The sequence below is a fragment of the Ursus maritimus genome, unplaced genomic scaffold (assembly GCF_017311325.1).
Source record: "Ursus maritimus isolate PB19 unplaced genomic scaffold, ASM1731132v1 scaffold_7, whole genome shotgun sequence".
NCBI classification, from domain to species: Eukaryota; Metazoa; Chordata; class Mammalia; order Carnivora; family Ursidae; genus Ursus; species Ursus maritimus.
In genome coordinates, this window is record NW_024426885.1 from 32216943 (window position 1) to 32346425 (window position 129483).

General features: G+C 37.9%; 1 protein-coding gene across 2 annotated transcripts; it reads right to left on the bottom strand.

Annotated features, from left to right (window-relative positions):
* Window positions 1-13444: 13444 nt before the first annotated feature.
* Window positions 13445-117407, bottom strand: TBC1D12 (TBC1 domain family member 12). Of its 2 annotated transcripts, XM_040624308.1 has the most exons (13): window positions 116383-117407; window positions 82882-83005; window positions 55804-55919; window positions 40471-40553; window positions 37510-37627; window positions 36150-36256; window positions 29675-29755; window positions 26818-26906; window positions 25861-25932; window positions 19501-19629; window positions 19130-19239; window positions 16186-16444; window positions 13445-15319 (listed from the first exon to the last, which is right to left on the bottom strand). In XM_040624308.1, the coding sequence occupies exons 1-13, from the start codon at window positions 117327-117329 to the stop codon at window positions 15251-15253; spliced, it is 2304 nt and encodes a 767-aa protein (XP_040480242.1). In that variant the 5' UTR covers window positions 117330-117407; the 3' UTR covers window positions 13445-15250. The 2 variants fall into 2 exon arrangements, with proteins under 2 accessions (XP_040480242.1, XP_008694490.1); XM_008696268.2 differs by lacking the exons at window positions 82882-83005; window positions 116383-117407 and adding an exon at window positions 81261-81314.
* Between the last annotated feature and the right edge of the window lie 12076 nt (window positions 117408-129483).

Genomic DNA, 129483 nt, shown 5'->3' on the forward strand with positions numbered 1-129483 from the left:
ATAATCAAAAGTCATACTGATTAGTTAACATGATCAGGGTTTGGTAAACTGACATAAGGGTATGCCTGAGGGGCGCCTGGATGGCTCAGTCGGTTAAGTGACTCAGGCCATGATCCTGGAGTCTAGGGATTGAGTCCCACATGGGGCTCCCTGCTCAACAGGGAGTCTGCTTCTCCCTCTGACCCTATCCCTTCTCATGCTCTCTCTCGTTCTCTCATTCTCTCGCTCTCAAATAAATAAAATCTTTAAAAAAAAGCACTCTCCAGTCAGCTTTCTAATAAATGATGAATAAATGAAAAGTGTTCATTAATGAGACAAGGTAGCATTGTGTGTGTGTGTGTGTGTGTGTGTGTGTAGCGAGTCTTAAAGGATGGAGGGGTACAGGTGAAAGAGAAGTTTCTTGATCTGTGATGACAGGAAAGGCTGCCTACTTTTTAAAGATCTATTTATTTGAGAGAGAGAGAGCTCACGGAGTGGGGGCAGAGAGAATCTTAAAGAGATTCCTTACTGAGTGTGGAGTCCAATGTGGGGCTCGATCTCACAATCCTGAGGTCAAGATCTGAGCTGAGATCAAGAGTTGGACACTTAACCAACTGAGCCTCAAGGCCTCCTTCTTGATGCTGTCTACTTCTGGGGCCTGGGAATTGACCCTGGAAATCCTTAACTTAAAGTTCCCTGTAGGATTGTCTCCTAATTGTCTTGAGAGAAATATTCTGGATCTATTTTGGTGTGGCTTGCGTGAATCCAGGAGGATGTTTCTTTTATTTTGATGACTGGTAGCAGTACTTCATAAGGTCCTTCCCATCAAGATGACAGTACTTGTTTTCTTCTAAAGACTTTGATGTACATCCAATCTCATGGATGAAAGGGATGGCAAGGCTTGTCAGTTGGTAGAGGCTATGCCTCTTACCTGTTGGTGATATGCTTCAAGTATACTAGTTAGGTGTTGTATATAGTTAGTCGCAGTATCGAATTGTTCTCTTGAGTTTTCATAATGCTCACTTAACCCAAGAATGGAAAGTTTAGAGATTACAGTAGGCACTGGACAACCAACACTATTTCAAAAGGGGTCAATCCATGTCTCCTAGTCAGAGTATTCCAGATCTTTATAAGGGCCAAGGGTAATGCTTCTGGCCATTTAAATCTAGTTTCTTGACATATCTTTCCTAGAGTCCTTTTTATATCTGATTTTTACATTCTACTTGCCCTAATGGCTGAGGATGATAGGGAGTATGAAATTTTAACTAGTACCTGAGTCTTTATAGCAAGTAGTTAATCTCTGCTATAAAATGAGTTCCTTGGTCTGATTCTATCCATAAAGGAATACCAAAACAAGGAATAACCTCAGTTACTAATTTCTTAACTACTGTGTGGCATCAACTCATCTAATTAGATAGCATTCAGTCTATCCACTTATTATGTAAACAATAATCTAACAATGAGAATAGCTGAAAACTACAGGCAAATTTATAAAATCCATTTGGAGTGCCACAAAGGACAGTGTAAACCTAGGAGATCTTCCTGAGGTACACAGGCATACCTCAGAGATATTGTGGTTTCAATTCCAGACACCCACAATAAAGCATATATCACAATAGAGCAAGTCAAATTAATTTTTTGGTTTTCCAGTGCACATAAAAGTCATGTTTATGCTATACTGTAGTTCTATTAAATGTGCAATAGTGTTATGTCTAAGAAAAGCAATCTGCATACCTTAATTGAAAATATTTCATTGCTAAAAAAATACTTTATTGTTAAAAAATGCTAACCATCATCTGAGCTTTCAGCAAGGTGTAATCACTGATCACAGATCACCATAACAAATATAATAATGAAAAAGTTTGAAACATTGTGAGGATTACCAAAATGTGACACAGCGACAGGAAGCAAGCAAATACTGTTAGAAAAATGATGCAGATAGACTTGCTCGACACAGGGTTGCCACAAACCTTGTTTGTAGCGGCACCTGGGTGGCACAGCGGTTAAGCGTCTGCCTTCGGCTCAGAGCGTGATCCTGGTGTTCTGGGATCGAGCCCCACATCAGGCTCCTCTGCTGGGAGCCTGCTTCTTCCTCTCCCACTCCCCCTGCTTGTGTTCCCTCTCTCTCTCTCTCTCTCTCTCTCTCTCTCTCTCTCACTGGCTGTTTCTCTCTCTGTCAAATAAATAAATAAAATCTTAAAAAAAAAAAACTTTGTTTGTAAAAATAATGCGATATCTGCAAAGTACAATAAAGCGAAGTGCAATAAAACAAGGTATGGCTATACTGATTTCTTCCAGAAATTTGGTGAGATGTGTAAGTGGTGCACTGGGAAATAATTTAGTCACAAGTTTTGTGGAAACCAGGGCAAAACCAATTGTTTTTAGTTCCTTAACTATCCCCCATCTGCACACGTCTCATTTGGTGGGAGATAAACACAAGCCAAAAGGTCAAAGGAGAAGGGGCTACAGGAAGTATGTTTGGCCCAATGTATAACCCCTCAGGTAATTGTTTGGCACTCTTTTGCATCTATCTGTTTTTTTTTTTCAGATTGTGGGGCATTTGCCTATTAACATTAGTTAATAATGTCAGCCAGGGATAAAAGCAGGTTTAAAAATTGAGTAGAGGATGGGGCGCCTGGGTGGCACAGTCGTTGAGCATCTGCCTTCGGCTCAGGGCGTGATATCAGCGATCTGGGATCGAGCCCCACGTCAGGCTCCCTGCTCTGTGGGGAGCCTGCTTCTTCTTCTCCCACTCCCCCTGCTTGTGTTCCCTCTCTCACTGTCTCTCTGTCAAATAAACTGACCAGAAGAAGAGGCAGAGTGATATTTTGTTAGGTAAAATCTTTAAAAAATAAAAAAATAATAATAAAAAAATAAATACTGAGTGGAGAAAGGATGGAGGGAGGGTTCATTTGGAGTGGCATATTTATTAGCTCTATCAGCTAATGAATGTTCCTAATGACTTATTAGTCTCCTCAGTGTGGGCTGAATAGTGAACAATGGTAATTTTAGAAGAGAGGTGAATAGTGTAATTGAGCAACAATTATATGCCCACTAGCAATAGGAATATGTTAAAAGTTAAGAATCCATGGGACTTCCAAATTGTGCCAACAGCACGGCAGACACCAAAAGTCTATCTGGAGTCTGTAAATAATGGCAGTTTTCCCTTTTGCCAATGTGCAAGCTCTAGTAACAGCTGTGAGTTTGGCAGATTGGGCTGATTTTACAGCAGGCAGAAATGCTTCAAGTACTTCATGTGAGGAAAACAGAACATAACTAGTTATTATGTTTCCCTGGAAATTTCTTGTATAGGTTCTATCACAAAATAGAAGTACATCTAGGTTGTTCAAAGGGGTATCTAAGAGGTCCTCTTGTCGCTATGAGATCATTTCTACAGTTGCAATGCAATGATGTGGAATGGAGTGGGGCTCTCCATCATCAGGGAGGGGTAGTAAAATACCTCAGCTGTTACAATGAGGCCACTTGGCTGGCTCAGTTGGTAGAGCATAAGACTCTTGATCTTGGGGTCTTGAGTTCAAGCCCCATGTTGGGCATAGAGCCTCCTTAAAAAAAAACTTGTTGGGGCACCTGGCTGGCTCAGTCAGTAAAGCATGTGACTCTTGATCTCAGGGTTGTGAGTTTGAGTCCCACATTAGGGGTAGAGATTACATTAAAATTTTTTTTACAAAAATAAAATCTTTAAAAATGTTACAATGACATAAGATAATAAAAGGGTTGGCCAAAGGAGCCTGTTCATAAGTGGTTGTCACGTGTAGAAAGATGCTAGGTCTTACGAACTTCTAAGACGGCAGACACAGAATGGCAAACAGAGGTGAATGAGGGAGCCTAATGTTAAGCCTACTGGGCTTGTCAATCAAGGTGGCAGCTGCGGCTGTTGCAATACAAACATGGGGGTATACACGATGCCACAAGATCTAACTGGCATGAGAAATATGTCATAGGACGTATCTGGGAGGCAAAAGATTGTTCTAGAATACCTGCAGCAATCTTGTTATTTTGATGGCAGTACAGATTAAAAGGTTTGTCAAAACTAGGTAAACTAAGAGCTAGGGGTATGGACAATGTTAATTTTAAGGCTTTAAAGGTTAGTGCCTCTGAAGGCCAGGAGTGGACAAAATTGACTCAAAGCATTTTGGGGTGATTTTTAAAAAGTTTAAGTAATCACTACATCCAACATGGGGCTTGAACTCATGACCTGGAAATCAAGAATCAGATGCTCCTCTGACTGGGCCAGCCAGGTGCCCCTTGGGGTGAGGATTTGAGTGCTCTGAGATATCTCATGTCTTCAGTAGGTCATAGCTGTTTGAACCCACTGAAGTCTCGATCTGGAGGCTCTGCGGCCTTGTTTAGCTAGTGCATTTAGGAGAATGAGTAAGTCTGTAAGAGCTCCCTGCCTACTTTGATGACAAAGAAAAAGGTCATCAATATACTGAACAAGAGTGGAAACTTGAGGGAAGGCTACAGAATCCAAGTCAGCTTTAAGGACCTGGGAAATCAGTGAAGGGGATTCACAATATCCCTGAGGTATGGAAGCCCACGTTAACTGTCTCCCTCTAACAGTAAAAGCAAAGAGAAATTGTGAGTCAGTATGCAAAGGGATTGAAAGGAAAGCCGAGCAGAGGCCAATTACTATACATCAGGCTGCATCAGCAGGAATTAAGGTTAAGAATAGTAGCTGGGTTAGGGACTACAGGATTGGGAGGAATTATAAAAGATTTTACAGCTCTTAGGTGTGTACAAATCGATGTTTGGTTCCTACCTGAGTCAAATTTACCTTCTTTCTTTACTGACAAGATTGGAGTGTTACAGGGTGAGGAAGTAAAGACAAATATACCCTGCTGCAAAGGAGATCTATTATAGGTCCAATTCCTCACTGAGTCTCTGGGAAGAGGATATTGGGCTTGTACATATGTACATACGTATGTATATATTTACTTACTCACTCAAACTCACAACCCCAAGATTGCAAGTCGCATGCTCCACTGACTGAGCCAGCCACGCGCCCCAACTGAGATATCTTTTAGACACTCATCCTCTTCAGAGGAACTTAAATTGAGATGAGTTTCCAATAAGCAAAGTAGGAAATTTGGGGTTTGGTTTGAGGATAGGGAAATAAAAATGCCTTTCTTACTATATTTTATAGTGGCATTACATTTACATAAGAAACCTCCACCTGAAAGGTATGCTGGTGAGGAGTTGGGAGACCAGAAAAGCATGACTGGGGGCACCTGGGTGGCTCAGTCAGTTAAGCATCTGCCTTCTGCTCAGGTCATGACCTCAGGGTCCTGGGATCAAGCCCCACACTGGGCTCCCTGCTCAGCGGGGAGTCTGCTTCTCCTTTTCCCTCTGCCATTGCCCCCCCCCAAATCGTTAATGCTCTCTCTGCCTCTCTCTCACTCTCAAATAAAATCTTAAAAAAAAAAACAAAAACACATGATGGCTGTGAAGAGTGCCTAAAGATATTGGGGTAAGCTGGGATAGAGGCAGTGAAATAGGTTGCCCAGGGACTCCTATAGCCTGAATAGACTCAGAGGTGACAGGTACGGATAAATTCTCTGAGCAGATTGTGGAGAAAGGTACACCACTCTCAATTAAGAAATCCAATTCCCTTGGGGCACCTGAGTGGCTCAGTTGGTTAAGCATCTGCCTTTGGCTCAGGTCATGATCCCAGAGTCCTGGGATTGAGTTCCACATGGGGCTCCCTGCTCAGTGGGGACTCTGTTTCTCCCTCTCCCTCTGCCCCTCCCCTCTGCTTATGCTCTCTCTCAAAATAAATAAATAAAATCTTAAAAAAAAAATCCAATTCCCAATCCTCTATTTTAGGTTGAATGGCAGACTCTGGGGTGTAAGAATCAGCTGACTTGTCATTTGAGAGGGAACTGTCCCACAGGAGGAGAAAAACCTTCTGGGGGTGATAGGGTCTAGGGAGATTGTTTCTGCTCCTTAAATTTTCCTTTCTCTTACACGCAGGACAATTTTTCTTCCAGAGTTTCTCCTTGATTTTTTTACAGTATCTGCAACTGTATGGAGGCAAATGGGGAGGGCTCCAAGTAGATTTTGAGTTACTCTCAGAGTCATGCTTTTGCTTTTTTGAAGATTCAAGTTGCAAAGCAAGAATTGTTGCTTTTACATTTCCTCTTGTATCCTTTTCTTTTAATTTTTTTTTAAGTTAGCTCTACAGCCAAGGTGGGGCTAGAACTCACAACCCCGAGATCAAGAGTCACATGGTCTACCAACCGAGCCAGCCAGGCACCCCTTCTCTTATATTCCAGTAAGTTATTTTCAAAGAATTGTGTAGCTGCCTCCCTTATCACCCTCAGCGATTGGCAGGACCGCCGTGCTTTTTTTATACTAGGGAGAAAATTTCCCACTAAAGCAGAAATTAAAAGATTTCCATGTTCTGGGGCTTCTGGGTTCAAGGCAGTATGCTTTTGGAAAGTCTGTACAAAGCGTTCAAGAAAGGTCTTTGCTCTCCTTCCTGAGTGCAAAATTCAACCTCAGATCAGTTCACTTTGTGGGGGGGAGGTAGTCTCCAGTATTGCTCCTATCAAGCCTTGAATACCAGCCTCCAGCTGAGCCATTTCCCGGTCATTTATAAGAGGGGCTGGAAGAAATTCCGGCCATCTGTTTCCTCTGTATGTGGGGTTTTCCCCAGGGGGCTGTCTGGCTTGTCTGATAACTACAGTACAATCAGAGACTGGTTACAGAGACCTGGAAAGTAGGAGGAGCTATAAGGAACAGCAAAGAGAGCCCTACCCCCCTTCTCAGGTGCTTGTGCTAAGTTAACTTCCTAGCTTTTAGTATTTATGTGAGTAACCTGAATATCCTGGGCCTGGAGATCAGGCCAGAGTGCTCTTTGTAAACCTTGCAAATAAAGGAAAGTGAAAACAGGCAGCTGGGTATTTAAGGGATTTTCTGGAGAAACTGGAGAAGTTTTAGGATCTAAGAAAACTGGCTGAGGAGAGGGAGTAGGGCTTTGGGAGGAGGGGCTTGGACCCAGGCCCCAGAGATCCAAAAGATCTGAAGGGTCAGGGACAGAAAGTTGGACATAAAAGTGTTTATAAGAGGAAAGAGAAGGGAGGAGTTAAATAAGACGTGGTTTTTAATTTTTGTTTTAAGTTCGATTTCTGTTCTTTCCTCTTACTAAGGGAATCCCCAAGGCTAGCCATTATACTTCTTTGTGTCCTCTTTTCAATTTGGTCTTCCCATAGGTACCAGTTAAGACAGTTGTTTGGATGAGAGCTTTCTAAAAACTTTTCAGATGTAAAAGTTTTTGTGGTTCAAGAAATCCATCACCTGGCCATTGATGAGTAAGACCTACAATGGTATATTTATTCTAAAAGCAACTCAATTCAATAAGCCTTTTTGTGGAAAGACCCAGAGGCAACTTTTGGGATCAGAATAAATTTTTACCATGAACACAACAGGCATCCCTGGAGTGGGTGAAGATGTGGCCCCCATGATCCAAAAAGTTCACTCCAAAGATAGTCTAGGAAAGTAAAGCCCCTCAGCAAAGGGTTACAGGCATTAAGAATTGTGCAGTGAAAAGAATGTCTTGGTTGCCTCCAGTCACAGACCCACTAATCTGTGACATGGGGCAGGCACTACTGGAATGGGATTTTTTCTAGCACCAACAAAACAATGAGGATTGAGATGACAAAAGCCCCTTATGATAAGCTCCCCTAAAACTGGCACAGTCAGAGAACGCTGCTTGTGACTGTGTGACTGGGGATTGCAGTCGATTCAACTGGCCACCAAGATGCACACTGGTAAATGCACCTTCCAGTTGTCCAAGACCAGAGACTATATTCTCACTAGTCACAAAGCCAAGCTTTCAAGACACAGAACAAGACAAAAGGAAAACTTCCATCTGGTTTTTCTCATATGGTTTTTAGCAGCTTTAGCTAAATCCTTGGGTCTCTTGGAGCCAGACTAATACCTAAGGAGGATGTGCTGCTGGGTTGGGGATTGTACGGTGTGTACCTTGTTGCATGGATATTTTCTTGAGGTTGGCAGTTGACCTGGTGTCAATGCAACCTGTTCAGTGACCAGCTTATCCTCCTAACACATGTGTCTCTGAGTTAGGTGGTGAGCACTCTAACAGCTCTTAAGTGCTCAACCCATGCCCACCAATTTTGCAGCTTTGGCTTCAAAGATGTCCCTTAGCAAGAGCCTTTACCTCATGTGCCCACAGACCACAGTAAAGTTTGTCTACACAGACGCTGGTCTGGTGAGGACTGTGAACTCGCAAGTCTGTAAGGCTGGCTTGAACACCTGACTTATAAGGCCTATGCCAGAGACAGATGGAGACAAAGAAAAACAGTGACCATCTCTGGGAGGAAAAGGATCAATAAAAATCAAGAGTACTCATAATAAATCTTTACCAGAGTTGCTATACCCAAGGAACTAGTTCCACAAATATCTCCTCCTGCTAATCTAAATTTAGAAAAGGAAAAGAAAGGACTCTTGCTTCCACCAGACCCTGCAGGCAAAGACCTGGGAGACTGATGTGGTAAGAATTCTTACCTTCTGCCAGCTTTTTTTCAGAGGTCCCAGGATCTCTCAGCTGTAGCAGCCTCAGCGTGAGCACTGTCCAGCCAGTGAAGTTTTTCCCTTTGTGGTAGCCAACTGTAGGGGAAGAGAAATCTTTCTTCTACCTCTTTAAGTTCTTTTATCTGGTCTATTAATCAAATTGACATATGACAGATTAACAAAAGAAAAACAAATTTAATTACTTACATACATACAGGAGCCCCACAATGAAAACAAGAGGTTCCTCAACAGTCAGGCAAGTGAGGCTTATATGCCACTTGAGTTACAAAGAAGGGGACAGGGTCTGGGACTTCAATGGGAAGGAAGACAATGCACATGAAAAAGTGAAGAACAAAGTTTGGTAAACAAATGTTCGCCAGGCCATGCACAGGGAAGCAGACACAGAGAGAACTTTGAACAAACAGGCCCTACCCAGCTTACCAGCTTACCACATCTAGTCCATATTCTTTGTGACTATCTTTGGTGATATTTCTCTTCCTGGACCAGCCCCTCTATACTTTCAGGCAGTTGAGGGGGAACCTAAAAAACTCTTCTTGAGTCTTTTGGACCTTAAATGTCTTCAGCTCAAAATAATCAGCATGCAAAATTGGCACATTCTGGGGAGACTTGTTTTGAACCCCTCACTGAAGTCCAAGCAGAAGCTATTGCTAGTGCAAAGAGACTGAAGCAAGAACAAGCTTGGGCATGTTTGAGTATTAGAAGGTGGCCAGTACGACTGAACCACAGTTGGCAGGGGAGGGTGGGACACAAAAGTCGGGGTAGACTGTCCAGATGAGGCGCTGATATTTACTTCTATGATGTGACAGTCATTATTTTTCCCACCTGCATAAAATGTCTTCCTCTCCTAGAAATCCTTTTTATATTAATGGTTTTGCTCATCCACCCAATCGTAGAAGTGGGGGGGAAAAACCCCAAAATCAAAAAACAAAACCATGTTCCCGCTTGCTTACACTAGGTGGCCCCACTTCCTGCCTACCTCCCAAAGTAAATAATAGCTAGAGTCAGAATTCCCCTTCCAGATTCCCAGCACCAAATTTACGAACCTGCCTTCATCGGAACACCTTTTCCACTTTCCCTTATGTCATGCTCTGCATCCATTTCCCTGCAGCCTGTTCTTAGATTACATATTATCCCATTCTCTATTTCTTAAACCTCTACTGAATATCTTCCATTAATATTTAAATACTTAATTCACTCCCATCTTAAAAAAAGAAAAAGGCAACCTCCTTTTTTCCCACCAGCTATTTACTATCTGCTTTCTCTTTCCCTTTACAGCTAACTTCAGAATTATTTACACTAGCAATCTTATTTCCTTGTCTCCCACTGATTCCTCAACCATTTGTCTGGCTGCTATACTTAACACACACCAAACTACCTAGAGAAATCAATGATCTACACACTGCTAAATTTAACGGGCATGTCTCAGTCCTCGTCTCAACCTCACTGTCACCTTACACTAGCTATCACTCCTTTATGGAAACATGCTTGTCCCCTGTTTTTTTCTGACCCCAACACTCTGCTGATATTCCTATTTCTGACATCTATTAGTTCACTCTCTTCTACCCAACCTTTAAATGCTGAACCTTCATTCTGAATGAACCAGAAATATTATGAGTTGGGTTTCTAGCTACATGCATAATGTAACATAATTATATATATAATTTATTTATTTGACACAGAGAGAGGCAGCAAGAGAGGGAACACAAGCGGGGGGAGTGGGAGAGGGAGAAGCAGGCTTTCCCCTGAGCAGGGAGCCCGATGCGGGGCTCAATCCCAGAACGCCGGGATCATGACCTGAGCCGAAGGCAGACGCTTAACGACTGAGCCACCCAGGTGCCCCGTGTAACAGATGTATTTTAAATGAAAGGTAGGTTCACTGAGGAATAGCCTAAAATAAAAACAATCCATTCATCCATATCTACCATGACTATTGCCAAGCACTACTTTGGATACTACCAATTCAGTGGTAAACAAAGACAGTGTTTCTGACCTGAGTTTACACTGTAGTGGAAATAACAAACATACAAAACAATGTCTAGTAGTGATGAGTGACAGATACTAGAAAGAAATACAAAGCAGAGTAAGGTCATGAGAATGATAGAGGATGGATATTTACAGAAGGTCCAACTCTGAGGAAGTGACATGAAGCAGGGACCTGAATGAAAAGAACATAAGCCATACAAAGACCTAGGTAAAGAGCATTTCGGAGGGAACAGCAAGAGTAAAAGCCCTTAGATATTAAGCAGATAGGTTGTTGGCAGATTGAGAAATGGCAAGAGATCCGGAGGTCTGCAGTACAGTTAATGAGGTTGAGTGGTGGTTGAAATTGTAGAGACAGGCAGAGACCAGAACAGATAGGACCTTGTAGAGCACTGTAAAAGAGTTTGGATTGTTATTATTAGGAATGTCACTAGAGGGTCTTGAGCAAGGAGATTTCATTTGCATTTTTAAAATTTATTTGACAGAGAGAGCACAAGCAGGGGGAGAGGCAGAAACAGGCTCCCAAACTGAGCAAGGAGCCTGATGTGGGGCTCAATCCCAGGACCCTGGGATCATGACCTGAGCTGAAGGCAGACACTTAACGAAGTCAGATGCTTAACTGACTGAGCCATCCAGGGACCCCCTTGATTTGCATTTTTAAAAGAGTAAAACAGGGTGCCTGGGTGGCTCAGTCGGTTAAGTGTCTGCCTTCAGCTCAGGTCACGATCCCAGGGTCCTTGGATCGAGTCCCAAATAGAATCGGGCTCCCTGCTCAGTGGGGAGCCTGTTTCTCCCTCTCCCTTTACCCCTCCCCACTGCTCCCGCTCGCTCTCTTTCGTATAAATAAAATCTTAAAAAAAAAAAAAGAAAAACATGTAGTCTAATTAAAAGTTTGATGGGATAATATGTAATCTAAGAATATTTTCAAGGGCTCACATAAATGGCCTTAAAAATCAAATCAGAAGAAGTATTAAAGTAATGAGAAATCCCCTTTCTACACTAAAATTTATTTAAAATCACTTGGTTTACTTTAAGAAATGAACAAACCCTATCATTCAAACACTTTCCAATTTATCTTCTCACTTTCAAAGTCCAAACACAGGCACTCCACATATAATCTATAAGGTTTTAATCAAGTCAATACTTCCTTTTCAAAGTTTCTTAATGATACAGATACTAAAATTAAAAGCCTTGGGATTTATGTAATAATCAAAATAGATAATTTACTTACAATATTGATTATCAATATTGCCTAGAACAGGAAAAACTGAAGCTTCACTTTCTGCTTTTATAATACCATTACGTACAGTATTCTGCCTGAAGATGAAAAATGAGAACATATATACAATATTGTCAATTTTATATCTGTATTAGTTTACATTTACATTTTTATTATAAAATTGATTTTCCAAACAACGCAATAGTACAAAAGTCATTTTAAATAAAATCATGAAGGTACTGTTTACACAAATGTTCAACAAATAAAACACTTTGTAATGCAATTTTTTTAAAAGTCAAAACTTCTTTCTGGTATTTATTAGAAAATAAACCCAACCCATAGAATGAAATGAAAATAGTAAAACCTTATTAATTGGAATTGAGGGCAGATAAATATGAATGGTAGAATGTTTGGAAAGAAATGCAATTTTGCTAACTTCCTAAGCTTTGCAATTTTATTTAGCCTATCAAAATATTAAGAGGCAGTGTTTAGCAGGGCTTAGCAAACATTCCTTTCATTTAAAGTACCAAGTAATTCACTTCTACTGCAATTACACTGTTAGTAAACAAACAATATTTTTAAAGGGCCAGATTTTCTTCTCTCTCTGAAGTCATTAGTTTCCCTGAAATCTTCTATTTTAATTTTTGTTTTTACATGTTGTAAAGCAGTGTAGTTCTAATTAATGAAGTTTTACTATATCTGGGAATTCATATTTTAGACACTGCTTTGACATCAAAATAGTATGAATTTGATAGAAAAACCACTTTTCCCCAGCGGTAAGACTTTGTTTTCTGACACTGTATATGTCAACTAGTCATGGCAAATTAAAAGCTGATTTCCCAATACTAGTTGTCTCACGTTTTTTTGCCTCTTTTACACCCATCTCTGCTGTCTGATTATGCTCATGGAATACAAAATAGTTTTATCCACTCAAAAATAAGAAAAATCAAAATAAACCATATGGCATTATGAATATAAATTATTCCATGATTATATGCTTCAGTATTATACCGTCCAACAGTATAGACTCTAAAACGCTGACTGCTCTGGATAAAAACAGCATCAATTCCTAAGCTACAATGAAGGCTGTTACCCTGAAGTCAGAGGTTTGAAAATCTCAATGCCCTTTTGCAAATGTTACCTAGTTTTTGTAAAATCAAACAAATATACCCAAACCAATAACATCATATGAAGATCATCACTACAAAAGAAATCAGCAAAAATTATGATTACGTTCTATGACTTTTAGAAAACTATGCTAGTTACTTGGATTTTCTAAATAGCGCTTGAATAATACAACGTATACCTGAGCTGAAAGGACAAAGAAGAAACTATATATATACTTATGTTTATATAAAACAAATGAAACATATTATACATATTAAATTTCACATAATCTTGAAGGTTTTAGGAAAACTTATTTTTTAATTGAAAATACACTTTAACCAAAAAAAAACCCTGTCATATACTGGCCATGTTGAATAACCCTATACTGCCTGTATAGGAGGTACAAAGGAAGATACAGGATAATATCGAGCTGCCAGCACTATAAGTCTCAAGAGGCTGAAGGATTAGAAAGTCCCTTGGAAGAGAAATTTGGCAAAAAAAAAAAAAATCCTTTTTTTCCCCTCCAAATGTGGTTAAATAAACCAGTTATCCCCAAAGTAATGAAAACTCATTTCAAGTAATTACTCTGCTTTCAAGTTTTATTTACACAGTGATTATTAATAGTGTTTTTAGTGAATTCCTCATATTTACATTTTATATACACATTTATACTTGAAAGGTAAAGAAACTGTACAATAACAAAAATGAGAAAAAGAAATACAGTAATTTAGATCGAAGTCAGGAAACAAATACGCACAAGTAAGATTAAATTTAGGCAGGTAGTATAACTTCAATGACATTACTGCCAGAGGTTACGTTCCCTCTTATCAGGGCCACCAATATCCAGGAAGTAGTTACCAGAGTTAAAATGTCATTATTCTAAAACCTATCAAGACCCTGGGTACTCCCTCAATATTTATTACAATACCAGTTTCCACTAAGTAAGCTCCTAAGATAGGAGTTAACTTCTGAGGGTTCCACTAGTGGTCCCTAGGCTAGAATGACCCATGGGGTAAAAATATACGGACGCCATCTGGTCCCATACTCCTAAAGAGGCAGTCACTGAACTAACAAGGTTCTCAGGCTTGTTAGTTTGAAGACTATATACCACTAACAGAAATAGTATGCTCAAGTGTTGTTTTAAACCAAACTGCAAACATAAAAGCACACTGTACATCTAATTATTAACCAAAGAGCATGTTATACAGGTATCACTTATAATACTCAAGTGATGTATTTTAGGTTCAAGGATTAAACATATTATAATAAATTTCATATTGATTTACCAATAATTAATAATTTCTTTATCCACTATACCATGAAAGTTAGACTCATTAGAAAAAAGTTAATTTTATCTTTTTTTTTTTTTACTCTTATTTCCATTGATTAGAAAATTATGCACAGTGTTTTACAAGTCATAGACTTGGCTACATATTAAGGTTTCAAATTTAAAACTGGAATTAAATTTTGTTTCTACAGACAGTGAAGGAATTTTAACTAAAAAGTTTAAAGTCTTGCCAAGTAGCATGCTATTTCAGAACTCTCAGAATTCATATGTTTTACTTTTACCAGTGAAAAATCTCATTTATATTTATGGACTTACTTCCAAAATCAAGTCTTCAGTCCACTAAAGTGCAAAGAACTTTCCTCCTACCAGTTAGCTTCCTTAAATTACTAGATGAATAACTCCTTAGACTAGAAAAAGAAAGGCTAAAATTCTTTGACTGATAGGAATTCCTTAAGAGACAATTTTCCTTCAGAAACAAACAGACATGATACTGTGGAAAAACACGTAAAACAAATGTGAAACAAGCTCCCACCAGTATTTCCAGTTCCCAGAAAACCCAAATTTGCTCCAACCTGTGAATGAAGGTAACAACTTCAGTGACTTAAATAATTTACAATCAAAGTCGCTTTCTCTTGGTCTCTAATATCTTCAAAAGGTTGGAACCGTAGATAATATTTGTATTAAGGTGTTTATTTCAAATAGTATTTTGGAATTTAAAGTAGTACTTAACAATCCTGCTCTGACCTCCAAAGTGCTTTTATGGTAATTGTTAAAAAAGAAAAGATGTAAAAATTTGAATAATCTCCAAAGCTGTTAAAAAAGTTTATTGCATTAAACAGTTCACTCCAAATTATGGAGTATGAACTAGCCATTTAAACTTCTCCCTTTGTAAAATGGCTCTCCCTACAAAATACTTTTTTATTAATACTGTCAATTGTTTACTCATTTCATTTACTTCAGTCATGGAATTCAAAATCAGCAGTTTCCCATGTCTTGATTCTTTTAGATTTCTCCAACATTTTCTTCCATGCTTTTTACATAGGAAACGAAAAACTTTTATCAAAACATTATTTATGTTTCAATTAGTCTGTTAATTTTGAAGATTAGCTTTTCAGAGCAGGACTATTATTCTTGTCTCCTTCTTTAATATCCTTCATTACAGATGCAAAGACCTGGAAATTATATAAAGGAAAGATTAATCCTCAAAATTAACTACCACACAGATTAAAGAGATTTAAGTAACTATAGTTTACTAATATGAAAAAGCTTTATATTTAACTCTGTCCCCTACAAGACTGCTATTCTCAAATCCTCTTGTTCATTTCAACCCAATTTTATGGTATATAATTAGATTCCAGTTTCATCACTTGCCAAATATTCTGAAACTACTATTTGGTAATAGAACATTTTCTGGACCCATATTCTTATATTTCATTTTCATAAGCAATAAAACTGTGAGTGTATGATACCTACCATCTACCATTCAAGGAGCAAGTGATAATGCTTTTATGGCACTTAGACTGCCAATGTTTGCTTCCCTAACAGGACTAAGCATCTAAAGAGCCAGGATCATACATTATATTCTATTGCAAATCCTTAGCACAAGGTAGGTGGTTTTTTGTTTTTTAAGTAGGTTCCACACCCAGCGTGGACTCCAGCGCAGGGCCTGAACTCATGACCCTGAGATCAAGACCTGGGCTGAGACCAAGAGGTGGACGTCTAACCAACTGAGCCGCCCAGTAGATGTCTGATACAATTGTTGTCTATTTGAAATACCAAAGTGTAAAAAAAAAAAAAAAAAAAAAGGCAAAAAAACCCCCCAAAGTTACTGGACTTACCTAAAAATAAAAAACCATAAGTTTGGATAAGTGAAAGAGGAGCAATCTGCCTAAAACTCTTACCTTTCAAAGTCAAAAATTATTTTTTTCTGTTTTTTAATTAAGCACTAACATTTGAGAAATAAATAACTTTTTTATAAACAGTCAACTGATTGTTTTAACACATCCATTAGAAGAAGTAGGAAAAGGTCACTCAGTACCTGAGTCCATTTTTTGGTGCTATTCTGCATCTGAATGGCTGCAATACAGCTGAACAGCTTTTCTGATGTGATATCTTCTGGCAATTTAGTTAGAAACTGTGCTATATGAATAAAGTCCATTTGTAGGAGAATATCTTCATATAATCGGAGGATTCCTAAGCCAGTCCTAAATAAAAATTCTTCCCCATCTCTGCAAAATACATCCCAGACTCGACAGGCCAGATCAAGTGGTAGTGATTTGCTATATAGTGTGAAGATCCTAAAATTGGGGAGAAAATAGTCATTGAAATTTTTCATTCATTTATTCATTCACTCATTAATCATCTCTATATAAAAAGAACAGTGCTTAATTAGGGATAAAAAGACAAATAAGATATGACTCCTTCCTTCAAAGAACTTGAATAGTGGGAAAGTAAGTAAAAGTAATTAATTTACAACCTTCCACATAGACATGGCCTAATACAAATCAGAGTGGCATAAACACCTAGTGGTTAAGGGGATAGGCTCTGAAACCAGAATGTCTGAGTTTGACATTAGTAGTGTTACCTTGAGCAAAATATCCACCCCTGCTGGGCCTCAGTTTCCTCATTAGTAAACAAAGAATAATATTACCTACCTCTCAGGATTGTTTTGAAAATTAAAGGAATAATTGTAAAGTATTCAGAACAGTGCCTGGCACATAAGAAAGGCTCAACAAAAGTTATTTATTATTGTATGAGGAATACAAGTATCATCTTTTAGTAACCTAAATACAAAATCGTAATCTGACTTCTCTCTTTTCTCCTACCACAAACATCTACTGGGTTTTTTTCCCTTTACCAAACTTTACTTACTATTTCTTTTGGAGCGTGTATAGCTCCAACAGAATCACCAAAATGGTTTTCCCATCCTTTCTGACAATGTCTGATCATGTAATTTTTTATCCAGTGGTGCTTCAGGGCGGCATTCTGGTTGGGGAAACAGGGACAGTAGGTACTAGAGAACTTCTCTTGAAGCTGCCTTGGCAAAGCACACCTTTTTTTTTTTTTTTTTTTTTTAAGTAATCTCTACACCCAACGTGGGGCTCAAACTGACGATCCTGAGATCAAGAGCTGCACACTCCACCGACTGAGCCAGGCGCTCCCAAAGTACACATTTTTCTTTACAAAGACTGTGTTTATTTGAGGTAGTGCTAATGAAACTTGAGGAAGGGAACTGAAGGCTCTTTGCCCCCCTCCGCCCTACCCCTAACCTTTAGCACTGCCACTTATTTATTCCTCTTTTTTCTTGCATGATAGATTCTGGGATTTGTTTTTCTTTTTTTTTTTAATGATTTTTTATTATATTATGTTAGTCACCATACAGTACATCCCCGGTTTCCGATGTAAGGCTCGATGATTCATTAGTTGCGTATAACACCCAATGCACCATGCAATACGTGCCCTCCTTACTACCCATCACCGGTCTATCCCATTCCCCCACCCAGATTCTGGGATTTGTATGTAGTAAGTTCAGCAGAGGCAGTGAAACAAAAATCCATGTCTATTTCTTAAATTATATACACATATTTAATTGCATAACAAAAGCACACCCCTGGTAGTACAGAGAATAGTAATTCATTGCTCAAAATGAGAGAGGAGGGGCGCCTGGGTGGCGCAGTCAATAAGCGTCTGCCTTTGGCTCAGGGCGTGATCCCAGCGTTCTGGGATCGAGCCTCACATCAGGCTCCTCCACTAGGAGCCTGCTTCTTCGTCTCCCACTCCCCCTGCTTGTGTTCCCTCTCTCGCTGGCTGTCTCTCTCTGTCAAATAAAATCTTTAAAAAAAAACAAAATGAGAGAGGATACCAGCAGTGCCTAAGAAGTACACAGTACTCACTGTTAGTTACATTCTGCTCCCTATTACCAACCGTGATACTGGTTTGCCTCATGTTCACACTCCTCAAGACTGACAATTGAGTATTTTTCCCCCTTCTCTACAGATTTAGTATTTGACCTTGGTCCTCTGGGTCCCATAACATAAAACCTTTCTTCTCCCCATTATCTTGGGGCCTTCCCAAAGAAACGCTAATGTTCCTAGTGGAAATGGAAAAGAATACACTCAGGCAGCAGCTCTTTCTGCCCTCAGGTCCTGTCCCTGTGCTTTAATAAAACAACCTTTTTTGCCCCAGGGGTAGGGGGTGAGGGGGGAGAATACACTGAAAAATAACAAAGTTTTTTTAAAAAGCTTAAATCAAAGAAGCCCCAAACAACTGGGAATATAGCATATTTGATCAAGTCCATTAATTATTTTTCTATATTGAAACTTAGTGTCATTTGCATGAAATCCACTGAATTTGATGACTGGGATTTAAGGTTTGAATGTTTCATATGTACTCTTAACCTATCTTAATTGCTCTATCCCTTTGGCAAAATTCACCACCCCACCATTCTATAATCACTTGGCAATGGCTCACAAGAGTCCTCAGCAAGGAAGAGTTGTAATTGCAACGTTGGAAAAAGGCACTAGCACCTAAATAAGGCATCACTCCTCTGTCAAAAAGCAGGCTAAAGCCTTGAAAAAAACAAAGCCCTCAGTAAAAACAAACAAACAAACCACTACCATAACTATCATAAGTTCTTGTGTGTTAGGAATGATTAAGAAATGGCTCTCTCCTTTGAGAGTGTAGCATGCAGGCACTGAAGGAGATAATCCATGTAAAACACTTTCACTACAACCCAAAATATAGATATTATTCCCATTTTATAGATAAGAAACTAAAACACAAACTGAGGGATTCTATTTCAGCCCAGAGTCCACGTTCTTAATCAAATGCTTCCCCACAAAAATATCAGAGTTTCTATATTTATAAGGGAAGGAGTTTTTCTATGTATAATCCTGTGCATGAGATTTACTCTAGCTCCTAAAATACACAAAAAGTTTTACTTTATTTTCTTTTAATCGTATTTTATTTATGTTATGACTTACCAGTCTATCAAGTATATGTCTGGTGTAAGACTATAAGATTTGAAATGAAGAAATAGTTTGGAGAGATTTTCTTCAAAAAATACTTCAAATGTGGCAAAATATTTCAACATCTAAAGACAGAAATCGCAATAAAGTTATTAAACAGTATACTTTATAAATAGAGTAATTAAATCCTTAATAAATTAAAGGAAAATTTTGCTTAGCACTTCTTTCTGAGTCTTCAAGCATTCATAAAACTATGATTCAATGAAAAACTTCTTTTAGATCAGATTATTTTGGCCTTCTAATTACTGTTTTTCACTCTAAAAGAGCATTCGGACTACAGAGACTGACAGTCAAAGGGAAACACGAGTCCTTCCAAATGTTCATACCATGCTGTGATCCACACGAAAAAAGGCCAACTGGCATGGCTTATTGAGGAGGTTTGCAAATGCAATGAAGGCATCTGCCTCTTCCAAATTGAGGATGAGAACTGCTGCTATGAAGGACATCCCTTGGACCTTCAAAGAGAAAAGAAATTAGTCAAAATGTGCTTACAATAATAATTCTATACAGTTTATCTTACTGTATTCCTTAAAAATTATAAAGTGATATTAAAGTAGAATTAATCAAGATTTCTTTTTGTCAATGAAAGTAAATACAGAGAACCTGCCAATAACTATGAAATCTCCCTCATCTTAAATTTCTTGTTCATGTGTTACGGTTTAAAAAGAATTAGGGAAAATTTTGGAAAAAAAGGAGAAAGTATCAGCTTTTACTTGCTACAAAAGCCGTGTACTAATCTCACTTTCATTTTCTCTCAGTCTCAAGTCTTTCAAAGTAGAGGATAGTGAAAATCCGGTGATTGTCTTCATTGCCACAGCACATCTGTCTGAGGTAGAAAGTGAGGAACTGAGAATAAAAGAAACGTATGAAAAGTGCTGCTGAAGTGCTAAAGACAGAAGAGGTGGTGGGTGGGTGGACAGTAAGGCTGGTTCCAGGAAAAGGAGGATGAAGAAATAAGAAAAAACCGTCCCAAGAAAGAAAAAAAAAAGATGAGCAAAGACACATAGGACCAGCCCAGCTGGAGCACAATCTTTATATTGAAAGAACTTAAGTAGGATGCAATTACAAGGAGTGAAAAGCCTTGAGGACAAAGCTCAGCCGCACAGATGCTCGCTTGTGAGTTCGGGACAACTGCTGTACATTTTGAGCAGGTAAGTGATATGCAGCCCTTGCTCATTCTTTAACTAAAAAACTTCATCAGGCACTTACTTCTGGTAGAGATTTGCATAATAGACTTCCACAAAAACAACACTAACAGTATTTACAATGAAACCACTGTCTCTTTTTTCCCAGCCAAATGTTTTGAAGGTTTGCCTACAATCACTATTTCCACTTTCTCAGCTCCCTTTGAAGTTTTTATTTTTAGCACACTTCAGTCTGGATTCTCACTCCATTACTACCTGATCTTGAAACTCCTCTTGCCAGGATAACCAGTAACTTGTAAAACCCAATGGGCACTTTCTATCCTCTTAGAATTCCCTTTGCTTCTGTGATCCAGTATTACTTTGTTCTCCTCCTATTTCTCTGGCTTCTTCTGAGTACTCTTTACAAAATTTACAGTAACTCCCTAATTTGATTTTCTAGAGTATACATTCCATAAGGATAGAGCGTGTGGGGGGCAAAATAACATACCCACGTCCTAATCCCTGGAACCTGTGAAAATGCTATCTTTCAACGAAAAAGGGACTTTGCAGATGTGATTAAATTAAGGATTTTGTGATGGTAAGATTATCCTGGATTATGTGGGTGGGCCCAATGTAATCATCATGAGGGTCCTTATAAATGAAAGAAGGAAATGGGGAGGCAGGAGAGTCACACAGAGATTTGAGGATGCTATACTACTGGCTTTGAAGATAGAGGTGGGGGGGTCAAGTGCCAAGGAATGTAGGCAGCTTCTAGAAGCTAGAAAAGGCAAGGAAATGAATTCCTCCCTAGAGCCTCCAGAAGGAAAACAGCCCTGCTGATACCTTGACTTTCAGACTTCTCATCTCCAGAGCTGTCGGATAATAAATTTGTATTGTTTAAAGCCATTAAGTTGGTGGCAATTTGTCATGGCAACAACGGGAAACTAATACAGTACAGAGACAAGACCATGTCTGTTCGTTCACAACTGTATTCTTAATACTACAAAATCTGCGGGATGGATGCAAGGGACAAGCTGTTAGCTGTCTGTAATAGACGGGCAGCAAATAGAAGGAATTAATATATTTAATTGAATCTAAGATGCTGTTTAAGAAGCATTATTTTACATAACACTAAAAAAGGAAAATGCTGCCAATTAAACAATGACAATGCTTTTGTATTTGATGATGCATCAAATCACAAGGCAATTTAAAAGCTCATTCAGATTTATCATGTATCACTCTTTTGCACAGATGACAAGAAAATAAAGTTATTTCTACAGTATCTTCAAAGTCCAATTTTTCTGAATATTCTGTATGATTTACTAACTTGTGATGTACCAAAATGAGCACATCATTTATGTAGTATTTCTATGAAAAATGCATAACCTAAATCTAATCATGAGGAAATAGTCAGGAAACTACTGAAAAAGTATCAAAAAGGGGTCATTGTATAAGCCCCACATTGGGCATATTACAAGAAGAAGAAGGGAAGAGGGAAGAGGAGGAAGAAGAGGGAGGAGGAGGAGGAAGGAAGAGGAGGAGGGAAAAAGGAGAAGGAAGAAGGAGAAGGAGAAGAAGAAGTAGTAGTAATAGTAGTAGTAGTAGTAGTAGTAGTAGCAGTAAAGCTTCACCCACTGAAGTACCTGTGTAACCCACCCATTTTCTGTTACTTGAAGTCTCTCTTCCTTCCCGTATGCCTGCCTAGGTCATGGGAGGAGGTCATCTACTTAGATTCCCCATTCTTTACTACCCTTGCACACATGCATGCAGATCTTTCTTGTTTTAGTTTTGCTGATAATCACTATAGATAAATGGAGAGCAATAATGAAAAATCAATGTGGGAAAGTTACAAAGCTTACAAAGTTCTTACAATAATATCTGAATCCTGGCCTACAGTTTCTGACTCCTCCTGAAATATTGGGAAGTGTGTCTTCTCACTCCCACCTTTATGATTATGCTATACCGACCTTCCAGCCCCACCACAGTGCAAGCCCAGTTCACAGTAGACACAGCCCAGGCAAAATAATAGCTACTTACTTCCTTGCTGCAAAGGAGAAAGCTTATGTTAGAGGACCTACAGACAGCTGATACTCAAGATTCTAAAGTTTTATTCTACTCAGAAGGAACCTATAGCCATTTCCTCACAGCAGAAAAAGAATACAATTCAACAAAGCAAAGACCAAGCAATGGTCTTAAACTGGGAAGAGGGTGCCCTGGAGACACACAAAGAATACCTTCCCGAGAGTCCACGGTACACCGTCATGGATTATTTTAAGGGAATCCATTCCCAGGTCCTTCATTCACATGTTTGCTTTCTACACATGGTTTGCCTAAGAATGTCACTACATTCACATTAGCAAGTGAAAGTCACAGTCCTCATCCTGTAACTTATGATGGTGAATTGCCCTGAAGCATGAAATGTGAAACAAAAGGATAATTCAAAATAACATTTGGGGAAAGCCCATCGCTTCCTGTCATATGTGAATAGAAAGAGGACCAGGGGCGCCTGGGTGGCACAGCGGTTAAGCGTCTGCCTTCGGCTCAGGGCGTGATCCCGGCGTTATGGGATCGAGCCCCACATCAAGCTCCTCCGCTAGAAGCCTGCTTCTTCCTCTCCCACTCCCCCGGCTTGTGTTCCCTCTGTCGCTGGCTGTCTCTATCTCTGTCAAATAAATAAATAAAATCTTAAAAAAAAAAAAAAAAAGAAAGAGGACCAAATTTCATTATATGTAGAACAAGGATGAATAGCAACAGCTTTCATTTGGTGACCTCACCTCTTCCAAACCACCTTCTATCAAAGAATGCACAGCCACTGAGGGAGAGAGTCCCAAGGAGAACAAATAGATAATAGTAATACAGACTGGTGCCCTTGGTTCGTTTAAACAGAACTGGAATATGAACCATTACCACTTTTTTTTCAAGATATACTGAATAAATTCCAGAAATAAAACTTTTGTGTGATTTATTGATAGATTCAGAATGTGTTATTCACTAATATAATTAAAAACCTATTTTGTCGGGGCGCCTGGGTGGCTCAGTCACTTAAGCATCTGCCTTTGGCTCAGATCATGATCCCAGGGTCTTGGGATCGAGCCCCACTTCAGGCTCCCTGATCAGTGAGGAGCCTGCTTCTCCCTCGCTCTATGCCTGCCACCCCCCCGCTTATGCTCTGTCAAATAAATAAATAAAATCTTTAAAAAAAACAAAAAACCTATTTTGTCAAATCACATCATGAAATATATATTCCAACATAGTTTATACTATTCTCTTATCTCGTCTTATAAAATAAATCTGATTTGGCTGACTGGTTTGTCGCTAAGGTTTGGCATTATCAGGTTATATTGTGGTCATTTTACATAAATTCAAAGAGCTAATCTGCATAATTAGTAAAATATTCATGTAGGGCTTATTCATATATTTTTCTTTTTTTAAATTGAAGTATAGTTGACATATATTAGTTTTAGGTGTACAACAGTTATTTGACAGCTATATATCTCTTATTTTTCTTTAAATGGATGATATATATAAAATCATTCTATTGTTTAAATTCCATTGGCTACACTTTTTAAAAAAGATACAAGTTTTATTTTAAAATAATATTTAGCAAGTGCTAAAAATTAAATCCTTTATAAACTTATAATGAAAAAAATTTAAATGTCAACTTAAATATGTGAACATCGGGGCGCCTGGGTGGCACAGCGGTTAAGTGCCTGCCTTCAGCTCAGGGTGTGATCCCAGTGTTATGGGAACGAGCCCCACATCAGGCTCTTCAGCTATGAGCCTGCTTCTTCCTCTCCCGCTCCCCCTGCTTGTGTTCCCTCTCTCGCTGGCTGCCTCTATCTCTGTCAAATAAATAAATAAAATCTTTAAAAAAATATAAATAAATAAATAAATAAATAAATAAATAAATAAGTGAACATCGCGGGTGCACCTGGCTGGCTCAGTTGGTGGAGTGTGCGACTCTTGATCTCAGGGTTAAATATGAGCCCCATGTTGGGAGCAGAGATTACTTAAAAATAAAACCTTTTTTTTTTTTTTTTAAAGATTTATTTATTCATTTGTCAGAGAGAGAAAGAGGGCGCACCAGCAGGGGGAGTAGCACGTAGAGGGAGATGCAGGTTCCCTGCTGAGCAAGGAGCCTGATGTGGGATTTGATCCAAGGACTCTGGGATCATGACCTTTGTACAAACAACAAACAAATAAATCACGTTACATTAAAAGGTGATAAGTGCTACAGGACAAATATGGCACAGTAAAGGGGGGAAGTGCCAAGTTTGGGAACGGGCAGGTTTTATATTAAAGAAGATGGTCCAAGTAGTTAGTCCTTACGGAGAAAGTGGAATTTAAATGAAGAGTCTAAACTCTCTTGCTCATGTCTTATGTCATAGAATAGAAAAAACCTTATGTAATGTTCATATTTTTTAAAGATTTCGGGAATGCCTAGGTGGCTCAGTCGGTTAAGTGTCTGCCTTTGGCTCAGGTCGTGATCCCACGGTCCTGGGATTTTTTTTTTTTTTTTCTTAAAGATTTTATTTATTTATTTGACAGAGAGAGACACAATGAGAGAGAGAACACAAGCAGGGGGAGTAGGAGAGGGAGAAGCAGGCTTCCCGCTGAGCAGGGAGCCCCATGTGGGGCTCAATCCCAGGACCCTGGGATCATGACCTGAGCCAAAGGCAGACCCTTAATGACTGAGCCACCCAGGCTCCCTAGGATCCTGGGATTGAGTCCCTCATCAGGCTCCCTGCTCAGGAGGAGCTTCTCCCCCTGCCCCTCCCCCCTGCTTGGGCTCTCTCTCTCTCTCTTGCTCACTCTCTCTCTAATAAATAAATAAAATTTAAAAAAAGACAAAGGTGAGAAGATGAGGTTTTATGACTTCCAATTAAATATGGCAAACTGAACACTCACATTTTTCTTTGTTCCCTCCCAAACCCAACTAAAATGACATCAAAGAAAAAAATAAATATTAGCCTAGGAGGACAAACAGAATGGAAAATAATATAAACAGTAAATAAAAATGTCACTAGCATTCTCAAAACTGTAACTAAATGGAGAATGTTGAAACTAAGATATCTGCAGAGGGGGAACCCAATAAGCAGCAAACCAATTCTGCCACGATCTGGAAGGCTCAGAAACTGGAGTTACCAGGCCCCTTTGAAACTGGGCGGTAAGGCTAAAACTAGGATTGGTTGAAAATTTATAAAAGGAGCAAATCCCCTCCTCTATTCTATATGGACAAGTGCCTATGTTTCCCTCAACCTGCATAATATAGGTTTATCTCTAGAGGCACAGGCAAAGGGAGGGGGGAACAGGCACCACACTAACGGCAGTGGCAATTAATAAAAGTTTACAACAATAATAAAACCCCCCGTAGTTCTCCCAGAAATCTGGCAAGCAGTCTCACAAGACCCTGGCAAGGTTCCTCTTTCAGTCAGTTGACAGGCCCAAGAATTAAAATAAGACAGAGAGATACAGACATTTGGGAGCTAGTACAACATAAGATACCTTGGTAAGATAGATAAAATGTTTACATTTGAAAACCAGATTGAAGCAAATACTTACATAACCAACATCAGGTCTGTAACACGTATACGCCCCTAAGATACTATGTAAGACATCATGATACGGGCCACCCTTAGGAGAGAAAAATGAAATGTCAAACTATACAAATAATTGTCTGTAAGTTAATTCCCAAATAAGTAATTTTTACATAAACTTTAGCATTTCCTAAATGAGTAGTTTCAGTTAGTATATTCTATCCCTGTCAGAAATATTCTAAACACACTACTCTGTAAGATGTTTTCTCTAAAGAATAAAAATATTTAATCCTGAACAAAAAAAAAAGCTAAATAAATTCACTTGATGGATGCAAGTTATACAGTCTGTGTACTATTTTAAAGATTTCTAGATTTGGTACAAGATTATGATGAAAACAGACTGTTTCATTTCATACAACTTTACTAAAAGGAAACTATCAAGCTACACCAAATTAAGTTTATTAATAATCTTAATGGTAAAAATTATCTCATTTTATCAATCTAAACACAGAGAAATTCCACGTGTGAGATATGAAGTACATACAAAATGTAATCATTTCTCATAAAGTATAAGCAACTCATGACAGCCTATGTACAAAATCATTTTTATGAACTATATTCTCCTATTTCAATAGTAATTCTGGAAAACTAAGATTTGGGAAAATGTTCTTTATATTTTAACAAATGACTAAGTAAAAATGTTAAAATTAAAATATCTTACAGAATAAAAAGTAAAACAAAGAAATTCACCTTAATGAAGAAAGGTATTATGAGTATGCTAACTGCAATGCATTCAGTCAGTAGAACAAAATAACAGAAATTCCTTTAGAATTTTCCTACTAGTTTCACACTCTTATATAAAGGTCTCTAATTTTTTATAGTTTTGCCTTTTTAAAAAAGTAATAGCTATGCACTTGAGAATTTGTTGCCTTGGACTACAAAAAAATTTAAAAAGTAGTTACAACTGGTTAGAAACCCTCACCTTCTGAAAGATGTAAAGGGATGGAAATGTACGGGATATGTCCAACTTAATTAATTCCAGACTGGCCTCCCGATCAGCAACAGATACACCTGCATTTGCCAGGTAGATAAAATTGATTACTTGGCTATACCCAGTTCAATCTTGTACATACAAAATGATCACACAGCATCGATACATTACTTAAGGGAAGTTAAAAGATGAATCATCAAGGAATTTAAAGAAATGCCACACAGCTTTTGCTGGAATTTAGAGCCTCTTACATGAAGAAAATATTTATATATTTAACAGAAAGGTATATGAAAGATTTCTACTTCCAGTTTTTATACAAGGTAAGTGCAGACTATCACTCCCACAGTAACAACTGGGAAAAAACAAGTAAGTTTCAAATAGCATAAGGCTTTTAAAAAGGCCTAAGAATGCTGTGGACATAGAGAGGTCCAGAGGATTTAAATCCCAGAAAGAGAGGAGTCTTTCCTAGGAAGCCATTTTTCTTCCTGGAGGCATCTACCAAATCTGGGCATGATTCAGGACTGCGCCTGCTATAGACAAAGGTACTCTGCTTGGGAAAAGAGAAACCAAAACAGCTTTTCATGGCCAAATAAGACTGATGTGATAGAATCTGGAGGAGCCTAAATGTATAACTGGTTTACCCCACGGGACTTTTGCTGAGTGTTAGTACAGTGCAGAAGGCTGGGCTGGAAAGGCAGAAGGAAATCACCCAAAATCACAAGGCCTTTAGGAGAGTATCTCAGGAGAGGGAGAAGTCTATAATAAAGACAGTTCTTCCTACCAAGTTGTTTGACACTCACAATGAACTAAGTTTATCTAAAGCTGGAAACTCGGCCTAATCTAGCTCAGTTACTGATTGAACTGACGTGATACTCCAACTGCCTGACAGAAAACAGCACGCTTCCTCTGCAGGGGAAACATCAACTTCAGTTTATATATTCTTCTTATATACTATGAATGACATATAATAAAACATTTTAAGATATGCAAAGAAGCAGGAAAATATAACTTATAATTAAGGGGAAAACAAGCCAACAGAAGCAGACCTTAAGATGACCCAGTATTGGAATTAACAAACAAGAATATTAACTGTTAAATGTTAAAGAAAATAGAGGAAAAGTTGGGGGGGTTGTATGGGATGGAAAGATGAAGAATTTCCACAGAGAAATAGAATCTATAAAAAGTACCAGGTAGACATTCTAGAATTACAAAATATAATACCTGAAATTAAAGATTCATTGGACAGATCTAATAGACTGATACCAGAAGAAAGAGGATTGGTGAAATTGATTACAGGTCAATAAAAATCATCTAAACTGAGGCAGAAAAAGAAAAAAAATACGTTTTTTAAGTGAAAGACTTACAGGACACTGATAAATGGTCTAATACACATGTCCAAAAAGATGAGATTTGAGGCAGAAGTAATATTTGTTTTGTTTTTTTTTAAAGATTTTATTTATTTATTCGACAGAGATAGAGACAGTCAGCGAGAGAGGGAACACAAGCAGGGGGACTGGGAGAGGAAGAAGCAGGCTCATAGCAGAGGAGCCTGATGTGGGGGCTCGATCCCATAACGCCGGGATCATGCCCTGAGCCGAAGGCAGACGCTTAACTGCTGTGCCACCCAGACACCCCCAGAAGTAATATTTGAAAAAAAATGGCCAAAAAAGTTAAATGACAACTGCAAATTATAAGCACAAAGGTAATAAGAAATCAGTAATTTAGACAGAATACTGTTTCCCAATGGAACAATTCTTCATTACATGCAATTAGTTTCTACTGAAGTGCAACTTTCACCACTTAATCGTGACAAAAATGTCTCAGAAGTAAATGTGTATGATTTTAATTCTTATACTTTCAATACTTCATAAAATGATTTCAAAAAGAATTATGTAACAGCTAAGGCCTTTCCAGTATAAAGCTTCTTATATCTTCACCTTTCTTGCACTTTTAGTTTCCCACAAATAGCTGACATAGCTAACAGGTCTCAGGATGACACTTACATGAACCCATCTCAAAATCAAATCTTCTCTCTAACCTTGTTAAGTCAATTCTTCCCACCCTACTGTTCACTCTCCTAAAATAGAAAGAAGAGTAATCAAGGAATTATACGGAGTTGTTTACATACTCATAAAAAATCACTCTGTGATATATATCACTTCTCTATTCCTAACCATGTTCATTTTTACAGTTTTACTTACTGGCAAGAGAAGAATGTTTGCTATCTATGAAGTAGAACAAATATAGAAAGAAAAGTGACTGGCAGAGAAATAGCTCTCCATTATTCAAGGACAAGAGATGGCTGAATAAATTTACCTATAGTTAATAAATAATGGTAACAGGAAAAAGGTGATCCTATCTTCTCCAAAATGATTAGGAAAAAAAACTGAGTAGAGGGAAAGATGAGGTCTATGAGTTAATTAAATGAACAAAGGCTAAGGCACGATAAGAATTATAAATAATGTATTAGGGAGTGAATGAAAGTCACTGAGTGAGGAGACAGGAGGTCATAAGTGAGGAGTGAAGACCATCTATCTTTAAGTTAAAAGTTGGCTTAAAAATACTTCATTTTTTAAGTATCAGTCTTAATGTTGTGAATAAATCCTGGGTTCCGAGGTCCAAAACCCTGGGTTTATGTCACAGCTTCACTGCATACAAGTTAACTACTTTGAGCCTCAGTCTCCTTATACCATTCAGGATAAGACCACCTACTTAAAGGGCTATTTACATTAAAGAAGATTATGCTCTAAAGCAATTACTACAGCTCCTGACAAATGGTAAAAATCACACTAGAATCTTCACTAGCTGGATTTTCACCCAGAAATTTTAATTAAAAAAAAAATCACACCTTCTGTATCATTCTCTGAACTTGTTTCACTGAAGCTTTTCCACCGTTCTTTTGCTCTTGAGAGGAAGATTTCATAAAGTTCTGGGGGAAAACAAAATAAAAATTAATAAATAGTAGGAAAAATACATTCATATATTTTAACTTTTACTCTTTTTATTTTTTTTCCTGGCCATGGAAAAGGTTCATTTGTAAAGCTGGGGCCACACTGGAACAAGGTAGCTTTGAGAGTTAAATGCCATGAGAAATATATACATGGAAACATGGGATCACTTGGGAGAGTTGCCTAACACAGGTGGGGGATAAAGGAAGGCTTCTTAGAGGAAGTGATGACTGAGCTATTCCACAAAGAATAAACACGAGTTTTATAAATGAACAAGGTGGAAGAAGGCATTCTAAGAATTTTCATCATGGGCAAAGTCACAAAGAGAAAAAAGAGATCATGACTTATTTGCATGAATTACAAGTGATTTCCAGACGCTCAGATTATAAGGGGGTAAGGGAGGAAGAGGGGATGATAAGGTTGGATGACAGAGGCAGGCAATAGTTGCGGACAGGACAGGACCTGAATGGCATGCTGAGGGGGTTGGAGGTTATCCACAGGTGCAAGGGCATAGCATGCTCTGATCTGTGTCTGTTATGCCAGCCGTAGCGTTGTGGGTAGGATGAAGCTGAAGTTTTGCTGAAGGGAAGTTAGAGTTTTATTGTAATAGCTCGAGCAAAAGATAATGAGGCTTGAACTTGAGCAGTGATAGTACAGTTGGAGAGAAGAAATGAACAGAAGAGATATTCAGAAAACAGAAAAAGAACTTGTTGAAAGAGAGTGAGGGGAGGAAGGCAGACTCATTAGGACTCCCAGGTTTCTGGCTGGGGTAGCTGGGTAGATAATAATGCCATTGAGAGAATGAACACAGAAGCAGCAGCAAATTTGTGATTTGTGGGGAGGAAGGTGGTAAGTTCAGTTTTGGACAAAGTGGATCTGAAGGCGGTACATGCATACCAGAGGAGTTTGGGAGCCATCCGTACACAGGTGAGGATTAAAACCATTCATAAGTGTGTTCAGGGAGATTATTCAGGACAAGAAGAAATGAGAAATATGGATTTCCAGGAAAGACAAATATTTAAGGGTAGACACAGGAAGAGGCACATCTGAAGAATAAGAAATGCCCAAAGAAATAAAAGAAACCCAGTTGTTCTAGACACCAAAGGAAAAGAGCATTTCACTAAGTATACATAGGATAGGGAGTTGCTGTGTGACACTGGAGAAGTTAGTTAACCTCTTCTAACCTCAGTTTTCTCATTCATAAAGTGGAGATAGTACTAGTACTTATATCCTGGGGCTTTAAGTATTAAATGAGATAATAAATGTAAAATCTTGGAAGCACTTAGATGTAAGCTACAAAGGAGGAAGTGATCAACTATCCAACATCATAGAGCAAGACAAATTCTGAAAAGTGCCCATTGGAATTTGTAGCAAGGAGGTCATGGGTGACTTCGGTGGGAGCAACATCTGAGGGCAGAGAGGGGGCAGAAGCCCAACTGCAGAGATCTGAAGAATCTGTAGAATATACCTTTTAGCTAACAGATTGGATATATGGGGGGAAATGAATTCTGATTTAACTTTTAGTCCTAAAAATAGAGAAAAATCCTATTATAGCTCAGGTCTCCCTTTACATAGCAGGCATCAAAATTGTGGCAAATTGAAGAACTTGATTCTACCAAAACTATTTATTACCACAACTAGAAAGATAGAAAATCAAAATATTGCACAGTGGTTATCCAAATAGCTACAACAGAGAATGTACATATGAGGCAGGAAGAGATGCTTTTGCTGAAGGAGTATCATTGTGGAATAGCAGAAAAATGATTTTTGGAGTCAGTCAGACCTAGATTCAAATACCAGATTTTCAGTATTTGGGACTTTAAGAAAGTTACATGGTCACTCCTGGAACTTGTCTTTCTTCATAAGTAAATTAGAGAAAAATAATACCTACTCATGGGAATACTGATCATTAAATAAGATAATTTTCATAAAGTTCCTGACACCTTATAGACCCTTAATAAATGCTAGTGCTTATTTTCCTTCTCTTTTGAAACTGGTTTCTCCATTATGATATTGTTATCTAAAGCTACCTAAACTTCAGATTTGGTCAGAGGACCTGCATTAAAAATCTCTACTCATATCTTTTCATTTTAAGTCCCCAATCACTTTGAGACTACCACTTTATGCATCCATACACAGGATCTCGATACGACTTCAAGAACAGAAGAAACAATTTTTTCTCAATTCTCAGATTTTGTCTTTACTTTCTAACCATTACTGATATTCTAAATTACACAAAAACAGAACATTTCAATAACAGGTGAACAGCAAAAAATACTTCTTACCAAACACCAACATTTATGTATTGCCCAAAATGCCAAGACCATTTTTGCTTCGATTAATCTTTTTTATAAAGTTTGTTTAGAGGCAATACAATGATTTTTTAAAAATTCAAATAGTATAAAACAGTATAGAATGAAAAATAAATTTCCTTCCCTCAGATGTAACTATGCTTACCAGAAATCTAAAGATGAAAATATACAGGCACAAGTATATACAGATCTATCTTCCTGTTAAAAAAAATTTTGTGGCAACATATTACAGCACTGACCTGCATCCTGCTTTATTATATTGGAAGCTACCCCTTATTAGGAGGCTAAATCTGTTTTAGTTTTCTTTTTTTTAAACAACTGCACAGTGTTCCAATGTATGACTGTACTATAATAAGTATTCTTATATTGCCAAGCATCAGATATTTATAAAAAAGCTGACTAGACATATTTCAAACGGACTCTTACTATTTTGATCTCTTCTCCTTTCTGTTCATTTTTCATTACAACTAATGGTTTAGAAAGAACATCTTTTTAAAAAGTCAAAATTTCTATTATTTGAATCTATCAATAATTTGATAAAAGAGGCAGAAATAATTTTTTAATTTAGATACACAATTTTATTTTTTGCAGTTATCAGGTACCAAACTGAAGTTCACAATTTCTGACTTCAAACTGATTCCAAGCCACATCCAGTTTCACTATTCCACTCAAATTTTAAAGCTGTTCTGGAAGAAGAAAGGCTCACCGAATAAATCCTCACCTTTAGGAGCCACAAAATTGATCTAATAATAAAAATACAGTAATGCATTTTAAAACATCAAAGGACATCTTTCCAGAGAAGATTTACAGCGCTTGTCTACAAGAAGACCTGCAACTCAGCTCAATTCCATGCTTGACTCCACATGTCTCATTTATGTTATTCTGGATCTACAAATGTAGAACTTGAAGCAGACTTAAAGATGTATCTTGGACTTGAATTGAGAACTCTTTAAGAGTAGTGTTATGTTTCACTTTCTTATTTTCTGACAATGATGATATTGTACATACTCTTAGCAAATTTCACTTTCACTATAATTTTATATTCATTATCACAAATAACTGTTAGAGCAATCCTTTGAGATACCTAATAATCTAATTCCATTTACAGATGAAGAAAACAAATTCTCTTAGATGTTCATTAATTTGCCCAAGGTCACAAACCTAATGTATAGTGGAACCAAGATTTGAACCACATATGACTGATTTTGGTACCCTTATTCTTATTCTCTATTCTACAAATTCTAATTCTACTATTCTATTCTTACTCTACTAACCCTTGTTCTACTATTCTCTAATGGTTATAAATTTCATGATTAAAATGAATAGGTAAAAAGTCAAACTGTTAAGAGTCATTAAAAGGAAACAAAGTTATTAAAAGTAAATTTACTTCGGGGTGCCTGGGTGTTTCAGTCAGTTGAGTGTCTGACTCTTAAATTTGGCTCAGGTCAGGATCTCACTCAGGGTTGTGAGATCAAGCCCTGCACTGGGTTCCATGCTCAGTGCGGAGTCTGCTTGAGATTCTCTGCCTCCTTTCTTACCCTCTCCTCCATTCATGCTCTCTCACTCTCTTGAAAATAAATAAATTCTTAAAAAAAAAAGTTAAATTTACTTCAACTGAAATTTAGCTTCCTTCCTATCACTAATAAAAAAGAATGATCATCTAAGTCCATTCCTGAATATACAACTGTTTAGTAGAGAAAATATAAAATTACTTTCAAAGTAAATGACCTAGTTATGTTACCAGCTTTATAAGTTGAGTTTGAAAAAGAACTTCTTGATTACACTATCACAAAAGGATGCTACCAACTAAACCAATATTTTAATACAGAAGGTATTAGGATACTTAACATTCTAAAGTCAAAGTTCTCAACAAAACTGCAAACCAAATTTCAAATAGCCATCAATACTTTATCACCTCATCTGTATGTAAAACCAATTCCTATGACTTTAAACAATTACAATATGTCCAACAATCCTTCACGTCAAGCATTTTATCTGAGAGTTCTGACTATAATGTAAAAATATTTCCTTTTAATTAGTTTCAAGCACAGAGGGCAAAAGAAACCTTTGCTTTCTTTGGAGGGAACGGTTAGGTTAGGTAGACTCCAACCTTTTCTAAGTTAAATTAAAAACTTTAAATTCTTCCTCCTTTTATTTATTTTTTTAAAAAGTAAACTCCTACCCCCAACATGGGGCTTGAATTTATAATCCCAAGATCAAGAGTCGCATGTTCTACTGACTGAGCCAGCCAGGTACCCCACTTAATTCTTCCTTTAAATTATATTTTTAAAATTAAAAAAAAAAAAAGTCTGGTTAAAGTAACATATTTGTTATGGGATACTTGTGAAAATCGATGTTAAAAATCATTCATAGGGGTGCCTGGGTGGCTCGGTTGTTAAGCATCTGACTATTGATTTTGGCTCAGGTCATAATCTCAGGGTCCTGGCATTGAACCCTGCATCGGGGTCCCCACTCAGCAGAGTGTCTGTTTATCTCTCTCTCCCTCTGCCCCTCCCCCTGCTCATGCTCTCCTTCTCTTAAGTAAATCTTTTTTAAAAAACCATTCATAATCATGCCATTCAAAGTTGGCATTACTTTAAAGACTAAAGATAAATACTTAAATTTTTGTCATAATTCTGTCCAGTTATATATATAATGCTGATTTGCTACAATGGGCATTCTTGTAAAAAAGCTTCTGTACCCAATCCTAATAATTTTCTTATTCTTAGAATTAGAATAAATAGGTCAAAGATTACTTTTGGAGGCCTTTGATAAGTATTTCTATATTATTATCGGTCATACCCTATGTGGGTAATTCTCATTTATTTTAATCACTTTTGAGAGGTAAAAAACAGTACCTTGATGTTCTTTTAACATATATGTCACTGATTTGGCTATCACTAAGAAAATGATTAAATAAATTATAGTACAGCCAAACTGTGGAATACAGTGCAGCTACAGTATGCATAAAGTACACTTGTATGTAGTGACGTGGAAGAATGTTCAAGGCGGATTATAGTGTGGAAAAAATAAGCCATGGAATAAGCTTATGGCATACATTCTTTTTTGTGGAGAAAAAAAAGAAAAAGAGAAGCCTTAAACATTTATCATATGTTGATGCACACTTTTTTTTTACGTGTATAAAAAAGATCTGAAAGAACATACACTAAACTGTTAACCTGTACTTATAGTAGGATCAAAAGCAGGAGTTCGTGTAGAAGAGCAGGAAGAAACATACAATTTGTACCTTACTATTGCCTGATTTTTAAAAAAATTAGTATATGAATAACACTTTTTAAGTAACAGCAACAATCTATATTCACATTATTATCCCAGAGTTCCTAAGTCTTCCTGTGGTGCCACTGTCCACCATTGGCATTATCACTCAGACCTATTTAGAGCTTTTTATTATTAACTACTTCACATTTTCCTCTATTTGATATTATCCTCATTTTATCTTAATTTTTTTTTACTGCATCAAAGCTACTTTACATTTTACTTCTATCCTTTAAGGTTTTAAACAGCATTAAAAAAATAAAACATTTCCTGGAGAGTCTTCTTACTTCTTTTTCTGTTTTTCAAATTTGAAAAAATTTTCAAATAATTGAAATAATTCAAATAATTGAAATTTTCAAATAAAAAAAAACCTGAAAGCACTGGTTTGGGTAGAGATGTAGGAAAAGAAACTTCTAGCCTTCCACCAATATTTATGTTTTTTTGAATAGAGGGGAAATCTTTCCACAATTAGACTATTTTATTTTTCCTTGTATATACTTATACATCCACGGCTACCTAGAATCCCAGAAGTTACCTACAGTGAGGATATTTGGATGTCAATAATGTTACTGATGATTGTCAACCAAAGGAAAACCCATAAATCTTATTTATGTAATAACTTACTCATTAAATCATACCAGGTTTTAGAGGGAGTGGGAATGAAGCATGCTCTTAAAATGACATTATATATGGTAATGTCTTTTTAAATGCCAATCTACTAATCTGCTTTGTAACTCTGGAGATGGCTACTCATATGTGTGGGAGTAACTGAATACAGAATACAAACCAGGAGTGATATTTAGTTCATTTCCTACAGCTAGACTCCAAACTTTCCCACGAACACTAGGGGGCAATCCCTGCCACCACAATTCTCGAACTCTTCTCGTACTACGCCTAGAATTAAAGGGGGAGAAAAAAAGGAGAGAGTTACTTTTTATACCAAAAACACTAGTTGCATGATGGTTTACCTAGTCTGTGACCAAGTGACTGAATGATTTTTAAGAACATGGTTAAGTATATGATGCATTCTTTCTGCGGGGTTGATGTTTGTGGGCAACAGAAACCTAAAGTATACACAGCACCCTAAAGGAGGACAATAGTAATTTAAAGGGAGCTGCCTTCTAAAACGACCACTTATAGGGTACAATGAGAGAATCAGAAATATGTGGACAATCACACACACACACACACACACACACACACACACACAAAACAGGATAAAAGGAACATAAAAATCTGTTGTCAACTCAGTACCAAAAGAAAACCATAAGGTATTTACTATGGGTAAGGTCCTTGTCTTCAAAAGGCAGTGTAGTCTGCTGAAAAGTGTAGGCTTTAGAGTCAGAGAGACCTGAGTTCAAATCTGGTTTAACTATTCATTAATTGTATAACCTTGGGCAAATCATTTAACCTTTCTGACCTTGAGCTTCTCTATAAGGTAAGTAGGAGTAAAGGCTCTAAGAATCAGATGTGATGACTTATGTAAAGAGCCTAATTTGCTGTCACATTGTACCAATATTCAACAAATTCCCTCTGCATACCCTACACTAGGCACTGCAGAATACATCTCCTACTCTCCAGTCTAGAGGGAAGATAAGGCATGTACAAAAACATCATCAGAAAATAGAAGGCAAAGTAAAGCAAGAAGTACATTAGTCTCAAACTATGATGGCAAGTTACAGAAGGGAAAGATCACATATAGCATATTTATGATTATGAGAAAACACATTAAAAATCACTTAATATTTAACATTTAATAAATGCATCTTACAATGAATGTACATATTTTTCTTTGCAAAAACCTGCTATTACCTTAACAGTGCATCTTGTGACAAAGGATATGTCAGAATTAATATGGTAACTGAGGAAATTAACGCTTCCTGGATCAACTAGCATTTCAGATGGGTATCTTCAAAGGATAGGTAAGATTCTGACAGGCATACAGGGTGGTCAGTAAGGGAGGTATTAGAGATTGAGGGATTTATAAAATTAAAGGCACAGAAATAATCATGAAATTTTTCAGACACTGATTAACAGTATCATTTAGCCAAAGCATAAGATATATGTTGGAAGTAATAAAAATAGAGAATTAGAAACATGAGGTCTTTGAAGACAGACTGAAATTCAGGAAAAGTCTGCTTACTTACATTACTTCCCAATTGGGCAGTATTTCATTGATCCAAATTACCATTGCACTTGCGATATTTTCTTCCTGTTTAAATCGTTCTTTCATTATTTTTTTCCTTTTATAGGCTTCTTTAATTTCTGTTTTAAACAAGCAAAAATTATTTCAATACAAAAAAACTAGATCATATGCCCTTGTCCTTCTACCTAAGTCTAAAAAAAAAAAGGCAGTAAAAATGACATTGGGACGCCTGGGTGGCTCAGTTGATTAAGCATCCAACTCTTGGTTTCTGCTTAAGTCATGACCTCAGTGTCATGAGATTGAGGCCCACATCAGGCTCCGTGCACAGCAGGGAGTTTGCTTGAGATTCTCTCTCTCCCTCTCCCCCTGCTTATGCTCTCTAAAATAAAGAAATGAATCTTTTTGAAAAACGACATTAAATGACATTAAAAAATAATTTGCCATGGCACTATTATAGTTAACCCTTTCTACTACAATATCCCACTTTACTAATTAGATTGAAATTTAAAAAACTGTAACGTACACACATATACAACATTCCTCTGAAAATCAGAAGTCACAACTCTGAAACAAGAGATGTCTCAAAAAGAGGAGTGATAAATATATACATAATTATACATATATTATTATATATTATTACATAGTATATATTATAATTATGCATAACAGAAAATCAGAAGTCACAATTTTGAAACGAGATGCCTCAAAGAGAACAGATATGTACATAAAATAATTATATATGATATACAATTATATATTGTCATACATTATAATCATATATTTTATACAATTATGTATAATGTCATTAATATATTTATTACATGCTGTATATCATAGTATATGTTATATATTAATGCATGAATATAAATATATAATAATTATATACAATGCTTTATATATGTTTGTTTATAGTTATATATAATTTTAGAACAAGTGGGGGCTTCAGAGGTCAGCTAACCAAAATGTTTACTAATTGTTTCACAAATGCCTCAGAAATCATTTTAAGGGGCAAGCAGGAGGCCAAGTAAGCAGCTCCTCTTTCATTTGTTGTATGTATTCAGATTCTATATGAGGTTTCCCTTTTTTTTTTTAAAGATCTATTTTATGAGAGAGAGAATGAACAGGAGTTGGGGGAGGGATAGAAGGAGAGGGAGAGAATCTCAAGCAGACTCCCCACCCAGCACAGAGCCTGGCTGAGGCTCAATCCCACAATTCATGAGATCATGATCCAAGCCAAAACCAAGAGTCAGAAGCTCAACCAACTGACAGGTGCCCCTATATAAGGTTTCTTTGTAGAGAGTTCCACTGCTTTTAAAACAAAAAAGTGTTAAAAAATAAAGTAAGCCAAAAAAGGTTTTAGCCTAAATCTAGTCAACCAGACCCACGCACTTCAGACCTGAGGAAACTAACACTAGGTTTATTTACAGAGTCATATCCAGGTAGTGTCAAAGAAGATTAAAGCTATTACCTTCTTTTTTGGGGGGTTTCCTTTTAATCTAAATTCAATTAATTAACATATAGTGTATTATTAGTTTCTGAGGTAGAGGTCAGTGATTCATCCGTCTTATATAACACCCAGTGCTCGTTCCATCCAGTGCCCTCCTTAATGCTCATCACCCAGTTACCCCATCCCCCACCCCTCCAGCAAACCTGTTTGTTTCCTATGATTAAGAGTCTCTTATGGTTTGTCTCTCTCCCTGATTTTGTCTGGTTTTATTTTTCCTGTGTTTCTTCTACTAACTAGAATCATGCTCTATGTATTGTTCTTTGATGTAAAGCTATTACCTTCTGATTTCCCAATTTAATGTTATTTCTACCATATCATGTTGTTAGGATCATGTACTTATCAATAACTATGAAACATTAATCAACTAGTAAAGTCAAAGTTCAAAGTCAATTAAAATGTGTTGGGTATGTCAGGAATATTTCAAATTCTAGATAATAAAATAAACTCAACCAATATTTAAATGATTAGGGCTTTTAGAAAAATATAACTGGCCTTACAGGTTTCTTATAACATTAAAAAATTAACTTCATTTCCAAAATAGTACCACAAAATAGAAATGTATACTATGATAGTATTCTACTCACTTAAGTCGAAGAAAAAAAGTTTGTTGTTAAAAGGCATATGTCTAAAAATACATATAGCTGTATAGTATTTTCTGAATATGTATCCTGAACTAACAGTGCTCAGTAAATAAATACTATTAAATTATCCTTACATTATGCTTTTTGGCTGGAGGAGAGAACGAATAAATAAATGTATTTATATACCTGAATATACATTTATGTGCCTTTCCAAATGACACAACTGGGATTCTAGAAAGACTTCATTAATCACAAAAGCAAATTCTAATTTCAAATTGTATTCTCAGTCATATAGGAAATTACCTTAAAGTGTTAAAATTATTAAATTATAAAATAGTAAAAGCTTAAAAACTGTAAAAATGAATTTCATGAAATAAATTCATATCTCTCCATTCATAAGTTAAAATAATAGTCCAAGGTTTATGACTGCAATTACAAGAATTCTCTTAGATAGTCTGCTGCCCTTCTCCTATTAGTTTTGTAAAAGTACTTGTAGAAAAAGTATGGCTTTTTTTTTTAAAGGTTTTTATTTATTTGTCAGAGGAGAGAGAGCACACAAGTACAAGCAGGGGAGAAGCAGGCAGGAGAGAAGCAGACTCCCCGATGAGCAAGAAGCCTGACATGAGACTCAATCTCAGGACCCTGGGATCATGACCCGAGCCAAAGGCAGACGCACAACTGACTGAGCCACCCAGGCATCCCTGACATTTTGTTTTTAACAACAGATTTAGTTAGAAAACTAAGAAATTAGCATCATCTTAAAGATGGGCTTAATCAATTTCATCATCTACCTTCCTGTTGTAATTAACCAATGGGTTAGCTTCCTAACTGACATCAGTAAGTTAAAAATACCAATCGGAGTTAAATTTTATACCTCGTTTTTTAGCCTCAGCCACCATCTCATCATATTCTTGTCGGTGACGTAAAGCTTCTTCCACAGATTTGGCAGGAAGATTTCTGGAAAAAAAAATGTTTTAAGTCAATTTTTTAAAAACTAACTTTTAAATGTATCAACTTTTTCCTTTTTATAGCCAAATACAAAGAATTTCTATCTTAACCTCATTTCATACCTTAAGGAAGTACAAGGTTGAAAAGAACTCTGCATTTTAGAAAAGAATCAGAATTCAGGTTGCTAATATTTGTTATATAAATGTTATTATATTTATATGTCTGATGTATACATGTTTATATATTATTTAAGTGTGTTAGATTTCAGCCAGTATTTCTAGGTTGTTAAACCCACTTACTAGTTTTTTTAGTCAGTTTTTTTGAGGCATAATTTTCATACAATAAAATGAATGAACATATTTCAAGGATACAGTCTGATGAGTTTTAACAAATGTATATACCTGTGCAACCAACATATTCATCAAGGTACAGTTCCATCATTCTACAAAGTGTCGTTATGACCTCTCTGCACTCAATACTTACCCACTTTCTTTTTTCTTTTTAAAAAGATTTTATTTATTTATTTGACAGAGATAGAGACAGCCAGCGAGAGAGGGAACACAAGCAGGGGGAGTGGGAGAGGAAGAGGCAGGCTTCCAGCAGAGGAGCTGATATGGGGTTCAATCCCAGAAAGCCGGGATCAACGCCCTGAGCCGAAGGCAGACACTTAACGACTGAGCCACTCAGGTGCCCCAGTATTTACTTACCCACTTTCTACCTTAGGCAATCACATCTCTGATTTCTATCTCTATACATTACTTGGTTGCCTTTTTTTTTTTTTAAGATTTATTTATTTTAGAGAGAGAGAGACAGAGAGTAAGTGGTGGGGGGGGCAGGGGAGCAGAGGGAGAGGGAGAGAAATCCTCAAGCAGACTCCCCACTGAGTGTAGAACCTAACACAGGGCTGGATCCCAGGACTGTGAGATCATAACCTGAGCTAAAACCAAGAGTCCATGCCTAACTGACTGAGCCACCTGGCACCTGTAGTTGACTGCCTTTTAAAGAATTTCATATAGATTCTTTTGTGTCTAGCTTCTTTTGCTGAGCATGCTTTTGAAATCCAGCCATGTTATTCTGCATATTAGTAATGTACTTCTTTTAATTGGTGAGTAGTGTTCTATTTATCCATGTCAATGAACATTAAGATTATTTCCAGTTCAGGGCCACCATGAATAAAGCTACTATAAATTATTCACTTCAAGTCTGTGTGGGTATCTGCTTTCATTTCTCTTGGGTAAATACCTAGGAGTAGAATTACCGGGTTATATGATAAGTGCAGGTATACTTTTATAACAAATTGCTTCCTACCTTCAGAGTGTTAAGATTAACACTCTACCTACAAATTTGATAATCAGTTAATCACTTGCATATACTATATTTTGGCTTATAAAATTAATGGCTTCATAGAGCAGGTGATTTAGACATAGGACTATGCTAAAGAAGTACATTTGAATATTACCACATATCCAAATATAATGATGTCTGGTTTGGGGAGTCAGGTTTTTTAATTAAAAAAAAAATTTTTAAAGTAGGCTCCATGCCTAACATGGGGCTTGAACTCATGACCCTGAGATCAAGAGTCACTTGCTCTATGGCTGAGATAGCCAGGTGACCCTCAGTGTTTTGAATTATTTTCAACAGGCTAGGATGGGGAAAGATATGTGACAAACTTTCAAATCATACATTTTACCTCCTCTTCTCAAGTTAAATTCCTCAGGTATGTTGTAACAGGGAGGAACGATGGTTAAGACTTCTCTAGGCCTTGATTAGAAAAATGAACAGAAGATACTGAGCAATAGTTTCTAGACATTGGACAGCAGGCAGCACAAGACAGTGATCCTTATGAAAAAGGAAATTAACAAGGTAACCCTACAAATGCCTAAGCACACAGCCTGGGGTTTCCAGGTCTCAGTGCTAGAAGGAAGTACCCAGAGTCCATCAGTCTTGCTGAGTTGAGGAAACAGAGTTTGGAGTTGAGGAGTCCACAGCCAGACTTTGCAGATCAGAGTACAGAGAGAGTGGAGCTACTGAGGGGTCACCCCAAATTTCTGGCTGAGTACTATTTATGCATGTGCGTGATTAAATTACGGTAGCCAAGGAAAGAAATGACAGAAAGGAATAGGTAGAATATTCTCCAAGATCACACTGGGCCAGCCAGAGTGGAAAGACCTCCTAATAGACAGGGTATCGGATAGAATCGTTAGGGTTTATTGCTTCAGTAGTAAGGATACTAGTTCTAAACTAAAGGCTCTTCTAGAATCACTCTAACAAAGATTAGATTAAAAGGGGCAAGCCAATTCCAAAGAACTCTGTACGAGACTAAAGCCAAACAATATTTAAAGGAATACAAAAGTCCAGCATTCAACTATGTAAAATCACAAAATCTAGTGTCCAATAAAAGTTACCAAGGAAGCAAAGAAGCAGGAAAATACAATTTATACTGAGGGGAAAAAAATCAACAGAGGTAGTGCAGAAATGTCAGATAACAGGATTATAACTCAAGGATGACACGACGACTGTTGTAAACATACTCAAGAAGGTAGAAGACAGCAGGAACAGGACAAGAAAAACTCAGGTTCCAAGTCAAACTTCTATAGATGAAAAGTACAATTTCTAAACTGAAAAACACAAAAGATGGGCCTGACAGCAGATTATAAACTTCAGGGGGAAAAAAAGTGAGCTTTAGGGGCGCCTGGGTGGCACAGCGGTTAAGCGTCTGCCTTCGGCTCAGGGCGTGATCCCAGCGTTATGGGATCAAGCCCCACATCAGGCTCCTCTGCTATGAGCCTGCTTCTTCCTCTCCCACTCCCCCTGCTTGTGTTCCCTCTCTCGCTGGCTGTCTCTGTCTCTGTCGAATAAATAAATAAAATCTTTAAAAAAAAAAAGTGAGCTTTAAGATATAATAGAAATCTTGGGGCGCCTGGGTGGCACAGCGGTTAAGCGTCTGCCTTCGGCCCAGGGCGTGATCCCGGCATTATGGGATCGAGCCCCACATCAGGCTCGTCTGCTGTGAGCCTGCTTCTTCCTCTCCCACTCCCCCTGCTTGAGTTCCCTCTCTCGCTGGCTGTCTCTATCTCTGTCAAATAAATAAATAAAATCTTAAAAAAAAAAAAAAGATATAATAGAAATCTTGACAAAATGAAATACAAAGAGAAAAAATATCCCTCAACACCCCCCAGAACAGCTCGAGTTGTGGGATATGACCAATATCAAGCAACATATGTTTAACTGACTCAGAAGAAAGGGGAGAGGAAGCAGACAAAAAAGTTGACTAAAGGCTACAATTTTTCCAAAGTTGATAGAAAATTATAAATGCAGACACATCAGAGTTCAATGAACCCCAAACAAAAGGAACATGAGGAAAACCAAATCAAAGTATATCATCAAATTCATGAAAATCAAGAGATAAAGAAAAATCTTAAAAAGCATTCAGAGAGTAAAAGAATTCAGACAGCAGACCAGCACTAGAAAAAGTGTCAAAAGAAAATTCTGTGAGGCACCTGGGTGGCTCAGTCAGTTAAGCGTCTGCCTTTGGCTCAGGTCATGGTCCTGTGATCAAGTCCCACGTGGGGCTCCCTACTCAGCAGGGAGTCTGCTTCTCCCCCTCCCTCTGCCCACCCCTCTGCTTGTGGCTCTCTCACACCCACGTGCTCTCTCTCTCTCTCTAATAAAGAAAAACTTTTAAAAAATGACATTCAGTAGAAGGAAATAAGGGCAGATGGAAATCTACTTATTCAAATTCTTAGAAAATAAAAAAAATAAAATTGTATGGTGGGATGTGATGGTTAGTTTTGCGTGTCAAACTTTCTCTCTCCCTTTCTCTCCCTCTCTCTCTTTCTATGCCTGCCTGCCTTTGAGATGGGACATGGGTCTTCTCCTGCCTTTGGACCTGGACTGGAAATTACACTATCATCTTTCCTATTTCACAGCCTTGGGACTTGAACTGGACATGGAACATCAGCTCTCCTGGGTCTCCAGGTTACTGACTGCAGATCTTCAGGCTGCTCAGTCTCCAAATTCATGAGAGCCACTTCCTTATAATAAATCTCTTACATATAGGATATAGATAAAGAAGGACTTAATACATGGCATTTCCACTTCTCTGAAGAACACTAATACATGGGGTTTATAACATGTACAGTGGAAGTATATTGCTGTAATGTTCTTATATATGTGAAATGGTATATCACGTGAAAGTAGTCCATGAATAGTCAAGATATATATTATAGAGAAACTACTAATAAAATATTAAAAATATAGCCAACTCATCAATAATAGATGAAATCAAAAGGCAACAAAATATTTTATCCAAAAGAAGGCCAAAAAATAAAAAAGTAGAACTTTGATTGCCATCCTATAATAAAGACTAATTTCTCCACCTCCTTAGTATCTAGCTTTATTTTTTTTAAAAGATTTTTATTTATTTGTCACAGAGAGAGAGAGCACAAGCAGGGGGAGCAGCAGAGGGAGAGGGAGAAGCAGACTCCCCGCTGAGGAAGGGAGCCCAACACAGGGCTCGATCCCAGGACCACTAGGTCATGACCTGAGCCGAAGGCAGATGCTTAACTGACTGAGCCACCCAGGCACCCCACTATAAATCTACTCTTAAGACTTCTCACCAGTTACTATTATTTTCCACCAAAAGGACCTGATCATTTCCTTCAGTTAGAATGCTGCCTGCTTTTCCTGGTGTGAATCTTAATGTTTTTTATACTTTAATCCTTTCTTGTTTTTTTTTCAACAAGTTTCAGCAAAAGACTCGTCTAAACTTAAGAGCACAATTTGGGGGATCTGGTCTTCTATTTATGAAGAAATTAGAATTTATAGATCTAAATAGATCTCTTCTCTGCACAACCTCAGTTTCTTCACATAGTCTAGACCAGTACTAAAGCTTTCTGCAATGACAGAAATGCTCTTTTGTGTTGTTCAGAATGCAGCAGTCACTAGCCACATGTCACCACTGGGCACCTGAAATGTGGCTAATGTGCCCGAGGGAATGAAATTTACATTTTATTTTATTTTAATTAATTAAATTTCAATTTAGATAGCGACATGTGGCTAGTTGTTACTATAATGGAGACTACAGGTCTAGACTCTAGAAAAAGAAAGAGCAGTAACTTGTTATCCAGGTCATTTATGTAAGAAAACTCTCGATAAGCACAAAGATCACAGATTTAAGTAACATAGAACTATGTCTCAAAACCACAGTTATAAAGGTCTAATTATTAAGAGAGTACAGTCCCTTTATATACATGTTACTGTTTCACTGACAATTCACGCCTTGATTTTTTCCAGACAGTTCCCCAAACTATGTCGACCTGGTCCTAAAAGAAGGTTTTGAGAAGAGGTTATCAGAGAGCTTTATTTATATCAGTTGTAAGCACTCCAGTCTTAGCATGAAATGATTTACAGGAAGGAGTTAAACACTGTTTAGGAAATAGAACTTTTCAGAGAGTCCTATGTCAGGTTTTTCAATTGTGATTTCATTTTTTTTTAAGTGAGTACTTATATACATACTCTAAACCAAAATAGTACATAAACAATCATCAGCTTATTAATTATTCTGTATTGGCATCCCCTTCTTCAAATCATCATAAATGTAAAAACCCTGGTAGATTGTACATATTCAATAATTATGCTCCAAAGGTGAATGGTCCATATGGTAACGATCCTACCAATCTTTGACATTTTGAGGAAGACCAGAGCTTTCAGTACCCTAAGTATTAAGGTATGGAGCCCAACGTGGGGCTCAATCTCATGACGCTGAGATCATGACCTGAGCTGAAATCAACAGTCAGATGCTTAACCAACAGAGCCACCCAGGCACCCTAGAGTGCCATTTATTTATATTTATTTATTTTTTAAGAATTTATTTATTTGAGAGAGAGCTAGCACACAAATGGGGGAAGGCGCAGAGGGAGAGGAAGCAGATTCCCTGCTGGGTAGGATCCTAGGATCCCAGGATCATGACCTGAGCTGAAGGCAGGCACTTAACCAAGTGAGCCACCAGTGCCCCTGGATGCCATTTAATATGCAGGTTGCAGCCATGCATTCTCATCTGGTTTTATCCTTGATAAAGTCAGAGTTTTCATTGTCATTGGTTCTCTAGATCTGTTTTTCAATTGTGGAAGCAGAGAAGGGATGAGTGATCAGGTATGCCCATATTCTAAAGCTTTTGTTTGTTGGCTTTAGCTACATAAATGTTAAATCATATAAATCACTTCCCCCAAACCTCCCCCCCCCAATTTTAGAAAGGTGAACAAAATTTTTAATGAAATTGCAGCATCTCAAAACTGAAGGGAACAGTTGCTATCAAGTTGAACCTCTACCTTACAGATGAACAAAATCACACAGAAACAGCATAGAAACTATAATATTTATTATAATTCCCATATTAATTTCAGGTAGTAGTGTGGAAAAGAAAGTCATTCTTTTCATTGTTTATACATTTTCGGTACCCTGAGATCTTCTTATAAATTTACTGTGTCTAGTGTACTACTTCAAGTTCCGATTTTGTGGAACTGTCTGTATAAGTTACAAGAAAATTTTAGGAGGAGCAGAAATCACCGAAGGTTGAAGTCAAAGACTTGACTGGATGGCAAAGATAAAGCCTAGTCCTTAAAGGATTCCATAGGTGAGAAGTGGAAATGAGATAACTGCATCCCAAGTGAACGCAATAAATGAGCAAAGGTATGAAGGCAGGATTTAAAGAAATAGGTTTGGTTGTAAAATAAATTTGACATGAAGAAAAATATGTCCCAAATACGGTTTAGAACAGAACTTCTTGCATAGAATTTTTATGAACTCCTGGAAGAAATGAACAGTCCTTGTAAAGAACGTAATTCATTTTGGATGAATTTGAAAACATGTTCTCATAACTAAATTTCTGAAAATCTTTTTTTTTTTTTAACCAATGGAAAAATAAATAGGAACATGTTCACCAGTCCTTCGAAAGGAGCGTCATGATCACAACTCTTTAGTGTGAAGGAATGTAACAGGAATGAAAAAATATATATACGAGGAGGAAAAAGGTGGGGGAGGAGTAGGGGTCCCCTTTTTCAGCTGGTCTCCCAAGTAGAGCTGGATATCTACCAGACCATCCTGAATACCCACGGAATCAGCCTGAGACACAGGAAGATACATCTGGATCTCTACAAATGAACATCTCCAGCCCTGAGTATTGAGGTACCAAGCGGGGAGCTGTGAATCCCCGCACAGATATTGGAAGATAAACGTAAGGGGGAGGGAGCCGCCACGCTCGGGCGCCGGGAAGCAGTAGCCTCCTGCACTGGGGAGTGGGCCAGACTTTCAGACCGGCACCCACGAGAAAGCGGACTGAGACCGTGGGCCGGGGAACGTGCCTGCGACCAGACTGAAAACCGGAGCTCCGGCGCACACTCGAACTAGACTGAAACTGGGAGCTTGGGAGCTCTCGTGCGACCAGACTGACAACCGGAGCTCCGGAGCACACAGTCAAACTAGACTGAAACGAGAGCTCGGGAGGGTGTGCGCAAGACCAGAATGAAAACCGGTGCTCCAGAAAGCACGCGAACCACAATGAAACAGAGAGCTTGGGAGCGCACGGGAACCGGGGGCGGCTGGCGGTGTTAGAAGCACAAAGGACAGAGACGCGCCGGCCCTGGAAGCGAGGGCTGGGACACCGGCTGTGGGGTGCACAACCCGGGACGCTGCAGGGTTTTTGGCAGCACTGACAGAAACAGAGTTAAAGTGGCCAAGAGAGCTTAGGGGAGAGTGAGTGGACTGCAATCTATTCTGAGACAGAGGCTAGGATAGGGCCACTGCTGCTCTGACTCTCAGAAGAGTCACAGAAAACTGCCAGGGAAAGCCGCCAGAGAACAAAAGCCCGGAAATACCAGCTCAGAGTGTGCCCATCCCCATCCCTCCTCGCAGGGGACAGGGCGACTCTACCCAAACAGGGTTGTCTGATTATCAGCACGGCAGGCCTCTCCCCCAGAAGGCAGCCTGAAAAATCAAGAAGCCGACATCCCTAAGGTCCCTATAAAACAAGTGCACACTGCCTGGGTCCTGGTCAATAATTTGGGCTCTGGGCACCCTCTCCTCATCAGAATGACAAGGAGAAATCCCCCTCCCCCAGCAAAGAAAAGATAATGAGTCTGTGGCCTCTGCCACAGAACTGATGGATATGGATATAACCAAATAGTCAAAAATGGAGTTGAGAGTAACAACGGTCAAGATGATGTGTAGACGTGAAAAAAATATTAACAAAAATATTAACGAGAATATAGAATCTCTAAGAGCGGAATTGAGAACGAATCTGGCAGAAATTAAAAATGCTATGAATCAAATGCAGTCAAAACTAGATGCTCTGATGGCCAGAGTAAATGAGGCAGAAGAACAAATTTGTGAATTGGAGGATGGGATGGTAGAAGAGAAAGTTAAAACAGAAACTTGCCTCAAAAAAATCCAATCTCAAGAATGTAGATTACGGGAGATTACGGACTCAATGAAATGTTCCAATGACAGAAACATCGGCATCCCCAAGGGGGTGGAGAGAGGATTAGAAGAGATATTTGAACAAATTGTAGCTGAAAACTTCCCTAATCTGGCAAAGGAACAAAGCATTCGTGTTCAAGAGGCAGAGAGGACCCCTCCCAAGGTCAACCACGGCAAACCTACACGACCCACGTCACATCATACTGCATTTCGCAAATATTAGATCCAAGGATACAGTATTGAAAGTGGCCAGGGCGAAGAGATTTCTCACGTACAGAGGCAAAAATATCAGAATAATGTCAGACCTGTCTACACAGACCTGGAAAGAGAGGAAGGGTTGGCAGGGTATTTTTAAAGCTCTATCCGAGAAGAACATGCAGCCCAGGATCCTTTATCCAGCAAGGCTGTCATTCAGAATTGATGGAGAGATAAGGACCTTCCAGGATCGGCAGACACTGACCGAATTCATAACCACAAAACCAGCCCTACAGGAGATATTAAGGGGGGTTCTATAAAAGTAAAAAGGCCCCAAGAGTGATACAGAACAGAAATTTACTATCTATAGAAACAAAGACTTCAAAGGCAACATGACATCATTAAAATCATATCTCTCAATAATCACTCTCAACGTGAATGGCCTAAATGCTCCCATAAAACGCCACGGGGTTGCAGACTAGATAAAAAGACATGACCCTTGGGGCGCCTGGGTGGCACAGCGGTTAAGCGTCTGCCTTCAGATCAGGGCGTGATCCCGGCGTTCTGGGATCGAGCCCCACATCAGGCTCCTCTGCTGGGAGCCTGCTTCTTCCTCTCCCACTCCCCCTGCTTGTGTTCCCTCTCTCGCTGGCTGTCTCTCTCTCTGTCAAATAAATAAATAAAATCTTTTAAAAAAAAAAAAAAGACATGACCCATCCATTTGCTGTCAACAAGAGACTCATCTTGAACCTAAAGATACATCCAGACTGAAAGTGAAGGGATGGAAAACCATTTTTCATGCCAATGGACCTTAAAAGAAAGCTGGGGTAGCAATTCTCATATCAGACAGATTAGATTTTAAGCTAAAGACTGTAGTTAGAGATACAGAAGGCCACTATATTATTCTTTAAGGATGTATCCAACAAGTGGATATGACAATTATAAATATCTATGCCCCCAACATGGGACCAGCTAGATACACAAGCCAACTCTTAACCAGAATAAAGAGACATATAGATGATAATACGTTAATCGTAGGGGACCTCAACACTCCACTATCAGCAATAGACAGATCACCTAAGCAGAAAATCAACAAAGAAACAAGAGGTTTGAATGACATACTAGACCAGATGGACCTCATAGATATATACAGAACACTACACCCCAGAACAGCAGAATACCCATTCTTTTCAATTGCTCTTGGAACTTTCTCCAGAATAGACCATATACTGGGTCAAAAAACAGGTCTCAACCAATACCAAAAGACTGAAATTACTCCCTGCATATTCTCAGACCACAATGCTTTGAAATTGGAACTCAATCACAAGGAAAAATTTGGAAGAAACTCAAACACTTGGAAACTAAGAACCATCCTGCTCAAGAATGATTGGGTAAACCAGGAAATTAAAAATCAATTTAAACAATTTATGGAGACCAACAAGAATGAAAACACAACAGTCCAAAATCTATGAGACACTGCAAAGGCGGTCCTAAGGGGAAAATACATAGCCATCCAAGCCTCACTCTCAACAGAACAGAAAAATCTAAAATGCAGATTTTATATTCTCACCTCAAGAAGCTGGAGCTGGAACAGAAGAACAGGCCCAGGCACGAGAAGGCAATTGATAAAGATTAGAGCAGAGATCACTGAACTGGAAACCAGGAGCACAGGAGAGCAGATCAACAGAACTAGAAGCTGGTTCTTTGAAAGAATAAATAAGATCGATAAGCCACTGGCCAGACTTATTCAAAAGAACAGAGAAAGGACCCAAATTAATAAAATTATGAAAGCAAGGGGAGAGATCACAACCAACACCAATGAAATAGGAAGAATCATTAGAAACTTTTATCAACAGCTTTATGCCAATAAATTAAACAACCTGGAAGAAATGGATGCCTTCCTGGAAACCTATAAACCACCAAGAATGAAACATGAAGAAATTGATTTTTTAAACAGACTGATTAATTATGAAGAGATTGAAGCAGTGATCAAAAATCTCCCCCAAGAGTCCAGGCCTGAAGAATTCCCCAGGGAATTCTACCATACACACAAAGAAGAAATAACACCTATTCTCCTGAAGCTGTTTGAAACTCGAAACAGAAGGAAAACTACCAAACTCATTCTATGAGGCCAGTATTACCTTGATCCCCAAACCAGGCAAAGACCCCATCAAAAAGGAGAACTACAGACCAATATCCCTGATGAATATGGACACCAAAATTCTCAACAAGATCCTAGCTAAAAGGATCCAACAGTACATTAAAAGGATTATCCATCATGACCAAGTGGGAATCAACCCTGGGATGCAAGGGTAGTTCAACATTCGCAAATCAATCAATGTGATAGATCATATCAACAAGAAAAGAGTCAAGAACGATATGATCCTCTCAATAGATGCAGAAAAAGCATTTGACAAAATACAGCATCCTTTCCTGATTAAAACCCTTCAGAGTGTAGGGATAGAGGGTACATTCCTCAATCTCATAAAAACCATCTATGAAAAGCCTACAGCGAATATCATTCTCAATGCGGAAAAGCTGAAAGCCTTTTCCTTAAGATCAGGAACACGACAAGGATGCCTACTCTCGCCATTATATTCAACATAGTACTAGAAGTCCTTGTAACAGCAATCAGACAACAAAAAGGGATAAAAGGTATTCAAATCGGTAAAGAAGAAGTCAAACTGTCTCTCTTCGCAGGTGACATGATACTCTATATGGAAAACCCAAAAGACTCCACCCCCAAACTATTAGAAGTTATAGAGCAATTCAGTAATGTGGCGGGATACAAAATCAATGCTCAGAAATCAGTTGCATTTCTATACAAGAACAATGAGACTGAAGAAAGAGAAATTAGGGAATCCATTCCATTTACAATAGCAACAAAAATCATACATTATCTTGGAATTAACTTAACCACAGATGTAAATGATCTATATTCTAGAAACTACAAATCACTCTTTTTTTTTTAAAGATTTTATTTATTTATTTGACAGAGAGACAGCCAGCAAGAGAGGGAACACAAGCAGGGGGAGTGGGAGAGGAAGAAGCAGGCTTCCAATGGAGGAGCCTGATGTGGGGCTTGATCCCAGAACGACGGGATCACGCCCTGAGCCGAGGGCAGACGCTTAAGGACTGCGCCACCCAGGCGCCCCTACAAATCACTCTTGAAAGACATCAAAGAAGACACAAAAAGATGGAAAAATATTCCATGCTCATGGATCGGAAGAATTAACATAGTTAAAATGTCCATGCTACCCAGAGCAATCTACACTTTCAATGCCATCCCAATCAAAATACCAATGACATTTTTCAAAGAACTGGAACAAACAGCCTTAAATTTGTGTGGAACAAAAGGCCCCAATCGCCAAGGAATTGTTGAAAAGGAAAAACAAAGCTGGGCACCAGCGTTGCCGATTTCAAGCTGTACTACAAAGCTGTGATCACAAAGACAGCATGGTAGGCACAAAAACAGACACACAGACCAATGGAACAGAATAGAGAACCCAGAAATGGACCCTCGGCTCTCTGGGCAACATCTTGACAAAGCAGGAAAAACATCCAGTGGAAAAAGACAGTCTCTTCAATAAATGGTGCTGGGAAAATTGGACAGCTACATGCAAAAGAATGAAACTTGACCACTCTCTCACACCATACAAAAGATAAACTCCTAATGGATAAAGACTCGATGTGAGACAGGAATCCCAAAATCCTAGAGGAGAACATAGGCGCAACCTCTTGACATCGGCCACAGCAACTTTTTTCATGACACATCTCCAAAGGCAAGAGAAACAAAAGAAAAAATGAACTTGTGGGACTTCATCAAGATAAAAAACTTCTGCACAGCCAAGGAAACAGTCAAAAAAACTAAGAGGCAGCCCACGGAATGGGAGAATATATTTGCAAATGACACTACAGATAAAAGATTAGTATCCAAGATCTACAAAGAACTTCTCAAACTCAATACACGTGAAGGTAATAATCAAATCAAAAAATGGGCAGAAGATATGAACAGACACTTTACCAATGAAGACATACAAATGGCTAACAGACACATGAAAAAATGTTCAAAAGCATTAGCCATCAGGGAAAGTCAAATCAAAACCACATTGAGATACCATCTTATACCAGTCAGAATGGCAAAAATTGACAAGGCAGGAAACAACAAATGTTGGAGAGGATGTGGAGAAAGGGGATTCCTCTTACATTGTTGGTGGGAATGAAAGTTGGTACAGCCACTTTGGAAAACAGTGTGGAGGTCCCTTAAAAAGTTAAAAATTGAGCTGCCCTATGATCCAGCCATTGCACTACTGGGTATTTACCCCAAAGATACAGACGTAGTGAAGAGAAGGGCCATATGCACCCCAATGTTCATAGCAGCACTGTCCACAATAGCTAAATCGTGGAAGGAGCCGAGATACCTCTCAACAGATGACTGGATTAAGAAGTTGTGGTCCATATATACAATGGAATATTACTCAGCTATCGAAAAGAACGATTTCACAACATTTGCAGCAACATGGACGGGACTGGAGGAGATAATGCTAAGTGAAAGAAGTCAAGCAGAGAAAGACAATTATCATATGGTTTCACTCATTAATGGAACGTAAGAAATAGTGGGGAGATTGGTAGGAGAAGGAATAGAAGAATGAAGACGTGGTAAACAGAAGGGGGAATGAACCACGAGAGACTATGGACTCTGGGAAACAAACTGAGGGCTTTAGAGGGGAGGGGGTGGGCGAATGGGATAGGCCGGTGATGGGTAGTAAGGAGGGCATGTATTGCATGGTGCATTGGGTGTTATACGCAAGTAATGAATCATGGAACTTTACATCAGAAACCAGGGATGTACTGTATGGTGACTAACATAATATAATAAAAAATTATTGAAAAAAAAAGAAAAAATACATATATACTTAGGTCCAACCTTTCTTCTCTTACAATGTCTAAAATGTATTCAATTCAACCTGTGCCTGTTAGGCTCTAGATTCTTTTATTATGCTTGGGTGGAAAAAGCTGCAGACCAGGAAAATGACGAAACAGGTTTGGCTTTTTTTTTTTTTTTTAAAGATTTTATTTATTTATTTGACAGAGAGAGACAGCCAGCGAGAGAGGGAACACAAGCGGGGGAGTGGGAGAGGAAGAAGCAGGCTCCTAGCAGAGAAGCCTGATGTGGGGCTCGATCCCAGAATGCCAGGATCAGGCCCTGAGCCGAAGACAGACACTTAACGACTGCGCCACCCAGGAGCCCCAGGTTAGGCATTTTTAAACTGGAAGGAAAGAGAAGTCTAGAAGAAGAAAAAGAACAGATCCAGAGAGCCCAAGAAGGGGGAAAAGGAGTTAAGAACCAAAGGGTCTTTCCTTAGGGAAGGTGTCTTTTGTTTGATATCAAACGACACTATTTTGAAGAACACCAGCTTTGTGGAAGACTGAGATGGGAAGGGCAGAAAAAGCAAACGGAAGAATGTAAAATGTTTTGCTGGGTATTAAGAATATATTCTTGGGGTGCCTGGGTGCCTCAGTTAGTTAACCATCTGCCTTCGGCTCATGTCATGATCCCAGAGTCCTGGGATCAAGCCCCATGTGGGGCTCCCTGCTCAGCGGGAAGTCTGCTTCTTCCTCTCCCTCTGTTCTTCCCTCCCCTGCTCATACTCTCTCTCTCTCAAATAAATAAATCTTCCAAAAAAAAAAAAAAGAATTTATTCTTTACAATAGTAAACCAACTAGTTGACAGTCAGTAGTTATTATTTCAAGTTGCAATTTCAAAATTTGTCCAAAAGGCAAAGGCAAATACATCTTAAGTACATATTAAATGTCAAGAAAGGAAAAATAATTGCCTTATCCTGTTAAGATAAGGCAGGAGGGTTGAAATAAGATATGAAAAAAGCAAAGATTTTATGTTTCATACATTGGCTCAGAGATACTTCAAGGAAATATGTATAAAGTCTGGACAGTTTTAGGACACATGACTGAGATTTTTAAATTTTTCTTTAAAAAACCCATTTCTAGGGGCACCTGGGTGGCACAGCGGTTAAGCGACTGCCTTCGGCTCAGGGCGTGATCCCGGCATTGTGGGATCGAGCCCCACATCAGGCTCCTCCGCTAGGAGCCTGCTTCTTCCTCTCCCACTCCCACTGCTTGTGCTCCCTCTCTCGCTGGCTGTCTCTATCTCTGTCAAATAAAAATAAATAAAATCTTTAAAAAAATAAATAAATAAAAAATAAATAAATAAAAAAGCCATTTCTAGGGGGCGCCTGGGTGGTTCAGTCGTTAAGCGTCTGCCTTTGGCTCAGGGTGTGATCCCGGCATTCTGGGATCGAGCCCCACATCAGGCTCCTCCACTGGAAGCCTGCTTCTTCCTCTCCCACTCCCCCTGCTTATGTTCCCTGTCTCGCTGGCTGTCTCTCTCTCTCTCTCTGTCAAATAAATAAATAAATAAAAATCTTAAAAAAAAATAAAAAATAAAAATAAAAAAGCTATTTCTATATCTAATTTCTCAATATATTTAAATTGAAATTTAAATTGAAGTTTAAATTAAATTGAAGTCTGAAATATAAACAGTGTGCTTGATGCCAACCAGAATACTTACGATGGTCGATCCTCAAGAATCAGGGCAGTGGTAGAAAGTGGCTCAAATTCAAAATTCTTACGTCTTGAAGACTGAGGTGGTGGTTTACAGGTCCTCCCTGTTCGTGCTTCATATTCCTAGAATAGATAAAAATATACTTTATGCAGAATCTTTTCCAATTTTCAGTTTGTATTATTAAATCTGTATCATTAACGATATTACACTATAATAAAAGATACAATTCATACATTAATTTGGTAAAACTATGAGGCAGAGCAAAAAAAAGTCACTTTTTCTCCCTGAAGCGATCTAAATCATGAATTCATATTACATATGAAGTATCAAAGTACGTTAAGAGAAGGCAAAGATACAAATGCACTATGTTAATGAGTTAAGGTTTTAGGGAGATGTTCCTGATTGCCTTCTATGGTATCAGCTATCCAAGTCCAGCTTTGAATAATCTACAAGCAAATAAGCCTACTTTCTAACTCTTCAGTCAGATCAATAATGGAAATGTGGGCACAGGCATAATCCTTTTGTAATGCCTTGAAGATCTCTCCCAAAATAAAACTGAACCTGTAATCAAATGTTGGTTTTCAATTTTGACCTTCTTTGAAACTAAATACTGTAAACCTACCTATTTACTCTAAATGTAAACAACAATTTACCATCATTTCTTATCCAAAAATATGGCAAAAGATTGTCAAATACACCACTAAAATTAAGAATCTATTATTATTTTTCTAATTCATCTGAACAGATAATCCTATCAGAAGAAATGAAGTTAATCTGACATGGTATGTTCTTGGTGGATACCTTTAAATTTCTACAGATGAGCATTTTTTCATACATGTTCAAAGACTTCTACTGAAATTATTTCCAGAAATCTAACAAAGATCAATAACAATTATAGGCTTATAATTTCCAGAATCCACATTATTCCCTTTTAAAAAAATCTAGATTTGATCATCTCTAGGTAACAAATATATTTTTCATGAAATTCTCCAAGGGGCATCTGGGTGACTCAGTTAAGTGCCTGTCTGACTCTTGGTTTCAGCTCAGATTGTCATCTTGGGATCCTGAGATTGAGCCCTGTGTCATGGGGCTCTGTACTCATCCGGAGTCTGCTTGGGTTTCTCTCCCTCTCCCTCTGCCCCTACCCAGACTCGCATGTGTTCTCTCTCTCTCTCTCTCCAATAAATAAATAAAATATTTAAAAAAAAAGAAATTCTTAAAGATTATACAATTTCATGGGCAGATTTCCAAGTCCTTACTGGCAGCTACAGAAGACATTAATTTAAATGAAGAAAAGGAAATGCACTTGAAGTGATCAAGTGCATCACTTACTGGCTGCTTTCCTACCATGGCCTATGATGCTTTTTTATATTATTATTATCTTTTCCAACTCAAAGACTATTTCTCCCTACCGAATCAAACAGTTATAAAATAATAAACTGATGGTTCTATCCCCCTTAAAAATTTGATGGTCTTGTTGAGGCTTAAGCTTCTAATTTGAGATATTACTTTTTAAAAAATTTATATTATCTTAAGCATTTTCTATAAACTCCACCTTGCGTTATGGTTACTGCCAGTGTTTATAAAGGTTTGTATTATTGTTTTATAGTTCTTTAGTTCTACATCTCCCCTTCCATCTAGTAAATCTAAGCTCTGTTAATCTGAGAGCTCCTTTGGATAACTGCACCGGATTTTTCGAGACTTCTTTCGCAAGTTATTTAAGACTGTGATGCTCATTTATATTAACTCCCATCCCAAAGAACTATACGGCTTTTGAGAGTCAAAAGGTCATTCATTTCTTTTTCTTTTTCATAATTTTCTTTCCTAACATCTAGGACATATATGTAAAATTATGATCAATATTTTTTTCTTCGCTACAAACTCAAATGTAACAAATCCCCTTTTCTGCTAATGTTTTTCTTATTAAAAATCATAGATGCTCAACCAACTGAGCCACCCAGGCACCCCATGACTGCCTTTGGCTCAGGTCACGATCCCATGGTCCTGGGATCAAGCCCCTCATCAGGCTTTCTGCACGGGAAGCCTGCTTCTCCCTCTCCTTCTCCCCCTGCTTGTGCGCACGCATTTGCACTCTCTCTCTCTGTCAAATAAATAAATAAAAATCTTAAAAAAAAATCATAGATGTTAGACATATATGAGGGTTGTTTTTTTTTTTAAATCATTTAAATGGCACTTTGTTTTCCCACAATGTGACTTGGTCTCACTGCCAGACAGATACAATGAATATTATCCAATAAAGCATTTCCCATGCAAATAAATGCCAATGCACAGACAGCAAAATAGCACTTCTAAATCAATATATTAACAATATCTACTGACAAAACATATCATGCACTGTTTTAAACATTTAACACATTTGATCCTCGATAAAACCCAGTGAGGCATCTAACTCACAACAGAGGAAACTAAGGCACAGAGATATGCAGTCATTTGCTGAAGGTCATAAATGGCAGACAGTGTAGCTCCAAAGGCTGGCCTTTTAACAACTATTACTTTACTATATTAACAGTCAAGTAGCTATCTACAACAATTTAAAAAAATGAGATAGATAAAATCATTCAGTGGGAGAATAACTGGGATCTTTAAAATGGGGAGATCAGGCTAACAGTGTACTGGTTCAACTAAACATCACAAGAAAAGACCACCAGATGATGTTTCCTGTTATGATGCAGTATGAAGTACATACCACCATTCTTGAAATATTCTTGCCAAAAGAAAAATCAAACTTAAATATGATTAAGCCTCTAGAATTGTGCTCTCCAATATGGTCGTCAAAAGAAGTAATAACCAAATATGTCACATACACTTAAATATATATAGAAAAACAACAAGGAATCTGAATATTAAGCAGTTCTCCTCTGGAGGACTGGACTAAGAATGAAGGGCATTTGTTTTACTCTAATGTATTCGCTATTATTTGAATTTTCTTACAAGCATAAAGTATTTTGTTAGAGATCACTTACATTCATGGTAGATAACTGACAAAGATTTTACTGAAGAGGTTGGATCAGGACTGGGGCAAAAATGATGGGTATTAATTCCATAGGCAGAAAGGACTGGAAAGAACAAGCCGGGGGTGGGGGGAAGCAAAGGCATGGATGAGGAAAACACATTAATCTCACTGAACTTGAAAAAGCATAGGAAATAAAATTGGAAACGTGTAGGCTAAATTATGGAATCTTCCACTGATGAAAAAATTTGGAATTCAGGAACAAACTGGTGAGCCACTAAAAGTCTAGATTAAGGGGGAAAAAAAGGTAGGTTTTAAGTAGGCTCTACACCCAATGTGGGGTCTGAACCCATGATTCCAAGATCAAGAGTCGCATGTTCTACTGACTGAGCCAGCCAGGTACCTCTAAAGCCTAGCTTTGATGAAAGTAGCCTTTTATTAAAAATTAACTGAGTAAGTACACATTTAATATAAAAGGTGACACAAAACGAGGCACCTAAATATCATTCATGTGTCTACCTTACAAATGGGCCTTATACAGAATTGTCATTCAAGTATTTTTCACAAGAAAGAAATTGTATTTCCTGCAATTCCCATCACAGATTCTTAGGATAAAAATGCTTTGAGTTTCTAGAGGGTGATACGAACAAGAAAAGCTAAAAAACATGGTATCAATCCACCCTTATATGAAAATAGTATAGATTTATATATCTGGAATGACTAAAATATTTGCTGAATTAAAGATGCTACTCTAATGTGATTAAAATTACAAATTATATTAGAAATAGTAAAATATTAAGTATCAGTACTTTCAAAATTACAAGATGATACCTCTTAGGATTTTTTAAAAAAATAATTATATAACAAAAAGCCAACTCAAACAGTTTTAGGTGAATTTATCAGTTCATAGGACTGAATATTCCATACACTTAGCTAACTTTGATCTTTGACCAAGAGGTTCACAGCATTAGTCAAGGACTCCACTTCTCTACCAGTCTCTCAAACACCTCCTCCTCCCTGTGTGGGCTTCATCTGGAGGCTGGCTTGCTACTCAGAGAAATGACTGCAGCAATGTGACTTGTCACATCCTTAATGCAACTTTCAGTGATCCTCCACCTGCTCTTCTAGTACCTCTCACAAAAGAGAAGGAAAAAAATCCTTCCTGGAAGTTCTCAGTAAATATCTCATTCCACAAGTATCACAATGACCTGAGAAATAAGCCTTATCAATGAGTCAATCAGGGCCTGTAGCTGAGACAAATCACATGACTCTTTTTTTTTTTTTTTTTAAAGATTTTATTTATTTATTCGACAGAGATAGAGACAGCCAGCGAGAGAGGGAACACAAGCAGGGGGAGTGGGAGAGGAAGAAGCAGGCTCACAGCGGAGGAGCCCGATGTGGGACTCGATCCCGGCACGCCGGGATCACGCCCTGAGCCGAAGGCAGACGCTTTAACGACTGCGCTACCCAGGCGCCCAAATCACATGACTCTTAAGTAACTCTTGAGTCAAGGGCAGTAAGGAGATCATAGGGCTCAAGTTATTGAAAAGTAGTTGAAATATATTAAGACTTCATGTAAAAACATAACAAATAATATCTCATGGGTGGAATTTACTTTAATTCCATGTGTATTCTCATGTCATAAAAATCTCCCATGTATTTCTTCAAAAGAAGTTTAATAATGAGCTAAACACTGATAATTTTGTAGGTTATAAAAGAATATTACAATATTAAAAAGCAACTGGAAATATCATAGTCCAAGGAAATCAGTAAATAATGCTAGCTACAGTACATTCACCATCTGAAAATACTGTAAGATTCTCCCCCTTTTCTGCCAACAAAGCTGTTTTAACTGACCTATTTTATAAGTAGTTAGAATCTACCTGCCAAATGTAAGACAAGAAGCATTTAACGTATGGAATGTATTTCTATGGGATGTTGTAATGAAGCCTATTTATTGTTTCTGTAATTTAATTTATTGTTTTTCACTCAAAATATTGTGTCCTATGAAATATGTTACTTTAATTGAGATAACTAAATAGTAGGTGAAACCAATGGGCAGGCAGGAAAATATCTGTAGAATAATTTATTCTACTATAAAAAATTTGCATCAAACAGCCAATCATTCTAAGTCTGATCAAAAGATGGAAGGCAGTTGTTGTCATCTCCTTAAGAGTAAAGTAGAAAAAATGTCTTACAATTCCAAGGTAAAGAGATACTCTGAAAACATAAAGAGAAAAGATGTTTTTCCCCAAAATAATCTCTCAGAAAAGATGTAGCCTATTTGCTAATAGCATCTCTCAGGTTATGGGTGCTTTCTCTCTATTAATTTTGAACAGCAAATTATTATTTGGAGAAGACACATTATCCTGAAATTATCTCAACCTATGCTAGTGTGGAAGGTTACCTGTTGATTAGTGGGGTTTTTTGTTGTTGTTTGCTTAATTGGAGTAGAAAAGGAAGAAACTGAATGTAAAATAAGTAAGGATTCCTGAAGGTATAACCATCTGATAGCAAACTATCACAAAGAGCCTTTAAATATTACCTTAAAAAACAACAGAAAGAGACTTTGCCATAGAGATGATAATTTTATATCTATAGAAGAAAAAGTGTAATGCATTTGGAAATTTATGGCTTAAGATAAAATTTCTCATAGGAAGATAATATATAGAATCAAAAGCACTGTATCTTTGGGGCACCTGGGTGGCTCAGTCAGTTAAGCGTCCAACTCTTGATTTTAGCTCAGGTCTTGATCTCAGGATCATGAGTTCAAGCCCCACGTTGGGCTCCACACTGTGGAGTCTACTTAAAAAAAAAAAAAAAGCACTATTAAATAACTTCTACAGCTTGGACAAAAGTGAAAATAATGTGCTCTGGGATCAGAAACCCCAAAACTGGTCACAGTGATCCTGAACATACTGATGTCAAAGATGTAGGCAAACAGTTCTGAATAAAAAAGCACTATTTCTTAATACATTATTTTTATACTGATTTGAATATGTAATTAGAAATTTAGATAAGCATTTTATTTTCACCTACATTCCTAAAAATCACACTTATGTGCACACACACACATATACACAAACTGGCCGAATCTTTAGAAGGATAGGGCAGATTCCCACATGGGGTACTAGGTAATTCATAGCAACTTTCTTGCTAAAAACAGCCTTTGTGATGATCTCTGACAACGAGGAAACAAGGTAAACCTAGTATCATTCCATTGTGCATGAAGGCTATTCTAGAAATCAGAACAGAAAGGGAGAACTCAAACAAAAACTGGCTGTTAGTTTAGAATGGTTGAGAGGGGCCAAAATTTGTGTGCCAGAGTAGTAGAAAAGAAAGCACTCCATTGAAAAAGAGCTCCAGGAATCTGCATAGGAGTCCTGTTGAGTCTTCAGCTGAATCTGAACCTGTATGTGTGTAAGGCAGAACAGAAGGCAGGGCAAAACACAGCATCTGGGAAAGTTACTGGGGAGCAGTAAGCAAAAATAGTCCCCAGAGCTCACTCAGAGATGAGAAGTATTCACATTCCTACCAACCAAAATGTAAAGTCATCACTGTACACAAAGGACACTCAGGAGAGACCTGAATGTTCAGACCCATCTGAAACTACCCAAGTCAGAAGAGAACGGAAAAAATCTTTAAAATGCAGAAAGAAAAAAATTAAACAATGAGAGGGGAAAACCCTGTTGACTTAGAATTCCATAATGAGATTACAGATCTTTCAAAAATGAAAGCATAACAAGGGTGTCTAGCTGGCTCAGTCGGTAGAGCATGCAACTCTTGATCTTGGTGTCATGAGTTTGAATCCCACGTTGGGCACAGAGTTTACTCAAAAAAAAAAAAAAAGCATATAAAATTTTTTTCAAACAAAAGCTGAGAGAATCTGTTGTCGGTAGACCTGAACTATATTTTAAAGGAAATTTCAGGCAGAAAGAATATATCATTTGAAAACATGAGTTTACACAAAGAAACGAAAAGCACTAAAATAGTAAGTATGGAAAAACATAAAAAGACATTTTGGAAAAGCCATCAAGGACAGACAAAAATAAAGAAGTCACTTAAAAATGTCTAAAGGATATATAACAACTTAAAGCAAACATATCTTCAACGTTTTAAGGGGTTTATAGCACAAAAATCAGAAGGGAAAGAATGGCAATATACTGTTGTAAGGTTATTACATCATACTCAAATGAATAAAATACTACTTGAGGGTAGACTGTGATAAAGTATCATAAGCCCTACTACAGTAGTCTCAACAGTGTCCCAGAGATGCTTTCATCAGGCCTGCAAAGTCAAAACTGTATTCATAATAGTGTGTCTTTGTCGGTGCATTCACATCAGCTCCCCTGGTGCTAAAGCAACTTAAATAAAACTGTTGGTACTCTAGCACCAATCAAGGCAGACTCCCAACTGTACTACTAGACACTGTGTTCACCGTGGCATGAACTCACAGTTAAAAAACAAAAAGGCAATGCGAGGGGTCTGGTCAGTTTCACTTACAAATGTCTGTGATTAACAGCAAACATTACTAATTCTATTAAATCTTGGCCTATGATAAACCTATGACCTATGATAAAAGAGATAATAAATCTCTATTTTATGTGATATAATGAGATGTATACATAAGGAACTTCTGCTGTACACCAAAGTACAATGGTTGTCCAGAGAAAAAATATTTGTGCAATTATTTGAGTGGTGAACAGGACAAACCTCTTTTATTATGGACACTATTTTTGAATTAAAAGAAAACTGAGAACAAACAATACTTATTCAGACTTGAGTATCTGGCAGATATTTTCTCAAATTTGTACAAAGCAGGCACTCCATCTCCACGGTATTCCTCCAAAAAAAAATATAACCCCAGTCAAATCATGAGGAAATCATCAAACAAACCCAAATTGAGGACCTGACATTATAAATATATATATTTGGTCTCTGGTTCCTGGCACACAGATCCTAAAACCCTTGAAATCTCTGAATTAAGTGCTTTTTTGTATGCTAATGAGATGATAGGTAGCTGAAGTCTTCTGGATATCCTCAGGATAGGGGCTAGTTGTCAGGGGGACCAATCCTGTAATGAGAGGGTTGGATCTTTCAACCCCATCCCTTGACCGCTGGAGAGGGGAGAGGTACTGGAGGTTGGGTTAGTCACTAATGACCAGTGATTCAATCAATTATGCCTACAAAGTGAAGCCTTCATAAAAAACCTTAACAAACAATTCAGGGTGCTTCTGGGTTGGTGAACACATGGGGGTGTGGGAGGGCGATACACATGGAGAAGTCATTGACACTCCATGCCCCTTTCATATACCTTGCTATGTGTATCTCTTCCATCTGATTGTTCATGAGTTTTAACCTTTTATAAAACTGGCAATTCACATCTAGTAAGTAAACCATTTTCCTGAGTTCTACGAGTCATTCTAGCAAATTATCAAACCCAAGGAGGGAATCACGGGAGTCACTAATTTAGAGTTGGTTGGTCAGAAGTACTAGAAGCCTGGACCTGGAATTGCCTTCTGAAGTGGGGGGCGGTCTTGTAGGACTGAGCTCTTAAGCTGTGGAATCTGACACTGACTCCAGGTAAATAGTGTCAGAATTGAATTCAATTGTAGGACACCCTGCTGGTGTCAAATAATTGGTTAGCATGGGGGGGGGGGAGAACCCTACACAGTTGGTGTCAGAAATACTGAGGATACAGAGATAATAGTAGTTTCTTTTAAGGAACATGCTGGAAAATACCTGACCAGTACTACTCAAAAGTGTCAAGGTGATAAAAACAAGGAAAGATTGAGAAATAGTCAAAGGCCTCTGAGACAAAGAAACATGATAAGAAAATACAATGTGGTATTCTGGATTGAATCCTGGAACAGTAAAAGGACATATGTAGAAAAACTGGTGAAATCCAAATGAAGCCTGGAGTTTAGTTAACAGCAATGTATCAGGGTCAATTGTCAATTTCTTAGTTTTGACAAAAGTCCAGAATAATGCAAGTAATATTAGCATTAATGAAAAATGAATGAAATTAAACAGGAACTCTCTGTATTTTCTTCTCAACCTTCTCTATAAATCTAAAGTTATTCCAACATAAAGTTTATTAAAGCAAAAAATGATGAAGTGAGCTAGTGATCAAGGAAAGCAACTAAAAGTAATTATTGTCAATAACAAAGTCGACCTTTCAAGTGAAATTGAAATTCTGCAAAACTTATAAATGCCACATGTTTGACAGTTTCCAATAAATTTTTCAGATGAAATCAGTGGTGATATTACCATAATTTTTAAATACTCTATAATACAATATTATAACATTTAAATGATCTGCAATATGGTAAACCAGTATTTTCCAAATGATCAATGTATAAAAAACGAAACCACATAGGGGTAAAAACATCCATTCGAAGTACAAGAGAGACCAATGGATTTTAATAACAGAGATATATTTTCAGATTCCACAATATAACTTACCTTCAAGAAACTACCACTTGATGAGTTTGAGTATCAAAGAAGAATACCCACAAATATCTGAAAAGGCTATTAAAATGCTGTTCCCTTTACAATTGTTAAAAAGAAAACCACAGGCCCAAAATGGAGTCACTTAGACCACACAGAAGCTTGATATCTAACCTAACTGCAGTTTCAACCTGCACCAGAAATGTAGTCTTATTAATCGGTCAGTCAGGAATTTTCTCATCAGCACCAATGAGGTAATCTGTCACGTGGGCCCTCTCCAGCCTCTCCCCCACCTCCCATAAAGGAAGATAAAGTAACCATTGTAAGACCCCTTAAAGGGTCTTCCCTAAAAAAAGCAACTTTTCCTGAAACCATCCTTCCTTTTCTTTTGCTAGTAACTTCATGACCCACCCTCCTTCCTATAAAAACCCTCCATTTGTACAGCTCCTCAGAGCTCCCCTCTACTTGCTGAATGGGATGCTATGCAGTTCATAAATCGCTTACTAAAGCCAAATAGATCTTCACATTTACTCGGCTGAATTTTGTTTTTAAACACTGTCTACATATCTGTTTGAGGCCAGATTTTCTTCACAGATGTACCCAAAACAACATACAGCAAGAAACTGAAAGCAAGACTAGATATATAATCTAGCATTGTTTTATTAAGCCAGACTTCAAAGAGATAAGAAAAAGTAAAACAATGCCACTCTTACTACCAGTTTTTTAAAAATACTTTCTAACATACAGTTAACATAAATGTTACTTATGTTAACATGTAATGACTTTACTACCATTATTTTAAAATAAATTAATAAATACCTCAACATTTCAGTTTTAACTTTGGGTATAATCACCTTAAGCAAAAAGTCTTTGAGGTCATTAATAACTGCAAATCCAAAGGAGTTGTGAAACTAAAACACTTGAAAAGTGTTGGTCAAGTCAACCACTGAAAAACTAAAACAAAGGTTTATCTAATAAGCTAATAATGGAAATAAAATGGAGTACTAAAAATAGTCACTTAATCCAAAATAAGGCAGGAAAAGAGAAAAAAAAGAAACGAAGACCAGATGGGACAATTTGAAAAGAAATAGCAAGATGGTAAATTTAAAATAAGTCACATTAATAATGACATTAAATGACACTCATTTATAAAAAGCTCAGCATATCAGACGGTATAAAAAGATAAAACATGTTATATAAGGAACCCACTTTAAACATAAAGATGAATAAAAAGGAAAAGAACAGAAAAACAGGTACCACGCAAGCACTAACTGAAAGCAAGCTGCAGTGGCTAAATTAAAGTCAGACAGAAACTTCACAGGTTGATTCATCAAGAAGACAAAAACAAGCTTCAAAACACATGTAGGAAAAGGAGAAACAGCAAAGCAGACTGTGGTGGAGATTTTATTATTCCTCTTTCAGTAATTCATAGAATAAACAGAAAATCAGCAAAATTATACAGGGCTCGAACAACACTATCTTCTAACAAGACCTCACTGACATTTATGTAACACTCCCCCAACATCTGCAGAATGCACAATCTTTTCAAGTGCACAAGGAACATTCATTAAGACAAACTATGTCTGACGCATAAAACAAGTCTCAAATTGAAAAAGACTGAAATTGTATGATGTATATGACCATAATGGAATTAAATAGGAAATCATTTCTAGAAACTTCTCTGGCAAATTTGAAATATGTGAAAATTAAAATGATACACTTCCAAATAAACGTTAGTGAAAGAAATAACAAAGAAAAAGAAAAAACATTTGAAATGGAGAAAAATGAAAATACTGAAACTTGTGGAATATAGCTAAAGCATGTTTAGAGGGAAATTTAAGGCTTAATATACTTATATTAAAAAGGATGAAAGACCTAAAACAACGATCCATCTTAAAAAAACTAGAAGAAAAGCAAAAACAAATTCAAAGTAAGAAGAAAGAAGTAGACAATGAAGAGCAAAAATTAATAAAATAGGAAACAAATCAGTGAAACTAAAGTTATGTATTTTAAGAAATCAGTACAATTGATAAACTTCTGGTAAAACCGGTCAAGAAAAAAGAGAAGACACAAGTTACTAAAATCAGAAATGTAAGAGAGATGATCTCTATCCATATCACATATCCAGTAGGCATTAAAAAGATAAGAGAATATTAAGAACAATTTATTCCAATAAATCCAACAATGTAGAGGAAACGTAAAAACCTCTTGAAAGGCATGCTACCAACTAAAATGGACTCAAAAAGAAAACAGAAAACTTCATGGACCTATATCAATTAAAAATAATAAATTTATATTTAAAAATTTATTCAACAATAACAACAACAAACCTCCATGTTTGGTTTATGTCAGCAGTTCTCAACTGCAGTCAACTTTGGCCCCCGGGGAACAGCTGGCAATACCTAGAAACATTTCTAGTTGCCACAATGCGGGGTAGGGGTGGAGTGTGGCTATTGGCATCTAGTGGGTAGGGATGCTGGTAAATATGCTACATTGCGGAGGAAAGTCTCCCACAACAATAATTACATGGCCTAAAATGTCAATAGCACTGAGGTTGAGAAACCGTCTTTGATAATTTCACTAACAAGTTCTACCAAACATGTACGGAAGAAATAATACTAATTCTACACAAATTCTTTCAGGAAAGAAGGGGAAGAAATCATTCTCAATGCATTCAATGATGCCAGCATTATCAAATACCAAAATTAGACCAAGATATTAAAAGAAAATTACAAACCAGTATCCTGAATGAAAATCCTTAACAAAATATTAGCAAATTGACTTCTGGTTTCTGGTCTAGCATGGAAGAAGCTTAGAAGTTGCCACTCCATCCTAACAGGTAAAAAAGTCAAACAAACTAAAAAAAATCAGTAACTTTTCTTGGAGCTATCAGGGAAGTAAAGTCACAGGGTGAACTGTGCCCCCCAAAATGTAGACAGATAGGAGGATATAAAGAAACATAGCAGAGAGCCATGAGCACAAACCTCTGTGGGAACAAATGCCAGGGTAGGAAAACATGAACTATAATTCTCTCATTGAAAAATTGCTGGAGGCACAACGTGGACAAGTCTGAGAGCTAAAACTACAAGAGGACCCAATCCCACATACTTTTGTTGAGTTTTACCTCCAGTAACTCTACCAGGTCTAGAGTGAATATTAGAGAAAAATCCCCTCATGCTTCTAGCAGTAAGAGGGGAAAGAAACTATTTTTTTTTAATTTAAATTCAATTAACATACAGTGTACTATTGGTTTCAGAGGTAGAGTTCAGTGATTCATCAGTCTTACATAAAACCCAGTGCTTATCACATCATGTGTCCTCCTTAATGTCCATCACCCAGTTACTCCACCCCTTTTCCCCCCAGCAACCCTCAGTTTGTTTCTAAGTTAAGAGTCTCTTATGGTTTATCTCCCTCTCTGATTTTGTCTTGTTTTATTCTTCCCTCCCTTCCCTTACGATCCTCCGTTTTGTTTCTTAAATTCCACATGAGTAAAATCATATGATAATTGTCTTTTTCTGTTTGACTTATTTTGCTTAGCATAATACCCTCTAATTCCATCCACACCCTTGCAAATGGCAAGATTTCATTTTTTTTTTTTTGATGGCTGAGTAGTATTCGATTGTGTATATAGTCCACTTTGCTTTTTTAAAGATTTTATTTATTTATTTGATAGAGAGAGACCGCGACAGAGGGAACACAAGCAAGGGGAGGGTGAGAGGGAGAAACAGGCTTACTGCCAAGCAGGGAGCCTGATGCGGGGCTCGATCCCAGGATCATGAACTGAGCCGAAGGCAGACGCTTAACGGCTGAGCCACCCAGGCACCCCTATAGACCACTTCTTTATCCATTCACTGTTGATGGACATCTGGGCTCTTTCCATAGTTTGGCTATTGTGGACATGGCTGCTATAAACACTGGGGTGCAGGTGCCCCTTCGGATCACTACATTTGTATCTTTGGGGTAAATCCCTAGCAGTGCAATTGCTGGGTCATAGGGTAGCTCTATTTTCAACTTTTTGAGGAATCTCCATACTGTCTTCCAGAGTGGCTGTACCAGTATGCATTGTCACCAATAGTGTAAGAGGGTTCCCCTTCCTTTGCATCCTTGCCAACATCTGTCATTTCCTGACTTGTTAATTTTAGCCATTCTGACAGGTGTGAGGTGGTATCTCATTGCGGTTTTGATTTGTATTTCCCTGATACCGAGTGATGTTGAGCACTTTTTCATGTGTCTGTTGGCCATATGGATGTCGTCTTTGGAGAAATGTCTGTTCATGTCTTTTGCCCATTTCTTAATTGGATTATTTGTTCTTTGGGTGTTGAGTCTGAAAAGTTCTTTATAGATTTTGGATACTAGCCGAAAGCAACTATTTTGAAATACACTAGAGCATCTGTTTTCCTTAATAAGGCCTGCTCTCAGAAAAAACTATTTTACCAGGGCCTAACCTGTTGAGGTTTTTATCAGAGCCTAACTTACCTGGGGGGAAGGAAATACTCAACTCCAGCCCACTCTAGCCATCCTCTCCCACTTAAGGGGAGATGGAGACTAAGACACACTGGTGAAGTTCACAATCCAAAGACACAAGATCACCAAAAGACTGAGATTTAATCATAAGAGTATAGAACTTTCCCTCCCCAAACCACCTTACTACTATATTACTAAGGGCCTGTTTACTACTGTCCCTTTTACTCGGCACATTGTGTCCACTGTTCAACAAAAAGTTATAAGGCATAATAAAAGGCAAAAAACAGTTTAAAGAAACTGAACAAGCATCAGAACCAGGTCAGATATGGCAGAAATGTTAGAATTAGTAGACAAAGAATTTTGAAATACTATGATTAATATGCTAAAGGTATTAATGAAAAAAGTAGACAACACGCAAGAACAGATGGACAATGTAAGAGAAGTAGAAATTCTAAGAATGAAAAAGAAATGCTAGAGATAAAAAATAAACCTACAACAGAAATGATATGCTTTTGATAGGCTCATTAGTAGATGAGACTACCTACTAGCTGAGGAAAGAATCTCTAAGCTTGAAGACATCTCCATAGAAATCTCCAAAACTTACATAGAGAACAGACTGAAGAAAAAACAAAACAAAACAGAATATCCAAGGACTACGGGACATCTACAAAAGGTATATATGTGTAATGGGAATATCAAAAGAAGAGAAAAAGGAGCAGAAGCAATGTTTGAAGCAATTATAACTGGGAAGTTCCCCAAATTAATGTCAACACCAAACTACAAATCACCAAGCAGAATAAATGATCAAAAAAATATGCCTAGGCAAATCATATTTTAACTGTAAAAAAAACCAAAAACAAAGCAAAATATCTTGAAAGAAGCCACTGAGGGGGAAAATAATCTCTTTTCCTATAGAGAAGAAAAGAATTACATTCAACTTCTCAGAAACCACGCAAGCAAGAAGAAAGAAATATCTAAAATGTTGAAAGAAAAAAATGCACTGACCTAAAATTTTGTATTCTGTGAAATGATCCTTCAAAAGGAAATTAAATAAATAGAAAAATAAAGATTTTTTTTAAAAACCCACAAAAATTGAAGGAATTTGCTACATAGATCTACCTTGCAAGAAATGTTAAAAGAAGCTCTTTCAAGAGCAGGAAAATGATATAGATCAAAAACTTGATTGTAGGGGCGCCTGGGGGGCTCAGTCATCAAGCGTCTGCCTTCGGCTCAGGCCATGATCCCAGGGTCCTGGGACTGAGCCCCGCACTGGGCTCCCTGCTCAGCGGGAAGCCTGCTTCTCCCTCTCCTACTCCCCCTGCTTGTGTTCCCTCTCTCACTGTGTCTCTCCCTGTCAAATAAATGAAATCTTAAAAAAAAACAAAAAAACAAAAACGTATACAAAGAAAGGAAGAGCATCAGGAAGGAAAAGGTAAAATAAAGATTTTTATTTTTATTATTCTTAATGATCTAGCAGGTAACAGTTTGTTCAAAATAATGATATATTCAATTACAAATGCACTTATATATGTGTATTTGTGTGTGTATATATACATACATCTATAAGTATATGTGCTTATGTACAAGTGAAACAAATGACAACAAGAATACAGGGGATGGAAGGGGGAAATTTATTTGTTTAAAGATTTTTATGTATTTCAGAGAGAGAGAGAGAAATGCATGGTGGGGAGGTGCAGAGGGAGAGAGAGAAGCAGACTCCCCGCTGAGCAGGAAGCCAGATGCGGGGCTCAATCCCAGGACCCTGAGACCAGGACCTGAGTGAAAGGCAGATACTTAACCAACTGAGTTACCCAGGTGTCCAGGAATTTGTTTTTATTATAAGGTATTTGCATTATCTGTGAAATAGTATATGTTATTTGAAAATGAACTTGGATTAGTTGTAAATGAAATCATATTGCCAGCTCTGGCAATCACTAATGAAATTTTTAAAAGAAGTATAACTGATATGCCAAGAATGGAGAAACTGGAATCAATAAAAATTCTCTATTAAAACAACCAAAGGCAGCAAAAGATTGGAAAACAAAAAGAGGTACGAAGAACAAGGACAACAGATAGAAAACAGTAACAAATATGGCAGACGTTAATTCAAACAACATCAATAATCATTTCAAATATGAATGGTCTAAACATACCATTTAAAGGAATGGGATCAAAAAATAAGAGCTAATTATGTCTGCAAGAAATCTACTTAAATATAAAGACACATATAAATTAAATGTAAAGGGACAGAGGAAGACATACATGCTAAGACATAAAGAAAGCAGGATAGCTATATTAATTTCAGAAAGAGCAAACTAACGAGAAAGAAAAGTTATCAGGGATATGAAAGGGGGCATTATATAATGATAAAGGGGCCAATATTCCAAGAAGACATAAAAATCTTTAATGTGGATGCACTGAACATCAGAGCATCAAAATACTGAAGTAAAAAGTGAAAGAACTATAAGAAAAAACAGATGAATCCACTATTACACCTAGAGGCTTCAAAACCCACTATCAGAAATGGGCAGATCCAAGAGGCAGAAAAATCAGTAAAGACATAGCTTCTAGCCAGGCTAAGAAAAAAGAAAAAGAGAGAGAGAGAAGAGACAAAAACTACAAATATCAGAAATGAATCATGGGATATCACTACAGATCTGATGGTCATTAAAGGAATATTATGAACAACCAGATGCCCATAATTTTGTAACTCAGACAAAATTGAACAACTCCCTAAAGATACAATCTGCTAAAACTCATACGAGAAGAAATAGATAATCTGAAAGGCTTATTATGTGTTTAAAAAAACGGAATCAACAATTATAGCCTAATAAAGGTGGAGATAAATGAAAGGAAGGATGGCAAGAAAGGAGAAGCAAGAGAGGGAGAAAGGTAGGGAAAGAGAGAAGGGGGAACTGAATCAATAATCACCTTCCAAAACAGAAAGCACGTGGCTCAGATGGGTTCATTGGTGAATTCTAGCAAACATATAAGGAAGAAATGATATCAATTTTCTAATCTCTACCAGAAGACAGAAGAAGGGGGAAGCATCTGCCTTCAGCTCAGGTCACAATCCCAGGGTTCTGGGATTGAGCCACACGTCAGGCTCTCCATTCAGTGGGGAGCCTGTTTCTCCCTCTCCTTCTGCGTGCCTCTCTCCCTCTCTCTCTCTGTGTCAAATAAATAAATACAATTTTTAAAAATTAAAAAATAATAAAATTTAAAAAGAAAGAAAGAAACTCAAAGTGAGGGCTGCTGGAGGGGAGGGGAGGGGGGATGGGGTGGCTGGGTGATGGACACTGGGGAGGGTGTGTGTTGTGGTGAGCGCTGTGTATTGTGTAAAACTGATGAATCACAGACCTGTATCCCAGAAACAAATAATACACTATATGTTAATAGAAAAAAAAAGAAACAAACAAACTTATCCCAAAGCAATTATCAGAGATATAATGGGATACAAACACACACACTCTTTTTTATAATAGCAAAAAAAATCTATACCTAATATCATCTGATGGTGAGTAACTCAAGGTTTTGTTGCTAAGATCAAGAACAACACGAGTATGTCCCCTGCCACCACTGTTTGTCAATATTATATAGGAAGTCCTAGCTCATGCAATGAGACAAGAAAAGGAAATAAAAGGTATACTGATAGGGAAGGAAGAAATAAAAAGTGTCCTTGTTTGCAGATGCCATGATTATCACTGTAGAAAATCTGAAAGAATAGACAAACTCCCGGAACCAACAAGAGATTATAGCAAGGTTGCAGGATACAAGGAAAGTCAATTGCTTTCCTATATGCCAGCAATAAACAAATGGAATTTGAAATTCAAAACACATTAACATATTAGCATCCAAAATAATGAAATACTTACGAATAATTCTAACAAAATATGTACAAGATCTACATGAGGAAAACTACAAAACTCTGAGGAAAGATATCAAAAGAACTGAATAAATGGGGAGATATGCCATGCTTATAACTAGGAAGGTCAGTATTGTCAAGATGTCAGTTCTTTCCAAATTTAAGATTCAACACATCCCAATCAAAATCCTGGCAAGTTATTTTGTGGATATTGAAAAAGTGGTTCTAAAGTTTATATGTAGAGGCAAAAGATCCAGAACAGCAAACTCAATATTGAAGGAGAAAAATAAAGTTGGAAGATTGATACTACCTGTCTTCAAAACTTACTATAAAACTACAAGAATCAAGATAGTGTGGTGCTGACAAAAGAGAAATGTATCAATGGGAGAGAACACACAGTTCAGAAGTAGACCCACATAAATATAGTTAACTGATCTTTGACAAAGGGGCAAAGACAACAGAATTAAACAAAGACAGTTTTGTCAACAAACGGTGAATAACTGGACATCCGCATGCAAAAAAATGAATCTAGACACAGCCTTTACGCCATTCACAAAAGTTAACTCAATAGACATAAAAGTAAAAACAAAACAAAACAAAACAACCCAACTATAAAACTCCTAGAAGACAAGAGTAAACCTAAATGACCTTGGTCATGGTGATAATTTTATTTTGCTGTAACACCAAAAGTACAAGCCATGAAAGAAATCATTGAGAAGCAGAACTTTATTTCAATGAAAAACTGCTGCTCTGTGAAAGATGCTGTAAGAAAATGAGAAGACAGGCCACAAACTGGAAGGAAATACTTGCAAAAGATCCATCTGATAAAGAACTGTTAGACAAAATTCATATGAAAAACTCTTAAAAGTCTACTGAGTTCTGTTCTTATTGTTATACATATATATTAAAACTTTACTTATTTTTAGAGAGACAGAGAGTGAGAGAGCATGAACGAGCAGGTGGGGGGGGCAGTGCAGAGGAAGAGGGAGAGAATGTCCAGCACTCTCCCTCCCTGCTTAGCACAGAGCCCGACAATGGGACTCAATCTCACGACTCTGAGATCATGACCTGGGCCAAAATCAAAAGGCGGACACTTAACTGACTGAGCCACTCAAGTGCCCTGTTCTAAAATGAACAACCCAGTTAAAAAATGGCAAAAGATCTGAAAGAAGATATACAGATGACAAGTAAACATAAGATGCCCCCCCCTCATATGTTAATAGGGAATTGCAAGTGAAAACAACAGTGAGATGTTGTTTTCTCCGACCTATCAGAACGCTCAAAATCCACAACACTGACAATAACAAATGCTGCATGTGGAGCAACAGGAACTCTCATTCACTGCCAATGGGAATGCAAAATGGAATACCCAGTTTGGAAGATAGTCTGGCTGTTTACTACAAAACTAAACGCACCTTTACCATATGATCCAGCAATCAGAATCCTTGGCATTATTTACTCAAATGAAATGGAAATTTATATCCATAAAAAAATCTGCCTGTGGATGTTTATAGCAGCTTTATTCATTAATGAATAAAGTGAAATTATTCCATATGATACTATAATGTCATTATACATTTGTCGAAACTCTTAGAATTTAAAAAAAAAACCACCAAACTCTTAGAATGTACAACACCAAGAGTACATCCGAATGTAAACTATGGACTTTGGGTGATTATGATGTGTCAGTTTAGATTCACTGATTGTAACAAATGTACCACATGATGGTACAGGATGCCAACAGTGGGGGAAGTTGTATGTGTGTTGGAGCGGGGGACAGGAGCTATATAGAAACTCTCTGTACTTTCTGCTCAATTTTGCTATGAATCCAAAACTACTCTAAAAAAGTTTATTAAAACAATATACATGCAAACCAAATTCAGCAACATACAAAATGGATAATAACTTTGACTAACTGCGAGTTTATCCCAGGAATGAAAAGTTGATTTAACAATCAAAAAATGTTTTCAAATTAGTAAGAAAACTGGCCAAAACAGATTGCCTCTGAGCTTTGCCTCATTTTAATGGATGAAAAAACAAGACAGCTAGCACCATCAGGTACCTGAGAGACATAAATTAAAATCTCTCAAGGATGTTATCACCTTAGCCTTCAAATTGTTTTCTACATATGGTGTTCCAAATATATCCAGTACCCAAGCAAGGGTAACTAGGCACACAGAGATAAAACAGCATCTAACAAAAACCAGCAGAGGGGTGCCTGGGTGGCTCAGCTGGTTAGACATCCAATTTTTTTTTTTTTTTTAAGATTTTATTTATTTATTCGACAGAGATACAGACAGCCAGCGAGAGAGGGAACACAAGCAGGGGGAGTGGGAGAGGAAGAAGCAGGCTCATAGCAGAAGAGCCTGATGTGGGGCTCGATCCCAGATCGCTGGGATCACGCCCTGAGCCGAAGGCAGACGCCTAACCGCTGTGCCACCCAGGCGCCCCAGGCATCCAACTTTTGATTTCAGCTCAGGCCACGATCTTGGGGTCATGAGATCAAGCCTCATGTGGGACTCCATACTTGGCAGGGAGTCTGCTTGAGATTCTCTCTCCCTTTCCCTCTGCCCTTGCCCCTGTTCATGCTTGCAATGTCTCTCCCTCTCAAATAAATAAATCTTAAAAAAAAAAAAACTAGCAGAAATGATTTTCAATATAAACAAATCTACAGAATTTGCAGACAGGGGAGTTATCAGACACAGGCTATGAAACAACTATACTTACTATGTTAAAGGAGATAAAGGCCAAGCTTGAAATTTCAGCAGGGAACTGTAAACTATAAAAGTGATATAGCAGATTTGAAAAAGAACCCACTAGAAACATAAGAATTGAAAAACACAAATCTGACATTAGGAACTCAATGTATGGGACTGTATTTTTAACACATTCTCTAGGTAATCCACTGTATTTAGGAACCAGAATCATAGACTATTAAAATAAATCTTAATGTCCTTGTTTGTCAACCCACTTTTTTCTAATTTAGCTTCTATAATGCCTCCAGAATTACTTTGCTAATATATGAATTTGATGTCTCAGTACCTTATTTAAAAGTATTTTGGGGGACCCTGGGTGGCTCAGTTGTTTAAGTGTCTACCTTCAGCTCAGGTCATGATCCCAGGGTCCTGGGATTTAAGTTCCACATTGGGCTCCTTGCTCAGAAGGGAGTCTGCTTCTCCCTCTGCCTGCTCTCCTTGCTTGTGCTCTCCCTCTTTGACAAATAAATAAAATACATACATACATACATAAATTAATGGGTTTTTCTTACAGTATTTTGGATAAAACCCAACTCTCTAATCTTGTGGCTAATGACCTTTCACCATCTATCCTATATCCCTGATATAGTGGCCTACTAACTAAACAATTCTTATGCATTTCTGATTGCTCATTCAATTTTCTTTCTGGAATGGCTTTCCCCATCTCATCAACCTTGTAAACTCCTACCAGTTAGTATACTTCAGAACACAACTCATACATCATCTCTGAACCAAATTATTCTTTCATATGTACTCTTCATACTTTGCTCACAACTCTACTACAGCACTCAAAATCATTAAAATTATATATGAAGCTATGCCTCCCCCCACAGTTATACTAGAATAAATCAAAGGCTAGGACTCATATTTATTTATATTCCAAGAACCTGAACCATACCTATTGTATAATGCACAGTCAATGTATGTTGAATAAATAATGCATTTATTGAAATAAAAACCAGACAATCTTAGAGAAGATCAAGAATTTTGTCCTTCAATTTCTGCTAGAGAAAAAGCTTAGAGTTTGCTAACATGAGGTCACATGGTAAGCTGGGAGCAGAATGGTATTCTGCCACACTCTGATGCTTTGGGCTCTGCAGCTAAAGGTATCTACCAAAAAGAAGGTGACTAGGATGGAAATGTGAGAAAAGATCAGACTATAGGTTCAAAGGCAGAGTGGCCAGAGTCTTTGAATAGCTTCTTAAAGAAGTAAAATACTGGAAGTGGGGAGAGGAAAGAATAAAATAGGAGCTTCTCTCCCAAAGACAACGTGAAAACCAGCATAGCCTGACACATAAACTGACTTGACTTGGAGTTTCAGTGGACAGTGAGAACACCGTTCCTAAAGGAGTTAATGTTAAAGCTGCATCAATCATATTTCTACATGCTGTGAATAGTTTATAGACAGCCAGAATAATGTTTCCAGAAATGAAGTAATTCCCCACGCGGACCTCTCTACCACCTCAAGACCATGCCTGCCCACGATAAAGAGGCTCTCTTACACAACTTGATCAAAGAGCCAGGGAAACCGTCATGCTTGGAGTAGAGAGGATAAAGCCAATTATGATGCCTTTACTGATTCTAAATTTTATTCCAGAATCTGTGAAGTAGGAGAAATAAAATCCATTGCATAACTCAACCTTAATTGAAACCTTGAGGCAAAACATTTAATCGCCCTTTGGCACACAGGAATACCTTAGTAAACTTCATTTTGGTAAAGTTATTAGCACAATTTTGTTTGTCCAGTCTAATTTGATCCCTAACATAATATACAAGTCTGACATAAAGACAGAATGAATACAACTTTTAATATAACTTTGATACAAACTGTATTTACAGAATCAAATAACAGGTAGTCAATATTTTCAGACTATAACCCTTTTCCAAGTCTCTGTCTCTGATGATAGCAAAAAACTTTCCTCCAAATCCCACCCAGTTCAACTTGTGAGAACTTACTGCTTTTATTCTTTTAGTTTTCTTTAGCCAAAGTAAGTTTCTTTTTTAAAGCTTATACTTTTCTCCTCTTCAAGAAGCACAGGCTGAGCTATTATGAATCCCTCTTTCAACTTTCAGACCATACAAATTAACTTTTATGAAATCAATCTATTCACACATAGGAAAGACAATAATTTGTCATTAACTATAAAACAGTTAAATGAGATTGCCTTCTCAAGGTGACATTACACTGGGTAAAAAAAGGTGAAAATAAAACATGCAAGGGTCTAACAATTTTAAGGACTTTTCAAATATAAATTCTGAAAACAGTCCAGCCCCTCCACAATTTAACCACAAATAAGGAAGTAGGTACTTTTTGCACTACTCAAACTTTACATCAAAAGTATCTATACTTAAGCATAATTAAGCCAACAAGTTGTTTTCAAATATTCTAATACTACACACACCAATCAAGTTATTAACCAGAATATTAAGCCCTAACACTTTTCACAATGTTATATATTTAAGTACTGCTCACAAAGCACACATATTCTAGTCCTTTTCATAATGTCATTGTTCCTGCAGTAAAACATTTCAAAGGCAGTGGCTTAACTGAGGAAAGTGACCTATTCTTTTAGATTTTTAAGACATTTTGAAGTGCTCAGATTAAGAAATCAGTAAGTAACTTAAAAGTTTTTTCCCTTACCTATCAAAAGTTATGTGAAAGTGTTTCAACCTCTCAACTGAAACTTTACTCAGAAAAAGACACGAGTGATGAAAAGCTGGAAACATCACCTAAGTACTACAATCTCATTTTCTTATTTAAAAATGCAAATATAAAAACAGTATCTAGCAAAAAAAGATCCGTCAGTTTGACATAAATAGGGTATACTCAATCTAGTATGGAATCATGTTACAATTATACATCACATGACTCATTTGTAATTTTTCTTATTTGCAGTTTGGAGGTCAGAAGACAATGTAGCTACATTCCAACTCTGGCCAATTTATTTAGAAAAAGTAAAAACTTAGGTCAATTGAATTACAATATAACTGAAATACTATTTATTATTAATAGATGCAATTTTTAACATCATGGCTCACCAACTGGTTCAAAAGGCCACAAGCAGGAATTTCACACCTGCAAGAGAACACATGTGATAATCCTCATAAAATAATATTATGAATATTCATGTGACTTGGGAACTGATTTAAGTTAAATGCCAAACGTGAGTCAGTTTGACTTTGCTTTTATCCTAAAAGGATTTTTATGTTGTTTTATGTTAACATGAAAAGCACTAAAATGGATCAGATCTTTAATAAAATTTACTATATTAAAATTTTTAAAAAATATTCAACCTACAATATCTTTCACTTATGAACTTCATGTATCTCTGAAAAACTATGGGTGCAAAACATGTAAAGATAAATAAAGCAAAAAAAATTATATATAGTGACATTCTGCTCTTGAAATGAGTTAAAAAAATATATAACACCACATATGTAAAAAATATACACACTTAATTATATGTGCTTGCACACAAAAAATTAATTTTAAAAGGCGTAAAAATGTGAAGGGAAAGTGAAAGGAAACATATCTTCCTATAATGTTTTACATTTTATAGAGAATGTAATCATGTGTTAACTGTGTAATAATTGAGAAAGAAAAAAGTTTGTAAATAAAACCCTACTTTTCTATATAGTTACTTTATAATCTTACAAATGTCTTTCCACTAAAAAGAAAATTCTGGCCCTATAATATATTCATACTTAAGAATACATCAACTCCTTTCTGAATATCTGCTTTAAAAAATTATTATTCTATGAAATACTCTCCATCCTCTAATCTCTCAATAAATCTTACTATTTTGCCACTCAAAAAGCAAGTAAGGAATCCTTAGAAAGCCCAGCGGAATGTACTTTCCTTTTGTATTTTTAGCACTGCCTCACTTTTTCAGGCACTTTTACACTGGAATTACTAGCTCCCTTCATTTTCTACAGCCTGAATAACATAAGGCCCTGCCCTAAAACATGAAAGATGTGTCCTGGGGCGCCTGGGTGGCTCAGTCAGTTAAGCGTCTGCCTTTGGCTCTGGTCAAGCACCACGTCTGGCTCCAAGCCCAGTACAGAGTCTGCTTCTGTACCTCTGCTCTGCCCACACCTCCCCACTCACAGTCTCCCTCTAAAATAAATAAATTAAATTAAAGAACGAAAGAAAGTTGTGCCCTAACATTCTTCATGTCTTTATACCTTCATTTTTGATTACTGACTCTTAACATATAATATTCATTCAAAAGAAGTACATGGTAAAGGACCTCAAACATACTTTTATATTCATATGTTTTACAGAGTTTAAAAGTCAGGACTGTGAAAATATGTTTTCAAGTGGGAACAGAGATACAAAGTTATAAATTTACTGTTACCAATAAAAGAAAATCATGCCCACCTTGAAAATGACAACGGCAGGGAAGAGGAGAGCAAAGTCAGACAAACGGGGAGGAGAGGACATACACAGAAACAGGGAAAAAGAAAGCAGAGAGGCAGAAACAGGTTCCATCCATGGGCAGACACATATTTTGAGTGTGGAAATGGACCAGAAGAACAAAGACTTCACTATCTACCACACCTCCCAGAAAACAAACGACCATAGGTACGCTAGTACCTATACATCACGGGAAAGTTCAAAAATGACAAGTAGCAGGTAGGAGATATCATCACTTGTAAAAGGACTACAGAGGAGAGCAACTGCATTTCAACTCTACTCCCTCTTCCCACATGAAAATAGGAGTTGTTCTTTCCCTGACTACTCATCAAATTTTCACACTATATGAAAGAGAATGTGATGTCTTAGTTTTCCAAAATGAAAATAGCTAATTAAAAGTATACAGCATATAAGTAAGCAGATAATTACCCAACCAGTAATTTATTTGGATACTTGTCGCAGAATGTTAGTTTACATAAAGATATAAAAGTATGCACATGCATATTTAATGTAAACGATCATAAAGTCAAGAATACAAACCTTCAATAGCAAGACCACTGTTTTGCCTCTAGAGGGCGAACTTGGTCTTCTGGAAAACTCTAGACAAGAGAAGTTACTTTCAGACTTTACAAAAAAAAGTTAAAATTTAAGATGTTGAGATAGCAAAAATTCCCAAACTTTCTTGGTTAACAGTGCCCTTAGCGTAGCATTAATTTTTTTATGGCTCCCCCTAAACCAAAAGAAATACCTAAGTATTCTGTTTAATAAGTAGTTATGCCCAACAATTTAATAAGGATTTATGTCCTAACACTTAGTATACTGTCACTTGAAAAAATAATACACATAAATTGAAGGGGAAAAGGTTTTCATTCTTAAATAACCACAATTACTAATTAGACATGTATGCTTGTTGTCCACTGCATAATTTCACAAATCTTGAAATCAGACGACATGATCACACTCGTTTCCTGTTGAACACTGATTTTTGCACAGTAGCTGATTTTCATCACAGCAACCTCAGAAAACCAGATTTACAAAGATATGATGCCACAGAAAAAAATATAGTGCCATTTAGTGTCAAAATTATGTATAATCTCAAGCTAACAGTCTGTACTGTATCCACCAGACGTGGAGTATCACTGACTCAGCCACTGCTCCCCTGTGCGTTAGCGGCAGCACATGGAGTACCCGGGCTCACAGGCTGCAAAACACAACACTACAGTTTCAAGTCCCAGCAGCTGTATAAACTAGTCAATATTTTAAGTAAATAAAATTAACTACAACAAATGTTTTTAAAGATTTAAAAATTTTCTTGTATTACCTGGGAAACCAGTTTTTCTTTGAGCAATAAAAGGAACACTATTAAATCCTTAATGGAAGATATTTTTTCCAAGTTGAATGATGATTGTTGTCTTAATGTGATTATTTTTATACACAATGGTTGTGTTGAATCTGAAAAACTACAACTGGGTAGGAGAGAAATAGGAAATGTATTACATACATATCTCCTTCTGAGCAACAACTTCTTGGAACTTAGAAATGCCTGCAAACTGATGCAGTCTCACTGATCTCCTAGTACTAATGGAGCCCAAGTTCAAGAGTCAAGTAAGATCTGAAATTTTTAAGAGCTTCAGAACACGGACATTAATACAGATAGTAGAAGAATTGACTCCGAAATTACTGGAAACAGATTATACATCCACCTATCTCACAAAGTCCTTGGTTCAGGCAGAACACCAGAAAAATGACCAAAGAAGGTGTTCAGCCTCAAAATTTACTCATTTTGCTTTCTACTGTTTCACCCATTGACAACTCCCTGCATCCATAAAATCTCTCCACTGGCAAACACTACCATACGCAATTAGAAGTCAAAGTATGCGGTAAGACTGCTTAGCTAAAAAGAAAAACAAAAAACCAAAAAGCTTTCCAAGGAATAACTAGGAAAAAAAAAATCAATGTTCTATCACTTCAGAGAATTTTCACAACCATAAAAGATAACTGAAAATATGTTCCGTTTTTTTTTAATTAAGGTTACTACAAATACTAATAATCCCCAAATTTTACACATAGAAAAAGTATGAATGAAAGTGGAATATGATTAATTATCAAGAAAAAATATTTGAAAAGCTAAGACAAACCACGTGGCTCTATTAGTACTTACCTGTTGAATGATTTTGGAAGTTTTCTGAAGATTCTCTCTGGGAGGGACTTTACCAAATAATTTCCAACCAGGGGCACTATGGACAACTGATTTGAGTTCCTTTGTCCTTTTTGGAAAAAGGTTTCTGAAACACAGAAAAGTTACATGAATTGTGTTTTTGGTAACCAGAGCACTACATAATAATTTTTAAAGTATGTTTATACCCAAGACAAATACAAAATACTTTTAAATTAAATTCTTTTTATTTTTTAAAGATTTTTTAATTTTTAAGTAATCTCTACACATAACACAGGACTTTAACTCACAACCCTGAGATCAAGAGTTGCATGCTCCACCAACTGAGCCAGCCAGGTGCCCCTAAATGAAATTATTTCTATTACTTATACAACTATTAGACTAACAAGACTTAATTAAGAATACCTGACCTACAGAGAAATATTAGAAAAATTATCAAGAGATATTAGAGAGATAAACAAATTGGGAGAAAAATGATAGCTGCAAATAAACTGTAAATAAAAATGAGAGCTGTAAATAAAATGTAAATATTTGCTTTGAATTAGTTACAAAGTATACTAGAACTGACTATACGTGTACTTGACAAAGCCAAGAATCTGAGAACAAAAACGTTAAAGAGAATCTGTATAAAATAGGTTACGTAATATAATCTTTTGGGAAAATACTATTTAATTATTTTCAGTAATAATTTGTTATTATTTGCAATAAAAGGGCATCTACTGATCCTCCATTGCTATAATACATGCTTATGTAAATTGTTTCCCTAGGACAGATATGTACAAGAAAGCTTATTGCCAAAGAGTCAATAAATAGCCAGGGAAGAAAGTATCTCTTGCGGTGCCTGGATGGCTCAGTCAGTTGAGCGTCAGATTCTTGGTTTCAGCTCAGGTCCTATCTCAGGGGTCATGGGATCGAGCCCCACGTTGGGCTTCGCACTCAATGTGAAGTCAGCTTGGTATTCTCTGTCCCTCTCCCTCTGCCCCTCCCGCTCCTGCTCTCTCTCTAAAATAAATATATAAATCTTAAAAAGATTTTTTTAAAAAGTATCTCTTATTGAAATCTAAAGGAAACTTGCACAAGGATCAAGGACTTTTTTTAAAAGACTTTTTATTTATTCATTTGAGAGAGAGTGTGTGCAAGAGCACAAGCAGGGGGAGGGTCAGGGGGAGAGGGAGAAGCAGACTCCCCACTGAGCAGGGAGCTCCACTCAGGGCTTGATCCCAGGAACCTAGGATCACGACCTGAGCTGAAGGCAGACACTTAACTGACTGAACTACCCAGGTGCCCCCAAGGATCAAGGATTTTACTTCTTCATCTCTAGGCCCTTACCAACCGAACTAAGTATCTATAGCAGATATAAGCAGGAATGACATTCAAAATATATATCCATCAATAAAGCATGACCAGGGCACTCTCAGAAAGGTACTAATGAATCCAACTAAATAGGAATCCTTCTTATAAGCTGTGATTTAAGTCATTAAGAAAATTTTTAATTTGCACAGTTACAAGTTATCTGAAGTCCTAAATAACTTGGCTTATCTACATTCAAAGTATCATATATCTGTTCTTAAAAGTACATTATTGTGATGATAAAAAGGAGTTAAGTTTTTAAAGCATAATGTTTTGTTTTATTTTTTAAGATTTTATTTATTTATTTGACAGAGAGAGAGACAGCCAGTGAGAGAGGGAACACAAGCAGGGGGAGTGGGAGAGGGAGAAGCAGGCTCCCAGCGGAGGAGCCCTATGTGGGGGCTCGATCCCAGGACCCCGAGATCACGCCTTGAGCCGAAGGCAGACGCTTAACGACTGAGCCATCCAGGCACCCCTAAAGCATAACGTTAAAGCCATTCTTTAAGTTTAGAAAGGTATCAATGGACTCCTACAAAAGAATGTGGACTAATCCATAATACACTCCCATTTCCTTGGGTGTGCAGTGGAAGTGAACTGATGACAACGTAGAGTAATTTCTACTTAGGATGCTCTAGAAGTTTCATTTCAGAGACTATATATAGTGACTCAATTCTCTACTTAATAAGATCTCTAGATTGGAGTTTTAATAATGACTATATGGTATATTTAGAACATACAATTTCAAGCCTCAAAGGATGGCCTATTAATTTAAATAACATTTGATATCTTGTGTGTTAATAACAGAATTTCTATGAGCATTTCTCCTTCAAAATGAACATGAAACTGTCAAATTTTCTTAATAGAGGGCACTGAAAAGACACTGAAAGAGAAAGGAGCTCTCCTGTGGTTTCCAGCCGCTGCAGAATCAGTCAGTGGTATGGGTGTGAGGACACCCAGTAGAATTCTACTCAGTCACATGCCCAGGACATGTAATCTTTCAGCAAATTTGCAGCATCGGCAAACAGCCTGGAGATGGCTTTTCTGCAGCCCTCTTGATATGGAAACTAGTACGCCAAAGGCTTCCTGCTGGCAGTGATATACCAGTTCCCTCAGTAAGCCCCACACAGCTCACCAGTACTCCCTGGCACTCCTCACCAAGCCATGCTATGCTTGCCCTACCAGCCCCTCTGTGGCTTGGCTATACTCCAAAGGTTTGCCATCCAGCCATGCTAAACACAGGAGAAAAATCTTTGTCACCATGGTTTATGCAAAAAATTATTGAATATGACATCAAAGTCATCCATCAAATAATTTTTTTAATTTTTTAAAAAAGACTTTATTTATTTATTTGAGAGAGAGAGTGCACATGTGTATAAGCAGGGAGAGGGAGAAGCAGACTTCATACTCAGCAAGGAGCCTGAGTGGGGATAGCACCTGGGACCCTGGGATCATGACCTGAGCCAAAGGCAGGCACTTAACCGACTGAGCCACGCAGGTGCCCCTAAAATAAAAAATTGATAAACTGGCCTTAATCAAATTTAAAACAAATTTAAATAAAATCTGCAGTTCAAAGGCATCACTGATGCACAATGGAAGAATAGGAAGATCTAGAGGTCAGTTCCTCCCCCAAAGTAAAAACTGAGCTGGAAAGAGAAATTGTAATCAACAGTTTTTGAACTCGAGAAACTTATCAAACACTTGTAACAAACAGGGAAGTACATGAAAGAAGAGGGTGCTGATCCTTCCTAAGTCTACCTACCACATGTGTAAACCAACTACCTTCTACCAATTCCTCAGCCCTTCCCTCCCAAAGCAGCGGGAATTAGGAGCCCATGTTTCTGAAGTGGTTGATGCATAAGGAGGGATAGTTGGGATCACGTCTTTCTAAAACTTGGCACTATGAATCTGGGTTGGTCTGGCAGTGCCTTGAGGGACCAGCACAGACACCTGTATCAGTTCAGTCATTTTGCAGCAGTGGCTTCTACTGGCGGTGTCTACTGGAACATTAAAAAAGATAAAACTCTTGCGACGCCAGGGTGGCTCAGTCCTTTAAGCATCTGCCTTCACCTCAGGTCATGATCCTGGGGTCCTGGGATCAAGTCCCACATCGGGTTCCCTGCTCAGCTGGGAGCCTGCTTCTCCCCTCTGCCTGCTGCTCCCCCTGCTTGTGCTCTGTCTGTCAAATAAATAAATGAATAAAATCTTTAAAAAAAAAAAAGATAAAACTCTTTTGTCTCTCTTTTTGAGCCAGACATTTAAGGAAAAAATCTTTTTCAGGCTACCAGCTGAATGCAGAAATAACAACAGAAACTTGTGACGTCACACAAAAACAATTATATACTTTGCAAAACAGTTTGGAAACATCACAAATGGATGAATCTAGCACTCAACAAACAAAAATCAGCAATCACTGAAGAGTTAACAGATTTACAGAATACATTATAGTAATCAGAACGTCCAGGTCTCAACAAAAAATTACAATACACACAAAGAAAGAACAAGTATGAACCATTCACAGGAACAAGATTTGACAAAAACATCCCTGAGGAAGTCCAGACAGTGGAACTACTACTCAAAGATGTTAAATTATACCCAATAAACTAAAGGAAACCACAAAGAAATGGGGAGTAGGGCATGCATGAACAAAACAAGAACATCCACAAGGCAAAAGTACTATAAAAAGGAACCAAACAAATTCTAGAGCTGAAAACTACCATAATTAAAATGAAATATTTTTCTTTTCTTTTTTTTAAGATTTTATTTATTTGGGGATGACTGGGTGGCTCAGTTGGTTAAGTGTCTGCATTCAGCTCAGGTCATGATCCCAGAGTCCTGGGATCGAGTCCCACATCAGGCTCCTTGCTTAACAGGAAGTCTACTTCTCCCTCTCCCTCTGCCTGCTGCTCCCCCTGCTTGTGTGTTCTCTCTCTCTGACAAATAAGTAAATAAAACCTTAACAACAACAACAACAAAAAAAAGGACAAAGAGAAAATTTAGAAAACAACAAGAGAGAAGCAAATCCCACAAACAAGGGATCTTCGGTAAGATTAACAATTGATTTTTCATCAGAAACCAAAAAGTCAGGCATGTTAGTTGTTGTTGTTGTTTTTTAAGATTTTACTTATTTATTTGACAGAGAGAGAGTGAGCACAAGTAGAGGAAGCAGCAAGCAGAGGGAGAGGGAGAAGCAAGCTCCCTACTGAGTGGGGAGCCCGATATGGGACTTGACCCTGGGATCATGATCTGAGCTGAAGGCAGACGCTTAATGACTGAGCCACCCAGGCGCACCATGGCATGTTAGTTTTACATGAGACCTCTACTAAATTTTTCGAGATACAGATTGCACCAATATTGTATAAACTATTTTAGAGAATGAGAGAGAGAATAATCCTTAATCATATCTCTAAGGCCAATATGAACTCAGTAAAAAAACCAGGCACAAACAGCTTAAGAGAGTAAAATTACAGACCAATCTAACTCATAAACACAGAAGAAATATACTAAACAAAATATTAGCAAACTAAATATAAACTGTAAAGACAGATGAATACATCATGACTAGGTTGGATTTGTCTCAGGAATGCAAAGGTAGTCAAACATTAAAAGATCTTAAATGTTATTCAATACGTTAACAGAAAACAGGAAAAAAAAACTATGATAATCTCAGTGCTGAAAAAAGATGGTAGAGTCAAACATTCTATTCACGATAGAAACTACAAAAGATAGCTAGAAGAGAACTTCCTTAAGGACACCTACCAAAAACCCACAGTAAAGGTCATTCTTTTTTTTTTTTTTTAAGATTTATTTCTTTATTTATGAGAGAGAGAGAGAAAGAGAAAGAGCACGGAGGGGCAGAGGGAGAGGGAGAGAATCTCAAGCAGACTCCCCACAGAGCACAGAGCCTCATGTGGGGCTCAGTCCCACAACCCTGAGATCATGACCTGAGTTGAAATCAAGAGTTGGACGCTTAACCAACTGAGCCACCCAGTTGCCCCAGTAAATGTCATTCTTAATAAAATGTCAGAAACATTGTCTTTTAAAATAAGGAACAAGACAAGGATGCCACTGATCTCACTTCTATTCAACTTTGTTTCGAAGGTCTTAGTGTAATCAGGTAAGAGAAAGAAATAAATGGTAGAAGGATTGGAAAGGAAGAGCAAAAGCCATTATGCATAGATAATATGAAAATCTGTACTTAAAAACTCCATAATATACTATCAAATTACTAGAAATAAAGAGTTTAGCAAATGGTTAGCTAGAAGATCAAAAAACAGAACCCAGCTTTGACTTTGTATCTATCAACAATACCTAGAAATAAAAGATGAAAGCGATACCAGTATCAACAAAATATAAGGTACCTAGGAGCACCTGGCTGGCTCAGTTGGAAGAGCTTTTGACTCTTGATCTCAGGGTTATAAGTTTGGGCCCCACATACGGGGTGTAGAAATTACTTAAATAAATCTTAAATATATATATATATAACCTAGAAATAAATCTAACCAAAGTTTTATAAGACCCTTATGGGGAATGGATACAATTATCCTGAAACATATTAAAGAAAACCTAATTAAATAGAAAGACAGCTTATATTAATAGAAAGAACACTACCATAAAAATATAAATTCTCCCCAAATCCATCTATAGATTGTACACAACTCCCATCATAAGCTCAACAAGGCTTTTTTTTTTTTTAAGACTTTATTTATTTATTTGAGAGAGCGAGAGAGACAGCAGAAGCAGGGGGAGGGGCAAAGGGAGGGAGAAGCAGGCTCCCCGCTGAGCAAGGAACTCAACATGGGGCTCTATCCCAGGACCCTGGGATCATGATCTGAGCAGAAGGCAGATGCTTAACTGACTGAGCCACCCAGGTTCCCCTCAACAAGGTTTTTGAAAAACTTGACAAAACTCTAAAACGTATACTGAAGAGTGGACCAAAAAGAGCCAAAACACTTTGAGGGAAAAAAAGGGGGGGGGGGTAAAGCTGAGGTGCCCTACCGAAGATAACCAAATTCACTAAAACCACTTTTTTGAAGATTTTATTTATTTATTTGAGAGCGAGAGCACGAGCAGGAGGAGGGGCAGAGGGCAGGGGAGAAGCAAACTCCCTGCTGAGCATGGAACCCAAAGCTGAGCCTGATACCAGGACCGGGAGATCCTAACCTGAGCTGAAGACAGATGCTTAACCAACTGAGCCGCCCAGGTGCCCCAAAAACCATTGTTTTAAGACAGCATAGTAATGGCCCAGGGATGAAAAAATTGATCACTGGAAAAACAATACAGAACTCAGAAACACACAAAAGCATAAGTGGAAACAGAGGTGGCACTGCAATCAATGACAACAGGATGGATCATTTAAAAAATGACGCTAGGGGGCTCCTAGGGGGCTCAGTCTGTTGAGTGTCCAACTCGTGATCTCAGCTCAGGTCTCAATCTCAGGTTGTGAGTTTGAGCCCTGCATTGGACTCCAAAATGGGCATGGAGCTGCCTTTCTTTTTAAAAGTATAAAAAAAAAAAAATGATTCTGGGACCTTTGGCTATCAATGTGGGGAAATGAAACTGGATCCCTACCATATATAAGAGTCAGTTCCCAATGGATTAAATAGTTAGCTCTGAATAGTAAACTTGCAAAGTTTTAGAAAGAAATAAAGAGAATTTTTAAATAAACTCATAGCAGTGAAGAATCTAAAAACAAGACCCAAAAGCACTATCATTTTTTTTAAACTTAATTAAATCACAACATTAAAATTAAGGACTTCTTTTCATGGGGCAATATAGAAAAAGTAAAAAGACACAAATCTGGGATGTCTGAGTGGCTCAGTCGGTGAAGCGTCCACCTTTGCTTCAGGTCATGATCCCAGGGTCCTGGGAGGGAGTCCCACATAGGCCTCAGCGGGGAGTCTGCTTCTCCCTCTCCCTTTGCACCCCTCCCCGCTTGTATGTGGGTGCGCTCTCTCTAATAAATAAATAAAATAAAAAACCACAAATCTGGAGCAGAAACTACAACACAAATAAATGACAAAAGATTGGTATATAAAAAATATAAAGAACTCCAACTCATCATTTCCTAAGTGACAAACTGTCTAATAAAAAAGATAAAAACCATTAAAAGTATTGCACAAAGACGCCAAATGGCAAATAGAGAAATTTATCAGAAGATATTTAGCCTCATTTGTAATTATTGAGCCCACAAACTAAAACCAGAATAACATTTTATTTACACAGGATTGGCAAAAACTAAGAAATCTGATAATACCAGATTTGGAGGGAGAAAAATGCGGCTAGGATTTGACAACAGTGTGATCACACATCGGTTTCTAGCTCATAAAGCTGAACACTTGCATATACTACCATCTAGTGATTATACTTCTGGCCACATGCTCTAAAGTTCTGGACATGTGCACTAGAAGACACATTCAAGAACATTCAAGGAACACTATTCAAAACAGCAAAAATCCCAAACAGTTTAATAATCCACTGGCAGAAGAATGGAAATTAAATTGTGACGTGTTATTAAATGTAATATTGTTCCTTAATGAACAAAAACCAAAGCTACATCCATCAACATGGATGAATCTTAAAAACAATGCTGAGTTTTAAAAACAAACAAAAATGCAAGATGCAGAAGAGTACACACAGTATACCACTTTTATGAAGCTCTAAAACAATATAATAGAGCAATAAGAAAAATGTTCTGGCAAAAACTATTGCTTAAATCACTAAATGAATTCAGGTTAGTTGTTACCTCTTAGGGCTGAAAAGGATAGTAAGACACTCACAGGTATATTTTCAACACTATTGATAATGCTCTATTTCTGAGACTCGGTAAAGGGTTCACCAATGTATACCATGCCACATAACGCACGTATCTGTTACATGTTTTCTTCCATACGTGTCCAAAAAAATACTAGTTTTTATTAAGTTATGTAAACCTAACATCCTGACGGGAACTCCCTGATAACTGGAGAGCATCATATAAATAGTCAAAAGATGGCATATTCTGAATCTACCACTGGGGAGCTATAAAGTTAGCCTTTTTCTACCTACATAGTGCTGAATATCCACTTTTGCCACAAGCTTAGGTATACTTCTTTGGGTCAAAGTTGATAAACATTTCAGATTTTAAGTACTCCTCTTCGGGTCAATTCACATCTCCATATAAATTTGTCTCAATCATCATACTGAGGTAGTTAACTGGGTCAGAAGACTTCATGCCAGCAATTAGCTCTGGGGCAGGGGGGGAGAAAGAAGTGTACAATGAACAATAAGTTTGTTTGGTTGGTTTTTAGAACTACCACCAACTCTAATCATTGACCAGAATCAGATCTTTCACTACAATCTTGTTTCAAATCTAAAAACCCATCAATTGCTTGCCTCCTCACAATGCATAAACAAGGTGGTTTTATGAAGGGAAAAAAATTTCATTTCATTCTCTACACTAGAAATGTAGAATTATGTATATAATTAAAGCAGGCTAACATAAAATAGAAGGGGTTACGCAGTTTTTTCAAATGCAGTGAAATACAGCTTCAAATAATGTGACCTGGCTAAGAATACAGACATAGCAGAATGAGGAGACCACAAGCATGAGATATAGTTATACCAAGAGAAAGTAATAATCACAGATCAGAAAATTCTCCACACGCAGAGCTTTACAGAGAGCCCTTGGGGGTGGTCATATCTCTATACTTTTACCTACGATTAAGGTATTGTAATCACAATCAAACCTATTCTCATATAAAAAACTAGAGGGTACACAGAGAAATACTGTTCATCAGGCCACCTATAAGTTACAGACTCTTTATAAATCATAGCCAAAATGCCAAATATACATGAATCTTTTAGCAAAGACCATTAGAAATTATCCTGTATCACAAAAAGCCTGCATGTGGGTTTACGTCTGAAATTAATTTTTAAGAATATTTTAGACTTCCAAAATTGAAGTCAAGGAATACTAACATCTTAAACCAAACAATAGTAGGCCTTTCTATGAATGTAGTTTCTGAAGAATCATGATATGATTGGAAAGGATAAAAAGGAAAAAAGCAAAATAAATACATAAGCTCCACAACAGAAAGCCTGGTTTCAACATGTTTTATAGTATAATATTACACTGATAATGAGTTCAGCATGAAGTTTAAATTTTAATTAAATCATTAAAAGAAACCAAAGACAAATACCTTAAGCTTACATATCCAATAAACTTTAGTTACTGTAACAAATTTCCGTAAAAGAAATATGAGCCAACAGGTATCCAATTGCTAAGAAAGGCCACCAGATAATGTTCCACATTAATTTCTTATGCCACTAAGAAATTTTGGATTAGGTTTTCAGGTTATTCCCTGCCACAAAAACTGTACAATGTTAACTAAAAGGCATATACCTGCAACACAAAGTAATTTTAAGATATTGTTACAAATACATGAAATTGTATTAAAATAGCACAGATCAAATGGGTTCTACTAGTCAGTCTAGGATAAGAGTACCACTCTATTAAGTCTTAAGGGAAAATATAAGAAAAAGGTACAGTAATAGTTCAAAAACATGTCATATGCTGTCATTCTTCCTATACCCCATCCCTTGTCCCACAATCTACTATCAAGGGACTGGTGAAGCTGAGGTCTCAGCGCAAATAAATGTGTGGGACTAAGTTTCTCCTCACCACCTTTTCAAACTGAATACACACACACACACACACACACACACACACACACACACACAGAGTTCCCTTTTTTCTATCCCCCAACATATTCAAATTTCTTAGTCAACATTAAAGGTTCTTAGCAAAATCAACCAAATGTGTTCAAGCACCCATACACAAAAAAGGGGACAGCTCTTCCTCTCTGGATTCCAGAGGTAGAGCTTGACTGTATGAATGAGATTTACATGGCAGTGTTGTGAGGAAAAGGTTACTCCTACTCTGTATTCTTCATGTTTCAGGGGAGAGATGGAGAGGAGGGGCACTCCTGGCTTCTTTCTGTTCCCTCACTCATCTCCTCCACCTGAGGGGTTAAATTTTGGTGACAGACATAGCTGCCTAACAGCAGAGAAGATACAGTTTGCTCTGCTTTCCTAACAATATGAGGTTAGGTTTCCTCTGTACCCTCTGCCTCCAACTCCCTAGGGAAAGGCCTGCTCTGCTAGTGAGCAGCTGGGTCTACCAGGTGACGTTTCAGAAGGCACACAGCAGCCAAAGGCATGTCTTTCAATTCAGTTTCATCAGCATAAAGCTGATGTTTTAAGGTCCCATTTATGTGTCTTACGTATTTTTTTCCTACTGATTCCAAACTCAGATGGGCTGATAAAGAAGTGTTTTTTACCAGTTCTCCCCAAACTCCAAAAGTCAAGTTTTTAGAAGTTGAAAGTATCTTATTACTTCAGATTACTGGAGATATTAAAAACTATTTTTCTAGTTTGGGTGTTTTGGGTTTGTTTGTTTTTTTTTCATTCTGTGACAACATCTTGTCTAGAGAACAGGAAATGGTAGTGGCAATCCATCTTTTCTCCATTAAGTTCATTCTCTTATCCCCAGTCAACGCTATGTTCACACACACAACTATCGACACACACAGAGACATAAACACACCATCTTCCATTCTCTCCTCTAATCTGTGTCTGCTCTTTTTAGCAAAAAGAAAATGAGAAAATCTGTTGTACCAGCTAAGAAACAGCACTAGGTGAGAAGCAGCAGTTCAATGTTTCCATATCACTGAAAACATAAAAAGGAAAAAGAGGCACACCAAGAAAAAAACTGATGTGGGGATTAAAAGAAAAAAAAATTTTCTCAGTGGCTTTTATAATAAAGGTTGGTGAATGTTTCTAGCTTATTAATACTAATATTTGCTTCACATATCTGTGTATCTGTGTCCATTTCATTTTTCCAAGATTTCATTTCTTTTACCACACAAAAAGAGTTACACATGATAAAACAATTAGAACACTTGCCTACTCACCGTATTAAAGGATAAAGCTAACCAAAAAGGGGCAAAACTTACACAGTGATTTCTAAAGTAGCAGAATCTCCAGGGCTTCGGTCTTCAAGAACTGGCAAGCCCATGTAAACATGACAAAACCATATAAATTCTGAGACAAAACCATGTAAATTCCATAATTTCTCAGACTATGGAATTTGACAGTTATAGAAAACTGGGACTGCCTAAATTGTCAATCTTTTTTCTGCCAACAACGTCAGCTCCAGGGGGGAAAAATCACTCTTTTTGCCTAACATTTACACCTACATGACTATTTTAACTTTTTAGATTAAATTCTAATCATCATTTACATGGGGTTGTACATAAAAAGAGGTTAGAATGCTTTTCTGAACAGTTAAGAATCCAACTTCAATCAAAAATAAAATCAGCTAAAAAAACAAAACAAAACTAGAAATCATGACCTGCTCTTCGAACACTGTCTCAGTAGAAACTGGACTGCTGAAAACACATGAACTTCCTGGACTTTGTACTTAAGTTTCCCCGAAGCATAATAGAAAGCCAAAAAGAAAACATTATCTAGTGATCATGGAATGCCACGGTTGACTACATAATTAATTCAAAGAAGTAGAAGTACTGTCTCTTTAAAATTCAGTACTTTGGCTACCCTTGAGTATTTTGGATTAAAGATCTGGCATGAAGATTACTTACATTCTTTCCAAACCTCAATCATTTTTCAGTTGAAAACGACTTTCAGCTGACTGTATGCAAAAAAAGTACTTTTTCTGCCAGATAACTAAGGGTTTTTTTTAATTCCAAGAATTTTTTTTCAGGCTTTTTCTGGATCTTCTCTTTGTTGTTATTACAAATTGTAAAAATAAAAAAATACAAAATTTTTATTTAATATACACTGCTAAACTAACCTACATATTCTCAGAGATTGGAACTATCAAAAAAGGACAGAATTCAGTATTACTTTTTGTCAAACACACACACACACACACACACACACACACACACAGAATTTCAAGGCTTAAAGTAAAGGTTAGGGGTGCCTGGGTGGCACAGTCGGTAAGCCGTCTGCCTTCGGCTCAGGTCATGATCCCGGGGTCCTAGGATGGAGCCTCACATGGGGCTCCCTGCTCAGTGGGAAGCCTGCGTCTCCCTCTCCCACTTCCCCTGCTTGTGTTCCCTCTCTCACTGTCTCTGTGTCAAATAAATAACTAAAATCTTAAAAAAAAAAAAAAAAAGTAAAGACTATATATATATATATTTTATATATATATATATTTTTTTTTAACTATTTTAGAGCTGCGAGGGACCATAGAGAGTAACTAGGTCAAAGGTTCTTGATCATGAATCAATGAACGTACATGAATGAGCTAGAGGAGGTCCACATGCCTCCTCAAACTGCATGCACAATTTGAAGTAAATGATGTGCTTACGTAACTTTTTCTTGGGCAGTTGTCTATAACTTCCATCAAATTCTCTAAGTATTCTATGTACCACCGCCACCACACTGGGAAAGCCTATAAAATCACTTGCCAAAAAGTCACATAGCTAGAGATCTGAGCCAGGTCTCGTGAACAGTTCCTCTTCCTTCTAACCACACTTAACTTGTTCATGTCCTTCACAGAACGATTAACATGTAAGAGCTTCATAACTATGCCTATTCCCTTTCATTCTACACATTGCCAAAATGCTTTTTGATACTCATTTGAAGTTCAAAAATACAAATTATTTTCTTCTTCCTCCTATGTTCATGTCAGCAAGTCACCTTGTGGTATATCTTATTTCTTTTTGTAAGCAAATATTTATTTATTTTTTAAGTAATCTATACACCCAACACGGGGCTTGAACTCATGACCCCAAGATCAAGAGTCGCATGCTCTACCAACTGAGCCAGCCATAATAAGTTCCGGGCAATATCTTACTAATAGAGATCTTTTTATTCTTTTGTTGCACAGACAGAACAAAATAGAATACAATTTAGGGGAAAAGGAAAAAATTTTAAAATATTTTTGCTTTTGTGCTACACACCAATTGCATGTCTTGAATGCTTCATGAAGAAAATCTCCATCTCTCTACACCCAGTATAGTACCTAACACATTCAGAGGAGAGATAGAAACCACCAGAAGAAGAAAAGAGGAAGAGTATAGGAAAGAACTTTTAGAACAAGAACATGAGCAGTAACAAGGAACAACACATCAGCAAAATATGAGAAAGGTATTCCAATCACCAGGAGGTAAAGCTATCTTTTAACCTAAAAGAAACTTGGGGGGGGGGGCGCCTGGGTGGCTCAGTCGTTAAGCGTCTGCCTTCGGCTCAGGGCGTCATTCCGGAGTCCTGGGATCAAGCCCCATATTGGGCTCCTCCTCTGGGAGCCTGCTTCTTCCTCTCCCACTCCCCCTGCTTGTGTTCCCTCTCTTGCTGGCTGTCCCTCTCTCTGTCAAATAAATAAATAAAATCTTAAAAAAATAAAAAAATAATTAAAAAATAAAAGACAGTTGGGAAAGAAAGGCAAGATAACAATTGATGATGATGAATAACGCTAACCACATTTGTGAATGTTTCCATTTATGCCTCCTGCATAAACAAAAAGAAATGTTAGTGTTTTTGTTTACGATAAAAGTAAAATATATTCATATATATTTAATCTTCAATAATGGATACAGGGTTTCTTTCTGGAGTGATAAAAATGTTCAAAACTGATTGTAGTGATGGCTGCACAAGTCTGTGAATATACTAAAAACCACTGGATTGTATACTTTAAGTGGATCAGTTACATAGCATGTGATTTATACCTCAATCAAAGCATTATTTAAATAATGAAAAAATTAAAAAGTGACAATATTTAAAAATAAAAGCAGAAAGAAAAGTGGGGTTTATCCCAGGAATGCAAGGCTCATTCAATACTTGAAAGTCAATCAACGTATTCCACCCTATTAGCAGTCTCAAGAAGAAAAACCACATGATCATATCAACTGATACATTTGACAATATCTTAAATCCATTCTTGACAAAAAAAACATACACAGAAAATTAGGAATAGAATGGAAGCTCCTTAGCCTGGTTAAGGGCATCTTAAAACACACACACACACACACACACACACACACACACACCTTATAGCTAACATCATACTGAACTGTGGAAGATCAAATATTTTAGAGATTAGAACAAAATAAAGATGTCCACTCTCATCACTCCCTTTCAAAATCATACTGAAAGTCCCAGCCAGTGCAATAAGAAAAATAAGTCTTATATATTGATAAGGAAGAAAAAAATAAAAGTTTCTCTATTTGTATAAAACATTATCATCTATATAAACAATCCCATGGGATCCATAAAAAAACTTCTAGAACTAATAAATAACATTTAGCTTGATTATAGGATGTAAGGCAAACATCAATCAGATTTCTCTATACTAGCAGTGAATAACTGGAAACTAAAATTTTTAAAAGTAGATCATTTATAGTATCTCCAATATTAAGTATTTACATATAAATATAACAAAACATGAGCAGGATGTATATGCTGAAAAATACAAACCACTGGTGAAGGAAATCAAACAAGACCAAAATAAATGGAGAGACCTGTATTCAAGGAATAGAAAATTCAACATATTAAAAATGTCAATTCTTCCCAAGTTAATAAGGATTACCTGTAGATACGGACAAGTTGATTCTAAAATTGATATGGAAAGGCAAAGGAAGTAAAATAGACAAAACAATTCTGAAAATTTATTTAATTGTTATCTTCTGTATTTGAATACAAGCTCTATGATGTTATCACTGTATTAGACTGTGAGCTCTGTGTTCAGCACTGTATCCTTAGTGCTGTGCTTACACACGTAAATGAAAGTTTACTAATTCGGGCAGCTACAGAGGAAAAAAAAAATCACTTCTATTCCTAGTTGTCTTAGTCCATCCAGGGTGTTATAACAAAATACTATAGATTTGGTGGCTTATAAACAACAGAAGCTTATTTCCTACAGTTCTGGAAGCTGGGAAGTCAAAGATAAGGCACTGGCAGATTGAGCGTCTGGTGAGAGCCTCCTTCCTGTTCACAGACTACTGTCTTTTGATTGTATCCTCACATAGTGGAAGGGATGACAGAGCTGAGATCTCTTTTATAAGGGCATTAATCCCATTCGTGAAGGCTCCACTCTCAAAGCACCTCCCGAAGTCCCCAACTTCAAATACTATCACACTGGGGATTAGGTTTCCAACATATGATGGGGGAGTACATGCCAAGATTCAGTCCTACAGCATTAGTCTAATGGAGGAGTGCAGTCTAGTGAGCCGTTATGTCTATAAACCCTCTCTACGAGCCAATTCTTGCATCATTCTCTTCTAATACTTTTCACTTTCTATCTTATATACTGATCTGAATGCAACTTTTAAACTATAAATGTACTGAGAACAGGACTGTATAACATTCGTAATGCCCTGCATATAAGCTATGTAAAACACTCACCGAATATTTTTTAAACCAACACAAAATGAAAATTGGCTGTTTTTCTTTTGATGTGCAGTTTTACAAGTTTCACCACATGTACAGATTTGCATAACTACCACCACAATTGAGGTGTACAACAACAGTTCCATCACCCCAAAAAATTCCATCATGTTACCTCTTTGTAATCACCCTCTCCCCTAACTCCTGTGAAGCACAGGAATGAACCTGAAGATAAACTTACAAGCCAGATTCAAGCCAGAGAAGTAAATCTTGCCTCATGCTCCCTGCCAGTATCACATCACAGCATATCAATTTACGTCTGCAATGTGATCATGGCTGACTTCACCAGAAAGGCCTTCTTCTAGTTCCTTCCTTTCCTGGAATATAGTTGCTGTTCAAATATGCCTGCTGAATGAATAAGGGAGGGCCCAGACAAACAGAAATTAAGAGGAGAATGTCAAACAACTCATTCTGGATAGAATAAACTACAAAGTACAAACAGGAAAGAATAGAGCATTTCATTTTCTTGCCCTCAAACCCTCAACAGTCCCTAATATTTATGGAAATTTTTAAATTTTTTATCCTAGTTTTAACAGCTCTTCACAACTTGAACCCAAATTATCTGTCCAACATTAGTTCCTACTACTCTTGCCACAACTAAGAGAAATATATGTGACTTTAGCATACCTGCAACCCACTCCCACTATTTGTGCATTTGCCCCAATCCCTAAAAAAGCAGTAGCCCGATGTGGTTGCATTTGTATCTTATGGCCTTGCCCTTCAGAACAGTATTCATTCATAGGCTGAGACAATCAGATTCCCAGGATTTTTTTTTTTTTTTTTTTGGTGGCCAGCAAAGCAAGGTTTATTGAGTGACAGCAAAGTGACCATACAAAGCTCCCAAGGAGGGAGAGGACCCGAAGGGGTTTCCTTTTTTTTTTTTTTTTTTTTTTGAGTCCTAGAATTTTTAAATAGGAAACTTAGAAAATGAGTCAGTTGAAGGCTGGCAGATGCTTGAACTGATAAATCAGGTACAGCTGAGACAGCTTTATAGGGCTTCTGTAGGTGGAAACCATGCACTGAACAACCAGAAGACAGAAAGATGAGAAATACCATTTCTTGAAAAGTGGAGAAACCACTGTTCCAGGCATTCTATAGCCCACGTATATTTTATTTTCTAAATATCTACAAGATGCCTATTTCATGCCAACAATAAATCTTCCTTCATTTAAGGTAGCTTAGGTGGGCCTCTGTTCCTTAAAATTATGGACACTAATCTAACCTATTAGCCAAACTCTATATCCTTTTCCACACATTCTGTACTTTCCTGCCTCTATGCTCTATGTAACTTATATACACATTTTATTTCTCCTATTAAAGTATAAACTAAGTTGGTTACATATATATATAGAACTGTAATATAGCCAATCTAAAGATTTTATTTATTTTAGAGACAGCGAGAGCATGTATGCACCTGCAAGCAGGGGGAGGGGCCGAGGGAGAGGGAAAGAGAGAGAGAATCTCAAGCCGATTCCACGCTGAGCATGGTAGCCCCATGTAGGGCTCGATCTCGTGACCCTGAAAAATCATGACCTGAGCCAAAATCAAGATCAGATGCTTAACTGACTGAGCCACTCAGGCACCCCAAATTTGGCCAATCTAAAGTTACAACTTTTGTGCATCAAATGATACTATCAAGAAAGTATAAAGACAAGTCACAGAATGGGATAAAATATTTCCAAATCATATAACTGATAAAGGGTTAGTATTCAGAACATATAAACTCATATAACTCAACAAAAATACAAACAGCCCAATTAAAAATGGGCAAAAGATATGAATAAACATTTCTCCAAAAAAGATACACAAATATCTAATAAGCACATGAAAAGATGCTCAATGTCATTAGTCATTAGGGAAACTCAAATTAAGACCACAGGGAGATACCACTCCATACCTACTAGGATGGCTAAAACTAGGAAAAAAAAAAAAAAAGGATGTACAAAAAGTGGAGTCCTTGGACATTGCTGGTGGTAATGTAAAATGGTGCAGGTACCATGGAAAACAACTGGTGGTTCCTTAATAAGTTACAGATTATCGTATGACCTAACAATTTCACTCTTAGGCATAACACCCAAAATAACTTGAGAGGCATTAAAAAAAAAAACTTGTACACAAATTTCACAGCAGCAGTATTCATAAAATCCAAAAGGTGAAAACATCCCAAAGAAATGTCTATCAGTGGATAAGTGGATAAAAAAATGTGGTATACCCACACAATGGAATACTATTCAGTCATCAAAAGTAGAACAGCACTGATATATGCTACATGGATGAACTTTGAAATCGTTATGCTAAATGAAAGAAGACACAAAAGGCATGTATTGTATGACTTCATTTACACAAAATATCCAGACTATGCAAACCCACTGAAACAGGACACAGATTAGTGGTTGCCAGGGGAGGGGCTTGCGGGGAGAGGGGAGTGCAGTGACTGCTAATGGGTATGGAGGTTCCTTCTGGAGTAATGAATGTCTTGGGACTAGACAGCAGTGATGACTACAAACACCATGAATGCGTTAAATGTCACTAATGGTAAATTTTATATGTATTTTACCATAATAAAAAATGTTAACAGGTTTCTAAAACTGAACTTCCAATTATCAATTTTTAAAACATGATCACCAGTTTAATTAAGACTAGACCCATATCTTTAAGTATTAGTAAGTATGCCAAACCAAAAACCATAACTAAATCACACAACTTTGTAAAGTAGGAACTATTTCAAGGAAATTCACTTTTATTTTTTTTTCTGGTAGTGTTTGGAATTAAATATATTACACAGAAAACTAAATCCCACTTAAACAAGATACAAAAATGATTTCATATCAAAATCTGTTTATTCTACATGAGCTGTTTTATCAAATCTAAAATGAAAGCTGATATTTAAAATTTTTAAAAACTTTGGTGATAGCAAACAAATGTTATTTGGTATAGATTTGTAAGAATGAATAAGAATGAAAAAAATGACAAAAAATGAATCTGTTTGCTATTACTAAAGGATCAAAAATACAAGACAGAGTGCAAGAAAAAGCCAGATACATCCACTTCTACTGAAATTGAGAATAATTTGTTTTGCTAACCAGAAAAGCTGAAGAAAGGGCACCTAGGTGGCTCAGTTGGTTAACTGTCCGGCTCTTGATTTCCACTCAGGTCATGATCTCAGGGTCATGAGATCGAGCCCTGCATCAGGCTGGGCATGAAACCTGCTTAAGTCTCCCTCTCCCTCTCCTTCTGCCCTCCCTGCCCCATGTGCATGCATGCATGCCCTCTCCCCCTCTCTCAAAAAAAGAAAAGCTAAAGAAAATTATTTACTTCCCAAGTGGAAAAAGCATAAAGGATATTACAAAACTTGCAACTTCATTAAGGCAACATTTACCATACAGATTTCAACATTTCTTTTACATTATAACACTGCCAGTTACAGATGCTATATTATGGATTTTCTCATAATCTATATAAAAGTTAGTCCTTTAGGGGCGCCTGGGTGGTGCAGTCCGTAAAGCGACTGACTCTTGGTTTTGGCTCAGGTGGTGAGATCCTGCCCTGTGTCGGGCTCCACGCTGAGTGAGGAGTCCGCTTGGGATTCTCTCTTTTCCTCCCTCCGCCCCTTCAGCTTACGTGCACACATGCGCTCTCTCTCTCAAAATAAATAAATAAATCTTTAAAAAAAAAGTTAGTCCTTTAAACATGGACTGTTTTTGCAGTTGGTAAGTAACAAAAGAGTTGTAGGCTCCACCGAAATTAAACTGATACAGCCAGATCTACCCAAGATGACCAAATTTAAGGGTGGCAGACACCAAGTCTCTGACTTTATTTAATCCTTCAGAAGAATATGAAGGTGAAATCATTTATGCTGGTTTGTACAAACCACAACTATTTACATATTTGCCTGGTAATGTAAAATGGTGCAGGTACCATAATAGATAAATCTATTATACCTAAGATATTATTTAAAGTACTTATTACAGTTAATGTACAACTAACTTGTTTAGTTGGCTTCCTCATGTGTTTCAGCTTTAATCTCCTCCAACATTCAGTTTTCCAGTCCTGTCTTACATTGGCCCAACAGATCTCTCTCCTACAGAAAATCATCTCCCCAAAGACAGGTACCAAAATACTTTGAGAAATGATACTATTAAAATAAGAAGTGGAGAGCCTCCCTGAGTGACCACTTCAAAGGTTCCAGACATTTAGCTATATTACATTCTTGTACCTTTTTAAAAGCTGTAACCCAATAAATCTTTGTGTTCCTATTATATATAAGGCCCTATGTCTCTATGCAGAGACAAAAAAGCAAAAAAAGACATGTTCCCTATCTCCAGGGAGTTTGGAAGTCTCAATACTTTTGTCTTTGCCTCATTCAATCCTTGAAATGGCTGAAGGGTATACTGCCAGCATCCACTTCTATGAATCAATGTATTTAACATGTGCACCGAATGTAAAGACTTGACTGTACACCAACACTCTCAGGGTTTTCCCTGAACTTGTTTCCTTTCTGATTCACGACAGCAAAACAACCAGCCTAACGGCTATTCTGGTTCTTTTCCCCCTCATCAAATTCCTTACAAAACATGGTAGACATAATTTTTCACATGACTCTCCATTTTCATGTCATCCCACTTCCCTCAAAACAAAAATCAGATTCAAGGTTTTCCTCCATTAAAGCTTCACAAAAAGGCATCTGGTAGAAGCATATGTCACTCAATTTGTTAGTGGTTTCTTCTGACAGGGATTGAATTTAATGTTATTTACAGCAACTACCAGATATCATACTTTAATAAGGAGACTGACAAGCACCCATAAACTACCACAGTGTATCCAAGCCCTGGTTTCACAAGTCCCAAATCATCTGCCCCAAGAGTCTATTCTAAAATGCAATTCTGCGGGGTGCTTGGGTGACTCGGTAAGTTAGGCATCAGACCCTTGATCTAAGCCCAAATCTTGATCTTGGAATCGTGAGTTCAAGCCCCACATTGGGCTTCATGCTGGGTGTGGAGCCTACTTTTAAAAAAATAAAAAGCAACTCTGAGCATGCTGCCCTTGTTTTCAGAGCCCATCAGTGGCACCTGGGTGGCTCAGTTGGTTAAGCGTCTGCCGTCGGCTCAGGTCATGATCCCGGCATCCTGGGATCCAGCCCAGCATGCAATTCCCTGCTCAGTGGGGAGTCTGAGTCTCCCTCTGCCCCTCCCCCACCACCTTTACTCACTCTAATAAATCAAATCTTTAAAAAAAAAAAAAAAGCCCATCAAAAGTCCTGTGTACTGCCACCCCTCATGGAATCAGTTTAAATTGCTTGGTTCTGTCTTACAACTTCCTCACAATTTAGCTCCAACATTTCGCCTCAGATTTTGACACTCTGCCTCACCTGCCCTAAGGACAGTCATACTGAGTATCTGCAGTCCCAAGTGCTGTGCTATTTCATGCATAAATTCTGCACATGCTGTTGTGTGCCTATATGGTCCTCAGTCAGCCTCATTCCAATCCCAACTGTTCTCATTAGTAAAAGACCAAGCACCCGGGTTCCATCTACCCTAATCACTCTGCGGTGCTACCGATGCATCCTGTATCTTTTTTTAGAACACTAATCAGGTAATACTGTATTAGTACTGATTTATGTGACTCTCCTATCTTGAGTTTAATACTATTTAACTTTCTTATTGTTTAATATTTAATTTCCTTAGTGCCTCATATACATAATAGAGCTCAAAAGCGTTTGTTGAATAAATAAATGGTAAGAAAATTTCAAACTAACTCGTAAGAACTGTGTATGCTTAAGTCAGAAGGTCCAAAAACAAAAAAGGGGCTCAGAAGCAATCTTTAAATTTCTGAAGGGTGATTATGTAAAAAAACTAACTTGTTCTTTGTGCCTCTAAAGGGCAAATTAGGACCAGAAACATTACAAAGAGATACACTGTTTTCCACATAAAGAACCTTCTAACAATTAATACCCTCAATAGGCTGCCTTGAGGAAACTGACCTCCTTGTTAGTGAAAGAATTCAAGCAGACGCTAAATATCCATCAGGCACCTAAACTTTCTAAGAATAAAGAGACAAACACACTTAGCTCTAGGGTGGTGGTGGTGGTTGTTCATTTGTTTTGTTGACCTTTTGCTGAGGCCTGACCTAGAAGTACTTCTTGAACTGATGGCATGCATGATAGAACTTATCTTCCAGTAGCATAGTTGAAATCCCTCTAGTATCAAGGTAAGTGTCTCTTCTTTCTACATGGTGTTATGATGTTTCCATTAAATAGACAACTAAATAAAAAGATTGCACTGTGTTGGTCTCCTAGAACAAAACAATCTTATCTCCTCATTAAATATATAGCTAGTTATTAGTTTATTTGGGAAAATGTAATAGTGGTTATTTTCTAAAATTGTTTCTTCCTGCAGTACAATTCTCAGTTATTTGTATGCCCAATTTTGAGAGTTAATTGCTGTCCTAAGTATTCTCGACAGTATTAATGCATTTCTGTGAATATATCACAAAGATGGCCATTATTCTCTGATTGTATGTTCAATTATTGCGCTGGTTACCTTATATAATAATCTATCAAAAATTTTATTAGTCTTTGATAACAAATTTTGGTTCCCAACACCTAATTCTGAATCACAACAAATCTTTGTTTTCCAAACAATACCCAGGATTTCAACCTCTTTAATCCTAGGCAGTACCAATGAGGTTAAGGCAATCCAACAGGGGTGAGTGTCAAGGGCCACGTAAGAAAAAAAAAAGAGCATTACATTTTAAAAAGCTACATTTTATCACTCTTCAAAAATACAGAAACTACTCAGCTGAGACCTTTTACTGACTTAAAACTTCAACAGTTTACCTCAGAACTTAAATTTAACACTACACAATCTATCTTCCTGCTAATGAGCAATTACTTTTCTCCTTATGGGTAAGAGGGATTTTAATTCTGTTTGCTAGAGTTACCATGGTGCTTGTAGAAAATTTTCCTTTTAACTCTGAAACTCAAAGAAGAACACACTGCATAAAATAGTACTTTTTAGGGGCGCCTGGGTGGCACAGTCGTTGAGCGTCTGCCTTCGGCTCAGGGCGTGATCCCGGCGTTATGGGATCGAGCCCCACGTCAGGCTCCTCTGCTGTGAGCCTGCTTCTTCCTCTCCCACTCCCCCTGCTTGTGTTCCCTCTCTCGCTGGCTGTCTCTATCTCTGTCAAATAAATAAAAAAAATCTTTAAAAAAAAATAGTACTTTTTAATATCTGAATCTATCATACTAGCACCTAAACTTTTAGAGCCTATATTAAACCATATATAGGTTATTTTACATAATATGCATCATATATATATACTATATATAGGTATACACACACACACACACACACACACACACACAAAACCTGTCATTAAAAAATATTTCTGCTGCACAATATGACCTCTTAAGAGGCCATGAGAGGATGGGGACATTAGGGAAGTTAAGAGGGAGGCATAGCAGATATATTTAAGGCAAGAAATTGCCAGAAACCTCTACAAAGGCACTGAGGTAAACTGGGCAGAAAATAAATATGGGGATAATCTGTAGTAATATTCTGAAGCCTAGCAGCCAAAGTACAGAGCTAACTTGCAACTAACATTGTATTCTCCTCAGCAATTTTTCTCTGTAGAAACGTCTTCAAACTCATTCTCTTAACAGCTTTTAGTGTCTCTAACTGTAACTTCAGTCTCCAATTTTATCTTTTTCCTTACCACCTTAACTGGAATAGTATGGAAGCAACATATTTATCCTTAGTAGTTTTATTTTATATTTCCTGTCCTGCTTTTCAAAAAGCAAATAAGAGCTTTTCCAAAGACGAGGAAATGGACCCTCCCCTCAAGCCTCTCGAGTAAAGAATGTAGCCCTGCTGACACCATGATTTTAGTCCACTGAGACTTGTTAGACTTTTTTTTTTTTTAAGATTTTATTTATTTATTCGACAGAGATAGAGACAGCCAGCGAGAGAGGGAACACAAGCAGGGGGAGTGGGAGAGGAAGAAGCAGGCTCATAGCAGAGGAGCCTGATGTGGGGCTCGATCCCATAACACCGGGATCACGCCCTGAGCCAAAGGCAGACGCTTAACCGCTGTGCCACCCAGGCGCCCCCATATGTTAGACTTCTAATCTACAGAGCTATCAGATAATAAATTTATATTTTTTAAGTCAAAAAAAAATGAGGATTTTCTGTTTTTCTTACAAAAATTTTTTTGAATTTATAGTCTCTGAATACCTTTTTTGGGGGGGCAATAAAAGTATTTCCCCTGCTTGACTAGGAGATGACTACAGTCTAGATGAAAACCAGATTTGGAAACAGTAAATAATTCCCAATGTATGATGGGTAGTTATACATTACACTATTTGGGAAAATATGAGAAAATAGCACATAATTTGATTTCAAAACTATCATGTTCAGTTCCAAACTCAGAATGTTTTAATCTCTGTGGGGTTAGAAAGAGGGAGATGGAAATATATTCTAGCCAATAATGTTTCCCAAAATAAAATTCAAATTAAAAAGAAAGCGAAAAGCCAAATTTAAAGGTAAATTTAAACACATTACCAAGTTCACTCTCAAACTAGCTCTAACTAGGAGCGTTTAACTTGTAGCTTGGTTTCCTAAAGTAAACTTCTCTTAATTGCAGGAAAGAGCCTGCTGAAAACCCAGACAGTCACATGGGTTTCCCTCTCTTTCTTCTTTTGGCCACAGAAATAAGAAGTCTCAGAAAGGCTGAAGCAGCAAATTCTAAAGGGAAATAAACGACGTGCAATCTGCAAGACTTTTTCTTAAAAGCATGGAAAAGAGTTACAACTAGCTAAGGAAGGAAAATTAACACCTTTTTTTGATAAGCTATAAATAAGGAGAGGTAAAGTTATGTCTCCACAGTAAAGAGATCTGAGTAAGGTTTTGAAAGTTAAAGCTTTTCACAGAACAGGCAAACATGGCTATCTACACAGCATAAAATGAAAGTTAAAGACCCTTCCCACTAATAAAAAGGAAACTAAGATTTAATCAGGCAGACGTAACTTCTCAACGTAGTGAAAGTTAGCAAAATACTTCTACATTTATATTTACCCCTGTTCTCTACTATACCTGTAATTACACTCACCAATTACAGAGGACCTACATATGACCCAATTTTAAATCGATAAGGTAATATGAGTTATAAATGTATGTTGCACCTTCTTTCAGTTATTATCTGAGGAGACCTGCCTATCAACAATTATTTCAGTAATTATAGTCTGGCAAACACCTGCATCAGAATCACTAGGGAGTCCTTGTTAAATACTTGGTTTCCTGCTGGGCCCCACCCAAGATCTAGTGAATCAAAAACTGAGGGGGGGGCTCAAGAAATCCGCATTCTTAACAACCTCCTCCCTCCACGCAATTTTAAACACTGAAGTTGAGGAATTACTGTAGTAGGGTCCAAGCAACTATCAATCCGAACTACCTGGGGACAACTCAGGGTAGCTGGCAGAGTTCCTTGGAAGAAATAAGCTGCCTCAAAAAGGACTGACCTTCCCCTTCCCAATACGCTTGGAGATGGGTAACAGATGTGTCACCTCAAAATCTCCAAATGTTTCCACTCTTCCCTAAGCTTTCCCACCACAACATACTAACTTTGAAATGTATGAGTGAGCCAAGCTAAACATTTCATGAACTTAAACTAAAAAATTGGCTTTGCCTGTAAGTTCCTTACAACAATAAAAGACACAAATATTTTAATCCTTCTCAATATTCCCTCCTTTCAGTTCCTTCTCAGATTTGCTTTTTAGTCAAAGCTTCAAGACTTCTGGAAATTTTAGATAATGTTACAGTCCACTTTAATTCCCATACAACCCCAAACACCAATTATGTTTAAAAATCTACTACACAAATTGTGTAATGTTTCTTCAAGTAGTACACAAAAATCCACTCATCTCTTCCTTTCTTTAAACCAATGGATTTCAGTGATGAAGCTGGGGATGGGACTGCGGCTGTCATACTAAAGTTTGAATAATAACATTTGAACCTTCACTATATGCCAGATAAGAAATACAACACACCTAGAACATTATCTCATGGACAATCTCATGAGGTAGGTATCACCATTATCCTTACTTTATGGATGAGTTGCCTAAGATCTAGAGGGGTCAAGTAACTTATGCAGAATCATATAGCAGATAAGCTAATTCAAACCAAGGCAGTCTAACTCCAGAACCAGCACTTTTAACACTACACTATCCCATATTTTGAACATGCCATCTGCCAAAAAAGCAAGTCCCCTGAATTTAACAAGGTAGGAGTTGTGGATTCTGGAGAAACTAATTTTTAAAAATGTGCTTTTAGGTGATTTTGAAGTATAACAAAAGCTTGGAATTATTGCACTAGATTATTAGTTCGCCAAAGTAGAACACTGGCAACCTTTGAGATAATAACTCATGGTCCGGAAGCTAAGGTCTCAAATTCCACTACATTGATCAACTAGAATTTACTTACCTATTTTCTCTTCTACTCCAAAGAAATTATAAGAAAAAAAATCTAGAATTTTCTAATTAGAACTGCTGGTCTATACTATCTATATACAAGAAACTGAACAAAGATTACTGATGTTCAGCATGATTATTCTGGGGCAGAATTAGACCTTTACTAAAACAAATGTGCAAGGTAGAATTTATTTTTTTTTCATTGAAGCATTTTATTTGCACATATGTATTACATCCCTAGAAAAAGAATCCTGGGATTTTCCCTCCTGTGTGTTTTCGACTTCCTTATTCATGGTCCATGATGCCAGCTGAGGTTGTCAGTACAATGAAACCAAACTAGGGGGATCAGAGCCGATTATTCTGCCATTTTTCTATATCTTTGAGTTGTACATCAAATCTGGGGCTGATTCCATACTTGTTTAACCTGCCCATGAGGTTCACAACAATTTTCCCAGCTCTGTGATCACCACTGATTTCAGATTCGCCAGTGTAACCACGCTGCTGCATCACAGTTAGAAACTGGATGCATGATCTCTAAGAACTTGGTGTTTGCCTCTTTTCTGCATTGTTAATGCTCTTGAGAGCATCTGCCAGGACATTCATGTGCACCATTATGGAGGCATGGAAAGATGGTGGAAAGAGTTGCAAGGCAGAATTTAGAGTTGGAGATATTTCTATTCTGGCAACTTTCTCATTTTAAGGATGAAACAAACATCCTGTTTTTTAAAGCACCATCTTTAACTCAGTTCACATTTGTAATAGTTAGCTGGCAAAATTTTAGGTCTACAAGAGTATTGCAAGAAAATCATGTGATATAATATCACAGTATATTGGAGCGGGAAGAGACTCTGAATCTCCTAATTTCACAGATGAGGAAACTGAAGTCTACAAATTTAGTTATTTGCCCAAGGTCACACAATTATTTAATGGCAGAAGAAGCTACCCAGGACAAAAATCAAATTTCTCATTTCTCAAGCCAATAGCATTTTACTACACCAAAAGTTATGTTTTTGTTTGTAAACTTCTTATGATTCGTAGAAATCAGTATATTCGCTTCAAGCCCTACGAATCACATCTTTACTCTAGTTGTTTTTTTGTGTGTTTTTGTTTTTGTTTTGTTTTGTTTTTTAAAGATTTTTCCTATTTGAGAGAGAGAGAGAGAGCACAAGTGGGGAGGAGAGGGAGAAGCAGGCTCCCCGCTAAGCAGGGAGCCAGATGTGGGACTTGATCCCAAGACCCTGGGATCATGACCCAAGCCAAAGGCAAAAGGCTTAACTGACTGAGCCACCCAGGCACCCTCTCGTTCTGATTGTTTTATTCATTCGCTATCTGACTGTAGGCAAATAATTGTAAAATAAAAATAAATCCTACCCTCAGTAGGTCACAGGAATATTTCCAGAATTAGAAAATGCACATCAATATAACTTTGGAAAAATATGAAATTATGTAGAATTAAGATATGCTTTCATAATTTTTTCCAGAGGCAAATAGGTAGGTACTGGTTGTTAAATACTGCCTCGAATAGTCTGAACTAAAAAGCCTTGAAAATCAATGCCCTTGGTCCACCTGAAGAACAGCTAATTACCATGTCTAACTCATTTCCAATATTAAATTAATACCTTACTAGGTGATGTCTAGCAAATAAAAGGTTTCTCTGATGAACAGCACTGTTGATTTCCATAGGATATTAAACGATGAATAAAGTGATCCCTGAAGTCCCTTCTGCTTTAAACATTTCTGATTGTACAGTAAAACACAACTGCTCCCCAAATAAAAATCTTTTAGTCAATATCTCTATGCTGAATAAAGTGTGAAGTTTAATTAATAGCAATGTACAAATGCTGGTTTCTTAGTTATGATAAGTGTACCACAGTAATGTGATATTAACAATAGGGGAACTGGGTGAGGAGCATACCAGAAATTTCTACTATCTTTGCAACTTTTCTGTAAATCTAAAACTATCCAAAAAAAAAAAAAAAAAGGATTTAAAAAGTAAAGTAAATCTCTATGCCCATTTTTAATAGTAGAGAAAATTTCTACCAAACAAGTAACTCCAAGTTAGTACTGGAGTAATAGTCTGCTTTGTCATTGGGATATAGTGCTAAAATGTTTAATTTAGCACTTCAAAATAATATTTAAGCACTTAAAATTATCTTAGTCTCAGGGTGCCTGGGTAGCTCAGCTGGTTAAGCGTCTGACTCTTGATTTCAGCTCAGGTCATGATCTCAGGGTTCTGAGATTGAGCCCCATGTCTGCTCTGTGCTGGGCCTGGCACCTGCATGAGATTCTCTCTTTCCCTCTCCCTCTGCCCCTCCCCCCATTATCTTAAAATTATCTTAGTTTCAGAAAAATTGGAGTTTCTCAGTATTTTCTACCTGATTTATATTTAGATTATCACATTTCTAACCATCCACCCTAAAACCATGAATTTCTAAGGTAATGTCCTTGAACCAGAGCTGGATTTCCAGTGGTTTAGTGTTCTGTGTTTTAAGAAAACACCGGATTGGGGGGAGGGGTGGGAGAAGTGGGTATCAAACACAGGGAACAAATACAAAAGGCTCTTGAGCCATTAGCTCCTCAATCTAATATAATGGGTAGCTTCACAACACTCTAAAATCTTAAAAAGAGCCTTATTTTTATTCTAGAACAATAAATTACATATTATTTTCAGCTTTTCTAAAAATTTCAAATATTTTAATTATAACATATAAATAATGTCCAAAGGAGTTTCATTAGTGACACAGAAAAGAATATTTTCACAGTTTTTATAATCTCTTGCAATAACAAAAATTTAATACTTATATCAAAATATTCCTTCATTCTCCTTACAAATAATTATACCGCACATGTACTAAAGAAATGCTTGATTTGTGGAGCTATAAAAATCTTTTAAAACTTATCAGAAATTTGATATTTTGCCTCTTCTTTATTGAAATGTTGAAAAAGGAATATTTTGAGAAATAGGTTTTTATTTTAGTTGGTTGGGAGGAATACACGCTGTGGAACAAATAAGGGAGCCCTATCTGACAGAGGTCTATGATGGTTCAGTCAGGTGTATTATGATTTTGCCAACTAGCATAAATTCTAGGTGGAAAAAGGAGCGTGGATGATTTTGTTGTTTCTGAGAACCTTAAATAAAGAAAAATTGTATGGGACGTCTGGGTGGATCAGACAGTTAAGAGTCTGACTCTTGATCTCAGCTCAGGTCTTGATCTCTGGGGGGTGAGTTCAAGCCCCAGGTTGGGTGTGGAGACTACGTAATAAAATAGAAAATTTTAAAAAAGGAAATCACTAAAACAGCCTTTAGTCTTCCTTATTCAGCCTACCTGTAATAAAAAGAGTTTTGTGAAAATAATCTTTTAGCACAACATTTAGTAAGTTTCAGAAGTCAATAATTATAGAAAAAGCTACATGGATCTGTATGTTTCATAATCTATAATGTCAATTCTCTTTTTAAAAGGAAGGAAGAAATCTTCAATACTTTCTTCTCTACCTTAGCTATGCCCCTTAAGGCCACCAAATTCTCATGATTCACATGAAGACTCTGTAAAAAAAATTATCAGCACTACCTGGCAACAGATACCTGTGTGTTTCTAAATAACAGTAACTGTGCCAGTGCAATCTGAACAAAACTCAAAAGTATTAAATGGCTTAAAAAGTACATCTACAAAGGGTGTACCTATCTAAAAAAATAAACCTTTCTAGTTTGAAAAAAAATTAAGACATGGATTTGCTTGAAGTACCCATAAAAATAACTTAAATTTATTTTATTTTTGAAAGAGTAATAAACAGATCCTTAAAGAACAAAGGCTAGCCTGGAAACACTTGATAAATATTTAAGTTTTCATCTCCTTCTTACTGCTAAGTTGGTGGCAGTAGGGGTAGTGTACCCACCTAGCATTTTTTTTTTTTTTTGAAGATTTACTTATTTATTTGAGAGACAGAGAGAGCATACAAGAGCAGTGGAGGGGCAGAGGGGGTGGGAGAGAATCTCAAGCAGACTCCCCAATGAGCATGGGGCCGGATACAGGGCTGGATCCCACAACCCTGAGATCATGACCTGAGCAGAAACCAAGAATCCAAGCTCAAATGACTGAGCCATCCAGGTGCTCCCCACCTAGCATTTTAAACATTTATGAACAGGAAAAGACAAAGGATCTGAGGGAATATTACTTGTGGGGCTCCCATGGTCAAGTCACCATTCACAGAGAGAGGCCCAGGTAAAGCTGAAGCAAGCCCCCAACAGGGACTAAACTAGAACTCACCTCATCTGGAAAAGAAGGAAAGGAAAAGAAGGAAAGTAGGAGATGGAAAGCAGTCCCATCCTGGACCAAATTCCTTTAGCTCCTACAGAATTTCTATCCTACTCAATGAAGCTTCTGTCAATGATGTGTCTTAACTGAAGTTAACTTTGTAGTAATAGATAAATCGTTGTAAAATGTTCCCCTCTCTTTACTTAAGTTAAAATAAACATGAAACTATTCCTTAAAAGTATTTCTCTTACAGATTTTTGCCAGGTTAAGAGAAAGAGAGGAAACAGAAGGAAAAGATGGAGGATAATTAGGTGGGAGAGAAAAAAGCCATAGGTGAATATAAATTGTGATCGAATGTTAACGTGGTCTGGAAATCAGGATACCTGATTTCTTTTTTTTTTTTTAAAGATTTTATTTATTTATTTGACAGAGAGAGACAGCGAGAAAAGGAACACAAGCAAGGGGAGTATGAGAGTGAGAAGCAGGCTTCCCGCCAAGCAGGGAGCCCAATGCGGGGCTTGATCCCAGGACTCTGGGATCATGACCTGAGCCGAAGGCAGACGCTTAACGGCTGAGGCACCCAGGCACCCCAGGAATCCTGGTTTCTAATTCCAACTCTGCCATTAGCTACCTAAAATACCTTATGTAGACAGTGAACTCACTCATCAAAAAATGAAGTGGCAGTTGGTAGGGGCTGCACCCAAGAACGAGAATACATCCTAGAATAAGATATCCCCAAAGGGATCCCTCATCTGGAGCTCCAGAGTTAAGAATGACAATTGTACACATGAAAGGAAAAAAAAAAAAAAAACTCTTAGGTTGTCAAGGCAAAGGAAATTTCTGATCATTCTGCCCGGGGATGGGAGATTTCTTCAAAATTACTTGGGGCACCCTGGCACCCTGGGTGGCTCAGTTAGTTGATCTCTTGATCTCAGCTCAGGTCTTGATCTCAGGGTCATGAGCGCAAGCCTGGAGTGGGCTTACTGACAAAAAACAAAATTACACTACCTAGAGAATAGTGAAGAGGAAGAGTCTATAAAAGTTGCCAATTCAACACAAACTGAGCAAGGTTCTCGATACCACTGCTAGACTCAGAGATAAATATCATAATCTCTGCCTTTAAGGTGTTCCGAATCCAGTTAAGGTTTTGGTTAAATGCTAAAAGAAAAATTGTGCCTCTGACTGTGCCCTTTCCCAAGTATGTTGTACAAAGAAGCAATTGACACCTAGAATCTTGACATTCAGATGTTAATTTAAAAAAATGAGGCTTAGAGAAATTAACTTCATGGTACCTGTTTTCTGACTTCAAGTCCAGTGCTCTGATACACATGATTAATGTGGCTATATGAATGTCAGCTAGCTATATTAACTGAATCCTTTTAGTCTACAGATTAAAGAAAAAAATTAATATCCCAAAATTCCTCCCTACTGTTAATATGAAAACCTCTTATAATAGATTTGCTTTGTTATTGTGCATAATTTGCAAGGCTTATATATGTATCTGTCTTCAAACTTAATACCTACTAACCTGAACTCCACTGTCCAAATCATCTCTATTCCCAATGGTGGCACAAAGCAGGCATTCTGGGTACACTGACTGAATCAGCAATCTCCAAAGCCCCTTCCAGGTCTAAAATTGCCTGACACCTGACATCAAAACATGACCAAAAAACACCCAAAGTTCACAAATATATAAACTTAGCTCACCTCGCAAACTTTTAAAATATTGCCACTATACGCTTTGAGTATATTTTCGTATATTTTTGCAACTACAGACACAAATACAGATCTATTATGTATCTTGTCCTACGAGTAACACAAAATTACGATTTCCCAACCTTGATGTAAACAACTTTATAAATTTTTGTAAATTCATACAAAGGAGGGGAAATAAGCGATAATAAAATAGAAAATAATTACAATTAGAAAATTGGGGTGTGTCTACAAAAATGCAAACCGATTGTATAATCCTCTAAAACTGGAGCTGCACAATTTGTTTTTTTCATTTCTATCAAGATCCCTGAAGAGGAAACAAAAACACAGAAGAACTCTGAAAGGGAGAGTTTACAAGTTGGCAATACTTTCTTATTTGCCTAGAGATTAAAAGAAAAAAAAAAGCGTTATCAAGCAGGATCTGACTCCAGGAAAATTGGCATTTCACTAATGTGCAATAGGAGGAGTATTTTATCCCTATCCAAAGCCGTATTCCAAAATCTGCCATGTCCAGCACCATAACTTAATTTCAAGAGTAACAGGTCAAAACACAAATACAATGGTATCAAAAATTAAAAAGTTGCTGAAAAAACTGTAGGCCTATTTGGCAGAAGTAGAGAAAAGGGAGTTTCTAGATAAAGCGCCACAGCAATTTGGCTTCAACGGCTGGGATCAAATTCTAAACTCCAAACTGCATTTTAATAAAGGCCACTGAAACAGTTAAACACTGTGTAACACACTCACTTCTAATTTCAAGAATTTCCAAGCCACTTGAATGGATTTAGACTCCACACAAATAGACATCTCGGCAAAATGACTTCCCTTTCTCTTTCACAGCCACACCCGTACACACAGACCGCCGCGCCCACCACCACCCCCCACCTCTAATCCTCGTACTACCGAAAAATAAACTGAGAACCGAGCAAGTTGTCTGCTTTTCCGGAGGAGGCAAAACTGCAGCTGTGGCATTAGCACACTGCCAGGACCTGAATACACGGAAACCAGGTGTGAATAGCAGGTATATCTCCAGCCCACAGGGGAACTGAAAGATTCGCTCCCCACAAAGTTGGCAACTTCTCCTACAGGCAACACAATGCAGACCCAGTTCCTCTTCCCCCGGTGACAAATCAAAGCTAAATCCTGACGCCAGCAAACAGCCCGCACGGAGGCGGTCGCCAAGCCGCTCTGGGCCAGCTCCCGGCCTCGACCTCCGCCCCGGCCCCGAGCCCGCCCCGAGCCCCGGCGCAGCCTGCGCTGTACCTGGCGAAGAAGTCGGCGAAACCGCCGCTCCGTCGAGCCCGGGCCGAGGTCCCCGCGGCGCCCTGCTCCGCGGCGGGCGCGGGCACCGGCGGCCGGGCTGGGGGCAGGTGGTCGCGGCTCACCTCGAACGTGTTCCGAGAGTTTACGTGAACGTCCGAGACACCAAGGCGCGACTCAGCGCCAGCGCCCCCGCTAGTCCTCTCGGCCGAGGCGGCGGCGGACGCGCCCTCCTCGGGACCCCCAGCGCCGGGACCCCCAGCGCCGGCTCCCGGCCGCTCCAAGTCGTCGCTGCTGCTACCGTCGCTGGCCGGGCTGCCCTCCGAACCGCTGCCCGTGCCCTGGGGCTTGTCAGAGTCCGCCGCTGCTAGGCAGCAGCTCCGCAGCGGGTCTTCGAGCGGCGCGGCCCAGTCGGACGAGCTGCCCGCGCCGTCCGCGCCCTCGTCGCCAGGCCCCTCCGGGCGGAGGCGGCGGTGGCGCGGATCCCGGCCGCCCGCGCGGGCCAGCCCGCGAGCCTCCTCCAGGTCCCGACAGTCCTGGCCCGGCAGAAAGCCCGAGTCCCCGTTGGTCATGCCTCTGTGCCGCGGCGCGCGGGCATCCGCCACCTCCGCGCTTCGGTGCTTGGAGCCCGAGCCCCGCAGGCAGGCGTCCGAGCGCGGAGCTGCCGGGGGCGTTGGGGCGCGGGGCTGGCCAGCGGGGAGTGGACAGTAGCACAGCCCCGGCTCCAGCTGTCCCCCGGCCGCCGCGAGGTAGCGCCGAAGCAGCTGCCGAGGCGGCGTCTCCTCCTCCTCCTCCTCCTCCTCCTCTGCCGGCGGCTCCATAGCGCCGAGGCCTCCGCCAAAGCCGCCGGTGGCCCGGATCATCTTCCCGTCCTGGCCCACGGGCTCCGGCGCCGGTACCAACTTGGGGTTTCTTCCCGAGCAGGCTCCGGCATCCTCCGGACCCACCATCTAGGGCTGGGTGAGTGCCGCCCGAGAAGGCGACGGAAGAGTCCCCGGCACAGGCTTGGCCCGGGAACAATCCTAGGGGCTGGGGCCGCGGCGGCCGCCGCCGCAACGTTCCCAGACCCACCCCTCCTACCCAGGGCTTCGGGCAGTTGCGGGAGGGCGGGCACGCGCCGAAGCTCGCGCACGCGCAAACCCCGGCCGGGTCAAACCGCGACCTGGAGATTCCGCGAACCATAGAGATAGGAGCTAGAGAGGCCGCTCCCTGACACTCCCGCGGCCAATCTGGGATCCGCCATCTGGATGTTGGAGGCTGGTTGGCTCACTCCGAGCGTGATAATTCTTACAGAGGCACGGGTTTACCTCCCTTAGCAAAAATTCATTGACATACTTAATTTATGGGAGTAGAATACAGGATATTAGATATAAGTCCTTCCAGCTCCAATTGATCACCAGTATACTTTACTCTTTTTCATGCATCTTCCCTACCGCCATTGCCACAATTTAGGGCTTCATCGCTCATATCAACACCCTCCCTTCTCCACTTCATCTTCCACAATACTACCAAAGGAATCTTCCTTATCTAGCACCACGTTTCATCACATCGCTTTCTTAAAAATTTCCATGATCACTCAGGGAGTTTGGAAAGGAAGTGGAGTCCGGCGGAGAGGGGCTGTTGAAGTAATTCCAGCACCCTGTGATAATGAATTAAAATGGGGTGATCGCCACTGAGTGGAAATGAAAGGCGTTTAAAGTAGAAATCACAAGAGGTGATAAGATATAAGGAGCGATTGAAGAGGTAGTGACCAGCAATTACTACAAAACTCTTGCGACTGAAACTATGAAGAAATGGGATTTGGATTGGAAAAAAAAAAACTTGATTAATAGGGAAATATATCTGGTAAAGTAAAAGACTGGGAATATACAGGATAGAGTTCTAAAACTTGGGTTAGGGCTTAGGTTTGGAGACACGAAGAGTCATCTGCATATTGCAACAAGGTGAGTCATTAGTGACTTCGCCTGGGAAAGAATAAAGGCAGAGGTGGGGCAGAGGCTCAAAGGTGTTATTATTTCAAGATGGGCAAAGAAGTTGTATTGCAAAGGATTAAAGAGGAATCAGCTGTAGATAAAATGAAGGGGGAAATATTGGCCATTTGTTCTAGAAGTATGTCAGTGAAGAGAGAGGAAGAAATAGGAGAATGGGGTAGTAACGAGAGGAAGCAGCATTGCCAAGCCCTTATATTTTTTTCTTATACATGCAAGAAGGAATATAACCTATATATGAGTAACAGTAAAATATGTAAATAAAATGGACACCCATGGGGGCGCCTGGGTGGCTCAGTCGTTGAGCATCTGCCTTCGGCTCAGGGTGTGATCCCGGAGTCCTAGGATCCAGCCCCACATCAGGCTCCTCTGCTGGGAGCCTGCTTCTTCCTCTCCTACTCCCCCTGCTTGTGTTCCCTCTCTCGCTGGCTGTCTCTCTCTCTGTCAAATAAATAAATAAATAAAATCTTAAAAAAAAAAAAAAAAAGACACCCATGTACCCAGCACTCAGTTTAAGAAACATCAATTGTCTTTTATAATGAGCATATTTGAAGGCCTTAAGGAAGGACTAAGTGGCAAAGGCACAGTTAGCAATGTATTTATTGCCAAGATTTTTCAGAAGAAATGACTTTCAGGACACAAGTGGAAAAATTAATATAGGAAGAGAAAAAATATTTGTAAATCATATATCTGATAAGAGTCTAGTATCCAGAATATATAAAGAACTCTTACAACTTAACAAGACAACCCAATTTTAAAGTGGGCAAAGGACTTGAACAGACATTTCTCCAAAGAATATATGCTAATAGCTATTAATAAGCATATGAAGTAACACTCAATATCATTAGTCAATAGGGAAATGTAAATCAAAACCAAACGACATGGCACTCAAACTGACTAGAATGGCTATATTCAAAAAAGTGGAAAGTAAGTAAGTGTTGTAGAGGATGTGGAAAAAGTACAACCCTCAAACATTGCTAGTAGAAATGTAAATGGTATGGCTGCTATGGAAAATGTTTGGTGGTTCCTCAATGAAGTTAAACATTGAATTACCATATGACCCAGCAATTCTACTCCTAGATATGTACCCAAAAGAACTGAAAAGAGGTGTTCACACAAAAACTTACACATGAATATTCATAGCAGCACAATTAGAAACCAAAAGATAGACACAACCCAAATGTCCATCAACAGAGGAATGAATAAACAGAATGTAACATTTACACGATGGACTATTATTCAGCCATAAAAAGAAATGAAGTACTGATATATGATATGAAGTAGATGAATCTCAAAAACATTACGCTAAGTGGAAGAAATAAGACACAAAAGGTCCACATTGTATAATTTCATTTGTATGAACTATCCACAATAGGTAAATCCACTGAGAAAGAAAACAGATTGGTGATTGCCAATGACTGGGGGGAGGAAGAGAAATAGGGACAGACTACCTGATGGATATAGGGTGATGAAAATGTTTTGCAACTAGATACAGGTCGTAGTTGCATGATATGGTGAATGCACTAAATAGTACCAAATTGTACATTTTTTTAATTGTACATGTTTAAATAGCTGTATTTTATGTAAATTTTACCTCAATAAAAGAAAATTAATTTAGAAGATACCTAGACATAAGTATAGTTATATGATGGTAAAGATGAGAATAGCTGAAAGAGTCTAATCACAACCTTGTTTCATTTCAACATTTTTTCTTTCCCAACTTCCTAATTTTTCAAACCTTTCCTTTTTTTTCTTGAAGATTTTACTTATTTGAGAGAGAGAGCACGAGTGAGAGAGCAGAAGCAGAATGAACAGCAGAGAGAGAGACGGAAAAGCAGGCTCCCTGCTGAGCAGGGAGCCCTGGGATCATGATCTGAGCTGAAGGCAGTTGCTTAACCAACAAATCCACCCAGTCGCCCCTTTCAAACCTTTCTAACTAACTTGTTGACTTACTCCTTTCTAGGTATTGCTCAATTTCTCCCTCTATGAAATCATACTACAGGATTTTAAACTCCAGTTTCTCTAAATGATTTATTTAGTTCATCTCCTTCCTCTCCCCTGGTCAATAGCAACAAAGGTTTTATGAATCATAATAGCCCATACAATGCTACTGTTTTCTCAGTAAAGACTTCAAAACTCAAACACATTTATATTTTGTAACTTTGTCTACAATAATATGTATTCCATAATAAATTATTTTAGTCATTCTTAGCAGTTAGTGGTTATATTTTCCACTTTCAACAGTAAAAGTTTCTGTCATATCTGATAAGTAATACCATATGCCATCGTACAAATTTTTTAAAAATCTACTTTCAAAATGTTGCATATCCTTTTCTTGGTCCTTAAAAGTTTGACACTAAAAACTTTTTTTCTCAGTTTTACATATTTAAGTAATCTCTACACCCCACCTGGGGCTTGATCTCATTACTCGAAGATCAAGAGTCATGTGCTCTTCCAACTGAGCCTGCCAGGTCCCGCAACATTAAAAACTTTTGATACCATATTATATTACTACAACTGTAGGCATAAATAAAATATCCTGGTACATTCCTATAAGTCACGTGAAACTATTATCATGAGAAAGGATATTCTTTTTTTTATTTTTTACATTTAAATTCAATTAACTAACACATAGTGTATTATTAGTTTCAGAGGTAGAGTTCAGTGATTCGTCAGTCTTTTTTTTTTTTTTAAGTTTTATTTATTTATTTGAGAGAGAGAGAGAGAGCACAAGTAGGGGGAGCAACAGAGGGGAAGGGAGAAACAGACTGCCCACTGAGCAGGGAGTCAGATACAGAACTCGATCCCAGGATCCTGAGATCATGACCTGGGCAGATGCTTAACTGACTGAGCCACCCAGGCGCCCCTGATTCATCAGTCTTATGTAACATCCAGTGCTCATTACATCACATGCCCTCCTTAATGTCCATCACCCAGTTACCCCATCCCCCCACCCCTTGCCTTCCAGCAACCCTCACTTTGGTTCCTATGATTAAGAGTCTCTTATGGTTTGTCTCCCTCTCTGATTTTGTCTTGTTTTATTTTTCCCTCCCTTCCCCTATGATCCTGTTTTGTTTCTTAATTTCTACATGAGTGAAATCTTATGATAATCGTCTTTCTCTGATTGACGTATTTTACTTAGCATAATACCTTCTATTTCCATCCACGTCTTTGCAAATGGCAATATTTCTTTTTTTGATGGCTGAGTAATATTCCATTGTGTATATTTACCACATCTTTATCCATTCACCTGTGGATGGACATCTGGGCTCTTTCCATAGTTTGGCTATTGTGGACATTGCTGCTGTAAGCATTGGGGCGCAGGTGCCCCTTCAGGTTACTACATTTGTATCTTTGGGGTAAATATTTAGTAGTGCAATTGCTGGGTCGTAGGCTACCTCTATTTTCAACTTTTCGAGGAAACTCCATACTGTTTTCTGGAGTGGCTGTACCAGCTTGCTTTCCCACCAACAGTGTAAGAGGTTCCTCTGAGAAAGGATATTATTAATCTCTGTTATAAAATATTAACTAACAGTTAAAATATGGAAAACTATGAGTATACTTTGGATTCTTACATTTTCTAAGAAAATTTGACTTTCACAGAAATTCTCAAAATACATACAGTTTTTCATATTCTACCTGTATGATCCTCCCCTCATTATTGAACAGTAAATATGGCCCCATTATCCCATAATATTATTTTGCTACAATTGTACTCAAGGAGAGTAAAAAGGCCTCAAACAAAAGGCCTCAAAACTCTTCATATCTTTCTTTAATCCTCAACTTTTTTCTTATGTACTGGATTTCCAAAAAGCTTTCAAACATGATTTAACTTCTATCATGTTAAATCACCACTATCACCACCCACATACTCTTAGAGCAACGTTTCTCAAACTCACCTGCACATTAGTAACATTTAGGAAGTTTTAAAAACGCTTATGTCTGGGCACCACCCCAAACCAATTAAGTCAATATCCCTGGAAGAGGAACCTTACACTGGTATTAAAAGCTATTCAAGTAATCCTAATTTAAAAACCAACGTTGAGAAATACTGGCTTATAGCTACAACCTTATCTCTTTGCTTCCCTCAGCAAGCAAGCTCCTTTAAAAAGCTGTTTACACATTGCGCACACGTAGATGTGATACTGTGAAAAGGACACAGTGTGGCTGAGGATGGATAAGCTCAACCTAATCACACAAAAATCATCAAACTCAAAATGAAGAAAATTCTATTTGAAAAATGAAATGGGGGATTCTTATTCTTCCAAAAAAAATCCAGTATCATGAAAGACATCGAAAAGCTGTGGACATAGTTGAGATGAAAGAAGATTAAAACAAAATGACAATTATATGTAATACCTGCCCCTAAACTTGATTTTGTAGTCAGTAGAGAAAAAGAAAACAGTCTACAAAGGACACTACTGCATCAACGAACATAATTGTCATATGTACAGTGGGTTAAATAAAGGTGTCAATGTAAATATTGACAGTTATAATCATAATTGATATTTATAATTTATAATTGCTGTATCAGTTCTATAAGTAAATATTTTTATTCTTAGGAAATATACTGTGGAGTATTTAGGATAAGGGCCACGATATATGTAATTTACCCTCAAACGATTCAGAAAAAAACTTATTCATGTATACACACGTACACACACACACACACACACACACACAGAGCTCATGACAAAGTGAAATGGGATAAAATGTTAGCAGTAAAGAAATCTGGGAAAGACATGAGTATTCTTCATGCTATGCTTATGTTTGCACCTTTTTTCTTTTTAAGATTTTATTTATTTATTTGACAGAGAGACAGGCAGCGAGAGAGGGAACACAAGCAGGGGGAGTGAGAAAGGGAGAAGCAGGCTTCCCGCTGAGCCGGAAGCCCTATGCGGCTGGATCCCAGTACACTGGGATCATGACCTGAGCTGAAGGCAGACGCTTAACGACTAAGCCACCCAGGCGCCCCTGCACCTTTTTCTTTTTTTTTTTTTTTAAGATTTTACTTATTTGACAGAGTAAGCGAGAGAGAGAGAAAGAGAGAGAGAGAGAGAGGGAGAGGGAGAGGGGCAAAGGGAGAAGATGGAAGCTGTGAAGCAGGCTCCCCACCAAGCAGGGAGCCCGATGTGGGGGCTCAATCCAGGACCCTGAGATCATGAACTGACCTGAAGGCAGGTGCTTAACTGAGCCACCCAGGTGCCCCTATGTTTGCAACTTTTTCTAAGTTTAAGGTCATTTCCAAAAAAAAAAATGTTTTCAAGATACCTCCATTTCCTCACCTCCCATTTACTCTGTTCTAGCTTCTGTACACTATTCTTTAGTCTCATTAATGACTTTCTCATTCTTGATCCAATAGAAAGTTTTCAGTCACAATCTTGCTTGATCTTTCAACAGCATTCATACTGATCACTCCTTCCATGTTGAAACACTCCTTTCTCTAGCTTTTAACTTTTTAAAAGAAACACTCTTTTTCCTTAGTTTCCATTACTCTATTGTTGCCATAGTCTCTAGGTTTTCCTCTTACCTCTTTGGCCACCTCTTCTCAGTTTCTTCCTAGGAAGGCAGGATTTCTTCCCTCTTTAATGAAATTTCCTAACAGAATAGTCTGAAGCCTCTTCTCTTCTCATTCAACCCTCTGTACTCCAGGCAATCTCATTAATTCTCATGATTTAGATGATCATATATAAACTGATGACTAGAATTTAAAGTACCGCTCCTACATTACAATCCAAATATATGACATTTCCATGCAGGTATTTCTAGGCATCATAAACATGATATGACTAAAATAAGTCTCTCCTGGTTTTCTTCCATTGTTTTCTATCTCAATATGTACCACCACCATCCACTCAGTCGCTCCAGATCTGACATGCCAACTGTCTACCCAACACTTCTGCTTGCTGGTCTCAAAGCCACCTAAAACCTAATATGTAAAAGTCTAAATTCATAATTGCCTCCTTTAAATCTATTCTTATTACAATTTTCTACATCTTACTCAACAACAGTGTTGTATATCTAGTTGCATAAACCTATAACCCAAGAGTCATCCTTGATATTTCTCCCTTCCTTATCCCCTTAGCCAAGTACAGTCGGTTCAATTGCACCCTCCCAAGAGATATGTCCAGGTCTAACCCCTAGTACCTGTGAATGTGACCATTTAGGAAAGGATCTTTGCAGATATAATTAAGGTAAGGCTCTTAACATGAGATCATCCTGGATTAGACTTCTCCCTCTCCTCATAAAGCTAATAAATAGGTGTGATGGGTGTCCTTTAAAAAGACAGGGAAAGAAAAGGCACGTAGAGACATGGGTAAGAAGGCCATGTGAAGATGGAGGCAGATATTGGAGTGACATGTCTACCAGCCAAGGAACACTAAGAATTACTTACAGCTAGGGGTGCCTGGACAGTTCAGTTGGTTCAGTGATTTTGATTTTAGCTCAGGATCATGGGATCAAGCCCTGCATCAGGCTCCATGCTCTGCCCCTCCCCACGGTGCGCATGTGTGTTCTCTCTCTCTCTCAGAAATAAATAAATAAATCTTAAAAAAAAGAAAAAGAAGAATTCCTAACAGCTACCATAAGTTAGGAGAGAAGTATGAAGTGAATTCTCCCTCAGAGACTTCAGAAGAAATCAACCCTGCCAACACCTTGATTTCATATTTCTGATCTGCAGAACTGTGACAGAATTAATTTCTGTTGTTTTAAGCCACCTAAGTTTCGGTAACTTGTTATCACAGCCCTAGAAAGCTAATACACAAAGAAGTTACTAAAGTCTGTCTTTCTTACCTCCTACATGTCTTGTATTTTTTATTATAAAATATTTTTATTGTTCTTTTAAAAAATATAATATGGCGTTATCAACTATAGTCATCATGGTTTACATTAGAACTTCTGAAATTGGATAGCTGAAAGATCCTTACATACTTTCAGCTATAATATGAATAAAGTCTGAGGATCTAATGTAAATATCTTTTAAATTTATTCACTTCACACTATATCCACCCACCCAGACTAAATTGCCATCATCTTTTCTGGGTGACAGAATTAACCTCCAGCTGGTCTCCCCACATTCATTTGGGGAAACATCCAAACAATTCTTGATGGCTGCTGCCAAAGTACTTTTTATGAACACAAATCCAATCATGTCACTGCCCTGCTTTTTTAGTCATCATCATGTTAACCTTTCAACCTTTTAAAAGAAACATTTGTTCAGTTTCATTGCCCTATTGCCTCCATTTTTTTTCTCCTACATTTTTGGCTACATTTTTCTGAGTACACTTGGGGAGGGTTCTTCTTCCTTCATCTAAATGTAATGGCTTCCTATTCTCTTAAGACCAAAGACAAAATCTTTTCTCATGACCTACGAAGCTCTTCACAGTCAATGTACCTATCTAGGCTTCTCTCCCTCTTTTCTCCCCAAAATCCCTGGACTTTAGTCATATTGATCTTCTTTTTATCCCAGCTACTACAAAACTCCTTCTGCAACCTCATATATCTAGGATGTTCTGTATAATGATCTGGGATTTTTGTTATACTAACTTTATTTTATTTTATTTTATTTTTTATTATTTGACACAGAGAGAGAGACAGCCAGCGAGAGAGGGAACACAAGCAGGGGGAGTGGGAAAGGGAGAAGCAGGCTCCCAGCGGAGGAGCCTGATGTGGGGCTCCATCCCAGGACCCCGGGATCACGCCCTGAGCCGAAGGCAGACGCTTAATGACTGAGCCACTCAGGCGCCCCTGTTATACTAACTTTTATCTGTCTCTCCAGCCTCATTTCTCATTTCTCTTCTCCCACTCATCAGGTTTCAAACATATCACCCTTTTCTCTGTTTCTGAAATTATGTGCAAAGCCCCTTCTCCCTAAGGGTCTTCATGTATGTTGGTCCCCCTGCCTAGAGGGCTCTTCCCCACCTTGTTGACCTGGGCTAACTTCTACTCTTTCTTCAGGACTCAGTTTGTTTATTATTTTTCAAGTAGTTTCCATGCCCAGCATGGAGCCCAACATGGGGCCTGAACTGATGACCCTGAGATCAAGTGTTGGCTGCTTAACCAACTGAGCCACTCAGGTGCCCTCAGGACTCAGTTTTAATGTTAACCTCCTCAGAGAACTCTTCTCTGACTTCCCCTCTAATTGATTATACTCCAGTTATATGCTATCAAAGCACCCTTTTTCTTTGTAGCCACTGTCACAGCTCCAATCTTATAGCATTTTGGACTAGCATTTGTATACACACACGCACACGCACACTCACACACATAGCTCCAATCTTATAGCATTTTGGACTAGCATTTGTATACACACACGCACACGCACACACACACTCACACACACTACACTGCAAGCTCTATGAGGAGGGAGATTATGTCTGTTTTGTTCACCTTCTTAAAGAGGCAATAATAACTAGCACAGTGCCAAGGACACAGTAGCTCTTCAACAAACATTTATTAAAGGAATACACAAATAAATGGATGAATAAAACTGCCATCAAAATACATATCTAGGGGTGTCTGGGTGGCTCAACCATTAAGTGTCTGCCTTTGGCTCAGGTCATGATCCCAGGGTCCTGGGATCGAGCCCCGCATCGGGCTCCCTGCTCCATGGGAAGCCTGCTTCTCCCTCTAACACTCCCCTTGTTTGTGTTCCCTCTTTCGCTGTCTCTCTCTGTCAAATAAATAAATAAAATCTTAAAAAAAAATACATATCTAGGGGTACCTGGGTGGCTCAGTCAGTTAAGCGTCTGACTTCAGCTCAGGTCATGATCTCAGGGTCCTGGGATTGAGCCCCAAGTCGGTCTCCCAGCTCAGTAGGGATTCTGTTTGTCTTTCTACCCCTCCCCCATCTCGTGCACACACACTCTCTTTCTCAAATAAATAAATAAAATCTTTAAAAAAATACATATTTAGTACCCAGGAAATTCCCAACTCAATAGATTAAGCATATCTATGATCCTCAAGGCCATTGTTCAGAAACTGCCTGAAGCTGATTCCTATTTACACTCTTGAATGCATACAATTTCATCTTCCATGGATAAATGTTTAACCTAAAGATGACTTGTGTTATTTGAATAGGCACTAGTGATACCTAAAATAACCACAAGTTATCCTCACTATATACTGATCTGAAAGTTTTGATAAACTTATGAGGTTTGATGATAAACTGATTAAACAAAAATGTGGTCAATATGTCCATCAGAAAATCAGTTGACAAGACTCAGAATAAATTTGATAACAAAATCCAAAAGAAAATTCTGTAAAGTAATGGGAATGAGCAACCTTCTGTCGGACCATGTGACTTGGATTGGTACTGAAATCATCTTCAATGTCCACAAATGGTTTAAATTCCATGCATGCCTGGTAAAGCCTCAACTGGTAAGAGGGGGTGAGTATGTCTAAGATTGTAGAGTATAGCTAGATAACAAGTATTGAAAGGATGTGTATTACAGATGAACTCAGCAGGATAAGATATGTGCAGGAAATAAATGATAGTAAAATCACAAAGCAGCTGCTGTTTGGTAAGCTGCAGAGGGACAGCCACAAACCAAGAGACAGATGAAATGCTTTAGAAATGCACACTGATCGTTTGGAGAAGCAAACTGATGCCACATATTAAGAGGCACTGTAATCCTACTCCTGGGAATCTCTCATAAGGAAATCATTCAAAAGAATAAAATAAAAGCTACACAAAGATGCTTATAGCAACATATTTAATAGTTAAAAGTTAAAACTTACTGAAATTGTCAGGGTACCTGGGTGGCTCAGTTGGTTAAGTGTCTGCCTTCAGCCCAGGTCATGGTCTCAGAGTCCTGGGACTGAGCCCCACATTGGGCTCCCTGCTAAGTAGAGAGCCTACTTTTCCCTGTCCCTCTGCCCCTCCCCCTGCCTGTGCTCTCTCTCGCTCCCTCTCTCTCAAATAAATAAAAAAAATCTTTTTACAAAATTAGTGAAATTGTCAATAATACAGGAAGTGTAGGAAAATCCAGTGTATCAGTGAAATAGGCAGATGATTAAATTCATAAAAATGCAGAAATATGGAGAAATTTTAAAAAGTAATATTAAATAAAAGGTAGAGATATACAATGACGTATCGTAATTACAATGATGTATTAAACTGCATGTCTAGCTTGATAAGGCCACAAAGGATAGACATGAAAGAAGACTAACGGAGGTTTTTAAAATTTTTATACTCTTTTTATATGAAATTTAAAAAATTGATTCAATGGTGACCTCTACAAGAATGCTCTTGAAATAATTTCCATATACGTGCCATAGCTATGAGTTGTGACAAAACAAGAGTTTTGTAAACATTTTTTATGCTGCAAGAGGGCATTCAGTTACATTCAGAAGAACAAGCATCTATGAGCATCTATTGAGGGGCACCTGGGAGGCTCGGTTGGGACTCATTTCTGCTCGGGTCATGACCTCGGGGGCATGAGGTAAGTCCTGCATCGGCAGGGAGTATGCTTGAAGCTCCACTTGAGATTCTGCTTGAGGTTCCCCTCTGCCCCTCCTCTCTCTCTCCCTCATAAAGAAATAAAATATTTTTTTAAAAAAAGCTACTGACAGACTTGCAAAAAACAGTGACAGGTTCTGCAAATAGCTGCTACTGCTATAATCAAATGAGAATTTTTCCGTAAATTTGGCATAAGGAGGACTAAATTTGTCAAGTGTTAGTATTTTTAGAAATGTTTGGGGCCAGACCTGGAGTAGATTAAATATTTCCCTTTATATTTCAGTGATGTCTTTATTTTTATTACTGAAGTAGAATAGGAAGCCGTTTTATAATAGAAAATAATATAGAAAAGAACTTTTTAGGTATTTTTAAACTATTCTTAACTATTTCAAATTACTTTTCTTTGACTCGTATGGAAGCTGAACCTGTCCCTCACCCCACCCCTCTCCCATATTACTTAGCCATTCACATTCCTTTTTCTTGTTTTCTATTTTTTTGGGGGGGGGGACTAAGTCAAAAATTTCTCTGGTCCAACCTATTTCCAGTCCACTTTAGCGACTAGATAATCCTAAGAAATACTTGTGAATTGAAAGGGGACCATGGAGAAGTGTATACATTATGAGCTGAATGATACTCATACAGTACTTCAAATGTTTA

Coding starts and splice junctions, on each gene's coding strand:
- TBC1D12 (XM_040624308.1), bottom strand. CDS start 117,329: ATGGTGGGTCCGGAGGATGCCGGAGCCTGCTCGGGAAGAAACCCCAAG. Junction 83,006..116,382: donor TTCGCCGACTTCTTCGCCAG/GTACAGCGCAGG, acceptor TCTGTGTTTCAG/AAACCTTTTTCCAAAAAGGA. Junction 19,630..25,860: donor ACAGACCTGATGTTGGTTAT/GTAAGTATTTGC, acceptor TTCTCTTTGAAG/GTCCAAGGGATGTCCTTCAT.